Below are 144,179 nucleotides of genomic sequence, written 5' to 3' on the forward strand. Positions count from 1 at the left end.
GCCCCTAGATTCCAATATCTATCCCACATGCGCGATCACTCGCAGCATGTCGAGAAAGGCAGCTGAGATGAGACCAGTTTAAATGAGTCCTGTGTTGATTTGGCTGAGATGTTTTTACCGACCCTGTACCAAGAGGGGTTAGGGGGTGGTAAAATGGAGAATAGGGAGGTGAAAGAGAGTAAAGGAGAGGAGGTAGACCTACCCTTAGCCAGGAGGAAATGTATAGAGGCACGGAGTAAAGATGAGAAACAGATAAGGCAGTTAGAAGGTCCAGGGTTGGACATGGATGATCTGTCTGGCTTGACGGAACTGTTTGAAGAAGTTGAAAATTTTAAATGTGTTCCCGATAATGAAATAAGGGCAGTCCTAGATGAAAAGGATGCCGTTACCTTGAAGGAGTCTGCTGTGTTAGCAGATGAGGTTGTTTTTACCCGCAGGGTTGAGTTTACTCCGGAAGGGAGTTGCCCAGAGAGTAACTGGGAGGATCAGGGGAACTTAGAATTTGAAAAGGGGACGGGTATTGAAAGCCTGGAAGAGGCAGATGTCCCGTCTGAGTGTGTTCAAGATGTGGATGCACATGGTACTGAACCTAGTAATGAAACTCAGAAAAAGTCTAACCTATCTGATTTGGTTGAAAAGGAACGCAGTCCTTTTGGGTCAGATGGACTTGGTTCAGTGAAGAAAGGGTTAACCTTGGTACCAGTGGGAAGTGAGAATTCCCAGTTGTTTGTGTTAGAAGGTGTGTTAAAAGTTAGTGAAGAGATAAAAGGTGGTGATGTGGATATTATTATTGAAGGAGAAGGGAAAAGTGTAGTTCCTAAATTGAATAAAGAAAATTTAAAGTCTGGATTGGTTTCAGAAGCAGTAACCAGGCTGAAGGATCAATGGCTTGTTAACAAGGTGCCTGCAAATCAATTAGTTTGATTTGGAATGTAAAGGTACCCCACTCGCTAATGTTATTCAAGGGTGTGCTGTGAAGAGGCAGAATTTGAAATGTTGTTTGGACAAAGAGGGATCACTTGCAGATGTTAACCTGAAAATTAATAGAATGAAGGGTCCTGAAGATAAAACTAACGACTTGCTTAAAAATAAAGAATTGTGTGGAAGTTCAGAAGATGGGCTAAGTTTGGAAAACATTGTTGATAAAATAACTCCTATGAAAGGAGTATGCGAAAGCCTATCCACACTGGTGAGCAAGCTAACCACGTGAGAGTTAAGTGGAAAAGAGGCGAAGGTTGAAAAAATGCCACCTTAAATAACAGGATCTGGTTTTGAGGGATTTCGACAAAGCATGTAAATAATAAAGACAACACCATGGAAGACTGACTGTTAAGTTTAAAAGTAAAATAAAGATTAGTATTTGCATAAACTTTTATAATGTGCTACAGAATAATCACACATGTATTGGTTCATATTTTGTAATACATACTTAAGATCACAACCCTTTAGTTTTGTTTTTGCTGAAGAAAAGGAATAAAAAAATAAGTGGTTATTAAATTGGAGTCTGATGCTACAGGAATTTATTAAGGTACAAGATATTAAGATATTAAAGGAAGTGACAAGGTAATCGCTAACTGTTTAGATGCTAAATTAATGTATAACTGTATTACTCTGTAGTGAAAACTCTTTTGTATTGTGTTAGATTCTGAAATTCTGTAAGACTCTGTATTAGTTAATTTTCTCCTTTTGGGTGAAAATTCTTAGAAGGATGGGGGTGTTACGAATGAGGAGCAAGTCTGATGGGCAGAAGGGTGCAAAGTCGCCCCCCCCTTTTTGAGAATTGCAAAATTGCTACTATTTCAGGTCTGATACCAAATGAGAGAGAGACAACGCAGAGATACACAAAAGTGGAATGTCTCCTCCTAACAAAAGCAGAACGGAACCACTGATTACCGCTATTGTCTCTTGGAGAAGGATTGTGTATTGAGTACTGTTCTATTCATTGAAACCCCTCAGGGGGCAACCAGAGTGGTCTGGTTGATGGGTTGCATCATCCCAACCTGACTGACACCTGAGACCCCGTGAGTGGGGATAAAAGTAGGGTCTGGGGAAACACCCCTCAGACACACCAGGAGAGACGCTACGAGACCAGTGGGGGCTTGTGTGTGTGTGTCCACCCTTGCCTGGGTGATGAGTCCGCCATGGAAGAACGGTCTAGCTAAAGGACGCAGGGGTCATACGTGAATGGCCACAACAACAACGCATCGACGGATCAAGATCGTAAAAGGAAAGTCGGCAAGTCAATAGCTGTTACTGCTTTCTCTCTCTCTCTCTCTCTCTCTCTCTCTCTCTCTCTCTCTCTCTCTCTCTCTCTCCAACAATTGCAACACCGCGACCAATAACTACTGCAGCCTGCATGAACTGAACTGAACTTTATATTTCCATCGGACAATTCATTATCCCCTAGACAATGATAGAGCTTATTTCTTATTGATTATTATTATACCCGCACTTTTAGGTTTAGTATTGATGACGTATATTATCTGTATATTTGCATTGATATTATTTTTTGTGTATTTTTACTAATAAATACTGTTAAAAATAGTATCATCAGACTCCAACGGATACTCCTATCTTTGCTGGTAAGACACCCAGTTATGGGGTTCTTAACAACATTTAGGAAGGATATACATTTTAATTACATTAATATGGCCTACCAGAGACATAGATGAGGGTGACCATTGTGTCAAACTCTGTTTTGTAGAATTTAAAAGATTAGCAAAATTTTCTTGAAAAAGATTCTTGAAAGGTAATACCAAGGTAAGTAAATTGATTGGCAACTACTTTAAAAGGGAGGTCATGAAATACTAAAGCTTGAGCTTCTCTATTAATTGGGAAGAGTTCACTCTTGTGTAAATTAAATTTATAGCCAGAAAGCTGGCTGAATTGATCAAGAAGTAAGAACAACGGGGGTAAGGAAGTGGACAGATTTGATACAAAAAGTAAAAGATCATCTGCGTAAAGGGAAACTTTATGCTCAGTTCCTCCCCTCCAAATCTCCGTCAATTCAGGACAACTTTGAAACGCAATCACCAGTGGCTCTATGACCAAATCAAAAAGTAAGGGACTTAAAGGGCATCCTTGTCAGGTGTCATGTTTAAGGCTAAAAGACTGGGATTGCTGAGAGTTAGTCAGAACAGAAGTGGTGGGACATAAGTATAACAATTTAATCCATGAAATAAAACTTTGTCCAAGATCAAATTTTTCTAAACCCGCAAAAAGGTAATTGCACTCTACATGATCAAACGCTTTCTCCGCATCAAAAGAAATAACACATTCGGGAGTCCCAATTGAAGGTGAGTACAAAATATTAAATAAATGCCGTATATTAAAATAGGGAAGACGATTTTTAATAAAACCAGTTTAGTCTTCAGAAATAATAGAAGGTACAAGATCTCCAATCTCTGAGCCAAAGCTTTAGCTAAAATTTTAACATCAACATTTAACAAAGAAATCGGCTTATACGAAGAACACTCTGTTGGATCTTTACCTTTTTTAGCTAAAAGAATAATACATGTCTCATTAAATGATGGTGGCAATTTACCCAGTTTAAACAAATCAGATAGAACTAACAATAACTGAGATGTGAGTAGTCAGGAAAATGATTTATAAAATTCCACAGAGAACCCATCAGGTCCAGATTTGCCTGACTGCAGTGCAGAAATGGCAGTGGATATGTCTTCTAATGATAACGGCTCATTGAGTTTTGCTTTAAAGTCGGAGGAGAGCGAAGGAATATTCAGACTATTTAAAAAAATAGTCAACAGAAAAACTATCATTTAAAGATTTGGAGGTATAAAGTCGAGAATAATAATTCTTAAACGAATTGTTAATTTCACAGTGATTCGAAGTAATATTCCCATTTTCCACTTGAATCTTTGTATTATGTTGTTTAGCTTTAGAGTGCCTTAATTGGTTAACCAAAAACTTGCCAGATTTATCAACATGAATATAATATTGGCTCTTGCTTTCAAAAAGTTGATGTTCAACTGGTTGGGTGGAGATAAGGTCAAGCTTAGTTTGAAGTTCTACTCGCTTCTTGTACAGTTCAGAATTTTTAGTCTGGGCATATTGTTGGTCTATTATTTTAATCTAACTGATCAAATCTAATCGCTCTGAATGAGTGTTTCTTTTAAGATTCACTGTATATGAAATTATTTGACCCCTCAAGTATGCTTTCATAGCATCTCAGACCATCTGGGATGAGATTTCAGATGATGTATTAGCATTTAAGAAAAAAGTAATCTGGTCTTTCATAAATTTTACAAAATCATCATCCGATAACAAGGTCGGATTGAACCAGGAAAATTTATAGACAAGGTAACTGGGATATGATTCAAAATCAATATACTATGATAATCACAAGAGTGAACTGATGGAATCAGCTGATTATCAATTAAAAAATAATCAATTCTAGTAAAAGTATAGTGGACATGTGAAAAAAAGGAATCATCTCTCTCAGTAGGATGGAAAAAATGCCATACATCAGAGACACCATAGTTAGAAAGGAAAGAATGAGTAGATAGAGCAGATTTACTAAGTAATCTAGGAACAGAGGACGATCGATCCAAAACTGGATCTAACCAACAATTGAAGTCACTGCCCAATATAAGAGAACATAAATTCAGATCAGGCAATAAAGATAAAAAATGTTCAAAAAAGTTCACATCATCCGAATTAGGAGCATATAGGCAATACTACCCTAGTATTAAACAATTTCCCAGAGACAATAATAAAACGACAATTTGTGTCAGACACCTTACAATGGAGCTCGAAGGGAACATTTTGATTAATAAGAATAGAAACCCCCCCCCCCCCGGCTTTGACTGGGAAGGAAGAATGGAAGTGCTGACCCACCCATCTTGACATATGACGAGAATTATCAAAACTTCGAATATGGGTTTCTTGCAAAAAAGCAATATCAGCTTTAAGTTGCTTAAGATGTGAAAACACCTTCCTTCTTTTAACAAGATGGTTCAATCCCTTTACATTCCAGCTTATGAAATTCAACAGACTAACCATTGTCATTTAATAGAATGTAAAAAGTATTAGGCATAAATAAGATTCAAATAACACTCAAGTAACAGTTATGGAGCAAAAGTATAAGTCAAAAGAGTCAGGACAGAAAATTGTCCTGAATAACAGACAGAGAGTAACAAAAAAAACAGTGAATATTGTTGGCACTAGAGAACCCACCCCTTCCTCTAATCCCAAAACAAGATGGCTACCAAAAAAAAGCAGCAAGCTCTTCAGTAAAAAAGAAACTCCGAACTCCAACTTCCAGTTTCATAACATTGTCATAAGCTCCTTTTAACTAATAATACAGAAACTAGAGAACATTATGCACTACAAATCAAAGTTACAAATAAAAAGAAACAAAACCAGCAAAAAATATTAAGCTTAATTCAAAATAATAATCCATAATAGTCTACCCGTGAGAAACTATGAAAAAATGCAGTAATTAAAAAGAAAACAGAGAAGAAAGAAAACAGAAAGTACTTAATGGCCATTTTTAAAAGAAATCAAACCAAGTCTGATATAATAAGAGGGTCTAAGTCCACAACAAAAAAAGAAAACTTTTTTTTAAGTACTTATCGGCCACTTTAGAAAGTCAAACCGAGTCTGATGTAGCCGAAATGGCTGGGAGACCTTCAATAAATTTCTGAGCCTCCATAACCGACTTAAACCATTTGTGGTCCTCAGTCTTGAGAGTTATTTGGAGATGGGCAGGGTTACAGGGAGAGGGTCTTAATACACGATTATAGAACTCTTTCATAACATCTTTATACCTCAGCGCTCATCTTCAAAATTTGAGGAGCATAATCCTCAATAATGCAAATGTTGTGACCCCAAAAATCCACTTTTACCTTCTGGCATGCTTCCACAATCAGAAGGTTTTTCACTTGATATCGATGAAAACATAGAATTACTGAACGTGGCCTAGGGACTTGGCTAAAAATGTACGGTGCGCCCTGTCGAGTTCAGGTGGGGTCGGAAGAATTTCTTTCCCAAAAACCTCACAAAGTAAAGAGGAAAAGAATTCAACAGGGCATCCCCTTTCGATAGCCTCTGGCAAACCAAGAATTCGTAGATTATAATGCCTACTCCGGTTTTCAAGATCAGTCATCTTGGAAGTTAACTTGGAGTTTTGCTTGCTCAAATTGGAACAGACGGCTTCCAGCTGCTGAACGCGGCATTTTAAATTTTTGGAAAGCTCTGCCTTAAATGCACACAATGACCTAGCCTCCACAGCTGACTGTGGTAATAAATTCCACAAATTCACACTGGCTAAAAAATTTACTCACTATTGCTACTGAATTTTCATTGAGCCTGTATAATCTAACAATACGGAGACCTGCCAAAAGGTTTTGACCCGAAAAGGTGACTGTACTCCTTTCCTAGATGCTACCTGGCTTGTTGAGTTCCTCTAGAATTCTGTGTGTGTGGCTCAGATTTCCAGCAGATTTTTACTTCATTCAATAGGATGACGTTAACTCAAATATGCTTCCATTCAATGCATTTCTGATATGGGAATACACATCTATAGCCTCATGAGTCTGACTGGAATATATTTCATCCCAGCTCTGCCTGTCTTTTTGTCAGCTATGTGGAACAGACTAAGTTCCAAGCCCACTCTTTTCCTACACTATATCGATGACTGCATTGGTGCTGCTTCCTGCACCCATGCAGGACTCATCGACTTCATCAGCTTTGCCTCCAGCTTCCATCCTGCCCTCAAATTTAACTGATCCATTTCCAACACATTCCGCCTTTCTCGATATCTCTGTTTCCATCTCTGGACACAGCTTATCTACTGATGACTATCATAAACCCATGGACTCTCACAGCTACCTGAACTATACCTCTTCCCACCCTGTTACTTGTAAAAACACCATCCCCTTCTCTCAATTCCTCCGTCTCTGCCGCATCAGCTCTCAGGATGAGGCCTTTTTCAAAGAAAAAGGCCCTTTTGATGGCCCTTTGATGGCCCTTCCTCTGCCATCAAAGCTGCCCTCAACTGCATCTCTTCCATTTCACACATGTATGCTCTTACCCCATCCTCCTGCCACCCTACCAGGGATAGGGTTCCTCTTATCCTCACATACCACCCCACCAGCCTCCATGTCCAGCACATAATTCTCTGGAACTTCCGCCATCTTTGTTCTGTGTCTGCCTGTAAGGAGATGAACCTCAAGAATGTATATGGTATACATACTTTTCTTTCCAATATTTTTTATTAGATTTCATATACACAAATACAGAATTCATAAGGATACTTGTTATAAGTGAAAACAAGATTGCACAAAATGCACTATATATAAATCACACTGATATAATCACGGTATCCCATATTTATGATCAATTAAATAAAATAAATTGAATTATGAAATACAATAATATAATTAATTACATTATAAAAAAAATCTACACCCACTACCAAGACAAAGCTGGTTGGTAAAAAAAAACACACAAAATTCTGGTGGAACACAGCAGGCCAGGCAGCATCTATAGGGAGAAGCGCTGTCGATGTTTCAACGTATAATTCTCCGTAACTTCCGCCACCTCCAACGGGATCCAACTACCAAACACATTTTTCCCTCCCCCCCCCTTTCTGCTTTTTGCAGGGATCGCTCCCTACGCGACTCCCATGTCCACTCGTCCCCCCCCATCCCTTCCCACCGATCTCCCTCCTGGCACTTATCCTTGTAAACGGAACAAGTGCTACACCTGCCCTTACACTTCCTCCCTCACCACCATTCAGGGCCCCAGACAGTCCTTCCAGGTGAGGCGACACTTCACCTGTGAGTCGGCTGGTGTAGTATACTGTGTCCGGTGCTCCCAGTGTGGCCTTTTATATATTGGTGAGACCCGACACAGACTGGGAGACCATTTTGCTGAACACCTACACTCAGTCTGCCAGAAAAAGCAGGATCTCCCAGTGGCCACACATTTTAATTCCACGTCCCATTCCCATTCTGATATGTCTATCCATGGCCTCCTCTACTGTCAAAATGAATCCAAACTCAGGTTGGAGGAACAACACCTTATATACCGGCTGGGTAGTCTCCAACCTGATGGCATGAACATTGACTTCTCTAACTGCCATTAATGCCCCTCCTCCCCTTCTTACCCCATGTGGTGAACTACATATACCTGTCTGGACACGCCCCCCCCCCCGCTGACTGCTCCTGTGGCTCCTCCCACAGACCCCTGTATAAAGGCGGTTGGAGGCACTGCTCCTCCCTCAGTCTCCAGGATGTTGTGTGGTGGGCTCTTGCTGCTGATGGTGCTTTCTTCCAGCTAATAAAAGCCTATCTTGACTCACGTCTCCAAGAGTTATTGATGGTGCATCAATTTTATTAGCTGGAATTTTAAAACATGGAAAGTATTTTACGTCCGGAAAAATTGGACATTGATCCTCAAGCTCCCGAAGCAGCCATTGCCTTTGAACTCTGGCTTGCATGCTTCCAATTGTACCTGGAAGAGATTCCCATGACTGAGCCTGCTATCATGCACAAAATCCTCCTCTCCAGAGTCAGTCCGAAGGTATATTCCCTTATCAGGGACCTGCCGACCTACCAAGGGGCACTGGACGCCCTCAAAAGACAGTAGCTGCAGCCGGTGAACACCGTCTACGCAAGACATCGCTTAGCGACACGGCGGCAGTGGGCCGGAGAGTCGAGCGCTGAGTTTGTCCGGGCCCTACAGACACTTGTGCGGGCCTGCGACTGCAGGGGACTGACGGCGGAACAGCAGGCGGAGCTCCTGGTACGAGACGCCTTCATTACGGGGATCAGGTCAGTGTACGTGCGCCAGCGGCTGCTGGAAAACGCCGATCTTACCTTACATTCAGTGATCGAGCTGGCCGACACGCTGGAGGCCACTCTGCACAACGCTGACGCTGTCCAGCCACGCGATCTCTCGCCGGCCCTGTGGACGCCGCAGACCCCGCCACCCGGCCAATCGACCTCAGCTGCTGCCACTCGCGAGTCCACAAACTCCCCAAAAACCTCTGGCGAAGCGACCACAGCTGCTGCCAGTCGCAAGTCCGTGCAGTGTTACTTCTGCGGACTCGAAAAGCACCCCCGAAAACGTTGCCCGGCCCGAGAAGCTACCTGCTCCAGCTGCAGAAAGAAGGGCCGCTTCGCCAAGGTCTGTAAGTCTAAACCATGAGCAGGGTTGAGCAGCGCCGCGTTCGAGGAATGGGGGCGGCCATCTTTGTCGGCGCCACCTCGCCCCGCCTCCAACTCACGGGTGCTTACCAGGCACCAAGACAGCGATTCAACTCTGGCCTCCGTAACCCTTGACCAAGGCACTCCACACCAGCTCGCAAGGTCAATGATGGACATCCTGGTGGAGGGGCACAGGACTAGCTGCTTGTTTGACACGGGCAGCACTGAGAGTTTTATTCACCCGGACATGGTGCAATGCCGTGGACTCGTGACACAGCTGGTAAGCCAGAGGGTCACCATGGCTTCTGGGTTGCATTCCACAGACATCCGGGGGGGGTTGTGTAGCGACATTGGTGGTGCAGGGCACAGAATATCGGGACTTTGTGCTACTGGTCATGCCTCAACTGTGTGCGCCTGTGCTATTGGGGCTGGACTTCTCGCGCCACCTCAAAAGTGTGACTATGGCATATGACGGGCCCCTCCCACCACTCACTGTCAGGAATCCTCAGTTTTGTGAGACTTCGTCACATACCCCGCTACTGACCACACACACACACCGACCCTCACATCCCACCCAGCACCATGCCAACAGCCACGATACTGACATCACTTGCAGCCTCTCCACCCTCAAGATCCCTCCCCCACCGCTGTTCGCCAACCTGACCCCCGACTGTAAACTTGTGGCAACTAAAAGCAGGAGGTACAGCGTGGGGGACAGGGCCTGCATTCAGTCGGAGGTGCAGTGGCTGCTCAGGGAGGGGATCATTGAGCCAAGCACAAGTCCTTGGAGGGCCCAGGTGGTTGTTGTTCGGACTGGGCAGAAAAATAGGATGGTCGTGGACTATAGCCAGACCATCAATAGGTTCACGCAGCTTGACGCGTACCCCCTACCCCGCATCGCGGATATGGTCAACCAGATAGCTCAGTATAAGGTGTACTCGACCATAGATCTGAAATCCGCTTACCACCAGCTCCCCATCCACCCAGAGGACCGCCCCTTCACCGCCTTCGAGGCGGGCGGCAGGCTCTATCACTTCCTGCGCGTCCCCTTCGGTGTCACGAATGGTGTCTCTGTCTTCCAGAGGGAAATGGACCGGATGGTGGACCAGTGCCAACTGAAGGCCACATTTCCATATCTGGATAACATCACCATCTGCGGTCACGACTGGCCGGATCACACCAACTTCCAATGATTTTTCCAAGTGGCCAAAGCCCTGAACCTTACCTATAACAGGGACAAGTGTGTGTTCGGAACCACCCGACTCACTATCCTTGGGTATGTCGTGGAGAACGGGGTCATTGGTCCTGATCCCGACCATATGCGCCCCCTGTTAGAACTCCCTCTTCCCACCACCCTCAGAGCCCTCAGACGGTGCCTGGGCTTCTTTTCCTATTACGCCCAATGGGTCCCTCATTACGCAGACAAGGCCCGCCCCTTGGTCAAGTCCACCGCATTTCCCCTCTCTGCCGAGGCCTGTGTGGCCTTCAGCTGCATTAAAGGGGACATTGCCAAAGCAACAATGCATGTGGTGGACGAGACCATTCCCTTCCAAGTAGAGAGTGACACCTCCGACTTCGCGCTGGCTGCTACCCTCAATCAGGCAGGCAGGCCAGTAGCATTCTTTTCTCGTACCCTTCAAGGCTCTGAAATTCGGCACTCCGCGGTGGAGAAAGAAGCCCAGGCCATAGTGGAAGCTATTAGGCACTGGAGACACTATCTCACCGGCAAACGGTTCACCTTGCTGACCGACCAGCGCTTGTCGTGGTTTCTCATGCCCCACAAATGACCAGGAGACGTAGAAGATTCTTCAAGAAGGGTTAAACTTTAATTTGCAAATCAAAGCTGAGACAGTCATTGAGCTAGTCGCTGATTGCCCACCGATCCTCGGACCCAGCATTTTTTATAGCAATCTCCTGGTCCAGTTGCTTTAGCATATGTAATCGATCTATAGTTGCGTATCACACGTACCTCTTGCCCCTATTGTTTTTACCAATTGACTTAATCATGTTCTAATCTACATCTCTTAGCTACCTCTCATTAACATACCATTGTCTTCTACATTTTTAGGATTTCATTCTCCTACTAAATTGGGTACATGCATATCAAATAGCAAGTTTCAAAACTGACTTCATAGTTTTGGTTACACAGCAAAATTTATACTTTTATACTCCAATACGCTCAGTTGCGTTCATGTTCAGCAACCAACAGCAGGGCAAAATCAAAAATGATAAAATTTTGCGGTGGAGAATAGAACTCTCCACCTACAACTATGATATCCTGTACCGGCCTGGAAGGCTCAATGAGCCCCCTGATGCCCTATCCCGGGGAGTGTGCGCCAGCACGCAGCTCGACCAGCTATACGCCCTCCATGCAGATCTTTGTCACCTGGGGGTCACCCGACTTTACCATTTCATGAAAGCCCGGAACCTGCCTTACTCCCTTGAGGACATCAGGACGATGACCAGGGACTGTCAAGTCTGCGTTGAGTGCAAACCGCACTTCTACCGTCCTGAAAAGGCACAACTTATCAAGGTCACCCGCCCCTTTGAGCAACTGAGTGTTGACTTTAAGGGCCCCCTTCCCTCCACCAACCGCAATGTCTACTTTCTCAATATTATTGACGAGTACTCGCGGTTCCCCTTTGCCATTCCCTGCCCCGACACCACTGCCATGTCCATCATAAAAGCCCTGCGCCAGTTCTTCACTCTGTTCGGATATCCCTGCTATATCCACAGTGATAGAGGGTCCTCCTTTATGAGTGACGAGCTGCACCAGTACCTGCTGGCTAGGGGCATTGCTACTAGTAGGACCACGAGTTATAATTCCCGGGGGAAAGGACAGGTGGAGAGGGAGAATGCCACTGTGTGGAAGGCCACACTTTTAGCCCTTAAGTCAAAGGAGTTGCCGGTCTCTCGATAGCAGGAGGTCCTCCCCAAGGCACTCCACTCTATCCGCTCCCTGTTATGTACGTCCATCAATGCCACCCCTCACGAGCGCCTATTCTCTTTTCCCAGGAAGTTGGCCACTGGGCCCACACTACCGGCTTGGCTGACATCCCCAGGGCTAGTGCTGCTCCGGAAATATGCGAGGAGCAATAAGTACTCCCCGCTGGTCGAGAGGGTTCACCTACTACATGCAAACCCCTAGTATGCCTACCTGGAGGACACGGTCTCCGTCCGCGACCTGGCACCCGCAGGAGCAGTAGACCCCTACCCCGAACACTCCACGGTAACTATGAACCCTGTACCCACCGAGGTGTATACCCACCTGACACCGCACACACCAAGCCCTACACAGACTCCTCACGGCACTCCCATACTGGGCGTCTCATACGCGCATATACCAGGCGCCTCGCACACGCATGAGGATCACTGACGCCTAGTGGGCTGACACCTCCAGTTAGGCCGGAACCAGCACAACCACCGTCTCCGGTGCAATCACCACCGGCACCTGTGCAATCACAGCCGGTGCTACATAGATCGCAGCGACAGATTCGACCACCTGATAGACTTAACCTGTAAATATACTTGTAAGAAACTTCGCCCCATGGGGACTCTCTTTTAAAACAAAGGGGGGGTGAATGTGGTGAACTACATATACCTGTCTGGACACGCCCCCCCCCCTGCTGACTGCTCCTGTGGCTCCTCCCACAGACCCCTGTATAAAGGCGATTGGGGCACTGTTCCTCCCTCAGTCTCCAGGATGTTGTGTGGTGGTCTCTTGCTGCTGACGCTGCTGACGGTGCTTTCTTCCAGCTAATAAAAGCCTATCTCGACTCACGTCTCTGAGAGTTATTGATGGTGCATCACCCCATCCCTGACATATTTAGTTGTTTGCCTGTTCTCCATCTCCCTCTGCTGCTCCCCCCCCCCTTCTTTCTCCTGAGGCCTCCTGTCCCATGAGCCTTTCCCTTCTCCAGCTCCGTATCACTTTCACCAATCACCTTTCCAGCTCTTAGCTTCATCCCACCCCCTCTGGTCTTCTCCTATCATTTTGCATTTCCCCCTCCCCCCACTACTTTCAAATCTCTTACTATCTTTCCTTTCGGTTAGTCCTGACGAAGGGTCTCGGCCTGAAACATCGACAGCGCTTCTCCCTATAGATGCTGCCTGGCATATTTCTGCAAGAGGTTGTTTGCTACGTCAATTTAAGTAAGCAGAATTTGACTTTTAAAAAGTCACAGAGGCATATATGAATTGGGCAGAAAGACCTGTTTCTGTGTTGCTTAACTCTGATTCTAGTAAGTAATATATTTTATTAAAAAGTGTGCAACCTAATAAAAAGATAACAGTGGAATGCCAGTGTGGAGGAAATCTGAAGTTTCAGGGGGGAGATCAGTGAAAAATGCAAGCTAAGCAAGGTATTACTTCTACTATGCAAACAAGAGGGAATAAAATGTTTACTTAGAAATACTGAAAAGGAGCATTAAAATGCTTACAGAGCCAGTACAATATTGATAAGTGCTACCAGTCATATGTCTTTATGTTACAGCTTATTTCAGTGAAGTTAAAAGTGGGTTGAAAAGGCAACAGCAATCCCATGTGCGTAATGTTTTAAAATTGCCTATTACTTTAATACTAACACATGTTAAGTTGAATACATGCTTGTTAATTCTTTGGGGCTATTACTGGAATCTTCCTACGACTCATCACATTTGGTGTCGGTACGCATATTGATTCTCATATAATACAATCAACACAACCATATTTACTTGTCACCATGCTATTGAACTGCTCACATTCCCATTTTTATACTGTGCACAATGAAAATTAAGTTGTAATAGATGTTTCCTACAATAATAGTTAATGACAGAGTTCACTTTTTAAAAAAATGCCTTGTGCAATGAGTGGGTTATCAGGATCCAGGTGTGTTTGTTTTACGTAGTTCCTGGTAGGTTTTGGAAGTGTTTCAATGGTCAGAATGACCTTGGTGAGGATGAAGAACCTTACTTTAGTAAAGCATTTGAAAGTTTGTTCCAATTGGTTGACATTAATATATGTGGAAAAAGGACTGGAGGAAATCACAGAAAGGCTAAAAGGAATCAAAACTTAGAAAGAGTGGAATATCAAATACTAATTTCTAATATGTAATTAAAAACTAAGATATATTAAGTATAAAGGTGTAACAATAATGATAACTGCAAATTGTTCAATACTGATCTTGCAAAATTTTAACTTTGAAAGTTATAGAAAGGAACATCAATTTGCAGAGGGTAGAGTTATAGTGTGATTTTAAAATCTTATTGCATTAAAAGAAGAACTGAAATCATTAGAATATTTTTCATTTTTGGTGGCTTTACCGCTTCCTTTTTTGTAGTTCTCCTTCAGGACAATTTTTGATGATGAACTTTTGCCAAAGCATTTCCCAATAACTAGTGTGACAGATAATTGTTGATCTGTGTTGGCAATTTGTTGATTATTTTTAAATCAACATGTGGTCAAAACAGCTATCCATAAGACATAGGAGCAGAATTAGGCCATTTGGCCCATCGAGCCTGCTCCGCCATTCAATCATGCTGAACCTTTTTCCCCCTCCTCTGCCACATTCCCTGGCCTTCTCCCCGTAACCTTTGAAGCCGTGTCCAATCAACGACCTATCAAGCTCTGCCTTAAATACACACAATGACCTAGCCTCCACAGCTGACTGTGGTAATAAATACCACAAATTCACGCTGGCTAAAAAATACTTCTCACTATTGCTACTGAATTTTCGGGCCAAAACCCTTTGGCAGGCCTCTGTATTGTTAGATTATACAGGCTCAATGAAAATTCTCCCAGAATCCCTCTGCATGGAGTCAGCAGCTACCCTGGGCAGGGTACACCATAAACTTTCATCCACCAATCAATCCCACTTCAAGTGCTGCCTTGGCGACCGACCTGCACTGTTTCCCGCCCAGGAGGAGGAGGTTGGCGTTCCATCTGCTGAGGTATTTTTCCACCGTTGTCAGTGGACGTGGAGGCACACTCGCTCTGCCCTTCTCCGTGCCTCTGATAGGATCTAGGATCAAGCTGACCGCCATCACTCCAAGGCCCCATGTTATCGCCAGGGACAGCGTATGTGGCTTTCGACCCGAGACCTGCCCCTCAAGGTGCATTCCCGCAAGCTCGCCCCCCCGCTTCATCGGCCCCTTTCCCATTGCTAAAGTCATCAGCCCCGCTGCCGTCCATCTCAAGCTCCCCTCCACTCTCTGCTGCATGCATCCTGCCTTCCATGTGCCCCGCATCAAGCCTTTCATGAGCCACCCCCTGTGTCCTGTCCCCAAACCCCGCCCCCCCCAACGGTTCATCGATGGGTTAGAGGCCTTCACCGTCCATCAACTGCCTGACATTCGTCGCAGGGACCGTGGCCTCCAATACCTTGTGGACTGGGAGGGCTACGATCCTGAGGAGAGGTGCTGGGTCCTCACACGTAACATCCTGGACCCCTCTCTCATCAGGAACTTTCATCGCTAGCACCCAACTCTACCTGCCATGATGCTAGAAGGTGTCTGTATCGGGGGAGGGGGGGGAGGTACTGTCAGTACCTCCAGTTGAACTCTGTCTTTTTGTGTGTTTCCCCCTAGCTGTCAGTCTGTGGTTTTGTATTGCCATGTGCTCCTGTTCCCGCTCCTGCTCTGCTCCGTCCCTCATCTGCTTCTCATTACTACCTGTATTGCTGCCACCTGTGTCTTATTGTGCTCCACCTATCATCTGCCTCTCTGTTTATTGCTCAGTGTATTTCAGTCCTGTGCTTTCACCTGTTTGTTGCCCAATTGTGCCAGTGAATTTTCCTGAGCCCTTCCAGCATTTGTTTCTGTACTCTGTCTCTCACTCTGTCTGAATATCGACTTTGCCTGTTTCTTGATTCTGGTTTTTGGATTTCTTTGATGTTTTGATCTTTGCCTGAACTTTGATGCTGAATTAGTTTGCACCTTGGGATTTGTTACTCAATTAATTTCACTGTGTGCATAGTACCGGGTCTGTGATTGGATCCCTGCTCTGGCATCCTGACAATCATTCTTGTGAATCTTCTCTGAACCCTCTCCAACATCAATATATCCTTTCTAAGATAAGGGGCCCAAAACTACACACAATACTCCAAATGTGGTCTCACGAGTGCCTTATAGAGCCTCAACATCACATCCCTGCTCTTATATTCTATATCTCTAGAAATGAAAGCCACCATTGCAGTTGCCTTCTTCACAACTGACTCAACCTGGAGGTTAACCTTTAGTGTATCCTGCACAAGGACTTGCAAGTCCCTTTGTATCTCTACATTTTGAATTCTCTCCCCATCTAAATAACAGTATGCCTGTTTATTTCTTCCACCAAAGTGCATGACCGTACACCTTTCAACACTGTATTTCATTTGCCACTTTGCCCAATCCCCTAAACTATCTAAATCTCTCTGCAGGCTCTCTGTTTCCTCAACACTGCCTGCTCCTCCACATATCTTTGCATCATTGACAAATTTAGCCACAAATCCATTAATCCCATAGTCCAAATCATTGACATACATCGTAAAAATCAGCGGTCCCAACACCGACCCCTGTGGAACTCCACTGGTAACTGGCAGCCAGTCAGAATAAGATCCCTTTATTCCCACTCTCTGTTTTCTGCCAATCAGCCAATGCTCCACCCATGCTAGTAATTCCCCTGTAATTCCATGGGTTCTTATCTTGCTAAGCAGCCTCATGTGCGGCACCTTGTCAAAGGCCTTCTGAAAATCCAAGTACACCACATCTACTACTTCTCCTTTGTCTACCCTGCTTGTAATTTCCTCAAAATTGCAGTAGGTTTGTCAGGCAGGATTTTCCTTTCAGGAAACCATGCTGATTTAGGCTTATCTTGTCATGTGCCTCCAGGTATTCTGTAATCTCATCCCTAACAATCGATTCCAATAACTTCCCAACCACTGTCAGGCTAACAGGTCTATTGTTTCCTTTCTGCTGCCTCCCACCCTTCTTAAATAGCAGAGTAACATTTACAATTTTCCAGTCATCCTGTACAATGCCAAAATCTATAGATTCTTGAAAGATAACCGGGAAGAATGACCCCACTGCAATATCTGTGAGTGGACAGAGCTGGGAACGTAAACACGGTTAGAGGGGCATTGACAAGGGGCTGCCTCACTCTGTTGAGCAGCTTGCACCATGGTTACAATGTCCCATTGCGCTGCTCCCACGAGACAGTGAACAGGGAGGATGACATCGGGTACCTCAGGGATCTCAGAGGAGGGAAATGTTTGGGAGAGGGCCTCATTCTTGGAATGGGGCGGAAGGACAGAGTAAAATTGAATCTTGAGAAAAACAGGGACCAACGAGCTTGACAGGAGTTGAGATGATTGGCAGTATGGATATATTCCAGATTCTTGTGATCAATCCAGAGTAAGAATGGCACCTTTGCTCCCTCCAGTCAATGCCTCCACTCCTCCAGAGCTAGCTTCACAACCAGCAGCTCCCAGTTTCTGACTTTTTAATTCCACTCTGTAGGAGTGAGGCGGTGAGAGAAGGCACAGGGGTGTACCTTCTCATCCTTGGCTGAGCGCTGAGAGAGAACAGCTTCTATGCCAATAACAGACGCATCCACCTCCACAATGAACTGCCAGTCAGTGTTGGGTTGAATCAGGATGGTGGCAGAGGTGAAACGTTCCTTCAGGTCAGAGAATGCTTTTTCAGCAGCAGGGGACCGGGAGAATCTGACAGCTGATGAGGTAAGAGCAGTGAGTGGTGCAGCCAGTGTACTGTAATTTCTGATGAAGTGGCGATAGAGGTTAGCAAAGCCCAGGAAGCGTTGCAACTGCCAATGAGTCGAAGGTTGGGGCCATTTGACCACCGCCTTGACCTTCTGTTGGTCCATCTGAATGGAACCGCCTGAAATTACATACCCCAGGAAGAAGACGGTATTAGGATGAAATGCACAATTCTCAGCCTTCACAAAGAGCTGGTTCTCCAGAAGGCACTGGAGGACTCTGCGGACATGACCTGTGTGTTCAACAAGGGACTTAGAAAAAATCAAAATGTCGGTGAGATACACAAAAACAAATTGGTTCAGCAAGTCCCTGAGAATGTCATTTACCAGAGTTTGGAAGACGGCGTGGGCATTGGTGAGACCAAATGGCATGACCAGATACTTGTAATGGCCTGAGGTGGTGTTGAAGCCGTCTTCCACTCATCCCCTTCACGGATGCGGACAAGACGGTCGGCGTTACGGAGATCAAGCTTGGTGAAAACTGAGGCTTCTTGCAGTAGTTCAAATGCCGAGGTTATGAGCGGAAGAAGTTAACGGTTCTTAACAGTGACTTCATTCAGTACCCGGTAATAAATGCACGTGCTTAAAGCGTCATCCTTCTTTTCAACGAAGAAGGGGACAAGCAGGGGAGGAAGACAGCAGGATGATGCCTGCAGCCAGAGACTTACATGAGGAGTAAAAATCTTTATGTTACGTCTCTGTCTAAATGTGGAATGTGCAATCATAGTAATTTATAATAAATAGTATGTACAACAGGACCGTCAATATAACATAGAAACGCAATTGTGTCAGCATTAATCAGTCTGATCACCTGGCGGAAGTTACTGTCCCAGAGCCTGTTGGTTCTGGCTTTTACAGTTGAAGTCAGAAGTTTACATACACCTTAGCCAAGTACATTTAAACTCAGTTTTTCACAATTCCTGACATTTAATCCTCGAAAACATTCCCTGTCTTAGGTCAGTTATAATCACTACTTTATTTTAAGAATGTGAAATGTCAGAATAATAGTAGAGAGAATGATTTATTTCAGCTTTAATTTCTTTCATCACGTTCCCAGTGGGTTAGACGTTTACATACACTTTGTTAGTATTTGGTAGCATTGCCTTTAAATTGATTAACTTGGGTTAAATGTTTTGGGTAGCCTTCCACAAGCTTCTCACAATAAGTTGCTGGAATTTTGTTCCATTCCTCCAGACAGAACTGGTGCAACTGAGTCAGGTTTGTAGGCCTTCTTGCTCGCACACGCTTTTTCAGTTCTGCCCACAAATTTTCTATCGGATTGAGGTCAGGGCTTTGTGATGGCCACTCCAATACATTGACTTTGTTGTCCTTAAACAATTTTGCCGCAACTTTGGAGGTATGCTTGGGGTCATTGTCCATTTGGAAGACCCATTTGCGACCGAGCTTTAACTTCCTGGCTGATGTCTTGAGATGTTGCTTCAATATATCCACATAATTTTCCTTCCTCATGATGCCACCTTTTTTGTGAAGTGCTCCAGTCCCTCCTGCTGCAAAGCACCCCTATAACATGATGCTGCCGCCCCCGTGCTTCACGGTTGGGGTGGTGTTCTTCGGCTTGCAAGCCTCACCCTTTTTCCTCCAAACATAACGATGGTCATTATGGTTATGTCAATATAAGACTTCTTATACTGTGGATATAGATACTTGTCTACCTGTTTCCTCCAGCATCTTCACAAGGTCCTTTGCTGTTATTCTGGGATTGATTTGCACTTTTCGCGCCAAAGTACGTTCATCTCCAGGAGACAGAATGCGTCTTCTTCCTGAGCGGTATGATGGCTGCGTGGTCCCATAGTGTTTATACTTGCGTACTATTGTTTGTACAGATGAACATGGTACCTTCAAGTGTTTGGAAATTGCTCCCAAGGATGAACCAGACTTGTGGAGGTCCACAATTTTTTTTCTCTGAGGTCTTGGCTGATCTCTTTTGATTTTGTTTGTAAACTTCTGACCCACTGGAATTGTCATATAGTCAATTAAAAGTGAAATAATCTGTCTGTAAACAATTGTTGGAAAAATTACTTGTGTCATGCACAAAGTAGATCACTTCAACGTCTTGCCAAAACTATTGTTTGCTAATATGAAATATGTGGAGTGGTTAAACAATGAGTTTTAATGACTTCAACCTAAGTGTATGTAAACTTCTGACCTCAACTGTATGCTGCTGTACCTTTTCCCAGATGATAGCAGCTAGAACAGTTTGTAGTTTGGGTGACTCAAGACCCCAAGGGTCCTTCAGACCCTTTTTACACACCTGTCTTTGTAAATGTCCTGAATAGTGGGAAGTTTACATCTACAGATGCACTGGACTGTCTGCACCACTCTCTGCAGAGTCCTGCGATTGAGGGAAGTACAGTTCCCATTCCAGGCACTGATGTAGCCAGTCAGGATGCTCTCAATTGTGCCCCTGTAGAAAGTTCTTAGAATTTGGGGGCCCACACCAAATTTCTTCAACCGTCTGAGGTGAAAGAGGCGCTGTTGTGCCCTTTTCATCACACAACTGGTATGTACAGCTCATGTGAGATCCTCAGTGATGTGTAGGCTGAGGAATTTAAAGCTGTTCACCCTCTCAACCCCAGATCCATTGATGTCAATGTGGGTTAGCCTGTCTCCATTCCTCTAGTAGTCCACAACAAGCTCTTTGATTTGCGACATTGAGAGAAAGGTTGTTTTCTTGACAAGGTGATGACTTCTTCTCTGTAGGCTACCTCATTATTATTTGAGATTAGGCCAATCAGTGCAGCGTTGTCAGCAAATTTAATTAGCAGATTGGAGTGATGGGTATACAGAGAGTAAAGGAGGGGACTTAGGACAGAGCCCTGAGGGGCATCTGTTTTGAGGGTCAGAGGAGCAGAAATGAGGGATCCCACACTTACCACAATAAACTCATTGATTTCATTGCGCACATCAACCATAGCCTATCGGTCAACCTTGACGCTTTGCAATTCGCCTACCGGAGCAACAGGTCAACAGCAAATGTCATCTCTCTGGCACTATATTCCTCCTTAGAACACCTGGAGAATAAAGACACATATGTAAGGTTCCTTTTCATTGACTACAGCTCTGTCTTTAATACCATCATTCCAAATAAACTGATTCCTAAGCTCCGGGACCTGGGTCTTAGCACTCAGATCTGCAGCTGGATCTTCAACTTCCTCACAGACAGGACCCAGGCTCTAAAAGTAGGGGACAAGCTCTCCTCTACAATCACTCTGAGCACCGGTGCCCCACAAGTCTGTGTACTCAGCCCCCTGCTGTACTCACTGTACACCCATGATTGTGTAGCCAAGTTTCCATCAAACTCAATATATAAGTTTGCTGATGACACCACAATTGTAGGCCATATCTTGGGTAATGATGAGTCAGAGTACAGAGAGGAAATTAAGAACCTGGTGGCATGGTGCAAAGACAATAACCTATCCCTCAACGGCAGCAAGATGAAGGAATTGGTTGTTGACTTCAGAAGGAGTAGCAGACCGCATGACCCCATCTACATTGGTGGTGCGCAGGTGGAACAAGTCAAAAGGTTTAAGTTCCTCGGTGTGAATATCACAAATTACCTGACTTGGTCTAACCAAGCAGAGTCCACTGCCAAGAAGGCCCACCAGTGCCTTTACTTCCTGAGAAAGCTGTCCCCTAAAACCCTCACTAATTTTTATAGATGCACTGTAGAAAGCATTCTTCTAGGGTGCATCACAACCTGGTATGGAAGTTGTTCTGTCCAAGACCAAAAGAAGCTGCAGAAGATCATGAACATAGCACAGCACGTCACACAAACCAATCTTCCATCCTTGGACTCACTTTAAACCGCACGCTGCCGGATCAGTGCTGCCAGGATAATCAAGGAAACGACCCACCCAGCCAACACACTTTTTGTCCCTCTTCCCTCCGGGAGAAGGTTCAGGAGCATGAAGATTCGTATGGCCAGATTTGGGAACGGCTTCTTTCCAACTGTGATAAGACTGCTGAATGGACCCTGACCCGGATCAGGGCCGTACCTTCCAAATATCCGACCTGACTTGCATTACCTTACTTTCCCTTTTCTATTTTCTAATTATGATTTATAATTTACATTTTTATTATATTTACTTCGATTTGTACTCCAGGGACCACGAACCGCAGAATTGAATATCTCTGTGATGATTGTACACTCTAGTATCAATTGTTTGGTGACAATAAAGTAAAGTATTTCTTTGTTCTACTGTGAATCCCAAAGTAGTATATGGTGTACTTTGCATAACCTCCCCTACTCTTTACAGCCTTCTGAGTCTTCTTTCATCTTGATCATCCCCAAAATTAATTACTGCTGCATAGGTAGCTGTGCCTTCTGTTACCAAGGTTCTAAGTCTCTCTGCCTTGCTACCTGAGATAAATCCTGTCCCTTTTACCAAGCTTATCAGCTCTAACATCTCTTTATAATTCAGCACTGAATGCTGTTTGATAATATTCCAGCCAGGTTCATTGTGTAGTTCTAAAGTCCAGAGCTGCTATATTAATTGTTTCATATCCCATGTAACTGTGCGTTTAGCTGTAGTAAATCATTTCGTTGAAATTTGAGAAGTGAGGCATACGTAGCTACATGCTGTTCCCAAAAACTTGTCAAACAGCTTTTCATTTATTAGATTAAAAGAATAGTGTCGTATGCAAAGTTCACAACTGTGTTGTAGCATAAAAATGGTGCTTGATATTTAGTTTGGCAATATATTGGGATTAGGATTGATTATAAAAACTAATGTAGCAGATTCATATTTGTTCAGTAGTCCCCGAAGACGTCATTATTCATTTACGCCTTAGCGATGAATGGGTTAAGGCAATGTGGTTAACAAAGCTGCATCTGATCTAAGTTTCTTCTGACTCTGCTTCCTGTTTCTGTTGAAATGAAATAGAAGTACTTTGAAGAAGTTTTGCTTTCAAAGCTAAGTGGATACAATTGAACCCAGCAATACTGTCTCCAGAGAGAAAAGGTAAGAGATTCTTATCTGTGATATGTTTATTTTAGATATGTATTTTATTAGAGTAATCAGTAGAAATATGATGGCCTTTGTAGAGATCTAGGTAAACTTTCAAAGGGTAAGAAACCGGCTTTAAGGCTATGTCCACACTAGACCAGATAAATCTGTAACCAAAGCTTCTTCTCTTTGTTTTGAGCCTCCGTCCACGTTGAAATGATGCTTTCCTCCCCCAAAAACTAAGAAATGCTCCCCAGAATGAATAAATCTGAGAACATCTAATATCTGGTGTTGTGTGTACGGGGTAACCGGCTATTTTTAAAACCGCTGTCATGACGTGCCCAAACAAATGGTGGCGGCAGCGGGACTTTTCGTTGTTTTCTTGAACGCAACCTCCAACACCACAACAATATCTGACAATAGATATGTAACAGCCTAATGTAACATTGTATGGAAATACAAGATAACACTGATGAAGACATGTTTTATACACTTAACAAGATGCTTTATTAATGTATTGCTTGTGCAAACATTCAACAGATGCAATTGTCACTTTCCTCTGTAACTTGTTTTATTGCACATGTCAAATACAGCAAAATAATACACAAAGACACGGTAAAAGTAAAGGCAAATAAATGAGGTAACAGCAAATTTCACTTTTGCCCAGTAACAAGCCTTATTGCATTTAGTTGTAGCTGTCGTTCCTTTCATCAGTGAAGAGACTATGGCTGTAGGAAATGTTTCTGGACAAACGCGCACCAAGCCTTTCGTTTGGCGATTTCGTTTTAAGTTTTTCTATTCTGTAACTGGACAAACACACACCAAGTATACTGTTTCCTCATAGCTTGTTTTCTGTGTGTCCTGCGCATGCCCAGTAGGAGGAGATTTACCCAAAAATCCATTTTAATGTTTTTTTTAATGCAGTATTAAGAAAGTATTTTTTATTATTTTTATTGAACAACACAACCAAAAACAGAAACACTAAACATATGATAACAAACCCAGGTTATCACACATAAGCAGCAACAAATATATAACTATAAACTTTAAATATACAAATAAACAAGAAAATCCACTCTAAATACTGTTGGACAGAAGGAACTATATCTAAAAGGAGTCACAAAACAGAAACATTTACAGAGATAACCTGAAACGTTGACAGATTTGTACAGTCTTTACAGCTTTCTGGTTATGGGAAGTTTTCAGAGTATTAACGTATAGTTTGAAGTCTGACATAAAAAATATAAATGAAGGTTTCTTATTGCTATATTTGCATTTATAGATATAAAATTTGGTGTAAATCAACAAAAGATTTATGATAAAGAAATGATCCCTATGAGATTTGGTATTATTAGTAAACCCAAATAGGACATTTTCAAAACAAAAAGTAAAATCCACATTAATATATTGATCTATAAATTGACAAACATCAACCCAAAATGTTTTAACATATTCGCAATCCCAAAACAGATGAAATAAATCCTCCGGATATAAACCGCAAAAAGAACAGTTAGTTTCAATATCAGAATTAAACCTTGTCAAATAAACATTGGTTGGATAACATCTATGTGTAATTTTAATTGAAATTTCTTTAATTTTATTCCTCAATAAAAATTTATTAAACAAGCCCCAAATACTCCTCCACCTCAGATTCCTCAAGGGACCATTCCAAAAATTAACAGCCGTAGGAATAGAAGTAATGTATTTTTGAAACAAACTTCTAATACCTCTATTATTTTTTTAAAAGATGGAGTAAAACAAATCTTTCTTACAGCTGTACTGGATGGATCCAAGTTGGGTAACTCAACTACTGAATATGATGCATTTCTAAACAACATAATTACACCAGAGGGAATTGCATCCATAACAACAGCAAATACTTTTGGAGTCACAGGATATGGTGGATATCCTGTAGATATCCAAAGGTGGATTAAAAACTCAGTATAACTCAATAAAGTTAACTTATTAACTTTATTAATAAATTATTAATGTATTATATTTATTTATAAGTTATTAATAACTTATTAACCTTATCAACTTTAATTCACTTGAATTAAATAACTGTTTAACAAAATATTATTATCAGACCAAACTTCATAAAACAAAGATTCATTCTTATAAGTTATGTTGTGGTTATTCCAGTTAAAGTAACTATGAGGAGAAAAATTGTGTTTGTAAATCAAAGACCAAGATAACAGCATCTGTTTATGAAACTGAGATAAACGGAGAGGAACTTTGTCTATTTTGTAATTACATAAAAGAAAAAATTTCAATCCACCAACCTGGGAAAAGACAAAAGAAGGAATACAGTCCCATATAGAAGTAGGATTATGTAAAAATTGTTTAATCCAATTAATTTTAAAAGTATTATTAAGACTGTCAAAATCAAGAAAATTTAGACCCCCCCTTGTCATAACTAATCATGACAGCAGATTTTTTTAATATAATGAACTTTGTTTTTCCATAAAAAGTTAAACAACATGGTGTCTATCAATTTACAGATTTTTTTATCGGCGTATAAGGGGAGAGTTATATATATAATCCTGGAAAGACCTTCTGCTTTACAAAGCAAAACCGGGCCTTTCAAAGATAAGTCCCTTTGATGCCACTGGTTTAATCTTTTTTTGGTTTTGTCTATAAAAGATTGAAAATTATCCACACACCTTAAGTATTTGTTTTAGCAATAGTTATCCCTAAATATGTAACTTTGTCTTTTACTGGGATATTATTAATTATAGTTTGAGTGCTACCTTTAAGAGGAAACAATTCACATTTGTGAATATTGCAACAGAGGCCAGAAGCTTTGGAAAAACCAAAATACAGTTTAAAGCCAATGAGATTTCCGAAACATCATTTAAGAAGAGTCGTATCATCTGCAACCTGACTAATCAGAAAATTAGAATTTGCACAGGAAATGCCTTTTAGAGGACTAGACTTGATGGAATAGGTGAGCAGCCGAGCACATAAAAGGGATAAATAAGGTGAGATAGGACAACCTTGTCTCAACCCCCTATTCACATCAAACCTCAGTGAATTCCCCAACTTCAACTTCATAGAACTATTAGCGTTTGTGTACAAAGTCTTAACAGCCTTACAAAATAATGGACCAAATCCAAATTTACCAAGAACAGAGAAGATAAACTGATGTTCTATAGTATCAACAGCTTTGTAGAAATCTAAAAACAGTATAAAACTATCATTTTGAACAAGATGAGAGTAATCAATAAGATCTAAAACTAATCTAACATTATTAGAGATATGATGATCCTTCATGAAACCTGACTGTGTTTCATCAATAATAAATGGTAAAACTACTTTCATTCTGTTAGCAAAGATTTGGGCCAGAATTTTATCATCATTATTGAGAAGGCAAATAGGACACCAATTATCGATAAATAATTTATCTTTTCTTGGTTTAGGAATTCAAGTAATAAGGCCCTGTGTTAAAGAAGTGGGAAGAAATTCTTTATCAATACATTCTAAAAAGAATTTTAGTAAAAAGGGAGCTAGGGTGTCAGAAAACATCTTATAAAATTCTGCAGTCAGACCGTCCACACCCAGCGACTTATTATTTTTTAAATTTGAAATGGCAGCTTTAACCTCTCCCAAGGTAATAAAAGCATCACACAGGTCTTTCAGATCATTGGACAGGTTCCTAAGAATATTAATATCATTCATGAGATGTAGTGTAGATGCTTCACAATATTTTGAGCTATACAGTTTACTATAAAATGCAGAACAATATTTTGCTATTTTTTTAGAGTCCTCTGTAATCACACCATTAATATTTAGCTGATGAATGGAATTGAATTGGGCATGCTGCTTTTCTAAATGAAAGAAATAAACTGTATTCTGTTCACCCTCTTCCAACCATTGTTTTCCAGATCTTACATATGCACCTTCTGCCTTTATAAGATAAAGATGGTTTAACTTATCCTTTAACACATCCAGCTCCTCTTTATCTTTCCCTGAAAGTTTATCTGAAAACAATTCACATAAATTTGCAATCTTTGAGATCAATGATTGTTCTTCCAATTATCTTTTCTTTACTAAATCACTACTTCATTTTCTAAAGAATTTGGCAGATTCAAATTTCAAAAATACCCAATTTGTAGAGAAATTAATCTCTACTATCGCTTTATGTAAAAAGTAGGTTGCCAGCTTTTTAATGTGCAAAGAGACAACTTCATGCCCCAAAATGGAATTAATTAATTTCCAATAAGATTCAAAATTGGATTCAGCTGAAGATAATGCAATTTGTATCTGGATAACTTTATGATCTGTTAAAGGTGAGGGGAAAAAATTAAAAATGACATTGTTATTTCTTAAGGTACCAGTAATCCAGTCTAGACATGCATGTAATAGATTTATTAGTCCAAGTATAATTTCTAACTCCAGGAAAGTGCTCTCTTCAAATATCTATGATATTAAGCTTCTGAATAAAGCTAGTAACGTTATTATAAGTAGAGTGTTGCCTTAATGGCCATCGATCAATATTTTCATCTAATACCATATTAAAGTCTCCTCCCATAACAGTAAATACATCAGGAAATTTAAAGAGCCAATAATCAAAACGTTTTTCCAAAATCTCAAGTAATCTATTATTATCATTTCTAATATTATAACCATAAATAATAGCGATAAGAAGCATTTTACCATAATATTGAATAAGAACCAAAAAATGTCCATTCGTATCCGCCTCAGAATGCAAAACATCTCCTTTAAAGTTAAACATCAGAATAAGAACACCTGCAGAATGTTCAGAACCATGTGAAGACCAAACATCGTCCCCCCACTGGGATTTCCACAGTTTAATGTCTTCAGTCACAGAGTGTGACTCTTGGATTAAAAAGAAGTCCACATGTTTATGCTGCTTTAAGAACAAGAATAAAGCCTTACATTTAACAGTGTGTCTAAGTGTGCATTAAGAGGAAAAAGTGAAAGGACAGTCTTATGAGAGACTAATATATATATATATATATACACACACACACACACACACAAAAAAAGAATTCTTCATCTCTAATAACAGCAGTAAAACAAACTATCCCAGTTCCTATATAAACAAAGGCCAGACTCGAATATTAATAGAGGTAGTAGATCAGTTGCCACACCAACATGTTACGGTTCTGCTCGTATCTCTTATCCGGTTTAATGTGGACAGAGGCATTTTTAAAAATGCCTAGTGTGGACGCCTGTCATTTTTTATGTGAAACCAGTGTTTTCAAAATTATCCGATCTAATGTGGGCATAGCCTAAGTATGATTTACTCCGAGGTTCACTCTTGACTGAATAATATAATAAAATCATAAAGTTATTAAAATAGCAGGAAGCAGCATATATGAACATTTTATAATTGTCACAAAGCAATCAGTGGCCTCTTCATTAGGTTCATCCTGTACCTAATGAAGTGGCCACTGAGTGCACACTCATGAACTTCTGCTGATCTAGCCCATCCACTGCAGCTTCAATGCGTTGTACACCCAGAGATGCTCTTCTTCACACTATTGTTGTAACACATGGTTATTTGAGTTCATCACCCTCCTATCAGCTTGAACCAGTCTGGCCATCGTCCTCTGATCTCTCATTAAGAAGGCGTTTTCATCCGCAGAACTGCTGCTCACTGAATGGTGTTTGTGTTTTGCACCATTCTTTGTAAACTCTAGTCTAGAGATGGTTGTGCATGAAAATCCCAGGAGATCAGCAATTTCTGAGATAGTCAGACCACCCTGTCTGGCACCAACAATCATTCCATGGTCAACATCACTTAGATTGCATTTCTTCCCCAGTCTGATGTTTGGTCTGAACAACAACTGAATCTCTTGACATTGTCTGCATGCTTTTATGCATGGTGTTGCTATCACATGATTGGCTGATTAGAGATTTGCATTAATGAGCAGGTGTATAGTTGTACCTAATAAAGTGGCCAGATTATATGAGATCTGTGAAAACCTTAAGGAATGAATGTAGTAAGAGGAAACTTCTTTTCTTTCATACAATACAGCTATGTTGATCTGAACACAACTTACTGCAACAAAAATGTATCTGTCAGCCTGTGTTACATTCATTCTGATTGGAACTGCACTTGGAAAGAATAACCTCAATCCAGGAATACAAAGCAAAATTATGCAGAAAGGTTTAGAATATGGTAAGTATAGTTTAAATAAATTTATTTTAAAAGCCTCAACATTTTCTGGTATCTTGTACCTAGAGTCATTCTAGAATTTGTCATTGCCTTTATTTAAAACTTAACTGAATGTGATGTAATGTTCCCCAAGAGGTTTTATAGATGCTTGAAATAAGCAGCACTCTGCAGGTCAGGTAGCATCTATGGCGGGAAATGAACAGTCGACATTTCGGGCCGAAACCCTTCACTGGGACCTGAAGTGTGTCAGCCATTTCCCTCAGCAGATGCTGTCTGACATGCTGAGCTTGTCTAGCTTTTTAAGTCTGTTGCAAGACAATTGAAAGTTAGATTAGAAATCCAGAGTTAAATAAATAATATAATAGTAAACTGAAATGAGCAGGAAAAAAGTGAGTCAGTAGCAACCACGGGAAGGTCACGCTGAGGTATCAGATGGGGCTCGGGTGAAACCACAAGCTGCTGCTTCATTCAGTAGAAAGGCTGCTCTATTTGATGTTTCTATTTTAAGATGCTAAGTGCAGGAAGTTAGACAAAAAAATTTGCATAATGAAGAGGTTTAATGAGTTACAGATGTTATTGGGATGTTAACATGTATAAGGGGCAGCTATGATCCTGCAAATATATAGTAAATATTTAACATATGGGTTAAGCGAGACAGTTTTATGAGGTAAAGGACATGGACTGTGGGCTTGGTACCTGAAAACCTGTCTCTGAAGCAAATTGAAATGAGTGGCCACCGGGAAATCCTGACTCATGTTGGAGGAGCAACTCCTCATAGACATCAACCTGATAGCATCAACGTTAATTTCTCTAACTTCTGCTGACCGCTAACTTCTCCCTGTTCTTCCTCCCCCCCCCCCCCCCCCAGCTCTGACTTGACTTCTACCCTGTCCTGGTGGCTCTCTTACCCCTTCTCCTCCTCTACCCTCATGACCTGCCTATCTCCTTCCACTGGTTCCACTCCTCCTTCCCTTTCTGCCATGGTCCACAGTCCTCTCCTATCAAATTCCTTCTTCAGCTCTTCCACCTCTTCGACCTATCACTTCCCAGCTTCTCAAAACATATCCCTCCCCCCATGCACCCACCTTCCCCCTCACCTGGTCTCACCTACCACCTGCCAGCTTTACTCCTTCTCTTCCCCCACCTTATTCTGCTCCTGCCTCTTCCTTTCCAGTCCTGATGAAGATCTCGGTCTGAAACATCCTGAGAAAACAGTGGGAATCATTCAGAAATACGAGAGATTCTACTGCTGTTGGAAATCCAAAGTAACACATAAAAAAAGCTGGAGAAACTCAGCAGGCTAGGCAGCGTCTGTGGAGAGGAATGAACAGTAATCGTTTCAGGCTGAGATCCTTCATCAGGACTGGAAAGGAAGGGAGAGCAAGTCAGAATAAGCTGGTCAGAGAAGGGGAAAGGAGTACAAGTTTGAAAGTGATAGGTGAAGCCAGGTGGGTGGGTGATAAAGTGGGAGGTGATAGGTAGAAAAGATGAGCTGAAGAAGGTGGAATCTGATAGGAGAGGAGAGTGGTCTATGGGAGAATGGGAAGGAAAAGCAGAGGAACTATCAAACTCTGCTTTAAATGTACCCAATGACTTGGCCTCCACAGCTGACTGTAGCAATAAATTCCACAGATTCACCACCCTCTGGCTAAAGAAATCCTTCCTCATCTTTGTTCTAAAGGGACGTCCTTCTATTCTGAGGTTGTGCACTCTGGTCCTGGACTGCCCTCCCCCCCCCCCCCCCTTATTGGAATCTCCTCTCAGTGTCCACTTTATCTTGGCCTTTCAATATTTGATAGGTTTCAATGAGATCCCCTCCTCATTCTCCCAAACTCCAGCGAGTACAGGCCCAAAGGCATTAAATGCTTCTCATGTGTCAACCCTTTCATCTCTGGAATTACTCTCGTGAACCTTCTCTGGACCCCCTCCGATGCCAGCCCATCCCTTGTTTGATAAGGGGCGCAAAACTGACCACAATACCCCAAGTGCGGTATCACTAATGCCTTACAATTGACCAGGCAGCCCTTTAATGTCAGATCAGAGATTTTATTCTTATCCACTGCCACCTGAAAATGTCTTTAGCTCGATAAGTTCTTGCATGGGTTTAACGCGTTATGTATTGTGTTCCTGTGTCGACGTGGTTAGGCAGGCAACTTGCCGTCAAGATTGCTGAGGAGAAGATTAAAGAGTTCCAGCTACCAGAAATAAGTGGGAAAGAACCTTTGCTTGGCTGGCTAAAATACCGTATTGATGGGTACGTGTGGCAAGTAGTAAATTCTTAACTGATTTATAGTGCTTGTTGTTGTAGGCTTATTGGGCTACATGTTAATAACTATACAGCACTGCGAGAAGTGATGTAACACCGAGTTCAAAAGGCAAACATGAGGAAATCTGCAGACACTGGAGATGCAAGCAACGCACACAAAATGCTGGTGGAACGCAGCAGGCCAGGCAGCACCTACAGGGAAAAACACAGTCGACATTTCGGGCTGAGACCCTTCGTCCTGACCAGCATTTTTTGTGTGTAACACTGAGTTCAGTTTACCTCTGCAGCACCTTTTAGTCATAGTTCAGAAACAACATTAAAACAAGGAAACGTGTCTTTCTGGAAAATGTTCCATATCATGTTCGTTCTATATTTATGTTCATCCTTGTCTTGGTACTGTATCTCACCAAGGTAATCATGTTGGGCTTATCGGGCAATTATTTTTATTCTTCTACTTTCCAACTTCTCGTTAAATTGGTAACTTCAGATTGTCACATGTAAAGAGGTACAGTGAAAAGCTTTGTTTTGCATGCTGTCCATGCCAATCATTTCATTACGACAGCAGTTTTGAGGTAATACGAGGGAAAGCAATAACAGAATGTAGGATAAAGTGTTAGCATTGCGGAGAAAGTGCAGGGCAGACTGATGATGAGATGCAGTGACCATGACAAGGTATATCGTGAAGTCCATCTTATTGTACTAGGGAACCATTCAATAGTCTTGTACAGGGGGTTAGAATCTGTTCTTGAGCCTTATGGTATGTGCTTTCAGGGTTTTCTTTTATGTGATGATACTTGTGAAACAGAGCTGCATCATTGCCCCAACATCTTTCTCAATTGGTTAAGTCAATGAAAGAACAGGCCTTACCCTCAATATCCACAAGGCTTAAGAGAATGATCCTGGGAATGAAAGGGGTTATGTATGAGGAGTGTTTGGTGGCTCTGGGCCTGAACTCACTGGAGTGTAGAAGAATGAAGGGGGGTGGATTTCATGGACGTACTGAGTACTGAAAGGCCTAGATAGAGTGGATGTAGAAAGCATGTTTCTAATAGGAGGAGAATCCAGGACCAGAGGGCACAGCCTCAAAATAGAAAGACATCCCTTTAGACAGAGATAAGGAGGAATTTCTTTAGCCACAGGGTGGTGAATCTGGGGAATTCATTGCCACAGACAGCTGTTGGAGGCCAAGTTATTGGATATATTTAAAGCAGAGGTTGATAGCTGCTTGATTATTAGGTTATGGGATAAGGCATTGGAATTGAATTGAGAGGAGAAATAAATCAGCCATGATTGAATGGCAGAGAAGACTTGATGGGCCAAATGGCCTAATTCTGCTCTCATACTCTTATAGACTAATATCGACTTATACAGCATGTAATAAACTGTTCTCCAATATTACAGGGTTCACAAAATCTTGGAAAATGTGGACCATTTCCCCAATCCTAATACACTCCACCCCCCCCCCATCAGTGAAAGCCAGCACTGACGATAACATTCATTGTCATCTTCAATGCAGAGTCACAGTTTCCAATCAATTGAGATATCTGAAGATCAGTTCCTCAAACCTGGCACAAGACTCAAGATCTACCAAACATCACTACCCTCTTACACATTACTGAGAGCTGGATAGCCTACAGCAGTCCCCTCAAGGTACTATAACAAGACAACCAATACGTCCTCCATACAATCTTCCAAATTCACTGGTGGAATATATAAACCTATATCAGAGTAACACACAAATTTCTGGAGGAACTCAGCAAGTCAGGCCACATCTATGGAATGGAATAAAGAGTTGACGTTTTGGACTAAGACCCTTCATCAGGATCACTACATACTCGTATACCAACGTCCCCATCATAGAGGCCCCACTACACACAGTCACCTTCTTTGGCCAGGCCATGTTGTTTGCATATCCAATGCTAAATTTCCAAACCAAACAGTGTATCCTTAGCTCTGCAATGGGAAGAGGTCAATAGATGAACCAACTCAATGGAATATTTGAACAGCCCCCTTAGGGAAATGTAATATTCACACTGACTCCTGGGAATCCTTGACCCATGGCCACTCAAAGTGGAAAACCAGATTTCAGGTTGGAACTGCGAATCTCAAGGCCATTGATCGTGAGCTCACAGTACCCCTGCACCAGCAACATAAGGAATCACTAACTAACCACCCACTCACCCAAGCTGCCAAGCACCATTAGGCCTGTCTGTGGAAGAGCTTGCCGTTACAACCACCTTCACAACTGGAGTGAAGCAAGTCCCCTCCTCAACGCCAACAATCAAACAACAAGACATGGTAAGCCTGAAGTAAGAGTATTGGATGCTGTTCTAGTCACTGACCTACGGGAAGGATATCAATAGTCTTGAGAAAATTGACAAGGATGGTGCCAGGTCTTGAGGACTTGAGTTATAGGGAAAGGTTGAATATATTAGGACTTTATTCCTGGTGCATAGGAGAATGAGGGGAGATCTTATGGAGCTATATAAAATTATGAGGGTCTAGATAAGGTGAATACATGCAGGCTTTTTCTTCTCATGTTGAGCAAGGCTAGAATTAGAGGTCATGGGTTGAAGGTGAAAGGTGAAATATCTAAAAGAGATCTGAGGGGAAAATTCTTCACCCGCAAGGTTGTGTGAGCGTGGAACAAGCTGCCAGCAGAAGTAATGGAAGTTTGAATAGGTACATGGATGGGAGAGGTTTGGAGGGATATGGTACAGATGCGAGTAGATGAGATTAGGCAGAAGATTCCTTTAGCATGGACTAGATGGAACAAATGGCCCAGTTTGTGCTGCAGTAGTAAACTCTTTGCCTACCTGAGCAGATTATGATTCTAAATGATGTTCCACACTGCCATCTTCTGTAGACTTCATGTATTACTTTGCATACTGTGCACAGCATAGAATGTACTTTTATTCATAAAGGAAGTAGGCTCAAATTAGATGTCAGTTCAATAGCGTATTTATATCTCCAGTCAAACCATTCAATGCCTGAACAATGTGCGGACATTGAAGACAGCCTCTCCAACAACAACACAAAGAAGGCATTCCAACTGGTGAAAGATCTTACAAAAGGAAAACAAGCCAAAGTGAACACTATCCAAGACAAAAATAGCAAAAGTCTCACAGAAGAAAAGGAAATAATGGAAAGGTGGACAGAGTACTGTTCAGAACTGTACAGCTAGCAGAGCAAAGAGGCTCCAGGTGTGCTGAATGTACAGGAATCTTCCAGTGAGGATGACTATCCAATCATGCATGAAGAAGTTGAAGTTGCAATGCGATCACTGAAGTGCAGGAAGTCAGCAGGAGTTGACAACATCCCTGCTGAACTGCTGAAACATGGAGGAGAGGACATGATAGACATGCTTACCACTATTGCAATAAGATCTGGCAGACAGGTGAATGGCCGACACCTTGAACTAAGTTGCTGATCATTGTGCTTCCCAAGAAAGGCAATCTCCAACGTTGCCAGAATTACCATACCATCAGTTTGATCAGCCATGTGAGCAAGGTAATGCTTAGAACCATCTTGAACAGTCTGAGACCTCCGGCAGAAGACATCATTGCCGAGGAACAAGCAGGCTTCCGTACAGGCAGAAGCACCACTGAGCAGATTTTTAACCTCCGCACCCTCTGTGAGAAACACCTTCAGCACCAGAGAGAGTTCTACCATGTCTTCATAGACTTCAAGAAAGTGTTTGACAGAGTCTGGCATGATGCCTTGTGGGTCAATATGAAGAAATTCAACATGGGGCAGAAGCTGATTCATACAATCCATCAGCTTTACTCCAAGGCAACCAGCGCAGTACTCACTCAAGGCACCATCAGGGAGTGGTTCCATACCTCTGTAGGAGTCCATCAGGGCTGCCTCCTCTCCCCCACTGTCTTCAACGTCTTCCTGGAATGGATCATGAGTGTAGCCCTTGAAGATCGTGTGGGCACAGTCAGCATCGGAGGGAGGAACATCACAAACCTAAGATCTGCTGGCGGCATTGATGGACTTGCAGGAAAAGAGGACGAACTGGCCAACCTGGTCAGCCATCTTGACAGAGCCTCCACACAGTTTGGAATAGAAATAAGTGCTGAGAAAACCAGGTTCATGGCAAATGCCATGTCATCACAACAGACATCTCAGTCCGTGGTCAGAAACTTGAGACAGTTCAGCAGTTCAAATACCTGGGGGCAATCATCAGTGATGAAGGATTAAGACCAGAAGTCCTGGCAAGAACCACACAGACAATGACTGCACTGTCCAAACTCAAGACAATATGGAGGGACAGCAACATCACCACAAAGTACAAGATCAGACTCCTGCGTGCATTAGTGTTCTCCATCTTCCTGTACGCATGTGAGACATGGACCCTCACAGCAGAACTACAAAGGAGATACAGGCATTGGAAATGAGATGCTGTCGCAATGTCTTGGGCATCTCATACTTGGACCACATCACAAACGAGCAGGTCCACAAGACCCTCCAGCACCGCATTGGCCCCCATGAAGACCTTCTCACAATGGTGAAGAAATGAAAACTGAGATGGCACGGCCACGTAACAAGATCCAGTGGCCTTGCAAACACTGTTCTACAAGGAACTGTGGAGGGGAAAAGAAGGAGAGGCAGACAGAGGAAAAGATGGACAGACAACATTAAAGAATGGACAGGGAAAACATTTGCGGTGACCCAGGCTCTGGTACACAACCGTGACAGATAGAACAGACAGGTGCAAAGTTTGTCACGATGGCACTCCGACAACTCCACCAGGAGTTAAGGGTGCAAAGAAGGAAGGAGGGAATCCATTCAAATGCACTTACTCTTCTAGTGAGCAATGTTATTAATGCAGATCCAACTTAGTTTTCACAGATATATACCCACTGCAGTTTTAAGAACTAACCTATAAGATGGAGGAATCAGCCAATTCACTTACCCCTCCTCTTCTTTCTCCATATTGTGGCCATAGTATTTTAGGCACAACCCATACACAGCCACCAAGGGAAGAGGAACATACCTAGCATTGCAGGTAGTCACCCTCAGCAACACTTAGACTCCACAAGAATGTATATTAACTGATAATTACCTTTATTGGTTCAGTTTAAAACAAACATGCAAGTCATTCAAAACTAAATATCAGTGCACTCGTTTTTGACTAGTTTCTCTAACTCTCCTTGAACAGTCGAAGAATCGAAGTGGTGATTCCTGGGAAAAGTTCATGCTGGCCAGGCATTCCAATGTAATCTCCACGTTCCTGATGTGGGGTCATCTGCTTCTGCAGTGGTTGGTCTTCTACTCCCAATGCCTTCCATTCTTATTCCATTTCTCTTCACAATGAACTGTTGTCTTTCAGTTTTGTTGTCTCCAGCTCATCTGACTGACCTGTGTCAGCTTCTCATTGGATCTATCCAAAAGCCACAAGCAGCACTACTTCATCGCTCTTCCACCAGACATGTGCGTTACACTGTATTCTGGTTTTTTTCTGAATAAGGCCAGTTCAAACCAGTTTAGTCTGGTCAACAAATACTGGACTCAGGTTACTTCATGTTACAGGTCTTTCTTTGTACAAACCTGCCATTTCTAATTAAACAAATAAACAACTTCTAATTTGGAAATGGTCTCAGGTTTAATAAGTCAACAGTAGGGACCTTCTCATTGTGTCCACTTACAATTGTTCTGTCTAAGCCATCCTTATGCAGAAATCAGTTCACACATTGGTGGCCACAAAAGCAGTCTCACAAATTGGCAGCCTTCATTACTTTGACCACATGGCAAGAACAAAAATATTTGGTTTATCTGTTTCCACTGTCCTTGGCTCGTGACAGCTTGCAGATTTGTAAATATTAATTATTCTCGGCCAATACTAGCTAAAGTGATGTCATTGAAAGGCAATCTCATTGAAATCTATGGAATATTGAAAAGCCTAGAAAGTGCAAATGTGCAGAATATGTTTCCAATCATGGGCGAATCTAGGACCAGAGAGCACAGTCTCAGAATGCAAGGACGTCCCTTTAGAAGAGAGATGAGGAGGAATTTCCTTAGCCAAAGGATGGCATGTCTGTGGAATTCATTCCATAGACAGCTGTGAAGACCAACTCATTCAGTATTTTTAAAAGTGGATAGCTTCTTAATTGGTCAAAAGTTATGAGGAGAAGGCAGGAATATAGGGTTGAGAGGAAAAATGATTGAAGTTCAGAGCAGACTCAATGGGCCGATTGGCCTTAATTCTGTTCCTATGTCTTATGGAAATTACAGGTACTTTATTTTTGTAGTAATATTATACTTGATGCAATTGCATGTCCTGCTGACATCAATGAGATGAAATCTGGACTTAACCTTTAAGAAGTTTAGCAGTATGGAGAGAGGTTATTGTCCATACAAAGACTTACAGGTACAGTGTTAGGAATTTGCTGTGCTGTGTGTAATTTAACAGGTCATTGTATAAATGTATAAACAAATACAAAGACAGCTAGAACTTCAAGATAAAATGCTAGAAACACAAGAATCTGACCCTAATCCAACATACCCAAAGAACTACAAAGCAGAATAACTGGGAAACTTCACTCATGTATCGGACAATACTAACAGGAAGGCAGTGCCTCTGGTTTGGTACTGACTTGGCATAGGTAAGATCTGGAAGAGCCAGATGGCAAAGGCACAGACTACCAAAACTGCAGAACACAGCTACCAATGGCACATCTCCAATTGTGGATGTAACCCCAAAAGGACACTCCAGCAAGTCTGTATAGACCACTGTGTATACATCCCTATTCTTGGTGTACTGTCTGTCTGGCTAGGTACCATATCCGATGCGGATGTTGGTGACCATGATTTTTCCATATAGATCTATCCCTCGTTCTTTGGATGCCTTCCATTTCCTCAACGTATAGCCACCTGGCTAGGCTTTTGACGTACATAAGCCAAGGTCTTCCTCTAGGCTTGCTCCTCTTGATCTTTCCAGAGCGTATGAGTTCTTCTAGTTCATCTTTCCACATGATGTGTCCTAGGACTCTGAGTTGTCTTTCTCTTATTGTTGGTATGAGTGATCTAACTGCTTGGGCTGTTCTGAGAACTTCTTCATTTGATGTGTGTGTGGTCCATGATATGTTTAACATTCCCCTGTAAAACCATAATTCAGCTGCTTCCAGTCTCTGTTCCATTGCTGGAGATATGACCCAGCCTTCACTTCCATAAGTCAGGATAGAATAAATGTAGCACTGCAGTATTCTGTTTTTAGTGTACATGCTCATCTTTCTGTCTGTTAATATGGTCTTCATTTTCTGGAAAGCTTCTTTCACCATTGCTATTCTGTATTTGATATCTGTGTCGCATCTGCCATCACTTGTTACTAGGCTGCCAAGATATCTGAATTTGTTGACTTGTTTGACATTTGTATTTCTGATCTTGATCACACATTGTGGGATGTTTGTCTTTCTGGAGATGACCATGCTTTCTGTCTTCTTGGTGTTGGTGGAGAGGCCTCTGCGATTACTTTCTGCTGGCACTATAGTGAGTAGTTCTTGAAGTTTTATTTCTGAGTCAGCTATTAGTACGATGTCATCAGCATATCTGACGTTATTTATATTATGGCCTCCAATTGTGAATCCTTTGATGTTTTTGATACTTCTCAAGATATTCTCACTCTACAGGTTGAATAAGTCAGGTGAAAAGACACAGTCTTGCCTGACTCCTCTCATGATATTCACATATTCACTCACTTCTCCTTCTATTCTGATGGATGCTGTCTGGTCCCAGTATAAGTTTCTTAAGAAACATATGCAACCATTGAAAATGGATCGTGGTAATTTTTTTTGGAGTTAGTCTTTGTCACTGGGCACAGCCCAACAAAAATTCTGAATTCTGAATTTCTTCATCCTTATTCACGAAAGTACAACACTAATTAGTGTTTTTTTTTCTCTATTCACAGGATGAGGATTAACAGTTTTGGATTGCCTACTTCTAGTATTGGATTAATCCCCAACATTGGTGTCAAGTTTTCGATTGGAAAAGCCCACATTAGCATTAGTGGAAACTGGCATGTGAAATTCGGATTGATGTATGTTTTTTGATCCTGTTCCTTATAGCTTGTTGAATAGGATTGTGCATAAAGAGTAGATTCAAATGCAATATATAGTATGTCCAACTGAAATACAAAATGTTTTTTAGTCAATAAGTGTGTGGGAAATAGAGACACAAGAGATTCTGCAGATGCTGGAAATCTTGAACACACACAAAATGCTGGAGGAACTCAACAGGTCAGGCGGTGTCTACGGAGAAAAATGAACAGTCGATATTTCAGGCCAAGACCCTTCATTGCGATTGGACAGGAAAGGTCCTGATGAAGAGTGTCTGGCTAAGACATCGACCGTTTATTTCCCTCCATGCACACTGCCTGACCTGCTGAGCTCCTCCAATATTTTGTGCCTATGGAAAATGCTAGCCCTTTGTGTTTGTCTAACACCATAGTACAATACCTGGACATTGCATTTGCTTCTATGCATTTATTGTAATGAACTAATTACAATTATATTAGCAACTATTACATTTCAATGTAGTCAGCATGGTTTCCTTAAGGGAAAATGTTGCCTGACAAATCTAATGGAATTCTTTGAAGAAATAACAAGCAGGATAGACAAAGTACAGTAGTTGATATTGTTTAATTGGATTTTCAGAAGGCTTTTGATAAGGTACCACACAAGAGGCTGTTTAAAAAGTTAAGAACACGTGGTATTACATGAAAGATACATGCATGGAAAGAGCATTGGTTGATTGGCAGGAGGCAAAGAGTGGGAACAAAGGGAGCCTTTTCTGATTGGCTACCAGTGACAAATGGTGTTCCACAGGAGTCTGCATTGGGACCAATTTTTTATACATTATATGTCAATGATTGGATGATAGAATTAATGGCTTTGTTGCAAAGTTTGCGGATGATATAAAGATAGGTGGAGGGGCAGTTAGTGTTGAGGAAGCAAAGAGGCTAGAGAGAGGACCTAGACAGATTATGAGAATAGGCAAAGAAGTGGCAGATGGAATATAGTGTCGGGAAGGGTATGGTCATGCATTTTGGTGGAAGAAATAAAAGCATAGACTATTTTCTAAATGGAAAGAAAGTTCAAAAATCTGAAGTGCCAACGAGCTTGGGAGTCCCTGTGTAGGATTCACTAAAGGTTAATTTGCAGGATGAGTCAGTGGTGAAGAAGGCAAATACGATGCTTGCATTCATTTCAAGAGGGCTAGAATATAAAAGCAAGGATGTAATGTTAAGGTTTTATAAGGCACTTGTGAGGCCTCACTTGGAGTATTGTGAGCACCTTATCTAAGAAAGGATGTGCTGACGTTGGAGAAGGTTCAAAGGAGGTTTACGAAAAATGATTCCGGAATTGAAAGGCTTGAAAAAATCGTTTGATGGCTCTGGATCTGTACTCACCGGAATTCAGAAAAATGAGGACGGATCTCATTGAAACTTATTGAATGTTAAAAGGCCTCAATAGAGTGGATGTGGAGAGCATGTTTCCTATGGTGGGAGAGTCGAAGACCAAGAGCACAGCCTCAGAAAAGAGGGATGTCCATTTAGAATGGAAATTTCTTTAGCCAGAGAGTGATGAATCTGTGGAATTCGTGGCTGTGGAGGCCAAGTCATTGGCTATATTTAAGGCAGAGGTTGGTAGATTCTTGATTAGTCAAGGCATGAAGGGATATTGGGAGAAGGCAGGAGATTGGGACTGAGAGGGAAATGAATCAGCCATGATGAAATTGTAGAGCTGGCGTAATGGACCAGATGGTATAGTTCTGCTCCTGTATCTTATGATCTTTTAGTTTTATTATTCCCTGGAGCATAGGAGAATGAGGGGTGATTTGACAGAGATACAGTTTACAAAATTATAAGGGGTATCGATAGGGCAAATGCAAACAGACATTTTCCACTGAAGTTGGATGAATCTAGATCTAGAGGTCTTTTGTTAATGGTGAAAGGTGAAATGTTTGAGGTGAACATGAGGGGGAACTTCTTTACTTAGAGGGTAGTGAGATTGTGGAACGAGCTGCAGAAGAAGTGGTGGATGTGGGTTCAATTTCAATATTTAAGAGAAGTTTGGATAGATACATGGATGGGAGAGGTATGGAGGGCTATGATCCAAGTAGGCAGAATAATAGCTTGAAATGGACTAGATTGGCCAAAATTCATTTCTGTGCTGTAATGCTCTATGACTTTAAGTGACGACATTCCCAAGAATACTTGGGAATGTAAAACATTGAGCTAAGTCATTAGATGGTGAGGTTATGGAAGGTGCCATATGAGTGAATGCTATTTATTTTATTTTATTGAGGATCCACTGTCCTTTATCATTGTAAATTAAATCCAACTCTTTTAGAATTATTCACTGATCACTGCAACTGCAAGTGGTCTTATTTTTGCTTTATCATCATCAGGGAATAGATAGATAGATACTCTATTGATCCCAAAAAAATTACAGTGTCACAGTAGCATTATATGTGCACAGATATACAAATATTAGAAGAGAAATAAGAAAGAATAAAAATTAAGTTACCTTTAAAATAAGATATACAAGATTTACAAGTTAAAGATTACAAGATCACTTCCCCGGATATAGGTTGACTCATACAGCTTTATGGTCGAGGGTAAGAATGACCTCATATAGAGGTCTTGGAGCAGCATAGTTGTCTTAGTCTCTTAGTCTATTGCTAAAAGTGCTCCTCTTTTCAGTCAACGTGGCAAGCAGGGGGTGAGAAACATTGCTCAGGAATCCCAGGATTTCCAGAGGGTCCTCTGTTCTATCACAACCTCCAGTATGTCCATTTTATAACAGAGCATGACCATACTTTTAATCAGTTTATTGAGCCTGTTGGCATCACGTATGTTGATGCCATTGCCCCAGCACACCACTGCTTAGAAGATAGTACTGGCAACAACAAACTGGTAGAACATGTGAAGGAATGGTCTGGTTGCATGCTGTACAATTCTAGTAAACACCAGAAAGAACAATAAGAGTACAAAATAATCAACCAATTCAGGACAAGCAGTATTGTAATGGTTAAGATGTAAAGGGGAAGTGATAAGTGATATTAGTGTGTTAGACAGATGAATTTTGAGCTGAAAATGACACTGGCTTTTGTGCACTTTCCTTTCATTTCCACTAACCTGCTTCATCTGTCCTTTGGAAATGCATTCAGATTTCTACATGTGACCAGGATCATAGGTGAGTCATCACCATTGCCATGCTACAGTACACTTGTACTTCCAGTAGTTTATCAAATCAAATTACAAAACCCTTAACTTTGCACAAGCAATTCTAACTAAGAAAGCACAGTCCAAGTTGGCCCCTTCTACAAAACCAGTCCTTGTGTCTAGTTTGTCTTTCTGTTTGCAATCACAAGTGATTGAACATCCAGGACAACATGTCTTTGGTAATATAATCAATGCACTTTTTTCTGAGCTTCTGTCAGAGTCTGTACTTTTTAATCAAATATGGGAAGCAAATGACACAAGTGAGCTCTTATCCACTGGATTTATCTTCCATGTTTATATTCACAAATACTTAACTATTGCATTAAATGGAAGGTGGGGTGGAGATAGGTCTCTGCCAAAGGAAGTATAAGGCACTCCTTCCCTTCACTAGCCTGTAGATCACCCTTGGGCAAGGTGTAGCACCCATTTAGCCCCCGATTAGGATCACATGAAGCCATGGAAGCTGGTGGTGGATGGACATACAAGTGGCTGGTGCAGATCACAAGTCCTGGTTGTGCAACAACTGACCCCAGGCAGACAATCTCTGAAGAGTATTGATAATGGCTGAGGTCACCCATCTTAAAAAGACACTGCCCAGAAGAAAACAACAGCAAATCAATTCTGTCAAACAATTTGTCAAGAACAACCATGGTCATGGAACGACCATGATCACACACGTCATACGACACAGCACATAACAAACGAACGATTGTATGAAAACAACTGCTAATTAAATCACACAGGATTCTAGAGGAACTCAGCAGGCCAGGCAGCACCTGAGGAGAGGAAATAAGCAGTTAACATTTTAAGCTGACGTCCTAGAGCAGGTTTTGCCTAACTAATTCTTAGTTAGAATTGCTTGTGCAAAGTTAAGGGTTTTATAACTTAGGATGCTAGATTTCCAGTGTCTGCAGAATGTCTTGTGTTTATGCAAATAAAATCACTTTATTTATTGTAGTTACGCTGCCTGCTAATCTCATTTCTGTTCTGAGTTTGTTTTGTTTTAACATGCCTAGTTAAGTACATTCAGTAGCCAATTTATTGCTTACAGAAGCTGCCAGATGATTGGCTGATTAGGTATTTACATGAACAAGCAGGTATACAGATATACCTAATAAAATGCTCACTGTATGTATGTTGGTAAGTCATCCATATTTGAATGCACTATAATGCAAAGGGAGCTTGAGCAACATTTTCTCTTCCATTGTCCTGCCTTGTATCTGTTTCAGAATCCAGTATCTAATATGTGGCAAACCCTGGGATTAGTTCTATAGGAAGAATTGGATTTGGTTGTTGAGTACTTTGTTTTATATCTATTAGCAAAAACTTCAGATACTTAGGAGTGTAGATGCAATAAGGAGAAAATGGTGCAAGGAAGAGTGAAGTCCAGAAGGGGTGAAAAAGCTAGCAGCATGTAGCAACACACACAAAACGCTGGAGGAACTCAGCAGGCCAGGCAGCATCTATGGAAGAGTACAGACAATATTTCGGCCTGAGACCCTTCAGCAAGTTTGGTAATTATTTTAGCATGAAGAAAACCATAAAAGGTAATACAATCATCATTATTTGTGGCAGAATTAATAGCTATTGAAAAGTTTTCATATTAGGTACTATGGTTGTTTGGAAGAGCATGTTGCACTAATGATTTAAACTGAACTGTGGCAGATGTACCAATAATTATTTAATGGGTATTGCTTTCTGTTAGACACGATGGAGGAACCTTTGATCTGAATATCAATGATCTTTGGGCTGTATTTTCTGTGGGTGTTACATTGAGCAGTTCTCACCCAATGATAACCGACAACGACTGTAATGCAAGATTAGAAAACTTTGACCTTAATCTCCATGGAGGCGGCAGGTATGTCTTTTATGTAACGAAGAAAGCATCTGCAATCTAAAATAATTTATTTTGTGAAATGCTAATGATAAACACATCGGAATCACCCAGAGTATATGTGTTGCGAACAACATGCAATAGTGCATTATTTGTGAACTGATTATGTGCTTTTCAGTTTCTTCAGGCAGTGGAAGTTGATATTTATATTTGACAGTAGCAGAGTACTAGTACTTTCAGATTGATGGTCTATTGTGAAATGCATAAATTGCTTCCAATCATCCATGCCTTTATTACTTATAGACAGCCATTCTGATGAACTCCTGACTGAGCTCCCTGCTCCCCTCCATAAATACCAGCCCAATCTCCTCCCCTTATCAGTCTTTCAAACTTAGTGTCTGAAGAAGCTTGTGGGAGGTGAGGTACAAGAATGAAAAGAGAAACTGCGATGATGATGTTAACTTGCTTGGCACCAATCTGCACTGAAGCTCAATTTGTTGTGGACCCCTTAGTTATGATCATGGATGCACACCATCATTACGGAATTTCTGCTAGCAGCCAAATTTAAGAAGGATATCCTGCACTTTCTTTCAAACGGGCTGTATTAATGGACAGATATAAGGGCTTATTGGACCAAGAATGTGGGGAGAGGTGATAACTTTAGAAACTCATCTACCAATGAGAAGCTTAGAGGGTATCCACGAGGAAATCTGCAGATGCTGGAAATTCAAACAACAACACACACAAAATGCTGGTGCAACACAGCAGGCCAACCAACATCTATAGGGAGAAGCACTGTCGATGTTTCATCCTGACGAAGGGTCTCGGCCTGAAACGATGACAGTGCTTCTCCTTATAGATGCTGCCTGGCCTGCTGTGTTCCACCAGCATTTTGTGTGTGCTGTAGCTTAGAGGGTATCATGGCTTTTGAAGGAACGTGGCAAAGGTTGGATCGGGTAATGATCAGGATTTTGATCAGAGGCAAGAGTTTGTGTCTGGTTGCTCAAAAGGTCATAGCTAAATGTTTAAGGATTGACAAATAAAATGTTCACTGTTGATGTATGACAGGACTCGTGTAATCAATACCGAGTATAGTAATTACTGCATGATATACCAATGTTTAAGACTATAGAACCCTGTTTATGGGTACCTTCCTTGCTTTTGCTTGAGTAAGCAAATGAACGAAAGAACTTTTATTTGAACTGATTACTGAAGGGTATGCAGAGGGCATCTAGATACCCACAGCCCCTCAGAGTATTAGAGATCATTGTCCATCATGACTGTAGATGAATATAATTTACACTATGATTCCACTGCATAGTTCTAAAATAATTCTGCTTGTGCTTTCAAACCATCAGCCATGCTTGCTGACCTGCAGTGGTTCCTGATCAATTCATGGTTTCATTTAAAAATTCTCACCTTTGTTTACACATCCCTGAAAGTTCTCACTTCTCACTAACTATGTAATATTTTCCAAGTTCATGCTCTCCTCTACTTCTAGATAATCCTTGAATTTTGCTGTTATGCTTTTGGTAGAAAAGCAGTAAGTTCTGGAACCAATATACACTTAGTCTGAAGTCAGGGGACATACCTGGGAACACATTTTTATCCACTGAATGTTTGGATGTTTAGCTTTTCTTTAGAAGTAATGATTGATTTCACTGCAATCTAAATAAGCATCTTAGCTCGCTACCAGTTCCAACCTAACATCATAAATCTATGACATTATAACCTGGGCCACATTACTCCCATTAATACCAGCATCTTTCCTTTTAAAGTTGGTTTTACAAGATGTTCCTTGGTAAAGTGAAAGACCTAATTCGAAATATTGTTCCCCAGAAGGTAAGTTCAGAGATCCATAATCTTCTCAGACATTTGCAATGTTTCATTGTTTAAGCCCATCACCCCTACTGGGACATAGACTACTGACAGCAGCTCATCAAGAGCCCCCAGTCCTGGGCCAAACTTGATTGGCCCTGTGACTTCTGCCTTCACCACATTACTTCATATATCTTCTAGGTGAAGATACTTCCTCTCGCAGGGATGAGGTCTTTGGAGCTTTTGTTGGCATTTCTGTAGCTCTGGGTTTTTACAGGATGATATTACTTGTTCTATGTCCAACCCTCCTCCTTTCAAAGCCATGTTTGGGACCATCCATGGCAGAGTTGGAATGTTTCCTAAACTTTTGGGACTGTCTGTGATGCAGTGAAACATGCAGCATAAATACAAGTCTTTCCTCCTTTCTATCTGAGCATAACATGACAGCTTTTGGGATATATTTGCGCCTATACTGGATTCCTGATGAAAACATACAACCAGTATAGGTGAATAAGATGATGAGAGGCATTGATCGTGTGGATAGCCAGAGGCTTTTTCCCAGGGATGAAATGGGTAACACGAGGGGGCATAGTTTTAAGGTGCTTGGAAATAGGTACCAAGGGCTAAGGATATCAGGGCTAAGTTTTTCACAAAAAGAGTCGTGGGTGTGTGGATTGCACTGTCAACAGCGGTGGTGGAAGTGGATACAATAAGAGCCTCTTAGATAGGTACATGGAGCTTAGGAAAATAGAGGGCTATGTGCTAGAGAAATTCTAGGCAGTCTCTAGAGTAGGTTACATGGTCAGCACAACATTGTGGGCCCAAGGGCCTGTAATGTGCTGTAAATTTCTGTGTTCTATGTTCAGTACAGTAACTTGTACATAGCTTGACTTCAATATTTATTTAATATTCCTTCTGAGGTGACTGCTGTGTTTTATTTTCAAGTAAATAAATAGACAAGGTAAACTTTTGTTATTTACATAGTAAATTTTGAGGTGCAACTAACAACCTGTTGTAGGAACTCAGTGGGTTGAACAGCATTTGTGAGAGAAAAGAAATTATCGATGTTTCATGTCAAAACCTCCCAGTCCTGAAGCTGTGTTTTGATCTGAAATACCGACAGATTCTTTGCTCCATCTTAAATATATCTAACAATCTGGTCTCCACCATTCAAAGTGGCAAAGAAGTCCAGAGATCGTTGCCTTCTGACAACAGTTTCTGTGTGCTTCAATTTTAAATCATCAGCCCCTTATTTAGTAACTATGTCCACTTGGATATTCATGAATTAATCAAAGAATAACTGAAAATGCAAAAATTTTAAATGACTTGGCAGAGTAGACGTTAAAAGAATATTCCTTTGGTGCAAAAGAATAGAACTAAAGGAGACGGTGAAATCGAGTGAAATTTTCTTACTCAAAAGATGATGAACCTTAGGAATTATCTACTCCAGGGCCCTGAGAATGCTTAGCCAGTAAGTGTACCCAAGGTAGAAAGGCTAGATATTAGTTGTTATGAAGCTGAGGTCTTATTTGAAGGTGATGCTGGTGGAAAATCAGCAGAATCACATAACTGGCCCTCCATTTTATAATCTTAAATCACACCCTTGACTGAAAATTTAAATCAGTTTATCTGTAAATATTCAGAAATTAGTCAGTGCCATGAAGATTGACTTAAGTATCTAAATAGCTTATTAATGTCTTTCTGGGGAGAGAAAGGCTGCTTCCCTTGTTTAGTTTTTGATGCACTTCTCTATTTAACATTTTAATTATGTAATATATTTATTAAACAGCTGTGCTCTGAATTTAGAAATTCTGTTGGAACAATGGAAACCTTCATCCAGACAAAGAAAGGTAGGTGCTCCTAATATCATCAGTATGAAATGGTCTGTAGGAAATGCCTCCAACATTGTCAAAGGCACCTCCCATCTCTTTGACACCATAATCTCCCTGATCTCCTGCTGTCAGGCAGAAGGAACCGTGGCATAAGAATGAAAACTGTCGGGCTGGGTAGCAACTTCTCCAAGGCTTTTAGACACTTAACACACTGTTGCCAACCAGCACACGTGTACATCTAGTCTGAATGCCCTACTGCACCAGCACCCCTGCCAACTCCCCAACTCACTGACACATTCTCATCCTTCATTGGTCACTTCATATCTTTTATTTCTGCTGTTTAATATGTTTATACAACTGCTTGTTTTATTATAATAGTGCCAGTAACATTATACTGTCTTACATAAACATGCACCTAACCCTTTATATCGACCTCTCAGTCTTCAGGTGATGCATGTCACTGAGAGACTTGTGCTAAGTATTATTTTGTGATGGTCTATGCTGCATCATAGTTATGTACTGTGCGTAACTATATGTGCTTGTGTTTTGCACCTTAGCCCCAGAGGAGTGATGCTTCATTTAGCTGTATACATGTGTATGGTTAAATGATATGAACTTGAACTTGTGGCAGTTGTATGTAATGTGAACAGTACATTTTCTGCTGTTTTGTCTTATAGTTTCACGGCAATTGGACAAGTACGTAGAACTTGATTATTCTTTGGTTGGAGCACCGGAGATCACGACTGATTTCATTGAGTTTCCCATTAAGGTACGGTTGTTACTTTGATAGAAATTATAAATTGATAGAGTTGTTAAGTCATAAAACACTTTAGCACAGAAAGGCCCTTCAGCCCATCTAGTCCATGCTGTAATATTAATCTGCACAGTCCCATTGACCTGTACCTGGATTATAGCCCTCCATACCCCTGGCATCCATGTACCTCTCAAAACTTTTCTAATATGTTGAAATCAAGCCTGCCAACCCACTGGCAGCTCATTCCACACTCTCATTGAAGAAGACCCCCCTCATGTTTCCCCTTAAACATTTCATCTTTCACCCTTAACCCATGACCTCTAGTTTTAGTTTCTCCCAAACTCAGTGGAAAAAGCCTGTTTGCATTTACCCTATCTATACCCCTCATAATTTTGAATAGCTCCATCAAATTTTCCCTTGTTCTTCTACATTCTAAGGAATAAAGTTTTAACTTATTTGGCAATTCCCTATAACTCGGGTCCTCAAGTCCTAGCAAAATCCTTGTAAATTTTATCTGCACTCTTATTGACATTTTTCCTGTATGTAGGTGACCAGAACTGCACACAATACTCCAAATTAGCCCTCATCAACATCTCATACAACTTCAACTTAACATCCCAACTCCTGCATTCAGTATTTTGATTTATGAAGACCAATGTGCCAAAGCTTTCTTTACAACTCTATATAGCTGTGACATCATTTTCAAGAAATGATGGATCTTTATTCCCAGACCCCTCTGTTCTACCACAATCCTCAGTGCCCTACTGTTCACAGTGTAACTACCCTGGTTTGTCCTCCCAAACACCTCACACTTGTCTACATTAAATTCCATCTGCCATTTGTCAGCTCCATTTTCCCAGCAAGTCCAGATCCTGCTGAAAGCTTTAATAGTCTTTCCCACTGTCTACTACACCTCCAATCTTGATGTCATCCACAAATTTGCTGATCCAGTTTACCACAGTATCATCTGGATCATTGATATAGATGGCAAACAACAAAGGTCCCAACACTGATACCTGCAGCACACCACTAGTCACAGGTCAGAGAGGCAACCATCTACTGTCACTCTCTAACTTCTCCTGCGAAGCTATTGTCTAATCCAATTTACTACGTCATCTTGGATGCTGAGCGACTGAACCTTCTTGACCAACCATCCATGTGCGACCTTGTCAAAGGCCTTTCTAAAGTCTATGTAGTCTACATCCACTGCTTTGCCTTCATCAACTTTCCTGGTAATTACCTTGAAAAATTCTATAACATTGCTTAGACACCACGTACAAAACCATGTTGACTATCCCTATCAGTCCCTGTCTATCCAAGTATTTATACATCCCATCCCTTAGAATACCTTTCAATAACTTTCCCACTACTAATGTCAGGCTCACTGACCTATAATTTCCTGGCTTATTCTTGGAGCCATTCTTAAACAATGGAACAACATTAGCTATACTCCAATCCTCTGGCACCTCACCCGTGGCTAAGGATAGTTTAAATATCTCTGCTAGGGCCCCTGCAATTGCTGCACTGAGACTGAGGATGCATCTCAGGTTCTAGGAATTTATCCACGTTAATTTGCCTCAAGACAACTACAGCACTTCCTCCGTAATCTGTATAGAACCCATGACCTCGCTGCTGCTTTGCCTCACTTCTATAGATTCTGAGTCTATCTCCTAAGTAAATGCAGATGTAAAAAAAATCTTTTTAAGATCTTCCCGATCTCTTTCTGCTCCATGTATAGGTGACCACTCTGAACTGTCAGAGGACCAATTTTGTCCTTTGTTATCCTTTTGCTCTTAATATATCTGTAGAAGCCCTTGGGATTTTACTTCACCTTGTCTGCTAGAGCAACCTAATGTCTTCTTTTAGCCCTCCTGATTTCCTTTTTAATTGTTCTCATGGATTTCTTATTCTGCTCAAATATATTTCCTGCCTAAACCTGCAAAGCACCTCCCTCTCAAAAACCAAGGTTTCCTAAACTCTTATTCTTGCTTTTTATTCTGACAGGAACATTTAAGCTTCCTACTCTCAGAATTTCACACTTGATGGTACCTAGTTACCAAGTACACCCGTGCCACAAAACAATCTGCCCCAAACACACTTGCCGCACCCTTTCTGATACCATCAAAATTGTTTCTTTTCCAATTTAGAATCTCAACCCAAGGACCAGACCTACCCTTTTTGCATATTTACTTTGAAACTGATGGCACTGTGATCACTAGATGCAAAGTGTTCCCCTACCCAAACTCCTGTCACCTGCCCTGCCTCATACCCTAATAGGAGATCTAGTATTGCATCTTTCTAGTTGGGACCTCTTTATACTGATTAAGAAAACTTTCCTGAACACATTAGACAAATTCAATGCCATCCAGTCCTTTTAAAGTATGGGAGACCCAGTCAATAAGTGGAAAGTTAAAATCACCTTCTATCACAACCTTGTGTTCCTTGCAACAGTCTGCGATCTCTCTACAGATTTGTTCCTATAAATCCTGCTGACCGTTAGGTGGTCTATAATATAATCCCATTAATGTGGTCATCCCTTTTATATTCCACAGTTCCACCCATATAGCCTCAGTAGACAAGCTCTCCAGTCTGTCCTGACTGAGAACAGCCATGACATTTTCCCTGACTTAACGCCACCCCTTCCCGTTTAATCCCTCCCTCTTTATCAATGTCTAAAACAACAGAACCCTGGAACACTGAGTAGTCAGTCCTGCCCGTCCTGCAACCAAGTCTCACTAATGGCTACAATGTCATAATTCCACTTGTTGATCCATGTCCTAAGCTCTATCGCCTTTCCTACAATATTCCCTGTATTGAAATATATGCAACTCAAAGCATTATTCCCACCACACTCAACCTTTCAATTCCTGACTTCATATGTAAGCTTAACAAGATCTTTCCCCACAATCACTTCAGTATCTGTTCTGGTGCTCTGATTCCCATCCCACCTGCAACTTCATTTGAACCCCTCCCTCCTGCACCATCTCCTTAGCCACATGTTAAACTGTATGAGCTTCCTGTTTTCAGCCTCATTAGCACTTGGCACGGGTAGGAATCCTGAGATCATAATCCTGGAGGTCATGTCCTTTAAGTTAACTCCTAAGTCCCTTAACTCATGTTGCAAGACATCATTCCCCTTCCTACCCAAATCTCTGGTACTGATGTGGACCATGACTTCTGGATGATCTCCCTCCCACTTAAGAATGCTGTGGACTTGATCTGAGATGTCCCTGAGCCTGGGACCTGGGAGTGACTTACTCACTTTCCCCCTCCTGACAGTCACCCAGTTACCTGATCAACCCCTAAGCCTTCCGAATGATCTGGAGTTCATCCAGTTATAGCTCAATTTCCTTAACGCGGTCTGAAAGAAGATGCAATTGCCTGCATTCTTTGCAGAGGTAATTGTCAGCTACCCTCGAGGTCTCCCTGCCTTCCCACATCCCACAAGAGCAGCATTCCACTATACTGCCTGGCATCCCCATTGCACTAATTGTGCAATAAGAAATTAAGAATTTTTTTAAATCTACCTACAGCCTGCACCTCTCCTCCCTAAAGCCTGAACTCCTCACTTTAACACTGGCCCACCCATTCAATGCTGCTCCACTGAAACCAAACTTCTTTTTATTGGCCCTTGCCGAGAGCCTAATCATGCACAGCCCAGTGTCTCCTCAGGAAACGTGGTGTGCAGAATTTCCCGTCTGCCCCTGCTTGCTTCCTTTAATCTTTTTCCCCCTGTGTAATCAACCATCTCCCCGGAAACTGTGGCACGCAGAACGAGAATACTGTGGTTACTGAAGTCTACACCTATAATTCTCTCATTCCTACGTCTGTGTCTTGTTAATTCATTGAATCTTGATTGCAGCATGCTCCAAATTTTTATCTATTGAAATTTCATTCAAGAGAAAAAAACTTCATAATTGCAGAACTCCATTGTTATCTTAATTTGTCAGAATTTAATGTTGATGGTTGAAAAGAATACAATTTCATAGTGGATCACATTAATAGCACATGGTGGTGTATTGTTGCACTCAGTCACAGTGTGTGCCAGATTTGCATATTTTGAATATTTTGTTAAATTCTTAGATAAAGATTATCATTGTGCCTGTGGCATTTTTTTTGAATGAGCTGTTCAGAGAAACAGCTAAACAATCTGATCACAAACAAGAGAAAATCTGCAGATGCTGGAAATCCTAGCAACACATACAAAATGCTGGAGGAACTCAGCAGGCCAGGCAGCATCTATAGAAAAAAGTACAGTCGACACTTCAGGCTGAGACCCTTCAGCAGGACTGGAGAATAAAAGCTGGGGAGTAGATTTTAAAGGTGGGGGGGAGGGGGAAACACAAGGTGATAAGTGAAACTGGGAGGGGGAGGGATGAAGTAAAGAGCAGGGAGGTTGACTGGTGAAAGAGATACAGGGCTGGAGAAGGGGAAATTAAGGCGAGGGGAGGAGAACCAGAGGGAGGTGAAGGGCAGGCAAGGAGATAAGGTGAGGGAGGGAAGGGGGGGGTGGGCAATCATGACAGTGGGGGGTGGGCATTACCAGAAGTTTGAGAAATTGATGTTCATGCCATCAGCTTGGAAGCTACTCAGACAGAATTAAGGTGTTGTTCCTCCAACATCAATGCTGCCCAACCGCACCTTTTTCCATTTCACGCACATCTGCTCTCACCCCATCCTTCCGCCACCCTACCAGGGATGGGGTTCCTATTGCCCTCACGTACCACCCCACCAGCCTCCACGTCCAGCACATAATTCTCCATAACTTACGCCATCTCCAACGGGATCCCACCACCAAGCACATTTTTTCCACCCCCCCCCAACACTTTCTGCTTTCCGCAGGGATCACTCCCTACATTACTCCCTTGTCCATTCATCCCTCCCCAGTGACCTCCCTCCTGGCACTTATCATTGCAAGCGGAACAAATGCTACACCTGCCCCTACACTTCCTCTCTCACCGCCATTCAGGGCCCCAAGCAGTCCTTCCAGGTGAGGCAACACTTCATCTGTGAGTCTGATGGGGTCGTATACTGTGTCCGGTGCTCCCAGTGTGGCCTCCTGTATATTGGTGAGACCTGATGTAGATTGGGAGACCACTTCACTGAGAAGAAGCAGAACCTCCCAGTGGCCAATCATTTTGATTCTACTTCCCATTCCCATTCTGAACTGTTAATCCTTGGCCTTCTCTACTATCGCAATGAGGCCACACTTGGGTTAGAGGAAAAATGTCTTATATTCTGTCTGAGTAGCCTCCAATCTGATGGCATGAACATCGATTTCTTAAACTCCTGGTAATGCTTTCTCACTCTCCTTCGCCATTCCCTATATCCCTTTCCCTCCCTCATCTTATCTCCTTACCTGCCCATCACCTCCCTTTGGTGCTCCTCCCCCTTTTCTTTCTTCCATGGCCTTCTGTCCTCTCCTATCAGATTCCCCCTTCTCCAGCCCTGTATTTCTTTCAACAATCAACTTCCCAGCTCTTTACTTTACCCTTCCTCCTCCCGGTTTCAGCTATCACCTGGTGTTTCCCTCTCCCCACCTTTTAAATCTACTCATCTTTTTTTTCTCCAGTCCAGCTGAAGGTCTCAGCCTGAAACATTGACTGTACTCTTTTCCATTGATGCTGCCTGGCCTGCTGAGTTCCTCCAGCATTTTGTGCGAACAATCTGATCCTGAATTTCTTGAACTACATGTCCAATATATTCTCAAGTTTTTTTTAAATCTGCCAGGTTCCTATCACATCATCCCTCCTAGTGAAATGAGTTTTCCTCAATTTATCTCTAATCTGCACACAGCTTAGAATCAGTTTTATTATCACTGACATATGTCATGAATTTTGTTGTTTCGTGGCAGGAGTACAGTGCAAGACAAAGAAATTACTGTAAGTTACATGAGATAGACGACTGCCGTAGTTAGATGGTGCAGACGAGGAATAATGAAACCTGCTGGAGAAGGGGGGAAGTAGCTGTACCTCAACCATTGAGGTACCTCCTCACTGACAGTAGTAATGAGTGGAGGGCATATCCTGGATGTTGAGGGTCCTTAATAATGGATGCTGCCCTCTTGAGGTGTCATCATCGATGGATAGGGTTGCACTCATTGATGGAACTAGTCGAGCCTACAACCATTTGTAGCCTCTTCTGACCCTACACATTGGACCATCCGTATAATGCTTTCATGCAACCAATCAGAATGCGCTCCATTTAAAACCTGTAAAAATTTGCTTAGAGTCTTTGGTGACGTACCAAATCTCCTCGAACTCTTAACGAAGTATAGCCTTTAGTGAATGTCCTCCCAGCTTCCCCTCTCCAAAGTCCACAATCAGTTCCTTGGTCTTGCTGGTGATGAGTGCAAGGTTGTTGCTGTGACACCACTCCACCAGCTGATCTATCAGATATTTCAGATCCCACCTCTGCTCATCAGGTTGCAAAGGGAAGTAGCTCTCCTACATAGAACTACTCAAGATATCACAGACACTTATAAATTCTGGTCATCATACACGCCACGTTATTCAAACCAGGGTGGTTCAGCACAGTCACAGGTGATGCATTTTAGTCTACAAGCTGATGAATTGGATATATCAAATGCTTTACAAAGTATTCTTTGGAGGTACTAAAGGCAGAGAACTCTGATTAACCTCCACCCTACCTGACACCCTAATTACACCATTTACCTTTGTTAAGGGAATTTCATCAATTCTGTTCACACTAACTGACTCATAACTTTATATACCTTTATTAGATGTCCCCTTGATTTCCTTGGGCTCCAAAAAGTGTTACGCTCGCCCACTTATCTCCTCCCTCACCTCCATTCAGGGCCTCCAACTGAACTTCCATATGAGGCAACGCCTCACCTGCAAATCTGCTGACGTTGTCTGTTGTGTCCAATGCTCCCGATGCGTCCTCCTCCACGTTGGTGAGACCCGTTGTAAACTGGGGGGACCGTTCCATTGAACACCTCCTCTTCATCTATTCAAAAGCGGAATTTCCCGGTTGTCAAACATTTCAGTTCTGATCCCCATCTCTGTTCTGACACGTCAGTCCATGGCCTCTGCTTGTGCCAAGATGAGGCCCCCTCAGGGTGGAGGAGTAACACTTTATGTTCCGTCTGGGTAGAGTCCAACCTGATGACATGAATATCAATTTATTCCTCTGGTAACATTTTTCCCCTCCCTCTCCCCTCTTCTTCTATTCCCCATTCTAGCCTTTCACCACTTCTCATTTGCCTATCTCTTCCCCCTGATTCCCCGCCTCCATATCTTTCTCCCATGGCCCACTTTCCTCTCCTTCTTCAGACCTTTACCTTGCCCACCCACCTGGCTTCATCTTTCACTTCCTAGCTAGCCCCTTTCCCGCCCCCCCCCCCCCACTTCATTATTCTGGCGTCTTCCCTCTTCCATTTCAGTCCTGCAGAAGGGTCTGGGCCCAAAACATCGACTGTTTACTTATTTCCATAGATGCTGCCTAACCTGCTGAGATCCTGGAGCATTTTGTGGGTGTTATACAGTGACACGTATTGCTCACTAACCCTAAACATACGTCTTTGGAATGTGGGAGGAAACTGGAGCACCCACAAAAAACCCTCATGGTCATGGGGAGAATGTATAAATGATGTCCTAAGGCATCTGGTAGACCTCCTCTCTACTCTTCCCAAGGCTACGATGTCCTTCATAGTACTCCAGCTAATGTTCAGCTGAGAAAGTGCCCCAGTTTAGTTCAAATAGTTCAATAGCTTCATTTAATACCAGAGAAATGTATACCATATACATCCTGGGAAATTCTTTTTGTAGACATCCACGAAAACAGAAGAGTGCCTCAAAGAATGAGTGATAGCTAAAACATTAGAGCCTCAAAGCCCCCCCATGCACAAGCAGCAGCAAAGCAATGACACCTCCCACCCCACCCACTCCCAAAAAAGAGCATCAGCACCCTCCACCCACCAAGCATGCAATAAAGACCATGATCTGCAACAAAAACGAATTGTTCACCCGACAATTCAACATACCACAGGCTCTCTCTCTCTCAAAGAGGTGTCCATTTTCACAGTGAAAAGGGAGACATAACAAAACAGCTTGCTGATTTATGGTGTTAAAAGTCTGTACGCCGCTTTCTTTTCCCCCAAGTTCTGTGACCCAAGAGTCGGCAACGATCTCTCACCCACCAATGAGAGGGGGAGAGAGCGCGAATTACCAAGTACACAGCCTCTGATGGCTGATCCGCCGTTCATGATGTTCCGTTCTCTCCTGCACCGACATAGAATCAGCCCATCTCCCTAATAAAGGCAGAGATTTCTGTGGAACTTGTTGCCACGGGCAGCTGAGGAGGCCAAGACTTTATGTATATTTAAGGCAGAGGTTGTTAGGTTCTTGATTGGTCAAGGTGTGAAGGGATATGGGGAAGGGAGGAAGCTGGGGCTGAGATGACAAATCGATCAGCTACGCTGGAATGGAAGAGCAGACTCACTGGGCTAAACGGCCTAATTTTGCTTCCATATCTTAAGCTCTTATGGTCTAGAATGGTGCAAAAACTCAGTAGGTCAGGCAGCATTTCTGGAATAAAAACATATAATCAGAACTGAGAAAGATAAACAACTCAGACTACTTAGCAAAGATGATGGGGTTGGGCAATGAGTGAGGCTCCAAAAGAACAAAATAATGTACTGAAAATCAGTTAAAATCAGATTAAGTTTCATTATCTGTGCGATATTTCAGCTAATATGATATCGTCTGTGGAATGCTGAATTGTATGATCTACTGGGACATGTTGAGCAAAGAAATCCACAGAAATGACAAAATAAAATATTGCTGCGATGGAATGTGAATATGCATTGATAGTGCAGTATGTCTATAATGATTACTTTGAAAGGTATTCTGCCAATTGTGTTGAACAATGTGGTATAATTGCATTCTGCCTTGTAACATAGTTCTTGTGCAAACTTACGACTGCCACATGCAATATAATCACAGGGACTTGCTTGATATATGCTACTCTGCTCAATTCACCCTTTTCTAGTGGCTCCTTCCTTGTATTTCATGTCAGAATCAGGTTTATTATCAGTGATGTACTATATTTTGTAAAATGTTGTTTTGTGGTTGCTGTACAGTACAAGACATAAAAGAATACTGTAAGGGACCTAACAAACTGCAAGAGAGGAATCACTAAATAATGTTCATGGTTTCATGGACCATTTGGAACTCTGATGGTGGAGGGCAAGAGGCTGTTCATGAATCATTAAGTCTGAGTATTCAGGCTCCCTCTACCTCCTCCATGATGCTAATAACACGAAGGGACTATATCCCAGGTGGTGAGGGCCCTTAATGTTGGAACATTTCAAACTAGTCTTTCCTGCTGTCAAGAGAACAGCCTCTCCATTCACTCCATACTGATTAGTATACGTGATATCCTAAAACTTCTTCCGACTGTTCCCAAGGCCATGATGTCATTCATAATGCTCCCATTAATATTCAGCTAAGAAATATTTTAATCTACTGATATTTTAATATCAGAATGCTGCAAAAACTTAGCAGGCCAGGCCAAATTAATAATAATACTAGTAACTTAAACACAAACGAATGTATTATACCTTTACACACCTTCTGTGGATGGATGATTTGAAATTATACGCTCCTTCATCAATAAAGCTATAGCAATTATTTCAAATAGCATAACCATTTTCTAAAGACATAAACATAAAGAAAGGTGCAATAGAGCTAGCAGAATATCAAACAGAGCAATAGGATACAATACAACTAATAGATAAATATGAAACATATAAATATCAGGGATATCAACAAGTAACGAAAATAGATCATAGTGCGATAAAGGGAAAACTTCTGATGGAAGTTACTTCAAGGCTATATCTGTCAACACAGCTCACCAGTAAAAATATAACAAAGGTAATAAACACTGTTGCTATACCCATATTAACATATTCTTTTAGCATAATATCTTGGTTTGAAACCAATCTGGAAAAATTAACAAAGTAAAATAAGAAATGAGATGACAAATTTTAGAAAACACTATGTATACTCAAACACACTTAGATGAACATTACCTAGGACAGAAGGAGGAAGAGGAATAACAGACACCAAAAATTTACATGATAGTCAGATAAAGCTTGTAAGGATATATTTTTATCAAGGAAAACAGAATTCAGCACTTCACTTGAGCATATGAAGTTCTGATAAGTACACATCACTTAACTTAAATGAAAGCACAACCATGAAAAATGAAGACATTGTCACTATTGAAGAAAATTTTAACCAATGGAAGAACATGACCCTCCATGGAAGACATCCCCATAATTTGGGCAGACTAGATGTCAACCAGGAAGCGTTGAACACCTGGCTCAGAGTTGGAGACCTCTTCCCAGAAACAAAGGGGTTCCCTGTGGCAGTACAGGGCCAAGTGATTAACACAAAAAAATTATCAAAAATACATAATAATAGACCAATACTTTCAAGATGATAAAGGCAGAAAACGCCAAGAGAATCCAGAAACAATCCAACATCTTACAGCATCCCACTGCAGTTTAACTCAATCTGATTACTTACACAAGCACAATCAAGTGGCAAATATCATTCACCAGAATCATGCTTTAAAATACAAAACTCATAAAGGACACCATGCCTTACTATAAATACAAGCCCGATCCAGTTTTAAAGTCAGAGTCCCACAAATTATATTGTGACTGATCCATTATTACACATAGAACAATCCATAATAATTGTCTGGATATAGTATTACAGGATAAACAAGCAAGAACAACTTAATAGATATGGCCATTCCAAATATACACAATATACAGAAATCAATCAGTGACAAACACCAGAAATATGCTGAATTAAAAGAGGAGGTTGAAAGATGACAGAGTATACATTATCCTAATAGTGATGACTGGTATCATCCCAAATTCACTATGCAATAGTATTAAACAATTTGGCCCCCAGAGGAACACCAATGTAAATCTTCAGAAACCCATGATACTAAAATAGTTCATAAGTTCCTAGCAATTGAGAAATGAGTGTGCTTGGCTATGTCCATACCCAATGTTTTATCAGCTTGAACTGAGAAAATATGAAAATACAATAATAATAATAATAAAGTTTGAAGTTTGAAATACATCTATTATCAATATATGCATACCATAAACAACCTTGAGATTCATCTTCTTGCAGACAGCCACAAAACAAAGAAGCACAATAAAATCCATGAAAAAAAACCTCACACAACAAAGACCATCAAATATCCAGTATGCAAAAACAAGGAAACAAATCATGCAAACAATTTTAAAAAAACAAGTAATACACGGAACATGAACCGCAGAGTCCCCAAGCACAGGACACAGAGCCAGGTCAGCGCTGAGGCAAGTACTGTACAGCCAGTCTGGGAGCCCGATACAGTACCTCCAGCCTACATCTGCAAAGTCAGATCAGCACTGACTTTATAATAATAATAATAATAAATTTAATAATACATTATAATTATTATAATGCTGAAGCATCAAGGATAAACTGTATTCACCACATACCTTTACATGTATTAGGAATTTGCTGTAGTATGTTGGTGCAACATTCAATAAAAAAAACAGCATTCAACAAGTGTAAAAAATAAAGAATTGTATGAAGAACATTAAAGTAAAAGGCTAAAGTATGGATATGGAAAAATGTGCATAAATACCAGCATGTACTACATATAGAATGTGAACAGTATGACAAAAGGTGGTTTACAGTACAGTGAAGTGACTGAGGTAATAGAAAGGGTTTTTTAAAGTTACTAATAACTTTCTTACATGTCCTTTAGGGTGAATTGTATGATGTTCAACACCATACTGAAGCTCCATTTACCGCACAATTGTTTAACCTTACAAGCACAACTGACCAAATGGTAATGGTTGGGCTGTCAGAGTACACTGTGAACACAGGAGGCTTTGCGTACTTTGTAGCAGGAGCTCTGCAATTCAACATCACAGATGACATGGTAAGTAAATCATGTCTTCATCTTATACTGGTCAGAAGGAAAACCACTCTGAGGTGTTTAGTTCTTTTGAGGCAGTTTTTTTCAATTCGTTACTAGGTAGTTTGAAAGAACCATTGCTTATCTATTAGTGGCCCTGATAATCTTCTCGATCCCATTTCCTGCATAATGAACTTAGGAAAGCATAGCACAAACACAATGAGATTCTGCAGATGATGGAAATCCAGAGCAACACACACACACAAAATGCTGGAGGAACTTAACAGACAAGGCAGCATCTATGGAGAGGAATAAAGAGTTGACATTTCAGGCTGTAACCCTTAATCAGGACTTGGAAGGAAAATGAAGAAGCCAGAATAAGAAAGTGGTGGGGGAGGGGAAAGAGAACAAGCCAGCAGGTGATAAGTGCAGCCCAGGTAAGGTGGGAAACGGGTGAGGGCCAGACAGAGCGATATATGAATCCTGACCGGTTGAGTTACTCCAGCATTTTATGTGTTGCTTAAGAATGCACAAGCTTGACATTGATCTTGACAAGTGAGTTCTAGAAACATAGAAACACAGAAAACCTACAGCACAATACAGTCCCTTCGGCCCACAAAGTTATGCTGAACATGTCCCTACCTTAGAAATTACTAGGGTTACTCATAGCCCTCTATTTTTCTAAGCTCCATGTAACTATCCAAAAGTCTCTTAAAAGACCCTATCATACCCACCTCCACCACCGTTGCCTGTAGCCCATTCCACGCAATCACCACTCTCTGTGTAAAAAACCTACCCCTGACATCTCCTCTGTACCTACTCCCCAGCACCTTAAACCTGTGTCCTCATGTGGCAGCCATTTCAGCCCTGGGAAAAAGCCTCTGACTATCCACATGATCAAAGCCTCTCATCATCTTATATACCTCTATCAGGTCACCTCTCAGCCTCCCTCGCTCCAAGGAGAAAAGGCCAAGTTCACTCAACCTGTTATCATAAAGCATATTCCCCAATCCAGGCAATATCCTTGTAACATACACAAAATGCTGGTGGAACACAGCAGGCCAGGCAGCATCTATAGGAGAACAGGACTCCTGACGAAGGGTCTCGGCCCAAAACGTCAACAGTGCTTCTCCTATAGATGCTGCCTGGCCTGCTGTGTTCCACCAGCATTTCATGTGTGTTACTTGAATTTCCAGCATCTGCAGATTTCCTCATGTTTGCTCTTTAAACATCCTTGTAAATCTCCTCTGCACCCTTTCTATGGCTTCCACATCCTTCCTGTAGTGAGGCGACCAGAACTGAGCACAGTACTCCAAGTGGGGTCTGACCGGGGTCTTATATAGCTGGAACATTACCTCTCTGCACCTAAATTCATTTCCACGATTGATGAAGGCCAATACACCGTATGCCTTCTTAACCACAGAGTCAACCCGCGCAGCTGCTTTGAGTGTCCTATGGACTTGGACCCCAAGATCCCTCTGATCCTCCACACTGCCAAGAGTCTTACCATCAATACTATATTCTGCCATCATACTTGACCTACCAAAATGAACCACTTCACACTTATCTGGGTTAAACTCCATCTGCCACTTCTCAGCCCAGTTTTGCATCCTATCAATGTCCCGCTGTTACCTCTGACAGCCCTCCACACTATCCACAACACCCGGAACCTTTGTGTCATCAGCAAACTTACTGACCCATCCCTCCACTTCCTCATCCAGGTCATTTATAAAAATCATGAAGAGTAAGGGTCCCAGAACAGATCCCTGAGGCAAACCACTGGTCACTGACCTCCTTGCAGAATATGACCTGTCTGCAACTACTCTTTGCCTTCAGTGGGCAAGCCAGTTCTAGATGCGCAAAGCAATGTCCCCTTGGATCCCATGCCTCCTTACCTTCTCAATAAGCCTTGCATGGGGTGCCTTATTAAATGCCTTGCTGAAATCCATATACACTACATCTACTGCTCTTTCTTCATCAATGTGTTTAGTCACATCCTCAAAAAAGTTATATCTGGCTCGTAAGGCAAGATCTGCCCTTGACAAAGCTATGCTGACTATTCCTAATGATATTATGCCTCTCCAAATGTTCATAAATCCTGCCTCTCAGGATTTTCTCCAACAGCTTACCAACCACTGAAGTAAGACTCACTGGTCTATAATTTCCTGGGCTATCTCTACTCCCTGTCTTGAATAATGGAACAACATCCACAACCCTCCAATCCTCCGGAACCTCTCCTGTCCACATTGATAATGCAAAGATCATCACCAGAAGCTCAGCAATCTCTTCTCTCGCCTCCCACAGTAGCCTGGGGTACATCTCATCCGGTCCCGGCGACTTATCCAACTTGATGCTTTCCAAAATCTCCAGCACATCCTCTTTCTTAATATCTACATGCTCAAGCTTTTCAATCTGCTGCAAGTCAGCACTATAGTCACTAAGATCCTTTTCCAGGGTTCTTGTGTAGGATTCTCTAAAGGTTAACTTTCAGGTTGAGTCAGTGGTATGGAAGGCAAATGCAACATTATCATCCCTTTCACAAAGACTAGCATATAAAAGCAAGGATGTAATGCTGAGGCTTTATAAGGCATTGGTCAGTCTACACTTAAAGTGTTGTGAACAGTTTTGGGTCCTATATCTAAAAAAAATGTGCTGACATTGGAGAGGGATCAGAGGATGCTCATGATGTCCATGGAATGAAAGGGTTAATGTATGAGGAGCATTTAATGGCTCTGGGCCTGTACTCACTAGAGTTTTGAAGAATGGGGGGGATTCTCATTGAAACCTATTGAATATTGAGTGGGGACCTTGGTCAGAATGGATTGGTTGGGCCAAAGGGTCTGAATTCATGCTGTATGCTGAATCCAGTGGTCAAGCAGCATCTGTTGGTGGGGAAGGGGGGGTAAAGGTGACATCAATTTTTGTGTCAAGAATTTGCAACAGCAAATTTGCATCGGGTGTCTTTGGCTTAAGCAGTTCACTACAACGATGTGGGATGTAGGGCTTGTTCCTGCTCTATGGTCCATGGAAGTTGATCACGTTATGGTCAGCAAGGTAGGTTTCCTGAGGCTGCAACAGAACAGTCATTAGATAGGAAGTGGAAAGAGTGTTAGCGGATGGAATTTAATCTGGATAAGCGGAAGGTGATGCATGTTGTAAAGTTATATATGGGGAGATATATAGAAGGGTGCTCAGGAATGTTGAACAGTGGGAGCTTGGGATTCAACTCCGCAATTCCCTGAACATGGCAACACAAGTCAATGTGGTAAAGAAAGCATGTAGCAGACTTGTTTTCATAGGTCAGGGCGAGGAATATACATAAAAATAGAATGTAAGAATATAGACTATTCTATCTGCCACATCTTTGCCCATTTTTCATATCAATCCAAGTGCTTCCTCAACATTACCTGCCCCTCCGCCTATCCTGGTATTGGCCACAAACTTGGTTAAAAAACCATCAATTCTGTCATCAAACCATTGACATATTATGTGAAAAGAAGCGGTTCCAACACTGACCCCTGCAGAAAACCACAAGTCACTGAAAACCAACTAGAAAAGGCCCTCTTTATTCTCACTCTTTGCCTTCTGCCAGTCAACCAATCTTCTATTCATTCTAGTATTTTTCTAGTAATACCATGTGCTTTTATATTATTTAGTTAATAATATAAATAATATAACATTATCAAAATGTCGGATATAATCGATACCTGTATCTAGCTGGAAGTCCAAGAAGAATTTATTTGTCAGAATATGAGCTGTTGATCCTCTAACCTGAGAGTGGCCTCATCATGGTAGTAGGGGAGACCATGGAATGACGTGTCTGAATAGGAATGGAGTTTGGAATCTTCCTCCACAGATGCTGCCTGACGTTGAATTCAGTGTTCTCTGCTTCTATTTACGATTTTCAACATCTGCTGTTTTCTTTTTGCATTATCTCCTCGTCATACGCTTTACTTGAATTGATTTCTTTAAATAATCAACTTGTTAGCAGCCTTTCTTACAACTAATTTCAAAGCTTCTCTATTCATTCCCTATTGCTTTGCATCTTAGCATTAATGCCTAATAGTATAAAAAGAATATGTAATGGGAATCTAACAGTAAAATTAATTATAATTAATTTATTCAAAAGATTAGTTAAGAGCATCAGTACAGGCAAGCAGGAATCATTTAAGGAAATACCTCTTCCAGGACCCAAGAATCCATTAATCTAAGTGTGACCCATCGTATCGGTGGTGAAAAAATCCGTCACCCCCCTTCACCTTCCTCCCCATTCTGGATCGCTTTCTAAACTCATAGTCTAGTTTATTGACATGATACACCATCAAGCTAAAGTGCCAGGATCACCTGGATTTCCCAAGCACCTTCACTCCATCCACAAAAGGCAGGATCTTCCTATGGCCAACTATCTCAATTTCACATCCCATTCCCTTTCTGACATGTCCACAATGAGGCCACTCTCAGGTTGGAGAAGCAACACCTCATATTCCATCTGGGTAGCCTCCAACCCTGATGGCATGAAGATCAATTTCTCTAACTTTTGATAATTTATCCCTCATCCAATTCTGTCTTTTACTGTTTCTCATTCTGACTCCCCTCTTACTCCTTCTCTTCTCTTCTCGCCTGTCTATCACCTCTCTCTGGCGCTCCTCCTCCTTCCCTTCCTCTCACAGTCTACTCTCCACTCCTGTTTGATTTCTTCTTCAACCCTTTACCTCTTCCACCTATCACTTCCCAGCATCTCACCTCATCTCCCTCAGCCCACCCCCCTACTTTCCCCCTCACCTGACTTCACCTATCACTTTCCAGCTTGTACTCCCCCTTTTGCAGTCTTGATAAAGGGTGTTAGCCCCTCCACAGACGCTGCCTGACCTGCTGGGTTGCTCCAGTTCATTGGGTTTGTTACATCTTAATGCCACACAGTTTAGTTACTTTGATTCCACAAAACCATTCTATCTTAAAGGAAACATTTAATCTATTAGTTTAAGCAATAAGTGAAGTCTGAAACCTGATTAAATATCATGGCAAAGGGATGTCTTTAGGAATGTTTAAAGTATGTTTTATTCTTCATCTGCGTGTAACATTTTTCAATCTTGTTTCAGATTCCAAAGGATTTGCCATTTCACCTAAACACGTCCAGCATCAGCATTCTGTTACCCAAGGTATTAAACGTCTACTTATGTGAACAATTATGTGAAATATTTAATTTTGCATCGATTCAGACATCAATATATGTCATATTTTTCTGAATGAAAGACTCCCGCTTAAACAATAGAAGACAAATTAGATTATCCAAGCAGCTTATATAAGTAGGCACTTTCTGCCTTAAGTTTGTTCCTTCAGTTTTGCCTCTCATTTCTCTCCCAACCTCAGACTTCTTCAAACCGCTAATTGCATGACCGCTAGTTCCAACTCCAGCCTGGGCCATGACTGACAGCACCTCCAGGCTGGGGCTTCATGCACTGCCCCTGGAACCCCAGTCTCCTCTTCCCCAGCACCGCTCTGCAATCCTGTGTCCCTCAGGCACCCCCCCCCCAGTCAACCCTTGGGTCCTCGGAGCCTCCATCTTCCTCCCACCCCACCTCCCCTGAGCACCCCAACCCTCCTCTCTGCTCAGACACCACTAACCCTCCCCCTCCCCCCCAGCTCTCATCCATGCGGGGTTTTAACAATTCCCTCTGACCTTTCCCTCTCTGAGGCAGAACGTTCTACCCTCAGTAAGGGCCTCACCTTTGACCCCTGCACCTGCCATGATTCCACTTCATACCTACTTCTTTGGCAAGGACTCTCCAATGAGGCCACACTCAGGTCGGGGGTGCAACACCTTGTATTCTGTCTGGGTAGCCTCCAAACTGATGGCATGAGCATTGATTTGTCGAACTTGCGGTAATTGCCTCCACTGCTCTCCTTTGCCACTCCCCATTCCTGCTTCTCCCTCACACCTTATCTCCTTACCTCCCCATCACCTCCCTCTGGTACTCCTCTCCCTTCCCTTTCTTCCATGGTCTTCTGTCCTCTCCTATCAGATTCCTCCTTCTTCAGACCCTTATCGCTTTCACAATTAACTTCTCAGCTCTTTACTTCATCTCCCCTCTCCCAGTTTCACCTATCATTTGCCACATTGTACTTCCAACTTACCCCCCCCCCCCACACCTTCTTATTCTGACTCCTTCCCTCTTCCTTTCCAGTCCTGATGAAGGGTCTCGGCTCAAAACATCGACAGTTCACTCTTTTCCATAGATGTCTGGCCTGCTGAATTCCTCCAGCATTTTATCTGTGTTGCTTAGGAAATGTTCTGTAATTAGGTCTATAACGTGGCTGTTTTCATTGGACTCTGATATCCTTTTTAACCTTGACTAACTGATTCATGCACTACCCACAATATTTACAGACACCTGGTCTCTGCTGTGCCAGGATTGTCTTCTTTCCCAATTATGAGTCCCGTCCAATGGCAATCAGATCTGCCTGATATCAGGAGATTTCAGTTCGGTGAGCTATAATAGGGCACTCATCTGATGCTTATTTACTCCTGGCCACAATGTAAGAAGCCAATTAATTAAAACTGTGGTCACTTCTTTGGCATAACTGTAGGTGCATGTGTTATTGATAGTTTCCATTTGTTGGTGAAGTTAAATCAGTTCTACCCTAATGTAAATTGATAGTTCTGATCATTTAATGGGGTGTGGCTGTGTGGTCTAAGGCACTGGATTTGGGCTTCAGTCTCTGAGAGAACGTGGGATTGAATTTTCACAGTGTGTTTTGAGAAGCTGCTCACTGGATGGACAGTCACAGCTGACTTCCTCCAATCTAACTAAAACCCCATTCTTCTTTCCACTGAAGTTGGGTGAGACTAGAACTAGATGTCATATATTAAAGATGAAAGGTGAAATATCCAAGGGAACCTGAGGGCTAACTTCTTCACTTCTTCTTCTTGTGAGGGTGGAATGAGCTGCCAGTGGAAGTGGTGGATGTAGGTTCGATTGGAATATTTAAGAGAAGTTTGAATGGGTACATGGATGGGAAGGGTATGCTCGGCTATCGTGGGTAAATGGGACTAAGCAGAAAAACAGTCCAGTATGAATGGGATGGGCCAAAGAGGCTGTTTCTATGATGTAGTGTTCTATGACTCTATGACTAATGATGCTTTAATTCCAATTACAACAGTTCAGAAACAGTTTTTACTCCTCAACCCTCAACCATCAGGCTCTTGAGCCAGAGGTGATAATTTCACTCAACTTCACTTGCCCCATCACTGAACTGTTCCCTATGGACACACCTTCAAGGACTCTTTCTATCTCGTGTTCTTGATATTTATTGTTTATTTATTTAATATTATTATTTTTATTATTATTTATTTTTTTCTTTCTTTTTGCATTTTCAGTTCGTTATCTTTTGCACACTGGTTGTCTGCCCTTTTGGTGCAGTCTGTCATTGATTCTATTATGGTTATTAAATTTATTGAGTATATTTGCAGGAAAACTAACACAGGGTTGTAAATGGTGACATATGTGCTTTGCTAGTAAATTTACTGAACTTGGAACTTTAAGATTGTTGTTAAAAAGTTTTAGATTCATAAATATACAATAATTAATAGTAAGTATGGAAAATACAAAAGCTGAAAGGATCTTTAAAAGGTTCAAAAGGGAAGTGAACTGATTCGTGTTTTGAGTCTTTCTTTGAGGATAATGCGTGATTAGATTTAATAATAAACTTGACAATGTCTGTTGTTAGTTTATTCTAGTGTGTCCTTGATTTTTGGCAGGTTGCAACGAAGTACCCCAACCTACTGATGAAGATTGTGATGGGTGCCTCAAAACAACCAGTTGTGAAGTTTGTTCCAGGAAAATTCACTTCCAATATCTTTACCACAGCTGAAGTATTTGTAATCCTCCCAAACAACTCCTTAGCAGAGCTATTCCTGTTGGGTGTTGTAAGTGCCTTTCTTATTAGATCTTTCTGTTAAAGGGGGAGGAAATCAGATAAGCAGAGTGATTGTACAGTGTATGCAGTTATATAGTAGCTTTTATTGCAAACTATCACAATGTGCTTTATCACTGTTGAAGCATTTTTTGAAATAGAATATTGACTTGTTCTATGATTAATTTTATTAGGGGACACACAGTTGTGTACTGGTTAGCGTAACACTATTACAGTGAATGAGTACAATTTCCACCGCTCTCTAGAAGGGGCTTGTACATTTTCCCTGTATGCTCCGGTTTCCTCTCACATTCCAAAGATGTACAAGTTAGTAGGTTAATTGGTCACATGTGAGTAATTGGAAGGCGCGGGCTCATGGGTTAGAAGGGCCTTGTTACTGTGCTGCTTCTCAAATCACAGAAAAACAATAATATAGGAAGTATAGCCCCTAATTAGTGCACAGAAAGTAAACACAAATTTCAAAGTCATAGATAATTTGGAAGAAACTTGGCAGCATTATTTCCCATCAGTTGGAGTTATCGCTACATTCAATTCCATTCATTGCAGAGCAGATTCACAGATTTCTCACTACCTCTGAGAGATAGAAACCCTGTGTTTCAGCTAATAACCTTTCCTAGCTTTGGCCAAATGCAAGTTCAACAGTAAAGCAAGAAAGACACCCTGCCATGCTATTTAAAGAGCTCACCGAATCCTTGCAGGTTTGTTGCCAGTTGATTTTCTTCAGTTATTGATGCAACACTGTAAATTTTATTTTCATATTTTTAAAATTGCAGAACACCTTCCTTCCATCCTGTGGGTCAAAATAATGCCAGCCTAAATCCAGTAGTAAAAATATCTTTATATATTACAAAAAGAAAAAAAGCAATGGAATTTTCATTTTCTTTTATGCTTAATTTAATAACACTTGTATTCACCACAGACGGCCAGTGTGTGTGGGAAAGTGTATATTTCACAGGGAAGAGTGCATGGTTCGGTGTCTCTGAGCAGGTAAGAAATAAAGTAGAAAAAATTGTTTCTTTATTTGTAAGCACTGCCTAGCTTCATCGTGTTAGACCAGGAGAAATACTCCAAACACAGGGCAGCAAATAATGCAAAGATATGTCAAACAACTTTAAGATAGCTCTTTGCAAATTTTCTTCGCCTCCAAACAGTATCCAAAGTGGTATACCTATTACTGAGGGGAACAGCCACAGGGTTACTCTGCACTGATTACTATTCCCTTTTCCTCTGCTGACCGTCACCCAGCTACCTGCCTCCCACAAGTTGGATGCGAAGATCTCCCTGTAGCTCTAATCTATCATCTCCTCGTTCTCCGAATGAGCTGAAGTTCATCCAGCTGGAGCTCCACCTCCCTAATAGTTCTGTAAGAGGTTGCACCCTGATGCACTTCTTGCAGACATAGTAATCAGGGAGACTGGAGGTCTCCAAGATGACTCACACCTTGCACTAGGACCGCACCACTGACCTGAGACCTGGGACTCCATATTCAGTCTGGGTAGCTTCCAACATTGATTTCTCTCCCTCCCTCTTCTGTCTACTTTCCATTTTCCCAATCTTACTCGTCTCATACCCCTTCTCTTCTCTTCACCTGCCCAACACCTCCCTCTCGTTCCCCTCCTCCTTTCCTTTCTCCGATGGTCCAAAGTTCAAAGTTCAAAGCCAATTTATTATCAAACTACAGATATATATCACCATATCCACCCCTGAGATTCATCTTCTTGTGAGCTTTCACAGTAGATCCAAAGAGTAACCATAGAATCTATGAAAAATTGTACACAATAAGTTGGACAAACATCCCATGTGTGAAAGACAACAAACTTGCAAATACAAAAGAAATAATAATAATAAGTAAGCAATAAATATCAAGAACATGAGATGAAGATTCTTGAAAGTAAGTCCATAGGTTGGGCGGACAGTTCAGTATTGTGATGAGTAAAGTTGAGTGAAGATATCCCTTCTGGTTTAAGAGTTGATGGTTGAGGGGTATTAACTGTTCTTGAACCTAGTAGTGTGGGTCCTGAGGCTCCTGTACCTCCTTCCTGTTGGCAGCAGTGAGAGAGACCATGGCCCGGATGATGGCGGCCCTTGATAATGGATGCTGATTTCCTGAGGCACCACTCCTTGTGAATTAGCTCAATGGTGGGGAGGTCTTTACCCTTGATGGACTGGTCTGTATCCACTACTTTTGTATGCTTTTATGTTCAAGGGTGTTGGAGTTTCCATACCCAGCCATGATGCAACCAGTCAGGATACTTACCACCACACATCTATAGAACTTCGTCAAAGCTTTAGATGGCATGTTGGGTCTTCATAAACTTCGAAGAAAGTTGACGCGCTGCCTTGCTTTATTTGTAATAGCACCTACGTGCTAGACCCAGGACAGAGGCTGTACTTGATCTGGTATTGGGAAATTAACCTGGTCAGGTATCAGATCTCTCAGTGGGAGAGCATTTTGGAGATAGTGATCACAATTCCATCTCCTTTACTATAGCATTGGAGAGGGTAGGAAAGCATTTAATTGGAGTAAGGGAAATATGAGGCAACAACTTGGAAGCATAAATTGGAAACAGATGTTCTCAGGGAAATGCATGGAAGAAATGTAGCAAATGTTCAGGGGATATTGGCATGGCATTCAGGACTAAGGAAAACCCCAAGGCATTCTACAAGTTGTGAAGAACAAGAGGATAAGATTTGAGAGAATACGACCAATCAAGTGTAACAGTAGAAAAGTGTGTATGGAACCGGAGGAGATTGCAGAGGTACTTAGTGGGTACTTTGCTTCAGTATTCACTAGGATAAAGGATCTTGGCAATTGTAGAGATGACTTACAGCGGACTGAAAAGCTTGAGCATGTAGATATTAAGGAAGAGGATGTGCTGGAGCTTTTGGAAAGCATCAAGTTGGATAGGTCACCGGAACCGGACGAGATATATCCGAGGCTACTGTGGGAGGCGAGGGAGAAGATTTCTGTAACTTTGGCGGTGATCTTTGCATCATCAATGTGGACGGGAAAGGTTCAGGAGGATTGAAGGGTTGATGATGTTGTTCCCTTATTCAAGAAAGGGAGTAGAGATAGTTCAAGAAATTATAGACCAGTGAGTCTTACTTCATTGGTTGGTAAGATGACAGAAAAGATCCTGAGAGGTAGGATTTATGAACATTTGGAGAGGTATAATATGATTAGAGATAGTCAGTATAGCTTTGTCAAGGGCAGGTCATGCTTTACGAGCCTAATTTAATTTTTTGAGGATGTGACTGAACACATTGATGAAGGTAGAGTAGTAGATGTAGTGTCTATGGATTTCAGCAATGCATTTGATAAGGTACCCCATGCAAGGCTCATTGAGAAAGTAAGGAGGCATTTGTGGATCCAAGGGGACATTGCTTTGTGGATCCAGAACTGGCTTGCTCACTGAAGGCAAAGAGTGGTTGTAGATAGGTCATATTCTGCATGGAGGTCAGTGACCAGTGGTGTGCCTCAGGGATTTGTTCTGGGACCCCTACTCTTTGTGATTTTTATAAATGACCTGGATGAAGAAGTGAAGGGATGCAAACCGGGCTGAGAAGTGACAGATGGAGTTCAACCCAGTTAAGTGTGAGGTGGTTCATTTTGGTAGGTCAAATATGATGGCAGAATATAGCATTAATGGTAAGACTCTTGGCAGTGTAGAGGATCAGAGGGATCTTGGGGTCCAAGCCCATAGGACAATCAAAGCTGCTGCGCTGGTTGACTTGGTGGTTAAGAAGGCGCATGATGCATTGGCCTTCATCAGTCGTGGGACTGAGTTTAAGAGCTGAGAGGTACTGTGCTCAGTTCTGGTCGCCTCACTGAAGGAAGGATGTGGAAAACATAGAAAGGGTGCAGAGGAGATTTACAAGGATTTTGCCTGGTTTGGGGAGTATGCTTTATGAGAATAGGTTGATGAACTCAGCCTTTTCTCCTTGGAGTGATGGAGGATGTGAGGTAACCTGATAGAGGTGTACAAGATGATGAGAGGCAGAGGCTCTCTGGATAGTCAGAGGCTTTTCCCCAGAACTGAAATGGCTAACATGAGGGCACAGTTTTAAGGTGCTTGGAAGTAGGCACAGAGGAGATGTCAGGGGTAAGTTTTTTATGCAGAGAGTGGTGGGATTGTGGAATGGGCTGCCAGTGGCGGTGGTGGAGGCTAACGGTGGTGTTTTAAGAGGCTCCTGGATAGGCACATGGAGCTTAGAAAAATAGAGGGCTATGGGTAACCCTGGGTAATTTCTAAGGTAAGGGCACGTTTGGCACAGTTTTGTGGGCTGAAGGGCCTGTGCTGTAGGCTTTCTATGTTTCTGGATCCTCTGAAATGATAATGCAGAAGACCTTAAAGTTGCTGACCCACTCCCACTCTGATCCCCCAATGACGACTGGCTCATGGATCTCCGGTTTCTTCCTCCTGTAGTCAATAACCAGCACCTTGGTCTTGCTGACATTGAGTGAGAAGTTGTTGTGGCACCACTCAGCCAAATGGTCAGGATTTCCCAAAGCACAATAGTAGGCATTCCTAATGGTAGTACAGCAGTGGCTGAGTGTGTTGGACCCCTGGTACTGCAAGTGATATGTTGATGATAATTGGCCTGATTGAAGTTCCTGATGATGATTTGAAAGGCTTCAGGGTAGGCTGTTTCTCTTTTGCTTATCACTACACTCAATAGCTCAGGTGCCTGCTTAACATTGGCTTTGGCATTATGTAAACTGCAGTCAAGATTATGAAGAACTCTCTTGGAAAGTAAACAGTCGGCACATAATCATTAGATGCTCCAGGTCAGGGGAACAAGAGTCCAACAAGGCTGCTACATCAGAGCACCATGAAAAGTTAAACATGCAACACAGATCCCCACCCTTTTCCCTCTTTGACCCAGTAGTCTAGTCCATCTGCTGATGGACTGAGGAGGGGGTAGTTCATTTACAAACAGGGGCAGTGTGTCATGAGACGGCTAGCAAGGAGAGGCTGATGATAGGGCAAAATTGCACTGAAAGGGATGAGTTGCAATGTAAAAGGGGGACAAAAGCAAAAGGGGTGATGAATGCAAGGGTGATGAATAAATTTGAATGCACTCAGTATACAGAATAAGGTAGATGAGCGTGTAACACAGTTACGGATTGGTATGTATGACGTTGTGGGCATCACTGAATCGTGGCTGGAAGAAGATTATAGCTGGGAGTTTAATAGATAGATAGATACTTTATTCATCCCCATGGGGAAATTCAACTTTTTTTCCAATGTCCCATACACTTGTTGTAGCAAAACTAATTACATACAATACTTAACTCAGTAAAAAAATATGATATGCATCTAAATCACTATCTCAAAAAGCATTAATAATAGCTTTTAAAAAGTTCTTAAGTCCTGGCGGTAGAATTGTAAAGCCTAATGGCATTGGGGAGTATTGACCTCTTCATCCTGTCTGAGGAGCATTGCATCGATAGTAACCTGTCGCTGAAACTGCTTCTCTGTCTCTGGATGGTGCTATGTAGAGGATGTTCAGAGTTATCCATAATTGACCGTAGCCTACTCAGCGCCCTTCGCTCAGCTACCGATGTTAAACTCTCCAGTACTTTGCCCACAACAGAGCCCGCCTTCCTTACCAGCTTATTAAGACGTGAGGCGTCCCTCTTCTTAATGCTTCCTCCCCAACACGCCACCACAAAGAAGAAGGCGCTCTCCACAACTGACCTATAGAACATCTTCAGCATCTCACTACAGACATTGAATGACGCCAACCTTCTAAGGAAGTACAGTCGACTCTGTGCCTTCCTGCACAAGGCATCTGTGTTGGCCAAGGATACACATTGTATTGAAAGGATAGGCAGGTAATTCAAAGGGGTGGGGTAGCTCTGTAGGTAAAAAATGAAATCAAAATATTAGAAGTAGGTGAGATAAAATTGGAAGGTGTAGAATCATAGGTAGCACTAAGGAACTGCAAGGGTAAAAAGACCCTGAAGAGCAGTAAAGATGTGCTCTACAAATTACAATGGGAAATAGAAAATGCATATTAAAAAGGCAATTTTACAATAGTCATGGGGGATTTCGATATGCAGGTAGATTGAGAAAATCAGGTTGGTGCTGGATCCCAAGAGGAAGAATTTGTAGAATACCCATGAGATGGCTTTTTAGAGCAGCACATGGTTGAGCCCACTAGGGAATCAGCTGTTCTGGGTTGGGTGTTGTGCAATGAACCAGAATTGATTAGAGAGCTTATGGTAAGGGAACCCTTAGGCATTAGTGATCATAATATGAAAGAATTCACCCTGCAATTTGAGAAGGAGTAGCTAAGGTCAGATTTATCAGTATTACAGTGGAGTTAAGGGAATTACAGAGGCATGAGAGAGGCACTGACCAAATTTGATTGGAAGGGAACACTAGCAGGGATGATACCAGAGCAGCAATGGCTGGAATTTCTAGGAGCAATTTGGGAAAGCACAGGATAGATACAAAGCAAAGAAAAAGAAGTATTCTAAAGGAAGGGTGACATAACTATGGCTAGCAAGAGAAGTCAAAGCCAACATAAAAGGCAAAAAGAGGGCATATAATAGAGTAAAAATTAGTGGGGTTAGAGGATTGGGAAGCTTTTAAAAACCAACAGTAGGCAAATAAAAAGGTCACAAGTAAGGAAAAGATGAAATACGAAGGTAAGCTAGCCAATAATATTAAAGAGATGCAAAAAGTTTCTTCAGATATATAAAGTGTAAAAGAGAGGTGAGAATAGTTATTGGACCATTGGAAAATGATGCTGGGGAGATAGTAATAGGGGACAAAGAAATGGCAGATGAACTGAATAAGTATTTTGCATCAGTCTGGACTGTGGAAGACACTAGCAGTACGCAAGAAATGTGTGAAGTTGCCATTACTAAGGAAAAGGTGCCTGGGAAACTGAAAGGGCTGAAGGTAAATAAATCACCTGGACTAGATGGTCTACTCTCCAGAATTCTGAAAGAGGTGGCTGAAGAGACTCTAGAGGCATTTAGTAATGATCTTTCAAGAGTCAATTGATTTTGGAATGGTTGCTGAGGACTGGAAAATTGCAGATGTCACTCCACTCTTCAAGAAGTAAAATTATAGGCCCATTAGTCTGACCTCAGTGGTTGGGAAGATGTTAAGGATGTTGTTTCAGAGTACCTGGAGGCACATGATAAAGAAGGCCAAAGTCAGTACGGTTTCCTTCAGGGAAAATCTTACCTGACAAATCTGTTGGCATTCTTTGAAGATGTATCAAGCCAAAAAGCCAAAGGAGAACCAGTGGATGCTGTGGGCTTCGATTTTCAGAAGGCATTTAACAAGAAAACAAGCATGAGATGGCTTAATAAGTTAAGACTGTATGGTATTGCAGAAAATATACTAGCATAGATAGAGCATTGGCTGTTTGGCAGGAGGCAAAGAGTCGGAATAAAGGGAATATTTTCTAGTTGACTGCTGGTGACTAGTGTGTTCCACAGGGTTCTGTATTGGGAATGCTTCTTTTTACACTATATGTCAATGATTTGAATGATGGAATTGATGGCTTTGTGGCCAAGTTTGTGGATGATACTAAAATAGGTGGAGGGGAAGGTAGTTTTGAGAAGGCAGAAGGACTTAGATTAGGAGAATATGCAAAGAAGTGGCAGATGGAATACAGTGTCGGGAAGTATATGGTCATGCACTTTGGTAGAAGAAATAAAAGTGTAAACTATTTCCTAAATGGAGAGAAATCTGATGTGGAAAGGGACTTGGGGGTCCTTGTGCAGGGTTCTTTGAAGGTTGAGTCATTGGTGAGGAAGACAAATGCAATGTTGGCATTCATTTTGAGATGACTAGAATATAAAATCAAGGATGTAACGTTGTGCCTTTATAAGACTCTGGTGAGGTCTCACTTGGAGTATTATGAGCCCCTTATCTAAGAAAGGATGTGCCAATATTGGAGATGGTTTAAAGGAGGTTCACAAGAATGATTCCGGGATTGAAAGGTTTGTCATATGAAGAATGTTTGATGGCTCTGGCCCTATAAAGAATGACAGGAGAACTCACTGGAAACTGTCGAATATTAAAAGGCCTTGATAGAGTGGATGTGGAGAAGATGTTTCCTATGTTGGGGGAGACAAAGACCAGAGGACACAGCCACAGAATAGAGGGTCGTCCATTTATAACAGAAATGAGATGGAATTTCTTTAGCCAGTTCGTGGTGAATCTGTGGAATTCATCACCACATGCTGCTGTGGAAGCCAAGCCACTGGGTATATTTAAGGCAGAGGTTGATAAATTCTTGATTAGTCGGGGCATGAAGGGATATGGGGAGAAAGCATGAGACTGGGGCTGAGAGAGAAATGGATCAGTCATGCTGAAATGGCAGAGCAGACTCGATGGGCCAACTGGCCTAATTCTGCTCCTATATCTTATGCTCTTATGGTATATCAAGAAGCCCTTAGGTCTTATACCTGTCATGTTGAAACACAGAACACAGTAATCCCTCATTTCCCTCTGATACAGCAATCTTGCCCATAGTTCCTCAGTCTTGTTCTCCAAGAATATACATTTGCTAACATGATACTGCCTAGAGAAAATTTCATACCCTAATGTTTCAGTCTGGCTTGGAGTCCTCTCCTCCAGCTGTGGTGATGTGTCCTCATCTGCTTAAAGGGGCCATACTACATTCTTAAGAGTTTTAAGATCATAAAATTGTTAGTTTGTTAAACCAGTCTAAAAGTACATTACTTAAAGGGAAAATACAGGCTGTGGGTTGTAGCGATAATAGATCAGAAGAGGGATATCTGGAAGTTTTGTATGCAATCCACAAAATGCCGTTGTGTGTCACCAGTGCCATCTTGGAATTCCAAGATGCTCTGCTCTACTCTCTTCTCCCATCAAATTCCTTATTCAGCTCTTTACCTCTTCCACCTATCACCTCCCTGTTTCTCACTTAATCTCCTCTCACCCCACACAGCTACCTTCACCTGGTTTTGCCTAACACCTGCCAGCTTGTACTCCCCCACCTTCTTATCCTGGATTCTTTCCAATGAAGGGTCTCGGCTGAAAACATTGACTGTTCATTCCTCTCCATGGATGCTGCCTGACCTGCTGATTTCCACCAGCATCTTGTGCCTGTTGCTCTGAAAGCCTCACGCTCCTCTGGGTGCACAGTTTGCTGATGCACAGGGTTACCCTAACTGCTCTGTTAACACATGTTGTTTTGGGCTTTGAAGCTATAGAAAACAACAAAGCCTGCACTGTGCCCATATCCCCTTCCCAATCCCACTGCACAGTCCAGTTAAAGAATGGGCAAGTCTCTTAATCTACATAACTAACTCCCCTATCCCTTCAAGAATTGTAGGGAATCAGAACGTTTGTCTCTAGGCTGCTGCCATTTTAACTGTCAGAGGCTATTAATATATTACTCCCTATGAGAGAAACAACGCAGTCATATCCCAGAATATTGTTGACTTAAACTAAGGCATAACCATTCTTTTCTGCAGACTATTGGGGTAACATTATAATTTTCTAAAGGAGTTCTTTTGCTGTAACAGTTTGTGCTCTTTTTGGCTTATCCATTTAAAACTAAGTTCTTAAAATGGTCTTTCTAATTTTTAACTCAGTGTGGACCTAGTGCTGGAAGAAACTAAAGTGGGAGTCATTCCAGTAAGTGTTCATGGTCATTTAAAAAGTAATGGAGTTAATTGCTGTTAGCTTTGCTCCCTAGTATGTAAATGTTGAATATATTAAAAGGTACCTTCACTGTTGTGAGTAACCCATGTGACTTTATTATTTATTTACTAGATGTTTAGAAGTTGCTCAGTCAAGATGTATAGAAAATATAAAACTTAACAATCAAAAATTGTTAAACATATTTTCATTATAATTTGCTCCCAGACACAGGCGTTTGAAGCAGCTCTGAAGCTGGGCTTACAGAAGGTTGTGATTCCGAGGATAAATGGTATGAGAGATGCTAACCGTCCTCTTAAGAATTTATTTGTACCGTTGTGATGGCCCCAGCATTAGCTGGTTGCAATGGAGTACTTTCACTCATGAAATCCTGATAATTGGCTTCACTGTATATTGTATGACTGGAACTTTGTAGTGTGCACATTTTGATTATGTGACAAGATTCTGTCCCATTAGTCAGTCTGATTAACAAGCTAGGCTTTTGGCCAACCTGAGAACATTCCATAGCAGACTATCATCACTGGTAAGGATTCTGCAGTTTCCTGTGGTGGCAGGGGGACAACTGCTGTCCTGAAACCTGAGATGTTCCGTGCCAGGGAGGTCCAATCCTTGAGAAGGGTATCAGTTCAAACAGCACAGTGTCATCAGAATCACATTTAGGTTTATTATCATTGTCACTTATATTCTGAAACGTGTGGGCTTGTGACAGCAGTACAGTGGAAAGGCATAAAGTTACTATAAGTTATAAAATAAATAAACAGTGTGATGGAAAGATTAACGAGGTAATGTTCATGGGTTCATGGACTGCAGAAGGTTGTAAATTTAGTCAGCTCCATCTTGGGTACTAACCTACAAAGTACCCAGAACATCTTCAGGGAGTAGTGCCTCAGAAAGGCAGTGTCCATTATTAAGGACCTCCAGCACCCAGGGCAAGCCCTTTTCTCACTGTTACCATCAGGTAGGAGATACAGAAGCCTGAAGGCACACACTCAGTGATTCAGGAACAGCTTCTTCCCCTCTGCCATCTGATTCCTAAATGGACATTAAACCCTTGGACACTACCTCACTTTTTTAAATATATAGTATTTCTGTTTTTGTGCTATTTTTAATCTATTCAATATACGTATACTGTAATTTATTTACTTTTATTATTTTTTATTATTATTATTTTATTTTGTTTTTTTTCTATATTATGTATTGCATTGAGCTGCTGCTGCTAAGTTAACAAATTTCATGTCACATGCCAGTGATCATAAGCCTGATTCTTTTTCTGATTCTGAGAATTAGGCTATTTGGCCCATCAAGTCTACTCCGCCATTTCATCATGCCTGATCCAATTTTCCTCTCGGCCCCAGTCTCCTGCCTTCTCCCCGTATCCCTTCATGCCCTGATCAATCAAAAATATATCAACCTCTGCCTTAAGTAAACCTTGATGGTGGAGAGGGGTCTGGCTGTGATGGATCTGCCTGAGTCTACTACCCTCTGCTGCTTCTTGCAATCCTGTGCATTTATTTATGTATATAAATGTACATACAGACTTGGCCTCCACAGCTGCCGGTGGCTGCGAATTCCACAGATTCACCACTCGCTGGCTAAAGAAAATCCTCCTCATCTCCGTTCTAAAAGTACACCCCTCTGTTCTGAGGTGTATCCTCTGATCTTAGACTCTCCCACCATAGGAGACATCCGCTCTATCAAGGCCTTTCACCACTTCATAGGTTTCAATGAGATCACCCCTCATTCTTCTGAATTCCAGTGAATATCAAACATTCTTCATATGACGCCATTCAATCCTGGAATAATTTTTTGTGAAGCTCCTTTGAACCCTCTCCAGTTTCAGCACATCCTTTCTAAGATAAGGGGCTCACAAATGCTCACAATACTTCAACTGATGCCTCGCCAGTGCTATATAAGGTCTCAATATTACATTCTTGCTTTTATTCTGTAGTCCTCTTGAAATGAATGCTAACTTCGCATTTGCTTTCCTCACCACAAACTCAACCTGCAAATTAACCTTCAGTGAATCCTAGACAAGGACTCCCAAGTTCCTTTGAGCCTCAGTTTTCTGTATTTTCTCTCTGCTTAGAAAATTGTCAACCCATTCATTTCTTCCACCATACTGTATCACCATATGCTTCCCGACACTGTATTCATCTGCCAATTTATGCCCATTTTCCTAATCTTCTAAGTCATTCTGTAGCCTCTATACTTCTTCAAAACTACCTGCCCCTCCACTTAGCTTCATATTGTCTGCAAACATTGCAACAAAGCCATCAATTCTGTCATCCAAATTATTGACATATAATGTAAAAAGAATCGGCTCAACACAGTCCCCTGTAGAGCACTGCTAGTCACCGACAGCCAACTAGAAAAGGTTTCCTTTATTCCCACTCTTTGCTTCCTGTCAATCAGTCACTGCTTTATCCATGCCAGAATATTTCCTGTAATTCCATGGGCTTTTAACTTGTTAAGCAGCTTTGTGTTTGGCACCTTGGCAAAGGCCTTCTGAAAATCCAAGTACACAACATCTCTTTTGTCTATCCTGCTTGTTATTTCTTCAAAGAATTCCATCAAATTTATCAGGCAAACCATGCTGATTATGACCTATTTTATCATGTGCAAGTACTCTGAAACCACATCCTTAATAATCAAATCCAACACCCTCCCAAACATTGAAGTCAGACTAAATGGCCTATAATCTCCTTTCTTTCTACCTGTCTCCTTTCTTGAAGAGGAGATTATCCCGATCCATTCCTCCAGAACCATTCTCGAATTTAGTGATTCTTGGAAGATTTTTTTTTTGTAATTTATTTTTTTATTGAAGTTCATCAAACAAACATTTCCGTAAGATGTATTTCAGACATTGTACATATATATCATATAATCATATATATCACAACTCTCCACAAAGTATTTATCTGGGGTATACACTTATAGAAAAGAGTGGAAAGAAAAAACAAGCAAAAGGAAAGAACTATGTACAAGTAGGGAGTGATCTTTTTTTTTTACAACAGATTCATTGATTTGTGAGAATGAAATCAGGCCTATGAGGCATTATGTAGTTAAACCATTTTTCCCAGTATGAATCAAATTGTTCCAGCTTATAATTAACAGATGCTGTTATCTTCTCCATTTTGTAAATATCCATTGTAATTTCCATCTATGTATTTAAAGTTGGGCTCTCCTGTGATAACCATTTCCTAGCAAGAGTCTTTTTACCAGCCACCAACAGTATATTCATTAAATATTTATCTCTTTTCAACCATTCTTGAGGTATATATCCAAAATATATGGTCTTACTCTCCAAGGGTATTTCACATTTAAAGATGTCTTGTAGGGCATTGTGTATTCCCCTCCAATAGTTTTTGATAACAGGGCAATCCCAAAAAATATGATAATGATTTGCATTTTGATTTCCACAATTTCTCCAGCAAACAGGGAGGTTACTATCATAATGGGATTTCTGAGAGGGTGTAATAAAATATCTTATCAAGTTTTTCCATCCAAACTCCCTCCATTTCTGTGAATTGGTACACTTCCATTGATATCTCCATATTGTTGTCCATTCTTCCTCAGATATAATTATCCCTCCTTCCTTCTCCCATTTTGTTTTAATGTATGAAGTCGAATGTGTTTTAAGATTTGACAACCCCTTATACATGCTTGAAATGATTCTACTACCATTATCTGAATTATATGCTTTTCTAAAGAGCTCCATCAAGCACGTATTTGTCTTGGTTACATTTTTAAGCGTCTTATTAACATATTGTCGCATCTGTAAATACCGATAAAAATCTTATTTTTCTAATAAGTGTTTCTCTTTAAGCATTTCAAAACTGAACAGTGTTCCTTCTTTCATTATGTTGTAAAGAACTGTTATTCTTTTAGCTGTCCAGTCCTTAAATCCAGCATCCAATTTATTTGGTGTAAAATCAGAGTCATCATTTCTAATGCCTCCACAATCTCTTCAGCCTCCTCTTTCAGAATCCTGGGGTGTACACCATCTGGTCCAGGTGACTTATCTACCTTCAGACCCTTCAGTTTCCCAAGAACCTTTTCCCTAGTAATTGTAACTTCACAGACTTCATGATCCCTGACAGCAGGAACTGCCGGCACACTGCTAGTGTCTTCCACAGTGAAGACTGATGCAAAATACTTATTCAGTTCATCCTCTATTTCTTTGTCGCCCATTACTTTCCCTCCAGCATCATTTTGCAGTGGTCTGATATCCACTTTCACCTCTCTTTTACACTTTATGTATCTGAAGAAATGACAAGATAGGTGATGGATTACTGTATTCTCATGCATTATGCAATTTCCTGGACTTATATTCTTTTCTTTACAGGGCTCTAGTTCTTAATTACACTTTAAGTCTTAAATCTGTGGCCATGTTATGTTTACTGTCAGACTACAGGCAAAGTCCTGTCAAGAATTGTATGGTTGTTTTCAACACAGAATATGTTGCCCCACTGACTGATAGTTTACCTGTGTTTATAACAATACAGATCCCCATTTTCTCAGGAAAAATTTAGCTTATTTTCCTGAAGTTTCAACTAAATTAAAACTTAAACTCTTCCCTTCCCTTACCTTGCAACTTGAGTCATCAATCATGACTCTGATGGTGAGGAATCTCCTGTCAACTTGAAGCTTTAATCCCTCTCTGCAATGACCTGGTGTGCTCTGTGCTAGTAATGTGATGGTCCATGTGGAGTTGCTTTTGTTGTTGGTGTTGTTGCTGGTACTGGTTTCAGCAGATTAGTAGAGGCTGACAATAGATTCTGACCCAACTCACTCTTGACAATGCAGCAATATTATCAACAACTTCAGAGTGATCCAGGTTTTCCTAACTGGTTCATGCACCATCTACTCCTTTCTGAACAATGCAGTTAATAACATACACTCATGACCTCTTTATTAGATACCTCTTGCACCTAATAAAGTAGCCACTGAGTAGTGTATGTGTGTGGTCTGTAGCCCAACCACTTCAAGGTTCGATGTGTTGTGTGTTCAGATGTGCTCTGCTGCACACTACACTTGTAATTTGTTGTTTAAGTGTCTGTCACCTTCCTGTGAGTTTGAATCACTCTGGCCATTCTCCTCTGATCTCCCTCACTAACAAGGTGTTTTCACCCAGTGAAATGCCACTCACTGGGTTTTTTTTTTGTTTGTTACACTCTTCTCTAGAGACTGTTGTGCATGAACGTCCAAGGAGATCAAATGTTTCTGAGATACTCAAACCATCCTGTCCAGCACCAGCAACCATTCCATGGTCAAAGTCACTTAGATCGTGTTTCTTCCATATTCTGATGTCTGGCCTGAACAACAACTGAACCTTTTGATCATGTCTGCATAATTTCATGAGTTACGGTCTCATAAGTGGCTGACTAGATATTTGCAATAACGAGCAGGTGTACATGTGTACATAATAAAGTGGCCACCAGTAGAGTACGAGTCTCATAGAGTTGGCTTTCTGTGCATCAGTCTCACCACTACTTGGAGCATACAAGTAGTATGCATTTCATACTTGGAGTATTTCATTTGGTAAAGTTATTCTGTATTTCCTGCTGTCAGCTTGTACTTTCAAGTCATTCTTGCAACAATATAACATTGTCGAATATAAATCTACTACAACATTTAAAGAGCGAAATAGGAACCAGAGAGATGCCATGCACCTTAACATTGTTTACTTCAGATATATTTAATTGTATCTATGTTGCTACTAACAAACTTTTCCCCCCCAGAAACTAATGGGTAAATTTTCCGTAAAGCATATGTACCAGGATCTGGCTACATAAAATAGTATTTCATCTTATGACTAATTTGAAATTTTTTCTATATGTTTTTAAAGCAAAACTGAAGAAAGGGTTCCCCATACCAAAAACAGAGGAGGTATCATTGATTAATCCAGTCCTTGCAATTGAGCAGGTAAGGGTTCGCGTTGAGATTATGGTGACCTAAGGAAAAAGATTCGAGTTGTTCTCAACTCTCAGTTACTCAAATTAATGACAAGTTTGTAATCCAGAACGTGCACCCCACATCACACTGAAATCCAGGTTATTTATTTTACACATAGTAGTGTGAGAGAGAATGACATTTTAAATGATAAGCTTGACAGAAACCAGAGTAAAAGGTTGGAGGACAGTGGATTCAAGGAACTGGGAAAGCAAAATGGAGTGTGTTGCGACAATGTTGATTGGAGTCAAAGAGCATGGAAACAGGCACTTCGACACAACTTGAACAATCTCAATGTGTTGCCCAGAGAGCTAGTCCCATCTACCTGTGTTTGGTACGCAGCCTTCTAAACCTCTTCTACTCATGCACTGAACTAGATGGCTTTTAAATGTTGTTAATGGTTCCACCTCAACCACGATTTCTGGCAGCTCATTCCAAATATGCAAACCCTTTGTGTGAAGAAGCTGCTTTTGGCATCCCTTTTAAATTTCTCTCCTCTCATCTTAAACCTATGACCTTCTGTTTTTTTGCACCCCCAGCCTGGGAAAAGGGACTGTGTACTATCAACCTTCTGTGCCCCTCAGGATCTTATACACCTCTTTGATATCACCTCTATGTTCCAGGGAATAATGTCCTAACATAATAGAAGCAAATCAGGTTTATTATCACCATCATACCGTATGTGTTGTACCAGCAGCACAGTGTGACACATAAAAAATACTACATGTTACAGAAATAATAAATAGTATAAAAGGGGCATAATGAGGTAATGTGCATGGATAGTTCAGAAATCTAAGAGCTGAGGGAAAGAAGCTGTTTCTAAAATATTGAGCGTGTGTCTTCAGGCTCCTGTAACTCCTCATTGATGGTAGTAATAAGAAGACGATTAGTCACTAGTGATGTTCTGCAAGGGTCGGTATTGATCTGCTTCTTTTTGAGTTATACAGCAATGATCAGGATGATGGAATTGATAGTTTTCTGGCCAAGTTTGCAGACAATACAAAAATAAGTGGAGGGAAAGATAGTATGAAGAAAACACTGAGTCTGCAGAAGGACTTGGACAGATTAGGAGAATAGGCAAAAAATTCCCAGAAAGAATACAGTGTTGGGAAGTGTATGGTCATGCACTTTGGTGGAAGGAGTAAGGGTGTAGACTATTCTATAAACCAAGAGTGAATTCAGAAATCAGCTGCAATGGGACTTGGGAGTCTTTGTGCAGGGTTCCCTAATGGTTAACTTGCAGGTTGAGTTGGTGGTGAGGAACACAAATACAGTGTTAGCATTCACTTCAAGAGGATGGCAGTATAAAAGCAAGGATGTAATGCTGAGGCTTTATAAGGCATTGGTCAGATCACATTTGAAGTATTGTGAGCAATTTTGAGCTTCACATCCAACACAGGATAGGCTGGAATTGGAGAAGGTCCAGAGGAGGTTTACAAAGAATGATCCCAGAAATGAACAGGTTAGCATATGAGGAGCACTTGATGGCTCTGGGCCTGTACTCACTGAAGTTTAGAAGAATGAAGTGGAGATCTCAATGAAACTTACCAAGTATTGAAAAGCCTAGATGGAGTGGATATGCAGAGGATGTTTCCGATAGTTGGGGAGTCCAGGGGGCACAGCTTCAGAATACAAGGACAGCCCTTCAGAACAGCGATGATGAGCAATTAACTTAGCCAGAGAGTGGTGAATTGTGGAATTCATGTCTGATGGCTGTGGGGGCCAATTCTTTGGGTATATTTAAAGCTGAGGTTGATAGGTTTTTGATTAGTAAGGGCATCAAAGATTGCACAGAGAAGGCAGGAGAAGATTAATAAATCTGCCATGTTTGAATGGTAGAGCAGACTCAATGGGCCACATAACCTAATTCTGCTCCGAAGTGTTATGTTCGTATAGGATATGGCTCAGGTGGTGGTTGTCCTTAATGATGGATTCTACCAGTATAATGGTGGTAACATTTAAAGTAGATTACAGAAGAGCCCTGGAGACAGATATTTTGCTAAAAGAGCACTTTTAATGGATGAGAGCAAATGGGGAAGCTGAGCCTATGAAATATTATGCTCAGTAAGCATATCGGGTGTAGGGAAGAACATGGTGGAAAATCCTGAATAGCAAAGTCCCAAGAAAAATTGGGAAGTCAACAATGACCTGTGAAATTCAAAATTCAAAGTTCAAGTCACAAATTTATTATCAAAATACATATATGCCACCATATACATCCCTGAGATTTGATTTCTTGTGGACATACTCTGTAAATCCAAGAACTACAATGGAACCTCACCGAATAGAGCGGACAAACAATGTGCAAAAGACAACAAATTGTGCAAATACAAAAGAGTAAAAGTAGCAATAATAATAAATCTGCAGTAAATATTGAGAACATGAGATGAAGCATCCTTGAAAATGGGTCCATAGGTTGTGGGAACAGTTCAGTGATGGAGCAAGTCAAGTTGAAGGAAGATATCTCAATGGGTCCAAGGGCCTGATGGTTGAGGGGTAGTAACTGTTCCTGGACCTTGTAATGTGAGTCTTCAGGCTCCTGTACCTTCTTCCTGATGGCAACAGCAAGAACAGAGCATGACCTGGATGGTAACACGAGTGAATCTGCAGATGCTGGAAATAAATAAAAAACACAAATTGCTGGCAGAACTCAGCAAGCCAGACAACATCTATGGGAGGAGGTAGTGACAACGTTTTGGGTTCAGCCCGAAACATCGTCACTACCTCCTCCCATAGATGCTGTCTGACCTGCTGAGTTCTGCCAGCATTTTGTGTTTTTTATGACCTGGATGGTGGTTGTCCCTGATAATGGATGCTGCTTGCCTGCAACAGCACTTTGTGTAGATGTGCTCACTGGGGAGAGGAGTTTACCCATGATGGACTGGGCTGTATCCGCAACTTTTTGTAGAATTTTCCATTCAAGGGTATTGGTGTTTCCATATCCAGCTGTGATGCATCCAGTCAGTATACACTCCACCACAGTTTGTCAAAGTACTAGATGTCATGATGAATCTTTGCAAACTTCTAAAGAAGTAGATATACTGCCATGTTTTCTTTGTAATTGCACTTGCATGCACTTAGGTCCTCTGAATGATAACACCCAGGCATTTAAAGTTGCTGACTCTCTCCACCTTTGATCCCCTGATAAGTACTGGCTGATGGACCTCCTATTTCCTCCTCCTGAAGTCAATAATTAGTTCCTTAGTCTTGCTGACATTGAGAGAAAGGTTGTTGTTTAGGCACCATTCAGCCGGATTCCAATCTCCCTCCTATATGCTGATTCAGCACCACTTTTGACTGTCGCATTGACAATGATCTTACCAGCAAATTTAAATATGGCATTGGAGCAGTCTTAGCTACACAGTCATAAGTGTAAAGTGAGCAGAGCAGGGGACTAAGCATGCAGTCAAAGAAGAGAGATTGAAATTCTCTGTGGCCTCATAAAATAAAAAGGAGAGGCAGGATTAGGACAGGCTATAGAGGAACAAAAAGGATAAGATCTGAGGCAGTGATAGAAAATGGCAAAATATTAACTAATTATTTTGCTTCACTATTTACCAGTGCTACGGTTTAGGCTGATGCAATGTTGTAAGTGAAACTAAAAAATGAGATGACAGCAAGTGAAGTGAAAATTCAGGAATTAAAGAACCTCACTATCTGAATCGATTACATCTGTGCATCCTAAAAGTCTGCCAAAGGTGGTAGTGACTCTATTAAATATACCTAATAATTCATTAGGAACCAGTTTCATGCCATAATATTATTAATATGTAAGAAGAATTAATTTTGTTGCCTGGAAATGGAGCCCATTCATACACTTATTTTGTGGATGCAAAATATGTATAAGAATGATTATCCCTATGTTCAATCATACTAGTGATCAGTTCCAGGATCATTAGGAGATCGGGAAGTTTCAACTGATGCAGCTAACATTTACTCAGATTCATTTTTGCTCTTTATGCTGTTATAAATCCCTTAGCAGATGTTTCTCCCACTGCTTCTTTTAGAGAGATCACTCCCCTTGGTTTTGTCTCTTCTTAAGTTCATTATTGGTGTAAACTTGCATTTCTGGTAACACCCTTGCAAACCTTCTTTCCACTTTTCCCAGTGCCTCTATTTTATAATACAACAATATCCCTTTAGAACAGAGATGAGAAGGAATTTCTTTAGCCAGAGAGGGGTGAATCAGTGGAATTTATTGCCACAGAGGGCCATGAAGGCCAAGTCAGGGCATCAAAGGTTACAGGGAGAAAGCAGGAGAGAGATAATAAATCATCCATGACTGAATGGATGGGCCAAATAGCCTAATTCTCCTATGGTCTTATGGTCTTAAATGTGACTAGAACTGTAGTGTAACAGAGGTTCAATATAGATTCAGAATAACATCTTTCAATTTCATTCTTATATAACAATTTGTTCCTGCATCTACCCTAGACCCTCACCACTCCAACAGTATACAATCTCTTGATTTTTCTTACCAAAATATAGCACCTCACACATGAGGTTTTTCCCTTTGTTTATCATAATTTGTTCAACGCCACTGCAAAGTTAAATACAGATTTTATGGTTCTAAAAGGGAAATAGTTGCAATAAATTGCAAACGCCTGTGTCCTTATGACAACTGCTCGCAACTTTTTGCCAGTGACACAACTATCAATTACCCATTCACTCTGCTTTCTGTCTTTTAGCCAGGTGGCTATTTGTGTGCCATGTTTGCCTTAATTCTACATGTTCTAGTCTTGTTAATGAACCTGTTTGTCAATGAAAAGTGTGAAATCCGTGGGATCTATTGCACCCACACACATATACCTTGGTCGATTCTCTCTGGGACCTCCTCAATACAGGTTGGATTTTCATCATCCTAGCTGTGAGCTTTAGATGCATTATTCACAGAAATACAAGTGTATCTGTCTGCAGATGCTGAAAATCCAAAGTAAATGCTGAAGGTACTCAGCAGTCAGACAGGAATGAATAGTTGACATTTCAGGCCAAGACTTGATTAAGAGTCTCGGTGCTAGGTCCATTGATGTCTGTCATCTATATCAATGATATGGATGATAATGTAGTGATTGGGGGTGGTGGTGTAGTGGACAGTGAGGAAAACTACCAATACTTACAGTGGGATCTGGACCAGCTGGAAAACTTGGATGAAAAATGGAAGATGGAATTTAATGCAGACAAGTGCGAGGTATTGCATTTTGTGAAGATCAACTGGGATAAATCTAACACAGTGAGTGGTAGGGTTACTGAGGAATATAGATACATAATTCATTGAAAGTGACATCACAGATAGAGAGGGTTGTAAAGAAAGCTCTTAGCACATTGGCCTTCATAAATCAATGTACAGTACAGGAGTTGGATGTTATGTTGAAATTGTGTAAGATGTTGGTGAGGTCTACTTTGGAGTACATGTGTCTAGTATTAATCACTTACCTACAGGGAAGGTGTAAGTACAATTGAAAGAATGCGGAGAAAATTTACAAGGATGTTGCCAGTACTTGAGGACCTGAATTATAGAGAGAAGTCAAATAGGTGTGGACTGTATTCTTCAGAACGTAGCAGAGTGAGGGGATATTTGACAGAGGTATGGTGTACAAAATTATGAAGGGTATAGATAAGGTAAGTGCTCTTTCTACTGAGGTTGGGTGAGACTGCAACTAGAGATCATGGGTTCAGGGTGAAAAGTGAAATGTTTAAGGGAAACGAGAAAATCTGCAGATGCTGGAAATCCGAGCAACACACACAAAATGCTGGAGGATCTCAGCAGGCCAGGTCGCATCTACGGAATAAAGTACACTTGACATTTCAGGCCAAATCCCTTCGGCAGGACTTGAGGGGGAACTTCTTCACTCAAAGGGTGGTGAGAGTGTGGAATGAGATGTTCATGCAAGTGTGGATGTGGAGTCAATTTCAAAACTTAAGAGAAATTTGGATGGGTACATAGATGAGAGGGATATGGAGGGCTATGTTCTGGGTGCAGGCCGATGGGACTAGGTGGATTAATGGTTTGGCTCAGATTAGATGGGCTGAAGGGCCTGTTTCTGTGCTGTAATGTTCTATGACTCTATCTGCAACATATTTGTCACTGAATATCCCTCTACACTGAGACTGTAGGAAGAAAGTTGCTTCAGTGGAGGTGAAGAACTTCCAGAAGTTTAGAAGTTGGTTTGTTATGGTCTTAATGCAGCTGCAGCAGAAAATATCCGCAGAGACCAGTTTGCCAACCTACACTCTTGAAAAAATGAGGTGAAATTTGTAAGAAAATTTCTATTCAAACTGTAATAATTTGGATTAAAAATATGAAACCAACTCTGATTTGATAATTCCTCTCTTTTGTTTTACAGGGTTTAATACTCATCACATCCGATATACAGTATGGAAACTGAAAACTAACTTACCTCAATGTATCTGCTAAAACTTCATTAAATTGCTCTGCAGATACCGCAATAACACTCAGTGGCTGCTTTGTAAGGTTCAGGAGTGGAACCTACTATGGTCTGCTGCCGCTGTAGCATAACCACTTCAAGATTCAATGTGTTGTACATTCAGTGATGCTCTTCTGCCCACGACTGTTGTGACACGGGGTTATTTGACTTACTGTTGCCCTCCTGTCAGCTTGAACCAATCTGGCCATTCTCCTCTGACTTCTCTTATTAACAAGGCCTTTTTGCCCACAGAACTGCTGCTGATTGGATGGTTTTTTTTGTTTGTCGCACCATTCTCTGTAAATTCTAGAAACTGTTATACATGTGCTTCCTAAGAAATCAAGTTTCTCAGATACTCAAACCACCTTGACTGCACCGACAATCATTGCACGGTTAAAGTCCCTTAGATCACATTTCTTCCCCATTCTGATGTTAGATCTGAACAACAAATGAACCTCTTGACCATGTAAGCATGCTTTTATACATGGAGTTGCTGCCACATGATTGGCTGATTAGATATTTGCATTAACTCGGTAGAACAGAGGGAGCTGGCAACACAGATCCATAATTCCTTGAAAGTGCAGTCACATGTAGATTAGGTCATAAAGAAAGCTTTGGCACAATGGCCTTCATAAATCAAAGTATTGACTACAGGAGTTGACATGCTATTTGAAGTTGTATAAGATGTTGTTGAGGCCTAATTTGGAGTAGGGGGTGCAATTTTGATCACCTATCTATAGGAAAGATGACAATAAGATTGAAAGAGTGCAGAGAAAATTTACAAGGATGTTGCCGGGACTTGATGACCTGAGTTGAAGGGAAAGGTTGAATAGGTTAGAACTTTATAGCCTAGAGGGATGAGGGGAGATTTGATAGAGGGAGATCTGGGATACAAAATTGTAAGGGGCATAGAGAATGCAAGTAGGCTTTTTCCACTGTAGTTCAAAGATACAAGAACTAGAGGTCATGGGTTAAGGGTGAAAGGTGAAATATTTAAGAGGAACTTAAACATTCACTCAAAGCATTCATTTGAGAGGACTAGAATATAAAAGTAAGGATGTAATGCTGAGACTTTATAAGGCATTAGTCAGACCACATTTAGATTATTGAGTGCAGTTTTGGGCCCCGTCTCTAAGAAAGGATGTACTGGCATTGGAGAGTATCCAGACGAGGTTTACAAGAATGATCCTGGGAATGAAAGGGTTAATATAGGAAACACTTGCTGACTTTGTGCATATATAAGGAATGGTGAATAATGGAGGTTGGGGGGATCTCATTAAAACCTACTGAATACTGAATGGGCTAGATAAAGTGGACCTAGACAGGATGTTTTCAAAAGTAGGAGAGTTTAGGATCAGATAGATGACAAAGCCTCAGAATACAAGGACATTGCTTTAGAACAGAGAGGAGCAGGAATTTATTTAGCTGAAGGGTGGTGAAACTGTGGAATTCATTGACAAAGATGTTGTGGAGGCCAAGCCACAGGGTATATTTAAAGCGGAGGTTGATAGGTTCTAATTAGTAAGGATTTCAAAGGTTACAGAGAGAAGGCAGGAGAATAGGGTTGAGAGGCACAATAAATCAGCTATGACTGAATGGCAGAGCAGAGTCAATGGACCGACTAACCTAATTCTGCTCCCAGCAACAAACACAAAATGCTAAAGGAACTCAGCAGGCCAGGCAGCATCTATGGAAAAGAGTGTAGTCAACGTTTTGGGCCGAAGCCCTTCAGCAGTACTGGACCTGAGGAGATCACAGGGAAAGATTGAATAGGTTGAAAACTGGAGAATGAGAGGAGCATGGCAGTGTAATAGTTAGTGCAATAGCTTTAAAGCACTGGCTGTAAGATTCCTCCCACTGTCTGTAAGGAGTTTGACCCCACGACCGCATGTATTTCCTCAGGAATGCAAAGCCATCTGGTTAGGGTTAGAAAGTGGTGGGCATGCTATGTTGGAGCCAGGAGTGTGGCAACAGTTGGGAACTGCTCTGCACAATCCTCACAGATTTGATTTGATGCAAATGATGCATTTCACCTTATGTTTCAACTTACATGTGACAAATAACACTAGTCTTTCTTCTTTGAGATCTTATTAACAGTACAAAATTATGAGTGATATAGATAGAATGAATACATGCAGGTTTTTGCCTCTCCAGACTAGAACTAACGGTCATAAGTTTAGGATGAAATGAAAGGTGAAATGTTTAAGGAGAACCTGGGGGAAACTTTTTCACTCAGAGGGTGGTGAGAGTGTGGCAAGTGCAGTTAGAAGAAGTGGAAGACTTGGTTCAATTGTAACATTTAAGAAACTTTGGAAAGGTAGACGGATGAAGTAGGTTCGGAGGACTATGGTTCAGATGCAAGTAAATGGGATGAGGCAGAAGATCAGGTCAGCACAGACTAGATGGGATGAAGGGCCAGTTTGAGTGCTCTATTACTCTATGGCTCCATGATATTTGTGATACCTAGTGAAGTACCTTGAAGAGAACTGTCACATGATTCCAGTAATGTGTATCCTTCCACTGAGAGCTGCTAGATTAATTAGCCCCTGTAAATTGCCTCTACTGTGTAGGTGAGTGATGGAATTTGAGTGGAGCTCAAACAGGATGAGTGCAAGTGGGTGCTTGGAGCTCAAGGCAGACTTAGTGAGCTGAGGGGCCCTTTTCTAAGTGCTAAATGACCCTACAATAAAGTAGATAGCAGGAAGTAAGCAGGGAACCTTGTTGCTACAAAGCAGTCGACACTTTCAGGAAAATTGGCATTTCTCAGTTTTCACTCTTCACTCTCTCTGCATACAATCAAAAGTAGAACGTAATGAAATAAGTGTTCTAATAATGCACATCTGTGTAAAGGCAGTCACTTGGGTAAGATGTACCGTAGATTTGGTGCAATTTATGGTTTGCACACGAAGGGCCAGAAGGGCCTATTATGCCGTATCTCAATAAATAAATAAATAAATATGAATTTTCACCGAGGTGCTACAATGCTAATCAATGAGATCATACTAATGACAACCTTTATTTCTTGTAAGCCCTCATATTATAGCATAAATTAAAGAAATGTGAAAGTAATACTCTGCTTGCTCTGTGGTCTGCAAGCTTGTGCCTTTTTCTTCATTCCCCCTCCTACTTTTCTATCCCGTTCTTTGTCCTTTACAAGCCATCAGTAGAACGTTTTAAATGCTTTTAAGACTATCTGGTTATGATACACTATGTCGTAACACTCACACGCTCCCATTTCATAGCCTTTTCTTCACCATTCAATCTTCTGCTCAGCTTCCTTTGAACAAACTTCTGTCCTAAAATTCCATTTATAGGTCATGCTCTAGTTTATAAGCATTTAGAGATCTTAGCAAAACCTACAATATGTTTAAAGCAGAAGTACTATAAACATTTTTATTGTTTATTATAAAATAATAATTTTGGATTTGTAAATATTTCTTTCCATGCAGTAAGTTACATTGAATCAACTTTGTATTAATGAGTAAAATAAATGCGACAATATGAGATCATCTCCCATATTCTCCATTTTATTTATAGATGGTTATAAGTAACTTTGCTTAATTGCCCATCAACAGGTGATGGAGAATTACTCCAAGTGCATGCAACTTTGAAACTCTGAAGTTTTTCTATGAAAGGGATTCCCACATTGGTGTTAGGTAGGACAATCCAGGTGTTTGGACCAGCGAATCTGAAGGAACAGGGACAATTGGGACAACAAACAATTTGGAAGTGAAAAGACAAGACAATGCTGTGGCAAGTCTGTGCACTGTGGGGTCACACCAGCAACAATACATTTTAAAAAGTGGATAAATCATTTCAGTGGCATGAGTGGACAGGTAAGGGTTACTCAAAGTCTGAGGAAAAACTCCCCAGCTCATTTTTGATCACTTAGGGGTTTTTTTTCAAGGTCTCGTCCATAGGACTGGGCCTCTAAGAGTTCAGTAATTCTTCAGCATTGTTCAGGTTTCTGTGTTCCAACTTACTGAAATGGGAACATTTAACACACCGACCCACAGCTGAAAGCAAACTACAATCTGTCCTCCAGTAAAAAATATAACTGGCCCTGTTGCTTATTTACAGAACCAAGAGATCATCTGGGAAGATTTCATCATCAGGAATTCAAGAGTTTGGATACAATGGATAAGTCACTCCATGAGTCCTTCAGAGTACTGGATGAACAATCCATACACCAGAGATCAAACTTTATCATGGTTACTGAGGGACTCGAATTCAGTGAATGAATACACTTTTTATATTTAAGAAATCCATTAATAATTCACCAGAAAAATATTAGATTGTTCAGATTCAGAATTAGATTTATTTATTACATGGTTTGTCAACAAAAACACTCGAGAACTTCTACAAGTGGACCATGGAGAGCATTCTGACTGGCTGCATCGCTGTCTGGTGTGGGGGTGGGGGTGGCTACTGCACAGGATCGAAGTAATTCCAGAAACTTGTAAGATTCGTCAGCTCCATTATGAGTGCTAGCCTTTGTAGTGTCCAAGACATCTTCAAAGCATCTTCCATCATTAAGAACGCCCAACAGCCAGGACATGCTCTATTCTCATTGTTACCATCAGGAAGGAGGTACGGAAGCCTGAAGGCACACACATGGCTATTCAGGCACTTCATCAGCAGTTTATGGCACAATATCCCTTCGTGCAAGTAAATGCACAATGAATAGCATATCAACGTGGAGTGATAGTAAAAAATAACTTAATCCATATAGACATGTTAAACCAAATAAAACATGAAGTTGCACAAGAGCTAGAAAGAAACCAACACAAAGACTACACTATGCCAGAAAATAACGAAGATGCAACCCACTGAAGTACTGACGAAATTACAATTATTTCAACTGATTCACAACCGGATGGTAACCACAACAACATGCATGTAGAGTATTCACAGAATGCTGATGACAAAGCTGGGCTTACCTGCAAAATTATTCCAATATTTAACGCCACATTAACAGAATAATTGGGCATTCACCCAACAAAAGACCCTATATACCAAAACAAAATACATCATCAAAATTTGCAAAACTTGTCAAGCCTCCCAACAGTATTATATTACCACAACATTTAGGAAAACTTGAAAAATTTGAAGAAATAGACACAATAACATACAGTTCAGCATCAATGGCAATGCAGTACGACAGTCCAAAATAGAGGCACTCATTAATAGAAACTCAAAACTGAGTAATGAAATGAGAACTTGGAAATGGCAGAAATTAAGAATCAAAATTAAAAGCAGGAAATTTAAGAGCAGAAATAGCCCACCTAATAGAGCTTGTAATGGGAAAATTTGAGCAAGAAAGTTAAGAGAAAAGCTAAGGAAATATAAGGTCCATACGAGATACGATCAACCTACCTAAAGATTGATAGTTATCAATTCTGCCTAAAGCATTGCAGAATTTATGGATACACTAAAACAAAAACTTGGTACACTCAAAACCAGACTAAATAGATAAATAAAATGCACCAGATGAAGTAAACAGAATTATCAGTTCAGAAACAATGATAAAAGGTTTATGTAGGACATTGAAACTAAACACCAAAATGTCTCCAGCCCTAGCACAGAACTACCAACAAAACGCGATAGCATAGTAATGCACAATCAAGAAGCAAGCTGGATTAGGGAGGAGAATGCACACACACTATTAAAGAAATGCAAATAGCTGAAGTTACAATGGATATACCTAAAGAGGTGAAAAAAAATCCACAACTGAAAAAGTGCTGGCAGTGATACATTCATAATTATTGGTAAAGAATGTACTTGCCTTCATCCATATCTACAATGCATAATCAACAATTTTCCTAAAAATCCTGAAAAAGTGCCTGTATTTTTGGCAGAAGGTAAAACCTATCTCTTACCTAAAGGAGAAATCACAAATGATCCATCAAAACATCATCCTATTACTTGTTTACAAACTATATAAAATTATAACAACATGCATCTCGCAACTAATCACCACTCACTTAGATAATGAAATACAATGTTGGAAAATGCATGGTTATGCACTTTAGTAGTAGAAATAAGTGTGCAAACTATTTTATAAATGGGGAGAAAATCCAAAAATCTGAAATGCAAAGGGCCTTGGGAGTACTTGTGCAGAACACCCTAAATGTTAACTTGCAGGTTGAGTCCGTGGTGAGGAAGGCAAATGCCATGTTAGCATTCATTTCAAGAGGTCTAGAATACAAGAGCAAGGATGTGATGCTGAGGCTTTATAAGGCACTGGTGAGGCCTCACCTTGAATATTGTGAACAGCTTTGGACCTCTCATCTTAGGAAAGATGTGCTGGCATTGGAGAGGGTCCAGCGGAGGTTCACAAGGATGATTCCAGGAATGAAAGTGTTATCAAATTAACGTTTGATGGTTACGGGTCTGTACCCATTGGAATTCAGAAGGATGAGAGGGGATCTTTCAAATGTTGAAAGGCCTAGACAGAGTAGATGTGAAAAGGATGTTTCCCATGGTGGGAGTGCCTCGGATAAGAGGGCACAGCCTCAAGATAGAGGGGCGCCCTTTCAGAACAGAGATGCTGAGAAATTTCTTTATCCAAAAGGTGGTGAATTTGTGGAATTTGTTACCACAGGCAGCTGTGGAGGCCAGGTCATTGGGTGTAATTAAGGCAGAGATTGATAGGTTCTTGATTGGACATGGTATCAAAGATTATGGGGAGAAGGCTGGGAACTGCTGTTGAGGAGAAGATAAAAAGGATCAGCCATGATTGATTGGCGGAACAAACTTGATGGGCCAGATGGCCAAATTCTGCTCCTATATCTTATGGTCTATGGTCTTATCATCACAATATACAGAAGAGCAGAAAATATGTTTTAGGGGTATGAAATGATGTAAAAAGCAACTGGTAATGGATTCCATAATTCTAAATCAACCCTGGCAAAAAAGCAGAAATCATTCATGTTGCTATATTGTCTACCAAAAAGCACTTAACTCTGTCCCTCACTCAAGATTAATAGAATTTCTTTGTATGTATATATACATCTGATAAAGCATTGGTGGACTATAAACTATAATCACCCTATCAATTAACAACCATAAAAGAACAGCCACCGTTATCAAGATAAACAGACATTTTCTGTGAAGCACTGGCTGATCAACAGAAAACAGAGAGTGGGAGTAAAGGGTTCCTATTCTGGCTATGATTTGGACTATGGTATTAATGGATTTGTGGCTAAATTTACCGTTGATACAAAGATAGGTGGAGGAGTGGGTAGTGTTGAGGAAACAGAGAGCCTGCAGAGAGATTTGGATAGTTTAGAGGAATGGAGGAAGAAGTGGCAAATGAAATACAATGTTGGAAAGTGTATGGTATTGCACTTTGGTGGAAGAACCGGGTTTTGATCCGGTCCGAGGGCTCCGGACTCCGGGTCCTGCAGTTATCCCTCCCGTCACCCGTGATCTAGTTAGGACCATCCTGGTTCAAGGAGGCACACCTGTAACTCATTGAGCTGCAGGTGTTTATAAGGGGCCTTGGGACTGGGACCAGGCGGGTGGTTGTTTTGTTCTGTTTCCTGTCTCTCCGCCGGCTCCGAACCCTTCCCTGCATTCTGTGATCCCACCCGGACTCAGATCTTCTCTTCATCATGCTTCTCTGCCCCGTGCCAGTACGACCAGGTTGGTCCTCTCCCCCACCTTTCTTCCCATGCGCTGGTCTCGCTTCTCCGCTCGTTTGTTTTGTTCGCACAGTCGCGCTGTCTGCCGGCCGTTTTCCGATTTTCCCGTTATCATGACTGTTGTGTTGGTCACCCTGGAGCTATGCCCGTTTCTACCCCTTGCCCCTGTCGGGCATGTCTGGCCAACCTGCCTCGGCCCGGCAGTGGTTCTGCCTGCTCCTACCCCTTGCCTCTGTCGGGCGGATCTGGCCGACCCGCCGTGGCCTGGCGGGGGTTCTGCCCCCTCCTCTTCCGCCCAAACCCTGGGATAGTGCCCCGCACCCACCTAGGGGTCCGTGTTGTGCCCAGGCCTCCGGTGTTTCCGCCTGGGAGGTGCCCCTACCCGGGATACATGCGGCCTGTCCAGGGAGGGCTCTCCGCTAGTCTATTGCCACCTAGACCTGTCTGTCTGTCTGCCTGCCTGAACCTCGAGGACCTGCCTGCCTGAACCTCGGGCACCTGCCTGCCTAAACCCGGGGACCTGCCTGCCTGAACCCGGGGACCTGCCTGCCTGAACGTCGGGGACCTGCCTGCCTGAACCCTGAACCCCGGAAGCCGCTCCGCTCCGCCTGCCGGGACCTCGGGAGCCCGCTCCGCTCCGCCTGCCTGAACTCTATCTACCTGAACCCCAGCTCTACCCTTTAGTGCCATGGCATTCCCATCCTGTCCTTCCCCTAGTACTTCAGTGTCTGCGTCCTGTGTTTGGGTCCATCCAGCCCCTCCTGACAAGAATATAAGAGCAGGGATGTGATGTTGAGGCTCTATAAGGTACTCGTGAGACCACACTTGGAGTATTACATGCAGTTTTGAGCTCTTTATTTTGGAAAGGATATACTGACATTGGAGAGGGTTCAGAGAAGGTTCACAAGTATGATTCCAGGAATGAAAGGGTTACCATATGAGGAACGTCTGGAAGCTCTTGGGCTGTATTCCCTGGAGTTCAGGAGAATGAATGGGGATCTTATAGAAACATTCTGAATGTTAGAAGGTCTGAACAGATTAGATATGGCAAAGTTATTTCCCATGGTAGGAGATGCTAGGACAATTGGGCATTACTTCAGGATTGAAGGACATCCATTTAGAACTGAGATGCAGAGAAATTACTTTAGTCAGAGGGTGGTAAATCTGTGGAATTTGTTGCCATAAACAGCTGTGGAGGTCAAATCAATGGGTGTATTTAGGGCAGAGATAGATAGGTTCTTGATTAGCCAGGGCATCAAAGAGTATGGGATGAAGGGAAGGGAGTGCGGATGACTGGAAGAATTTGATCAGCCCATGAATGAGTGCCAGAACAGAATTGATAGGATGAATAGACGGCTTCTGCTCCTATATCTTATTGTCTTATGGTCTTAATTTCCAAGGCGACTCTCTAAGTCCACTATAGCCCTGTCTAGCAATAAAACTGTTCTCTAATTTACTGAGTTGAATGAAAATTGGGTATCAAAACCAAAAGAAAGAAATGTGTTTTACCTTGACATACCTTCTATACATGGATGATTTGAAATGATATGGTCCTTCATCAGTAAAGCTAAAGCAATTAATTCAAATAGTAGAACTATTTTCTAAAGATACAAACATGAGCTTTGGACAGGATAAATGCAGAACATTAAACATAAAGAAAGATGCAATTGAGCTAATAGAATACAAAACTGCACTATACAATACAACCAATGAATGAATATGAAGCATATAGATATCTGGGATATGAACAAGCATAGAAAATAGATCATGGTGCTAAAAAGGAAAACTGTTGACAAACTTTACCTCAAGGCTTAAGAATATCTACCAAACAGAGCTCAACAGATAAAGATGTAACAAAGGCAATAAAATCTTTCACTATACCCATATTAACATATTGTTTTAGCATAATATCTTGATCTGAAATTGATCTGGAAAATTTACAAGATTTAACCAATGGAAGAGTAGGACCCTCCATGGACACCCCATGTTCTGAGCAGAACACAGGCTTCTCATCACAACTGGAGAAGGAAAAGGAGATTCAGACTCTCTGATCTCTCCTGTGTTTAGCAGTTCTTGGAGATACTTTTGAACAGCTTCTCTATCTTCCGGGAGTATAGGTCACAGTTGATGTTTGAACGGTGTTCCAGCAATAATGTTGATTCGATGTTTTACTTTGCTGGTGCACCTGAAATCTAAGTGGTGATGGGAGAAAACCTCAGGAATGCTTTGTAATTGCTCGGTAAGTCTCGTCTTCCACTCAGTGGGGATAAGAGAATCATGAAAGTTGAACTCTGAGCTTAACGCTTGAGGGAATTCTGACTCACTGGAAGTTTTAATTGGTGGGGCTTTTGGAAGTATAGCTTGTACTGAATTCAGTTCAGCTATAATGAGTATGGGAGGAATAGTGTCATCTTGTGCTGTTATATTGGAGATCACTGCAGGTAAGTGACATTGTTGCTTGTTTTCCAAAGTGACCAGGCAAGTCTTTACTGTAAGTCCTCCAGGCAAGGGAGAAGAAGGATGCTCCTCGATAGCCCATTTCTCAGGATGCAGCATTCAGACTATGTCTGATCCACACAAGACCAGAGACAGCCCAGGGTGCCTGCCAGGTAATCTCACCAGCCCAACATTTCCATCTGCAGTCTGTCTGTCGCATTTGTAAAGCTTCCAGGACTTGCTTGTAGCCCAACTTGGGAGAGAATTTCTGGCTACTTTGCAGTTTGGAATAGTCTTTATACAGCTCATCATGGATATTCATGCCAGCTAACACCGCAGGCTGTGGACATAAAGAGACATCTGGAACAATCAGTGCTAGGGTGGGCTCATCCACATCCACTCCTATGAAGTCTTTTGAGAAAGTAACATTGACTTTTACATATCCCAGGTACTGGCCAGGTTGTCCATCTGCACCCTTAACTTCCAACAAGTTGGTGAGAGGATAAAGTGGTTGGTCTGGCAAGTTGTGATCATAGTAGGGTTTAGAGATGGTAGTGACCTGAGATCCTGTATCTAATAAACAATTGCATTTTCTACCAGCTAGGCTGACTTGAGCAGTGCACTTTGTGCCAACTAATCCGTTAGGTAGGTTAACAGTCTGTACTTTGTTTCACCAAGCAAGATCTTTGAACTTTGAGGAAATGCTTTGCCAACATCAGTCCCTGATTGTCCTGCTGTTTCTAGTTTAAATGAGGCTTAGAAGCTATGTTCCCTCTAAGCTGTGCGCGTGTGTGGTGCACACACATTTTTCAACCAGCGTGCAAAAGAAATTAATGTGCGCACAAAAGGTTAGTTACCTAAAGTAATGTAGTAATTAATAATTATACTTATTGAAAATAATCTTTTAGGTTAATGTTTCTGTTAACTAGTTAACAGAATATGTATGTTATTTTGTTGTTGTTCTGTGCAGTTTTATGTCAAATATTTTGTAAACCTACATAAACAGTGCCACTTGTGCATTCAGTGTACACATACTTTTGTCACAGGAAAAAAATTTGCACGACATAAGATTTTTTGCGCACACTGATTACTAAAAATTAGAGGGAACATTGCTTAGAAGTACCATGATTTGACTCCCACTCACTCTGTCTCTTTTCAAGTTGTCTTCTCCTTTCTGATACTAATGCAGGATCAGCTTCATAGTAGCAAGAGCTGGCTATGTGCCCACCTTCACCACGTTTAAAACTACCAAGGTTTTGGTTTGACACTTGGCTGTTTGTCAGAGGTTGTGGACTCTTGTTTATTTTCTATGTCAACCTTTCCTTTTAGTGGCTTATCACTTGCTGCCTTAGAACTCACCGTTGTTTTTAGCTTGTAGAGTAGCTAGTTGACTTTGAAGCTCAGCAATTTGTTTACTCAGTTGAGAAATAACTGAAATTAGCTGTGCTACATCATCTTCTTTACAGGCATCTGTGGTATGAGACTGTATAGCGGCACGTTGTTTGACTGTTCCTAAATGCTATTTCATGTGTGCTTGTCCTCCTCGGTGCATAGAAATGCCAATAGCTTAGTAAACAATGGCAGGTTTTGTTTTTTCTGCTCCAGTTTGCATCTCTAACATTGGGGAGTGGTCCCAACGTCCTCTACAAAACTGCTGTAAGAGATGCTTGTTAGCCTCAGTTTCGGCAACTCAGTATCGCTTTCCAGTCAGTGTCAATGCTACCCATAGCCGCTGTAGGTAGGCAGACAGTTTTTCACCTATGCTTTGTACTGTGTTCATGAATTTGGCGAATAATTCACCAACATCTGACATGGCGGCAAAAGCTGAATCTAGGAGTTGTATGTAAATAGCAGGTAAAGCTCTAGGGCTAATTGACTTGATGATGTCAGAAGCTGGTGGAAGAATACTTTCACATATATTCCGTATTCTATGAAGATCAAATACACTTGGGTCTTGCGAGAGCAGTTCAACACTAGCACGCCAGGTCTCATAACCCACCTCATTAGGTAGACAAGGGGTTCTACCAGAATAAATTCGGAGACCTACTGGTGGATGGACATGAGCCATCAAGTCACTACTGTGCACAATGTGCTCAACTACGACTCTTTGAACATTGGGAGGGTTAAGATCGCTGAGAGAGAGGGATGGCTTCCCTGCAACTCCATTAGTTTGTATTACAGGGTCTGAGTATTTCTGCAGAGCAGCTAGAGCCTTTTCTGGCTGGTTCCTATCAGAAGAGTCTGCTCTGAATTGAAGAGTTCTGTTCTTGTGATGTACATCTTCCGCATTTTCAACAGTAACTATATCCCTACTCTCGATAGTAAGGATTTCACTGATCTGGGTTAACATCTCTCTCAGGATTTCATATCAATCTTTCCCACTGCATTTTGCTAAGGTTTTCAACTCACCAAGGTAAGCTTGAGTGGTGTCTTTTCCTAACTTTCCTCATCTTTTTCTGTACCTGTTATGCCATGACTAAAACAGCATTTGGGATTTTGACACCCTTTTCCTCTGTGACTTCCATTTTCCTTCACTGTAGGTTTTCATTGAACAAGTGAGTTTGAACAATAAAATTCTTTTAGTCATTTGTATACTAATCAGTGCATTACTGGTTATCTAATGCACTGCCTCACCAACTTTTATGTAACACCCGTATAGCACTTCTCTTATCTCATATCTCTTTTGCACTCTTTATGAGAATATCAAATTACATAGTACTACGCTAGGTGCTAGTAGTCCATCAGGAGCTCTAGGTATCGAAAGAAGGCAGTGGACAGAAAACACACTTCTGGAAGTAGATTTTGTTTATTATAAAAGAACAATATATACAAAATATTTACAAGAGTAAGAGCAATTTAAAATTCAGACATTCTGTTTAGGTTCCAAATGTCAGATACCAAACAAAAACCAAATTCCCTTTTAGTTAGAATCAGTGAAATTCATTAGAATAACCTTTATTACTTCAATTTCTCTAACTAATTAAATATAGTATTATTCCCTATTTAAATGTTTACAGACTAACCTTCCTTTTTTATTTATCCCTAGTTAGAAAATTAATTGAATTCCTATTCTTCTTAAGTATTATGGTTAACTTCAGTTTCAGTTCCAGTCAGTATGTCTACAAATTAAAAAATTATATGTTAACACACACACACACCAATTCTCTAACATCAGAACTTTTAAACAAAGTAAATATTCTTCAGTAACATCAAATCTTTGCAAAAATAATCAGTTCTTGCAGAAAATCAAATTCAGATCCTTTGAATGAAAATAAACTTATACATCCAACTGTATTAAATCCTCCACATCATTAAACGTTTCTTTCCCATGCTGGTTCTTCGATCTTGGGTGGCTTGCCATCTTGTTTCTTGTTTTGTTGGATGAAATAGTTGATCATCCATCGAAAGTTGATTCACAACTTACACAAAAAAAATCTGACCAAATCCCTTGGTATAATTTAACAAAACTAATTCCCAGTTACACGGTAGAGATCCTGGACATTAGTCTCCACCGATATTGAAGCTCAAGCTTCAATAGATCTTTTATAGATATGGTGTCTCCTCCAGGGGTGTCACCCTGAGGTTTTCACGTAGGGTAGAGATACTATTAATTCTACTTTTAATAGCTTATATCTTTAGTTTCTAATAGTTTGCTGCATTTCTCTCTCTTGTTTGTTCCTGCATCAGCCATGCCACATTCTTACATAGCTTTCTCCCCTCCCAAGAGGGTAGACCTTTCTAACATTACAACTTTGGGTTTAATTAACCTGGGTTACACTGATCCACCTTTAGAGTCAGAACATCACAAGTTATATTAAAACTGATCTGTTATTACAGATTGGACAATCCATAATTGTAATATCTGTATTCCAAAGTCTCTACACAATAGCTTTAAACAATTAGGGCTACACAGCAATATCTACATAAATCTTCAGAAAGCCACAATACTAAACACCACTAGAATAGTCTGAACATTCCTAGCAATAGAGAAGTGAGCGTGCTTGGCTATGCCCATACCTCAAGTTTTTCCAGCTTGAGCTGACAGAAAAAAATAATAATAAATAATTAAGTAAATAAATAATACTGAGAACACGTGGTGTACACTTCTTGAGTCCTTGAGCCTAGAGATTGTGGAATCAGCTGAGAGTTTAGGTGAGAGAGGTTATCTGCTCTGGTTCAAAGCCTGGTGGTGTGGGACCTAATGTTCCTGTACCTCCGGCTGATGGCAACAGCTAGCAGAGAGCATGGCCTGGATGGTGGGGGTCCATGATCATGAATGCTGCTTTCTTGTAGCAGTGCTCAATAGTGGGACACCCTGTCTCATTTTGTTGCCATTTTCAGGGAGCTATGGGATTGCACCCAAGATCACTCTGCTAATCTGTGCTCCTAATGGCCCTGCCATTTGCCATATGTTTTTCTGTTATATTTGATCTCCCAAAATACAATGCCCCATGCTTGCTTGGGTTAAATGCCATCTGCCATTTCTCTGGGCATATTTCTCAGGATCCATATCCTATGGCATTGTTTAAATAACCTTCCTCACTATCCACTACTCCACCAACTTCTGTGTGGTTTGCAGACTTACTCAACATCCCACCCACAATTTCTTATGAATCGTATAGAAACACGCAGTGGCCCCTTTATTAGATACATTTGTAAGCCTGGAGCCTGGGAACCTATCCACATGAATGCTCCCCAGGACACTCAACACCGCCTCCTTGATATCAACATGCTTAGGACAATAACATAACCTCACCCTGTATCTTACTATCCTCCATGTGCTTCAACTTGGTAACTATGGATGTAAAATACTCATTTAGTACCTTGCTCACTGCTACAAGCATACACTCAATGGTCACTTTTTTAGCTGCATCTGTATGACTACTCAATATGCTCTGTCGTTACATTATGACAGATTTATTATCGCTCTCAACCCTATTCTCTGCCTTCTCCCCATAAACTTTGATAACTAACTAATCAACCTTGGCTTTAAAAGTACCCAATGATTTGGCCGCCACTGCCACTTGTGGCAATGAATTCCACTGATTCACCACCCTCTGACTAAAGAAGCTCCTCTTCATCTCTGTTCTAAAGGGACATCTTTCCATTCTGTGACTGCTCCTACACTCTCCTATTAGAGGAAACATCCTCTCCACGCCCAGTCGATCTAGGCCTTGCAATATTTGAAAGGTTACAAGGAGATCCCCCTTCTTTGTTCTAAACTCCAGTGAGTACAGGCCCAGAACTATTAAATGCTCTTCATACTGTACCTCAATACCTTCACTCCCAGGTTTATGCTTGTGAGCCTCCTCTGGACCCTCTCCAATGCCAGGACATTCTTTCTGAGATAAGGGGCCCAAGGTTGCTCACAATACTCCAAGTGTGGTCTAACAAAATGGTTCAAATAGTTCTGTTTATTATCAGAGAATACATGCAGTATACAACTTGAAGCACTTGGTCTTCGCAGACATCCATGAAAACAGAAGAACCCTGAAAGAATGAATGACTGAAAAACGTTAGAAACCCAAAGCCCTCCCTCTCCCCTCTCTCCACATAAGCAGCAACAAAGCATCAATGCATCACTGCCTGGTATGGAGGCTCCAATGTGCAGGAGCGCAAGAGGCTGCGGAGAGTTGTGGACTCAGTCAGCTCCATCATGGGCAAAACCCTTCCCACCATCAAGAACATCTTCAAGAGCTGGAATGCCTCAGGAAGGTGGCATCCATCATTAAGGAGTCTCACTATCCGGGACATGCCCTCTTCTCATTGGAGCGGAGGTACAGGAGCCCAAAGGCCCACAACCAGTGTACTGCTGCTGCAGAGCGACAAATTTCAAGACATATAGATAGATAGATAGATAGATAGATAGATAGATAGATACTTTATTCATCCCCATGGGGAAATTCAACTTTTTTTCCAATGTCCCATACACTTGTTGTAGCAAAACTGATTACATACAATACTTAACTCAGTAAAAAATATGATATGCATCTAAATCACTATCTCAAAAAGCATTAATAATAGCTTTTAAAAAGTTCTTAAGTCCTGGCGGTAGAATTGTAAAGCCTAATGGCATTGGGGAGTATTGACCTCTTCATCCTGTCTGAGGAGCATTGCATCGATAGTAACCTGTCGCTGAAACTGCTTCTCTGTCTCTGGATGGTGCTATGTAGAGGATGTTCAGAGTTATCCATAATTGACTGTAGCCTACTCAGCGCCCTTCGCTCAGCTACCGATGTTAAACTCTCCAGTACTTTGCCCACGACAGAGCCCGCCTTCCTTACCAGCTTATTAAGACGTGAGGCGTCCCTCTTCTTAATGCTTCCTCCCCAACACGCCACCACAAAGAAGAGGGCGCTCTCCACAACTGACCTATAGAACATCTTCAGCATTTCACTACAGACATATGTCAATGATAATAAACCTGGTTCTATGTACTTGTACAAATCAAAAACAGTTCTTGACAGAACATACCTTTTATTGTTATGCAGATGCTCCCCACCCATCCCTCTATATATTTCCAAGAAGTCAGGCTGAATCCTGTAAGAGATACATTTTCAGCAAGGTAGAAGAACCTGCCTATCAGCAAACCTGTTTTAAGGATGTCTCAACACAAAGACTTCCAACCAGTTGTTCCTGGATAGGTTGCAGCCTATTATAACCAAGATGTAAGGTGGAATCTCTTGGCATTCTAACTGTGCATTTCACACAATGTTACCATGAACTTCAAGTTCATTGTTGTAGGCAAACAAACACCTAGTGGCCACCTTATTTGGCATACCTGCCCATTAATGCAAATATCTAATCATCCAAACGTGTCATAGAGTAATAGAAAAGAACAGCACAGAAACAGGCCCTTCTGCCCATCTAGTCAGTGTTGAGAAATTTAAACTTCCTATCCCCATCGACCTGCACCAGGACCATAGCCCTCCATACCCTACAATCCATGTACATATTCAAACTCATTTTAAGTGTTTAAACAACAACACACACAAAATGCTGATAGAACACAGCAGGCCAGGCAGCATCGATAGGGAGAAGCGCGGTCAACGTTTCAGGCCAAGACCCTTCGTCAGGACTTAAAATCAGCTTGCATGCACCACTTTTGCTGCAGCTTGTTCCACACTCTAATGACCTTCTGAGTGAAGAAGTTTCCCCTCATGTCCCTTTAAACTTTTCATCTTTCACCCATAACCCATGACCTTTGGTTGCAGTCCCACCCAACATTAGTGGGAAAAGTCAGCTTGCATTTATCCCATCTATGCCCCTCATAATTTTGTATCTTTCTATCAAATCTCCTCTCAATCTTCAACATTCAAAGGGATAAAGTGCTAACCTATTTAATCTTACCTTATAACTCAGGTCTTCCAGACCCGGCAACACCCTTGTAAATTTTCTCTGTACTCTTTCAACCTTGTTTACATCTTTCCTGTAGGTAGGTGATAATTTGATTAATGAAGGCCAATGTTCCAAAAGCTTTCTTTATGACCCTAACTACGTGTGACACCACTTCCAATGAATTATGGCCTGGATTCCCAGATTCCTTTGTTCTACCATACTCCTCAGAGCCCTCCATTCACTGTATAAGACCTACCATGGCTGGCCCAACTTGTCTGCATTAAATTTCATCTAAGCAACACACACAAAATGCTGGAGGAACCAGACAGCATCTAGGAAAAGACTGCAGTCAACATTTCAGGCCAAAACCCTTTGACAGGACTGGAGAAAAAAGCCGAGGAGTAAATTTAAAGGGTGGGGGGAGGGGAGAGAGAAACACAAGGTGATGGGTGAAACCTGAAGGGGGAGGGATGGGAGATAAGGTGAGAGAGGGAAAGGGGGATGGGAAATGGTGAAGGAAGGAGGGTGGGGGGGGGGGGCATTACCAGAAGTTTGAGGAATCAATGTTCATGCCATCAGGTTGGAGGCTACTCAAACAGAATATAAGGTGTTGTTCCTCCAACGACAGTGGAGGAAACCATGTAAGGTCATATCGGAATTGGAATGGGTGGCCACTGGGAGATCCTGTTTTTTTCTGGCGGATAGAACGTAGGTGTTTGGCAAAGTCTCCTAATCAATGTGGGGTCACACTGATATACAGGAGGCCACACCTGGAGCACCGAACACAGTATATGACCCCAAAAGACTCACAGGTGAAGTGTCGCCACATCTGGAAGGACTGTTTGGGGCCCTGAATGGTAGTGAGGGAGGAGGTGAAGGGGCAGGTGTAGCACTGGTTCTGCTTGCAAGGATAAGTGGAACCCCATCCTCTCGCCACCCTACCTGGGATAGGGTTCATCTCCTCCTCACCTACCGCCCCACCAGCCTTCGTGTCCAGCACATAATTCTCCGAAACTTCCGCCACCTCCAACAGGATCCCACCACCAAGCACATCGTTCCCTTCCCTCCCCCGCACTTTCTGCTTTCTGCAGGGATCACTCCCTACGCGTCTCCCTCGTCCATTCGTCCCTCCCTACTGATCTGCCTCCTGGCTACTTATCCTTGCAAGCGGAACAAGTGCTATACCTACCTCTTCAGCTCCTTCCTCACTACCACTTAGGGCCCTAAACAGTCCTTCCAGGTGAGGCGACACTTCACCAGTGAGTCTGTTGGGGCCATATACTGTGTTCAGTGCTCCTGGCGTAGCCTCCTGTATATTGGTGCAACCCAACATAGATTGGGAGACTGCTTCACCGAGTACCAATGCTCCGTCTGCCAGAAAAAGCAGGATCTACCATTTTAATTCCACTTCCCATTCCATTCCGAAATGTCCATCCATGGCCTCCTCCAGTGTCGTGATGAGGCCACACTTAGGTTGGTGGAACAAAACCTTACATTCTGTTTGGGTAGCCTCCAACCTGATAGCATGAACATCGATTTCTCAAACTTTTGGTAATGCCCCCCAAGCCACCCCCTTCATCGTTTGCCATCTCTTTTCCTTCTCTCTCCTTATCTCCTTGTCTGCCCATCACCTCCTTCTGGCGCTCCTCCCCACCTTTTTCTTTCTTCCATGACCTTCTGTCTCTTTCACCAACCAACTTCACAGCTCTTCACTTCATCCTTCCCCCTCCAGGTTTCACCTGTCACCTTGTGTTTCTCTCTCCCCTCCACAAACCCCAGCTTTAAATCTACTCCTCAGCTTTTTTCCCTGCTGAAGGGTTTCGGCCCAAAAATTCAGCTGTACTCTTTTCCTGGATGCTGCCAGGCCTGCTGAGCTCCTTCAGCATTTTGTGCTCGGATTTCCAGCATCTGCAGGTTTTCTCTTGTTTCTGATTAAATTCCACCTGCCATTTTTCAGCCCATTTTTCCATTTGGTCCAAATCCTGCTGCAAGCTACGAGAGACTTCCTCATTGTCCACTACGAATTGACAATAAACTAGACTGGTCAAAGAACACTGAGGCTGTCTACAAGAAGAGTCAGAGCCGTCTCTATTTCCTGAGGAGACTGAGGTCCTTTAACATCTGTCGGACGATGCTGAGGATGTTCTACGAGTCTGTGGTGGCCAGTGCTATCATGTTTGCTATTGTGTGCTGGGGCAGCAGGCTGAAGGTAGCAGACACCAACAGAATCAACAAACTCATTTGTAAGGCCAGTGCTGTTGTGGGGGTGGAACTGGACTCTCTGATGTTGGTGTCTGAAAAGAGGATGCTGTCCAAGTTGCATGCCATCTTGGATAATGTCTCCCATCCACTCCATAATGTACTGGTTAGGCACAGGAGTACATTCAGCCAGAGACTCATTCCACCGAGATGTAACACTGAGCATCATAGGAAGTCATTCATGCCTGTGGCCATCAAACTTTACAACTCCTCCCTCGGAGTGTCAGACACCCTGAGCCAATAGGCTGGTCCTGGACTTATTTCCACTTGGCATGATTAACTTATTATTATTTAATTATTTATGGTTTTATATTGCTATATTTCTACACTATTCTTGGTTGGTGCGGCTGTAACGAAACCCAATTTCCCTCGGGATCAATAAAGTATGTCTGTCTGTCTACACCCCAACCTTGATGTCATCTGCAAATTTGCTGAACCAGTTAACCACATTGTTATCCAGATTGCTGATATAAATGACAAACAACAAATCCAGCACCAGTCCTAGCGGCACTCCACTAGTCACAGGCATCCAGTCAGAAAGCAACTATCCACTACCACGCTCTGACTTCTCCCACAAAGCCAATGGTTAATCCAGTTTACTACCTCATCCTGAATGCCAAACGACTGAACCTTCTTGGCCAACCTCCAATGTGGGACGTTGTCAAATGCCTTACTAAAATCCATGTAGACAACATCCACTACCTTGCCTTCATCAACTTTCCTGGTAACTTCCTCAAAAATCTCCATAAGATTGGTGAGACATGACTTACCTCGCATGAAACCATGCTGACTGTCATTAATCAGCCCGTATCCATCCAAATACTTCTATATCCAGTCTCTTAAAATACCTTCTAATAACTTTCCCACAACCGATGTCAGGCTCACCGGCCTATAATTTCCGGGTTTATTTTTATAGCCTTTCTTGAACAGTGGAACATTAGCTATCATCCAGTCCTCTGGTACCCCACCTGTCACTAAGGGTGATTTAAATATCTCTGCTAGGGCCCCAGCAAATTCTACACGCCTCCTGCAGGATCTGAGGGAACACCTTGTCACCCTAATTTGCCTCAGGACAGCAAACCTCCTCTGTAATCTGAATAGGGTCCATAAAGTTGATGCTGTTTTGCCTCACTTCTATAGACTCTGTGTCCATCTCCTGAGTAAATACAGATGTAAAAAAATATTTAAGACCTCCTCCATAACTTTTGGCTCCACACATGGATTATCATTCTGATCTTCCAGAGGACCATTTTGTCCCTTGCAATCCTTCTGCTCTTAGCATATCTGTAGAATCCCTTAGGATTCTCCTTCACCTTATCTGCTAGGATGACCTCCTACCTTCTTTCAGCCCTTCTGATTTTTTTTTATTAAATGTTCACTTACATTTCTTATACTCAAAAAGCACCCTATTTGTTCCTACCTGTCTTTACTTGCTATGCACCTCCTGTATTTTTTCTTAACCAGGGCCTCAATATCTCTTGCAAACGAAGGTTACCAACATCTCTTACAAGCTTTGTACTCACAAAATTTCACTTTTAAAGACCTTCCAGTTACCAAGTATACTTTTACCAGAAAACAGCCTGTCCCAATCCACACTTGCCAGATCTTTTCTGATACCATCAAAATTGGCCTTTCTCCAATTTAGAATCTCAACCCGTGGACCAAACCTATCTTATTGTATATTTACTTTGAAACTAATGGCATTATCATTGTTAGGTGTAAAACATACCCCTAATAACAGATCAAGTATCACATAGTCTCTTGTTGGGACTTCTATGTACTGATTAACGTAACTTTCCTGAGCACATTTGACAAATTCTGTCTCATCTAGTCCTTTTACAGTCTGGGAGTCCCAGTCAATATGTGGAAAGTTAAAATCACCTACTGTAACAACCTTATATTTCTTGCAACAGTCTCCAGTCTCTACAAATGTGTTCTTCTAAATCACTCAGACTGTTGGGAGGTCTGTAATATAGCCCCATTAGCGTGGTCATACATTTCTTATTTCTCAGTTCCACCCATATCGCCTCACTAGATGAGTTCTCCAGTCTGTCCTGACTGAGCACGGCTGTGCTGTTTTCCCTGACTAGTAAAGCCACCTCTCCTCCTTTAATCCTTTCCACTCTGTTGCGTCTAAAACAACGGAACTCAAAATATTGAGTTAATAGTCCTGCCCTTCCTGCAACCAGGTCTCACTAATGGCAACAATATCATAATTTTGGTGTTGATCCATGCCCTGAGTTCACCTGCCTTTCCTATGATCCATGTTACATTGAAAAATATGCACCTCAGGACATCAGTTGCACCATGCTCAATCTTTTGATTCCAGATTTTGTTTGTGGTCTACCAACATCTGTCTCCACAACCTCGCCACTATCTGTTCTTGCACTCTGGTTACCATCCTGCTGCAACTTTAGTTTAAAACTTCCCACTGGGATATTAGTCCCCTTCCATTTCAGGTGCAAACCATCTCTTCTCTACAGGTCCACTTCCCTTGGAAGAGAGCCCAACGATCCAGTGAAGTGCCAGAAACTCAATGCATAAAAACATGCAGACACAGTGAAGAGCTTGATTTGCTGTTCAGACCAAACCTCAGAATGGAGAAGAAGTGTTGACTGTGGAATGATTGTTGGTGCCAGAGGGGGTGGTTTGAGTATGACTGTGGAATGATTGTTGGTGCCAGAGGGATGGTTTGAGTATGACTGTAGAATGATTGTTGGTGCCAGAGGGGGTGGTTTGAGTATGACTGTGGAATGATTGTTGGTGCCAGAGGGGATGGTTTGAGTATGACTGTAGAATGATTGTTGGTGCCAGAGGGGGTAGGTTGAGTATGACTGTGGAATGATTGTTGGTGCCAGAGGGGGTGGTTTGAGTATGTCAGAAACTGCTGATATCCTGGGTTTTTATGCACAACAGTCACTAGAGTTTACTGAGAATACCAATAAAAGCGAAAAACATCCAGTGAGTGGCAGTTCTGTGGGCAAAAAGGCCTGGTTAGTGAGAGAGGTCAGAGAAGAATGGCCAGACTGGTTCAAGCTGACACGAAGGTGACAGTAACGCAACTAGCCATGCATTACAACAGTGGTATGCAGAAGCGCATCTTTGAATGCACAACATGTTGAAACTTGTAATGGATGAGTTAAGGGGGAGCAGAAGAGCATGAGCATATGCTCAGTGGCCATTTTATTAGGTACAGGAGATACCTAATAACATACCATTCAGTGAACTCTACCGGGTATAAGTGCCATGAAAGTTAGCTTTATGCAGCAGCAGTGTAAGAATTAGATCTATTTGTTCATGTTTTCACATGCAAATCGCCATCAAAACCACATTAGATAATGCTAGCAATACTTTTGGATAAAATTGCACTCATGGGGAATTTCAATTCCTGTTTCAATTGCGTGGTTCACCTTGATATGTCTCCTAATCTCCCAGATCATCTATTGATACCACAATCTACATTTCCTTGTTGACACAAATCCAGAGTAGATGGCGCCAAGCTGCAGTCTCTGTTGAGTTTGTGGTTCAGAATTAGTTGTTTTTTTGAGTTTTTTGGTGGGGTTGTAGGGATAATTTTGGAAACAGAGTGGAATGTGGAGGAGTTGGAGAACAAGCCAAAGTCTAGGCTGCAGTTCTGCATTGGAAGGCCAAAAGCGTGGACGTGGCCAGGTTCCTCTTTCATTGTCAACGGCGTGTCCTGGGTTGCTACCAAAGTTTTAAGCTCAATCAGAATTCCAGAAGTTGAGGACTGATAACCAGAACCCCGAGACGGCGATATTTTTGTGTATACTGGTAAAGTCAAAGTCCCAGTGTCTACGAATCACTGGAGGCTGGAGGCCAAAGATGGTCTGTACTGGGGTTAGAAGACTTTGTATGTATGTTGGTGGTATGAGGGAACAGGGCTTGTCTTGCTGGTGTTTCATTGTTGCTTGGTATATTGTGTTTTGTTGTGCTCTGTATCGTTCTGCTGAGAATGGTGGGCATGTTACGTTGGCACCAGAATGTGTGGTGACACTTGTGGGCTGTTCCCAGCAGAACCTTCAGTTTACTGGTTGTTAACACAAATGATGCATTTCACTGTATGTTTCTATGTACATGTGATAAATTAATCTAAATCTAAATTGAGATTTTGGGTTGCAACCCATGAACTTTTTTAACATATATATAACCCAAACATATCAGACGGCTTTAGTTAATGCAGATGCTGAGATATATTAGAAAAGAGGTGGTTTCAAGAACTAACTTGATCATGCAGAGCCAGCATTATGAAAGCAGAGAATGAGCAGACTCGGCCTCCATTCTCTGGAGTTTTGATGAGGAATAGACTTTACTGAAACATCCTTCAAAAGGCAGTGGGTTCAGCCCAGTACATCATGTGTAAAGCTCTCCAAACCCATCGAGCACATCCACGTGAAACACTCATAGGAAAGCAGCTTCCATCGTCAAAGGTCCTCACCACCCAGACCGTGCTCTTTTCTCGCTGCTGCCAACAGGTGGACGATACAAGTGTCCAGGGCTCGCACAACCAGGTTCAAGAACAGCTACTACCCCTCAACCATCAGGCACTTGATCAAAAGAGGATAACTACACTCATCTATTGAGATGGTCCCACCACCAATTATCTCACTTTAAGAACTCCTTATCTTGTTACTTCATGCTCTCGTTATTAATTGCTATTTGTTTATATTTGCATTTGCTCAGTTTGGTGTCTTCTATGCTCTTGTTCTTTCATTGATCCTGTTTACAGTTACTATTCTTTAGATTGTCTGAGTATACCTGCAGGAAAAAGTATGTGGTGACATGTATGCACTCTGATAATAAATTTTACCTGGGGCTTTTGAACTTAGAACATACAAATTTCTTAGAAGACTTGGCATGGTGTATATGGGCAAGATGTTTCCCTAACAGAGTAGTCTACAACTGGTAGCACAGCCCCAACATAAGAGACAGGCCATCAAGGAATGAGAGGAAGAGAAACCTCTTCATCCAGTCTTGGGAATTTTTTTTCACTGGAGGGTTGTGGAACCTCAGTACTCATTCAAAACACATAGAATGCAAATCACAGAACAGAGAACAGTACAGCACTGGACAGGCCATTCAACCCACAATGCGGTGCCACACTTGATGCCATTTTATACCAAATATCCTCCTCTTGTATCATCCCTATCCCTCCATTCCCTTCATATTCACGGAACTATCCAAAAACCTCTTAAACTCCACCAAACTGCTATTCCTGATAACACAATTCAAGCATCTTCCCAAGTTTGCCCAGACTTTCTTTACTGTTCATTCGCTCTAATTCCGACATCATCTTGGTAAACCTCTCCTGCTCCCTTTCCACAGCCTCCACATCCTTCCTAAAATGGGGCAACAGGAGCTGCATCCAAGTGCAGTCTGAGTAAAGTTTTCTGCAGCTGCAGCTGAGAGATTCCTCACTCTTACACTCAACACTACTACCCATGAAGGCAGGTGTGTCATATACCTTCTTTACAATCTTATCCACTTGTGTAGCCACTTCTTGTGAACTATGAACCTGGATCTCCCAGCACCTCGATGCTAAAGGGAACTGCTGTTAACTGTATACTTTCTGTATACACCGACTCAGACACACACACACACGAGTGGACACTCAAACAGAGACATGCTCACAGTCACCCAGACAAAGGTGCATGTCGTGTGCATATAGAGACACAGACACACACAAACATACAAAAGGGAACACACTGATTTAGACAACCACGCTGATGACAGACTCCGGGGAGAACCTCTATATTCCCATTTTCTTGATATTCAATCCTCAAAAGATAATCTTTAATACCCAATCCCAGGGCCAAGCATTTTTCATGAGAATCTCTTGGATGACAACATTTGTAAATCCACTGCTCCTCTTTTTATCAGATTTAGATTCAGATATATTTATCACATGGTCATCGAAACGTACAGTGAAATGCATCGTTTGTGTTTATAACCAGTTACATCCAAGGATGCACTGGGGGCGGCACGCAGGTGTCACCACACTTGTACTACACGCCATCATATACCATATGGCAGCCAGCGGTGTAGTGGCATCCATGCAGGACTTCGAGGTGAGTGGTCCCCGTTCAAATCTGGCCAGCTCCTTGCACGGTTTCCATCCCGTGCTGGGTAAAGCATCGAGCTAGCAACTTAGCCTCATAAAAAAACAGACAGAAATGCTAAACAAACAGCAAGTATTCTGCCTGATGCACCGCAGGGCATGGAAAGGAATAACACACACAATCATATACTATAGACTATCCTCAGATTCATTTTCTTGCAGGCATTTGCATGAAAAAACTATAGAATTTAACAAAAAAAGTATGCATAAACAGACTGACAAACAACAAATGTGCAGAAGACAAACCGGGTGAATAAAAATAATACAGAGAGCATGAGCTGTAAAGAGTCCTTAAAAGTGAGAGTGTAGGTGATAGAATCAGTTTGGAGTAGTGATGAATTCAGTTATCCACACCAGAGGCTGATGGTTGTAGGGTAATAGTTCTTGAACCTGGTGGTGTGAGACCTTCTGCCCGATGGTAATGGTGAGAAGAGTACATGGCCTGAATTCCAGGTATCTTTGATGATGGATGTCATTTTTTTGTGTCTTATTTGCCTAGTCTGGAGGCATGGAATATCAAGAGGCTTCAGGGCTTTCTAGAATCAGCCAGCTCCATTCATGGACACAACTCTCTCCACCATTAAGGAGACCTGCCAAAGTTAGTGCCTTAAGAAGGCAGCATTCATCATGAAAGATTCTCACTATTTGGTAAATGTCTGCTTGTCATTACAACCATCAGGGAAGATGTACAGGAGTCTGAAGACCCGTACTCAGTGCTTTAGGGACAGCATTTTCCTCTCTGCCATCAGATTTCTGAATCGATCGTGAACCCACACTATCTCGCTATTTCTCTAAACAATTATTATGAATATAAACCTGGTCCTGATTCTGAGGTTTATTATCACTGATATATGTTATAAAATTTGTTGTTTTGTGGTAGACAGAAAAATTGCTATAAGTTACAATAAACAAATAAATAAATTATGTGAAGCAAGCAGTAATGTTAGTACTTATGGGATAGTCAGGCATCTGATGGTGGGTGGGGGGGGGGGGGGGTTGGGAGGGGACAGAACTAACCTATTCCTAAAAAGCTGAGCTTCCACCCAAACTCCTGATTTTCATTCCAATTGTACAGTTTATCCAAACCTATGGGCCTTATATCCACCCATATGAAAGCAACCTAGGGAGGGTATAGGGATAGAACAAGGGCAAGAATGTAATGTTGTGACTGTATAAAGCACTGGTGAGGGCTTACTTGGAGTATTGTGAGCAGTTTTGGACCCCTTACCTTAGAAAGGATGTGCTGAAACTGGAAAAGGTTCAAAGGAGATTAATGAAAATGATTCCAGGATTGAATGGCTTGTCATATGAAGAGCATTTGATGGCTCTGGGAATGTATTCACAAGAATTCGGAAGAATGAGGAGTGACCTCATTGAAACCTATCTAATGTGATAGGCCTTGATAGAGTGGATGTGGAGAGGATGTTTCCTATGGTGGAAGAGTCTAATACCAGAGTCTAATACCTCGGAATAGGGGGGCATCCTTTTAGAATGGAGATGAGGGATTTCTTTAGCCAGAGAGTAGTGAATCTGTGGAATTCTTTGCCACAGACAGCTGTGGAGGCCAAGGCTTTATGTATATTTAAGGCAGAGATTGATAGATTCTTGATTGGTCAGATCATGAAGGAATACAGGGAGAAGGCGGGAGATTGGGGCTGACAGGAAAATTGGATCAGCCATGATGAAATGTCAGAGCCGTTTCAATGGATCAAATGGCCTACTTCTGCTCCTATACCTTATGGTCTTATGATCCTGGAAACAGGGGAAAAAGATTCTGACTACCTACCCCAATTATACTTCTCAGAATTTTAAAAACTTCTGTTCTCAGCCTCTGACAGTCCAGAGAACACAATTCAAGTTTGTCCAACATCTACTTATAGTTCATTCTGTCTGATCCAGGCAGCATCCTGGTGAACCACTTTGCACCCTCCCCAAAGTATCACCTCCTTCCTGTAATATGGCAGCTAGAATCACGTGCATCACTCTAAATGTGGCCGAATCAAAGCGTTATGCAGCTGCAGCATGACTTACTGAATTTTACACTCAGTCCTCTGATCCATGTACGCTGTCACCTGTGGATCTATAGATTTTAACCTGGAGATCCTTCTCTACATCAGTGCTCCTAAGGGTCCTGCAATTACTCTATACACTTGCAACTGAGTGCTCGCCACACCTCATACTCGTACGGATGAGGTGGAATCATCATCGTAAAAGGCAAATCTTAGACACAGAGTGTTTATATGAGAGAGGGAGAGAGGGTGAGAGAGAAACATGTGGAGAGAAAGAGAATGTAAGAATGTGTGTTTGTAGGTGAGTGAGAGAGAGTTGGGGTAGAGAGTGAGGGAGAGACAGACAGATGGAGAGAGAGAAAGAGTGTGTGTGTGTGAGAGAGAGAGATTGCTAATTTTGGAGGCTGATAAATATCTCTCTGGCTATTGTTTTTTCAATTAATTAAAGACTGACCACTAGAGCAAGAACAGAATCAAGATCAAGGATGTATATTGTACACATTTCTCTGACATTAAATTGGACCTTTGAACTTTTGAAGATCAGGTTTATTACTACTGACTTCCATAATGTGAAATTTTGTGTTTTGTGGCAGCTGTGCAAAGATATAAAATTACTACAAATCCCCAAATAAATATATAAACAGGCAAATAGAAGGATGAATATAAATAGATAAATAGATAGATAAATAAATATATAGCTAAATAAGTAAATAAATACATGCATAGATAAATAAAGCAATGCTAGTAGTAGGAAGTACGAGTTGAAGTTGAAGTTGAGGGTAGTTGGAGGAAGTTGAGGGAGCACACACCAGTTCTCATTGAGGGATCAGCAGTGGAAAGGGTGAGTAGTTTCAAGTTCCTGGATGCCAGCATCTCTGAAGATCTATCCTGGGTCCAACATATTTATGCAATTACAAAGAAGGCACGACAGTGGCTATATTTCATTAACAGTTTGAGGGGATTTGGTATGTCACCAAAGACACTAGCAAATTTCTACAGGTATACATTGGTGAGCGTTCTAACTGATCACAAAACCGCATGGTATAAGGGGCCACTGTAAAGGACTGGAAAAAGCTGCAGAGGATTGTAAACAGCCAGCTGTGCTTTAGCTTCCCCAGCATCAAGGACATCTTCAAAAGGCAGTTCTTCAAAAAAATCAGCATCTATCATTGAAGACCCCCATCACTCCTCTCATTAATACCATCAGAGGTACAGGAGCTTAAAGACACACACTCAACTGTTTAGGAACAGCTTCTCTGATGGTAGCGCCCCCCCCCCCCTCCCCCATGACACTAGTAATAAGAAGACACATGTCCTGGATTGTGAAACTCTTTAATATTGGATGATGCCTCCTTGGGGAGTTGCCTCTTGAAGACATCCTCGTTGGTGGGGAGGGTTGTGCCTGTGATGGAGCTCGCTGACTCTGCAATGCTTCGCAGCCTCTTACAACCCTGCACCTGTCTAATGATGGATAAGAGAGAGAATAGTGCTGGTGGACTCATTCTGCCCCCTCCACTGAGAAAAAATACTGTGATAGATAGATAGATAGATAGATAGATACTTTATTCATCCCCATGGGGAAATTCAACTTTTTTCCAATGTCCCATACACTTGTTGTAGCAAAACTGATTACATACAATACTTAACTCAGTAAAAAAAAATATGATATGCATCTAAATCACTATCTCAAAAAGCATTAATAATAGCTTTTAAAAAGTTCTTAAGTCCTGGCGGTAGAATTGTAAAGCCTAATGGCATTGGGGAGTATTGACCTCTTCATCCTGTCTGAGGAGCATTGCATCGATAGTAACCTGTCGCTGAAACTGCTTCTCTGTCTCTGGATGGTGCTATGTAGAGGATGTTCAGAGTTATCCATAATTGACCGTAGCCTACTCAGCGCCCTTCGCTCAGCTACCGATGTTAAACTCTCCAGTACTTTGCCCACGACAGAGCCCGCCTTCCTTACCAGCTTATTAAGACGTGAGGCGTCCCTCTTCTTAATGCTGCCTCCCCAACACACCACCACAAAGAAGAGGGCGCTCTCCACAACTGACCTATAGAACATCTTCAGCATCTCACTACAGACATTGAATGACGCCAACCTTCTTAGGAAGTACAGTTGACTCTGTGCCTTCCTGCACAAGGCATCTGTGTTGGCAGTCCAGTCTAGCTTCCCGTCTAACTGTACTCCCAGATACTTGTAGGTCTTAACCTGCTCCACACATTCTCCATTAATGATCACTGGCTCCATATGAGGCCTAGATCTCCTAAAGTCCACCACCATCTCCTTGGTCTTGGTGATATTGAGACGCAGGTAGTTTGAGTTGCACCATATCACAAAGTCCTGTATCAGTTTCCTATACTCCTCCTCCTGTCCATTCCTGACACACCCCACTATGGCCGTGTCATCAGCGAACTTTTGCACATGGCAGGACTCCGAGTTATATTGGAAGTCTGATGTGTACAGGGTGAACAGGACCAGAGAGAGTACGGTTCCCTGCGGCGCCCCTGTGCTGCTTACCACCGTGTCAGACCTACAGTCTCCCAACCGCACATACTGAGGTCTATCTGTCAAGCAGTCCACTATCCAATCCACCATGTGAGAGTCTACTCCCATCTCTGTTAGTTTGTGCCTTAAGATCTTGGGCTGGATGTTGTTAAAGGCACTAGAGAAGTCAAGGAATGTAATCCTCACAGCACAACTGACCCCATCTAGGTGAGAGAGTGATTTGTGCAGCAAATACGTGATAGCATCCTCCACTCCCACCTTCTCCTTATACGCAAACTGAAGAGGATCCTGGGCGTGCCTGGTTTGTGGCCTCAGATTCTGTATTATCAGCCGCTCCATGGTCTTCATCACGTGCGACGTCAAGGCAACAGGTCTGAAGTCATTCAACTCCTTTGGTTGTGGTTTCTTCGGTACCGGGACAATACAGGATGTTTTCCACTGTCTGGGTGAGAATATATTTTGTATTCAATCCTGGAAACCCCAGTAGTGAAGGGGGATGCATCAGGATGCCCTTCATTGCCCACAGCTTGGCATTCAATACTGTCATCCCCTCAAAACTAAATGATAATTTTCTAGACGCAGGCCTCAATACCTCCTTGTATACATTGATTCCTCAGTTTCCTCACTTACAGACTCTAATCAGTTTGGATTGGCAACAACATCTTCTCCACAATGTCTATCAGCACAGGTGCACCACAAGACTACGTGCTTAGCCCCCCCGCTCTACTCGCTTTACACTGATAACAATGAGACTAAGCACAGTTCCAATGATGACCCCACTGTCATTGGCCGAATTAAAGGCGGTGACGAATCAGCATGTAGAAGGGAGATTGGAAATCTGACTGAATGGTGCCATAACAACAGCCTCTCACTCAATGTCAGCAAGACCAAAGAGATTATTATTGACCACAGGAGGAGGAAACCAAAGGTCCCTGAGCCACTCACAATCAGGGGAGCAGAGGTGGAGAGGGTCAGCAACTTTAAACTCTTTGGTGTTATCCTCTCAGAGGATCTGCTCTGGATCCCGCAGAGAAGTGCCATTATGAAGAAACATGCTCTAGATTCAGCATGCCATCTAAAATACTGACAACCTTACATAAATGTGTGGTGGAGAGTATATTGATTGATTGCATTGCAGCCTGGTATGGAATCAACAATGCTCTTGTATGAAAAGCCCTACAAAGTGTAGTTGATATGGCCCAGTCCATCCTGGGTAAAGCCCTCACCACCACCGAGCACATCAACACAGAGCCTGATTGTAAGAAACCAGTATCCATCATTGAGGACCCCTATCATCCAGGCCATGCTCTCTCCCCACTGCTGGCATCTGGAAAAAGATACAGAGATCTCAGGACCTGCACCACCAGGTTCAGGAACAGTTATAATCTCTCAACCATTAGGCTGTTGAACCAAAGGGGATAATTTCCCTCAACTTCACTAACCCCATCACTGAATTGTTCCCACAACCTATGGACTCACTTTCAAGGACTCTTCATCTCATGTTTTACATAATTATTACTTACTTATTTATCATTATTACTATTATTATTATATAGTCCAGTCCAGTGTAGGTCTGTAGTCTAGTGTTGCTTTCTCTGTGTTTTTTTTAAATTACATAGTTCAGTCTATTTTTTTGTACTGTGTCATGTAACACCATGGTCCTGAAAAACGTTGTCTCATTTTTACTATGCGCTGTACCAGCAGTTATGGTCAAAATGACAATAAAAGTTGATTTGACTTGACTTGACTTGATTTTTTCTCTTCCTTTTTGTATTTGCACAGTTCTTTTTTTTTTGTTTACACATTGGTCGTTTGTCCTTTTGGGAGTGGTCTTTCATTGACTCTAGTGAGTTTCTGGTATTTACTGTGAATGCCCACAAGAAAATGAATCTCAGGCTTGTATATGGTGACTTTGAACTTTGAACTCAAAGTTAAAAGTTCGAAGTTAATTTATTATCAAATATATAGAGTATATGGTGAACTCTAACCTCCGTCAACCCACAGATAAGGTGGGTGCTGTAGTAGTCTGGTGTACTGACCTCTACCTTGCTGAGGCCAGGCAACAACTTTCAGACCCCTCCTCTTACTTACCTCTTGAACAGGACCCAACTAAGGAACACCAGGCCATTGTCTCCCACACAATCACCTACTTTATCGACTCAGGGAATTTCCCATCCACTGCCTCCAATCTCATAGTTCCCTTACTCCACACTTCCTGTTTCTACCTCCTACCCAAGATCCACAAACCTGCCTGTTCAGGTAGACACATTGTTTCAGCTTGTTCCTGACCTACTGAACATATATCTGCATACCTCAACTTTTTTTTATCACCCCCGGTTCAGTCCTTTCTTACCCACATCCACGACACTTCACATGCTCTGGACCTTTTCAATGACTTCAAGTTCCCTGGACCGGATCATCTCATTTTCACTAGGGATGTCCAGTCCCTACACACCTTATCCCCCAAAAGGAGGGCCTTACAGCTCTCCAATTCTTACTTGACAACAGACCTAACCAATTCCTCTCTACTCTGCTCCCTCTGGTTGAACTGGTCTTCAGTCTCAATAATTTCTCCTTCGGCTTCTCCCACTTCATTCAAACCAAAGGTGTGGCCATTGGCACTCGTATAGGTCCCAGCTATGCCTGTCTTTTTGTTGGCTATGTGGAATAGTCCATGTTCCAAGCCTACACTGGTACTGCTCTGTAACTCTTCCTACATCAACGACTGCATTGGTGTTGCCCACTGCACCCATGCAGAGCTTGTCGACTTAATCAACCTTGCCTCCAAATTCCACCCTGCCCTCAAATGTACCTTGTCCATTACCAACACCTTCCTCCCCTTTCTCGTCCTCTCTGAGATAGTCCCTCTACTGATATTGTTTATAAGCCCACTTGCTCTCACAGCTATCTAGACTATATCTCTTTCCACCCTGTCACTTGTAAAAATGCCTTCCCCTTCTCTCAGTTCCTCCATCTCTGCTGTATTTGCTCTCAGGATGTGGCTTTTCACTCCAGAACTAATGAGATGTCCTCCTTCTTCAAAGAAAGGGGCTTTTCTTCCTCCACTATCCTCACCTGCATCTCTTCCATTTCACCCACGTCTGCCCTCACCCCATCCTTTTGCTGCAATACCAGGGATAGGATTCCTCTTGTCCTCACCTACCACCCCATTAGCCTCCGTGTCCAGCACATAATTTCCTGTTACTTCTGCCATCACCAATGGGATTCATCCTCCAAACACATCTTTCCCTCCCCCAACTTTCCGCTTTCCAGAGGGATCTCTCTGTATGTGACTCCTTTGTCCATTTGTCCCTCTCCACTGATCTCCCTCCTGGCACTCATCCTTCCAAGTGGAACAATTACCATTCCTGCTCATCCTCCCTCACTACCATTCGGGGCCCCAAACAGTCCTTCCAGATGAGGCAACACTTCATCTGTGAGTCAGCTGGGTTAACTGCCATACCCGGTGCTCCTGGTCTGGCCTTGTGTATATGGGTGAGACCCGACATAGATCAGGAGACCACTTCACCAAGCACCTATGTTCCACCTGTCAGGAAAAAAGGGATCTCCTGGTAGCCACCCATTTCAATGTTACTTCCCATTCCCATTCCAACACGTCAATCTGCTGCTGCGATGAGAACACACTTGGGTCGGAGGAGCAACAGCTTATATTCCATCCGGGTAGCCTCCAACCTGATGGCATGGGTTTCTCAAACTTCCAGTAATTTCTCCCCACGCCCCTTCTTCTACATTCCCCACTCTTGTTTCTGTCTCTCTCTCTTCTATCGCTTTACCTGCCCATCACCTCCCTCTGGTGTTCTTCATCCTTCCCTTTCTTCCATGGGTTTCCTACCCTCTCCTATCAGATTCCCCCCCAATCAAGCCCCTTTATCCCTTTCTCCAATCAACTTCCCTGCTCTTTACTTCACCCCCTTCTCCCTCCCCTAGTTTCACCTGTCACCTTGTATTTTCCCTCCCCTCCGCCCTTTTTACTTTGATTTCTCATCTTTTTTTTCCAGTCCTGGTGAAGGATCTCAACCCAAAACGTCGACTGTTTATTCTTTTCCATGGACACTGCCTGGCCTGCTGAGTTCCTCCAACATTTTGTGTGTGCGCCTTGGATCTCCAGCATCTGCAGATTTTCTTGTGTTTGTGTACATACAGTATATAACATTTCCTGCAGGCATTCACAAGGGAATATAATAGATTCGCAGACTCATTGAACACCACGACACATAAGAAAGTCCTTCAGCCCATCTAGTCTGTGCCAATCTAAAAATCTGCCTAGTCCTATTGACCTGCACTTGGACCTTAGCCCTCCCTATCCCCCCCATCCATTTACTTATCCACATTTCTCTTAAATGTGGAAATCAAATCTGCACCTATCACTTCCACTGGCAGCTCGTTTCACACCCTTACCACCCTGGAGGAGAAGTGAAGAAGTTTCCTCTCAGTTAAGAAAATGCAAGGGTAAAAAGATCCTGACAGCAGTTATATACAGATCCCCAAACAGTGGCCAGGATACGGGATATAAATTACAATGGGAGACAGAAATGGCGTTTAATAAGGCCAATGTTTTGATGGTCATGGGAACTTCAATATGAAAATTGGGAAAGTCAGATTGATAATGGGTCACAAGAGAAGGAAGTTGTAGAATGCCTACGAGATGACTTTAAAGTTCTAAGTAAATTTATGATCAAAGTACATACATGTCATCATATAATACCCTGAGATAAATTTTCTTGTGGGCATTCTCAATAAATCCATTGTAGAATAATAACCATTTTAGAATCAATGAAACACTGCACCAACTTGAGCATTCAACCAATGTGCAAAAGATAAGAGACTGTGCAGATACAAAAAAGAAAGAATTAATAACAGCCAGAGGGCTGTTATCTATCTCAGAATAGAAGGGTGTGGCTTTAAAGAGCATCCTGCTGTATGCACCTTTGCTGTCCAGATGTTCCAGGGCTGAGTGAAGAGCCAGTGAGATAGCACCTGCTACTCATCTGATTCTCCTGTGGGCAAATTGGAGATGGATCCAAGTCGCTTCTCAGGCAAGAGTTGATATGTTTCTTCACCAGCCTCTCAAAACAATTCATCACTGTGTATGTAAGTGTTACTGAATGATACTCATTGAGGTATTTTACCATGTTCTTCTTAGGCACCGGTATGATTGAAGTCTGCTCAAAGCAGGTGGGTACCTCAGAATGCTGAAGTGAGGGGTTAAAGATCTCAGTGAACACTCCAGCCATTGATCAGCATCGGTCTTTAGTACTTGGTCAGGTAAACTGTCTGGGGTGAATGCTTTCCATGGGTTCACCCTCCTAAAGGCTGCTCACATTTCGGCCTCAGAGACTGAAGACACCAGATCACTGGGGGCTGTGGGAGTTCATGATGGTTCCTCAATATTTTGACGGTCAAAGTGAGCATAAAAGGCATAGTTCATCTGGAGGTGAACCCCTTTTGTTGCTTATCTCAATTCATTTTACTTTATAAGAGGTGATAGTATTCAAGCCTTGCCACAACTGCCGAGCTTCTTTCACTGATTCAAGTTTAGTCCAGAATTGCCACTTTGATCAAGGGGTGGCTTTCTGGAGGTTGTACCTGGACCACCTGAAATTTTCTTGGTCACCATAATTGACTGCCTCTAGTGTGGCCCTGAGTGGATTGTGCATCTCACATTTCATCCAGGGCTTCTGGTTGGGGAAAACTCTAAATAACTTTGAGGGGATGCACTCATTTTTATAAAGTCCATGAGAACTAGGCTGCATTCATTCAGATCCACAGATAAGTCCTTGAACACAGCCCAGTCCACCAACTGGAAGCAATTCTGTAGCTGCTGTCCTGCTTCCTGCAATCACCTCTTTGTTGTCCTTGTCTCTGGAGCCTTTGTCTTTAGCCTCTGCGTGTATGTAAGTAGGAGAAGGGAGCCCAGTGATCAGATTTCCTGAAATGTGGCAAGCATTCCTTATTTTAGTATAACAATGGTCTAGTGTGTCGGGACCGCTGTTGCTACGAGTTATATGCTGATGGTAATTGGGCAGGGATTTCTTCAAACAAGCCTGGTTGAAATCCCCAACTATGATTCGGATGGATGTCTTCTTGTTTGGTGAAGTCATCGTATAGTAGCTCAAGTGCTTGATGGTAGTTGGCTTCTGGTGGTATTTAAACTGCGGTCGGGATCATGGAGGAGAACTCCCTAGTTTAACAGAATGGGTGACATTTGATCATTAGGTGTTGAAAATCGGGAGAACACAAGTTTGACAGAACAGCCACATGGAGCTGTGAACTTTGAACTTTGAGAAGGAGAAGATAAAGTCAGATATATCAGTATTACAGTGGAGTAAAGGGCATTACAGGGGCATGAGAAAGGAGGTAGCCAAAGGCGATTGGAAAGGGACATAATCAGAGATGACAGCAAAACTGCAATGGCTGGAGTTTCTAGGGGTTATTTGGAAAGAGAAGAAAAGATACATCACAATGATGAAGAAGTATTCTAAAGGGAGGATGAGGCAACAGTCAAAGTGAGCATACAAGCAAGAGAGGGCAAATAATAAAAACAAAATTTTGTGGGAAGTTAGTGGATTGGGAAGCTTTCTTTAAAATCAATAGAAGGCAACTAAAAAATAAGGAGATATAAAATGAAATATGAGGGTAAGCTAGTCAATGATATAAAAGGTTTTTTCAGATATGTAAAGAGTAAGAGAGAGGCAAGAATGAATATTGAACCACTAGAACATGATGCTGGAAAGGTAGTAATGGGAGGTGGGAGGCAAGAAATGGTGGACAAACTTGTTAAATATTTTGCATCAGTGTTCACTGTGGAAAACACTATCAGAATACCAGGAATCTGAGAGTGTCAGGGGACAGAAGTGAGTGTAGTTGCTATTACTAAGGAGAAGGTACTTGGAATTCCGAAAGGTCTGATGGTGGATGGACTACACTCAAATGTCCTGAAAGAGATTGCTGAAGTGATTATAGAGCTATTAGTAATAATCATCTTCCCAGGAATGAAAGGGTTAACATATGTATGAGGTGCATTTGATGTACTCACTGGAGTTTAGAACCATGAGGGGGAGTCTCATTGTAAGCTATCAAATATTCCAAGACTTAGGTAGAGTGTATGTGAAGAAGATGTTTCCTATAATAGGAGAGTGTAGGACCAAAGGGAACAGCCTCAGAATAAAAGGAGGTAACTTTAGGACAGAGATGAGGAGGAATTTATTTCACTAGGAGGTAGTAAATCTGTGGAATTCATTGCCATAGATGGCTGTGGAGGCTAGATCATTGGGTATATTTAAAGTGGAGGTTGATTGGTTATGGGGAGAAGGCAGGTGAATGGGGTAGAGAGGGATAAAAAAATCAGCCATGACAGAATCCAGAGCAGACTTGATGGGCTGAGTGGCCTAATTCTGCTCTCTTATGGTCTTATAGTCATGTTTCCCTTAAACATTTCATTCTTTACACATGACATTGAGTTCTAGTTTCACCCAAACTCAGGTTGAAAAAGCCTGCTTTAATTTACCCTATCTATACTCCTCATAATTTTATATGCCTCTATCAAATCTCCCCTCATTCTCCTATGCTCTAGGGAATAAAGTCCTAACCTGGGTAAGACTCTTGGCAGTGTGGAGGATCTGAGAGATCTTGGAGTCTGTGTCGATAGGACACTCAAAGCTGCTGTGCAGGTTGACAGTGTTGTTAAGAAGGCATAAGCTGTGTTGGCATTCATCAACCGTGGGATTGAGTTCAAAAGCTGTGAGGCATTGTTACGGCCATGTAGGACCCTGGTCAGACCCCGCTTGGAGTATTGTGTTCAGTTCTGGTCACCTCACTACAGGAATGTTATGGAAATTATAGATTTGAATTTAATTTAATTTTTACATCCTTCACATACATGAGGAGTAAAAATCTTTACGTTACGTCTCTATCTAAATGTGAAATGTGCAATCATAGTAATTTATAATAAATAGAACAGTCAATGTAACATAGAGTACACTCAAGTTAGCATGAGTTCATCAGTCTGATGGCCTGGTGGAAGAAGCTGTCCCGGAGCCTGTAGGTCCTGGCTTTTATGCTGTGGTACTGTTTCCTGGATGGTAGCAGCTGGAACAGGTTGTGGCTGGGATGGTTTGGGCCCCCAATGATCCTGCAGGCCCTTTTTACATACCTGTCCTTGTAAATATCCTGAATCATGGGAAGTTCACAACTACAGATGTTCTGGGCTGTCCAAACTCTCACACTACTCTCTGCAGAGTCCTGCAATTAAGGGAGGTACAGTTCCTATACGAGGCAGAGATGCAGCCAGTCAGGATGCTCTCAATTGTGCCCCATACCAAACTTCCTCAACTGTCTGAGGTGAAAGAGGTGCTGTTGTGCCTTTTTCACCAGACCACGTGAGGTCCTCGGTGATGTGAATGCCGAAGAACTTGAAGCTGTTTACCCTCTCAACCCCAGATCCATTAATGTCAATAGGGGTTAGCCCATCTCCATTCCTCCTGTAATCCACAACCAGCTCCTTTGTTTCTGTGACATTGAGGGAGAAGTTGTTTTCTTGTCAGAGAGATGACTTCTTCCTTGTAGGCCACCTCATTATTGTTTGAGATAAGGCCAATCAATGTAGTGTCGTCGGCAAATTTAATTAACAGATTGGAGCTGTGGGTGGCATGGGAATAGAGGAAGTAAAGGAGGGGACTTAGTACACAGCCGTGAGGGGCTCCTGTGTTGAGAGTCAGAGGTTTGGAGGTGAGAGAGCCCACTCTTACAACCTGCTGGTGATCTAACAGGAAGTCCAGGATCCAGCTGCACAAGGCAGGGTCAAGGCTGAGGTCTCTGAGCTTCTTGTCGAGCCTGGATGGAACTATGGTGTTGAATGCTGAACTGTAGTCCAGGAACAGCATTCTCACATAAGCATTTTCCTATCCAGAAGTGTAAGGACGGTAGGTACTGCAATGGCTTATTGCATCATCTGTTGATCGGCTGTGTCAGTAGGTGAAGAGAGCAGTGGAGATTTACAATGTTGTTGCCTGGATTGGAGGGCGTACCTTATGAAAATAGGTTGAGTGTACTTGGCCTTTTCTCCTTGGAGCAACAGAGGATGAGAGGTGACCTGATAGAGGTGTATAAGATGATGAGGGGCATTGATCGTGTGGATAGTCAGAGCCTTTTTCCCAGGGCTGAAATGTCTAACACGAGGGGGCATAGTTTTAAGGTGCTTGGAAATAGGTACTGAGGGGATGTCAGGGGTAAGTTTTTCACACAGAGAGTTCGTGGAATGCACTGCCGGCAGCGGTGGGGGAAGTGGATACAATAAGAGCCTCTTCGATAGGTACATGAAGCTTAGAAAAATAGAGGGCTATGCACTAGGGAAATTCTAGGCAGTCTCTAGAGTAGGTTACATGGTCAGCACAACATTGTGGGCTGAAGGGCCTGTAACGTGCTATGAATTTCTGTGTTCTATGTTATTCAACTTTTCCCTATAATTCGCCTCCAAGTCAACCACATTAGAATGAGGAAATACAACAGAACCAATGAAAAACCACACACTAAGACTGACAAATGACCAATGTGCAAAAGAAGACAAACTGAGTATATAAAAATAAACAGCTAATATTGCAAACTTGAGTTGTAGAGTCCTTGAAAGTGAGTTCAGTGGTCTGATGGTTGTAAGGTAGTTGGGAGCCATTATTAAAATGAGCTACAGGTGTTAATGGGCGATTTTGATTTTTCACTCCCAGTTTGTAACTCGGGTAGATTTCTTTGACAGTGCCATTTTAAGGAGAGAAAGAACGAACTGTCTGGATTTGGTTTCACCAAGGGTTTTTACCCCAGATCATTGTCTCCACCTCGCATTGTTGAGCTGTCTGAGAGTCTGTCAGGCCAGTTAAACATGAATTTGCATTTTTTTCTTGCTATTTCAAGAATAGGCATGGACATAACTTCATCAGATTAGTCCCACCTTTTACGATCAACCTCAGGTGCTGTGAGCAAGGAGGCATTTACGATCAAACTAGACTTCCACTACGGCCGGATCCGAGTGAGTACTGTTGAGTTTTGTGCGTTGTGGAGGGCGGCAGCATCATTGGCGTACGATCAGTCAGGCAAAACGCTGCTCAGCTTCAGCACTGGGAGGGGAAGTTCGCCTGTTGCAAATTCTATTGCGGTTTGTCGCTTCTGAACGTTAGTTCTCAGGGCACCGTTAACCTCCAATTTTAGTTCAAGGAGCGGGTGAAAAAAGCTCGGAACAAAGATTTTGTAGGTTGTATTTGAATGTCAGAGCAACCCTACTGTTCACTTCACACCTTTGAAAAATGAAAATTGTCTGCGGCTTGGTTGAAATCTAGAATGCGGACGCTCGAGATTTAACTAAATGTGATAAGGCCCGTGCGTGGCGGGATTCATGAGTTGGGGTAGATTTGAATAAGAAAGTGCAGGTAAAAGGTAAACAGGTAATTCTCATAAAATTAAGTTGTTGGGCTGCGGGGGCAAATGAAGGGAAAGCGGGAAGTTTTATGAAATGAAAACATGCTGGGAACATTCGACAAGTCAGGCGGCTTCCGTGGAAAGGGAGGCTAAGTTAACTTCTCAGATCGAGGATCATCCGTTAGAATTCCGACGTTGTTAGGACCAGGTCTTTTGAACTCATGAGAATGTGATTGAAGCGGGGCGAGACAGCAGTAGCGAGAGAAGTTGCTGAGAAAGCGCAGACCGAGCATGTGGGTAACGTTTGATGAGTGTACCCCACAGAGGGAGGGTACACCCCGCCGAATCTGAGTGCCATCTTCATCACCCGCTAACCTGTCACGCTGTTTGATCCCATTACATCACAAAACTGAAGAGAAAGGTGAAATTATTTGTTTTCCAATCACAAACAAGAGAAAATCTGCAAACGTTAGAAAACCAGATGGATTTCACGGAGTTAGTCCTTCGTGATTACAAAATGCTGGAGAAATTCAGCAAGTCAGGCAGCATTTAGGGGGGGGGGGGGGGGGGGGGGGATAAACAGTCGCTGTTTCTGGCCGAGACCACTCATCAGAACACTTTTCATATTGAACAGTGTCTCGAGTATTTGGAATGGAATGTCGGTTTAGAGGTGGAAGCATGGTTTAAGAAATTGTTATAGAGAAATGCAGTCCACTCACAAACAAGAGAAAATCTCCAGATGCCGAAGCAAGCAGCATACGCAAAAGGTTGGAGGAACTCAGCAGGCCAGGCAGTAGCTATAGAAAAGTGTTAACAGTCGACCTCTGAAGCTGAGACCCTCCATCAACCCTAAACGTCAGTTGTAATCTTTTCCATAGATGCTACCTGGTCTCCTGAGTTCCTCCAGGTGTGTGTGTGTGTGTGTGTGTGTGTGTGTGTGTGTGTGTGTGTGTGTGTGTGTGTGTGTGTGTGTGTGTGTGTGTGTGTGTGTGTGTGTGTGTGTGTGTGTGTGTGTGTGTGTGTGTGTGTGTGTGTGTGTCTGTGTGTTTTGCATAGAGAAATGCAGGCTTGTTCTTGATAGATGAATTTAGCTGGATCTGGTTATTCATCTAAATGTATCTTGCAAATTGTTGCAACCCTAATCTAAAGTAGAATGACATGGTATCTAATTAAAGACTCTGAAAGCTTGCTCTTAATCCATTGGGTGGTTTATAACTCCACTGAATAGTGTGGAGTCCTCATTCTGGTGTCCTCAGTACAGGACCTGAGCTTTTACTGTAATTCTTGGCATCAATGGTGCCTGAAATTTAAATTAATGTAACAAAGATAATTAAATTTGTATCTAGTAAATTCTAGGAATTTAGATTGTATATTGAGCCATGCTCTCTTCTCACTGCTGCCATCAGAAAGGAAATTAAGGAGTCTTAGGTCCCACACCACAAGGTTCAGGAACAGTCGTTACCCTTCAGCCACCAGGCTCCTGAACCAGAGTGGATAACTTCACTCACCTCAACTCTGAACCGACTCCACAACCTATGGACTCACTTTAAAGGACTCTGCAGCTCCTGTTCTCAGTATTTGTTTATCTGTTTGTTTATTATTAGTTTATTTATATTTACTCAGTTTGTCTTCTTTTGCACTTTGGCTGTAATCTTAGTGTTCAGTTTTTCATAGATTCAAATAGTGTTTCTTTGTTCTACTGTGATTGACTTGAAGACTGGAGTTATAGTGAAAGGTTGAATAGGTTAGGACTTTATTTGTTACTGAGAATGCTGGCAAGAAAATTAATCCCAGGGTGGTATATAATGACATATACGTAATTTGATAATAAATTTACTTTAAAACTATACAGTATGTAGCTCAATGTACATTGTCAATGTTTTGGGTTGAAGCCCTGTTTCAGGGTTAGAGAGGGGAGGTCCATGGAATAAAGAGGAAAGGGGGATTATTGAGGTTGGGGCTAGTGGGATAGGGTTGAGATGGATGGACTGAACTCAGAGGGGAAGGGGAATGGATGGGGGAGGGGCTGAGAGACAGAACCGAAAGGCTGGTGAAACCAAATCGGGGGTGGGGGGGAGGGCATGAAGGTGGAGACAGATAGGTGAATGATAAGCTTTTCTCCAAGGATTGTCACCTTGTTGTGGTGGAGAGGCTTGTATGTTCCTGTGATCCCAAGAGCGATGCCATCTGGAATTTAGCCATCTGGCACATAAGCTTCTGGTAGGGGAGGGTTCCAATCCAACCAAGTCCTCAATGGTGGAGCTGGTGGAAGATGAAGACACAGCACAATGGCAGAGAAAGCAGAGGAAGGCAACAGCAGTGAAAGGTTCCCAGTCATTTTGCATCTCACACCACTGGACTCTGACCCTGGCACATGCATCAAAAACTAACCAAGGCCGTAGTAAAATTGGTTAAGCCATTGAGCATTCATTCAAATGAAATTCCACAACAACAAAAAATTGGCTCTGGAAATCTGTAATAAGAATAGGAAATGCTGAAATACTCAGCTGCTCTTGCAACCATGGAGAGAGAAACCCGTTAATGTTTCTGCTCTGAGAGCCTTTGTTGGAAGTGAGAGAGAAAGCAAGTAGAAGAGAAGGTGGAAGAGGGCAGTGGCTGGAACTAAGGAACACCTGCAGTGGGGTGCCAGGGTGTGGAATTTCTAGAGGTAAATACATTTTACAACAAGCTCAGCTTTACCGAACTCTGAAGTTTGTTAGAACATAGAATATAGAAAAGTACAGCACATTACAGGCCCTTCAACCCACAACATCCGTGCTGACCACGATGACAGTTAAAATTAATATACTTGCATACAGTATGTTCTCTGTTCCCTGCCTTGCTAAATACCTCTTAAACATTGCTATTGTATCTGCTTCCGTCTCCCACCCTAACAGCGTCTTCCAAGCACCACCCATCTTCATTGCAAGAAATAAATTACTTTGGGAAATCCTCTTTAACTTTCCCACTCTCTCCTTACACCTATGCTCTCTGGTGCTTGACATTTCCAACCTGGCAGAAAAGACTCTGACTATGTACCATATGCCTGTCATTGCGATATCAGGCTGCCCCTCCGCCTCTGACACTCCAGTGAAAATAATCCAAGTTTTTCCCAACCAATTTATAGAGAGTAAAGAAACACACACACACAAAGTGCTGGAGGAACTCAGCAGGCCATATGGCATTTATGGAAAAAGAAACAGCCAATGTTTCGGGCTGAGACTCTTTAGCAGGACGCCAAAGGCCGTGTGCATCGGTTTCCTGGATTTCCAGCATCTGCAGGTTTTCTCTTGTTTATAAGGATTAAAGGTTAGCTTTATTTGTCACACGTACATAGAAACAGTGAAACATACAGTGAGGCGTGTTGTTTTATGTCAATGACCAACACAATCTGAGGCTTGTATAGGAGGCAGCCTGCAAATATTGCCGTGCTTCCGGTGCCCACATAGCGTGCCTACAGTTTAGTAATCCTAACCCCCTAGCGGTCTCGAATGTGCGAGGAAATGTACAAACTCCTTACAGGAATTGAACCCTGAACTTCCCATCACTGGCAATGTAAAGTGTTAACGCTAACCACTATGCCATGCCACATGGTTTCTCTTCCCACAGGTGGGGCCTAGAACTCTGTATATTTCCAGAATTTTCTGTGTTTGGTTATTAATATGTTATTGGAGTCACAACTCCAAGCTCCATATTATTTGGAAAGATACTAAAAGAGAAACCTGTTTAAGAACTGCAAGAAATGGAACTGGTAACATTGTTGATAATTTGTAGATGAATGGAAAGATGATATTGTCAGCAGAGATAAGGAAGTGAAAGATATGCAGAGCAGTTGTGGTACATTAATTTAATTTTTACAGTAAAGTAGATCACATGCAGATATACAAAACATGTAGGGCCATTCCTGGCATACTGTGAGCAGTTCTGCTGGACACACCTTTGAAAGATTATGTTGTTGATGGAGACTATGCAACAAAAATTACAATCATATTATTGTTGCTAATTTTAAATTTAATATTTAAATTTAACCAGAACTATTTAGAGCTCTATCACACGGATGAGTATATGGAATTGGTTCACAGATTAGCCTGATCATTTTACATGACCAAATTAGATTCAAAGGAGATAAATGAGCCTTTCATTTTTGTCATTTTTCTATCATGGCAAGGCTTCCCTTTAATGAATGTACATTCAGAATCAGGATCAGGTTTATTATCACTGATGTATACTCTGAAACTTGATGTTTTGCTGAAGCAGTGCAGTGCAGTATATGAAAAAACACCTACATGTGCTGCTCTGTGACCCTACCTGTAATGACATTTCCATACCTTAATCCATTACCTCTGAAATTTCCCCCAACGCTACTACTTCCCTACCCTAAAACTGATGCAATGTCTGCTATCCTTTGTTACCCAGAAGCTGCATATTATTCAATGCCTTCAGTGAATCTGTGCAGAGTCTTACAGTTCTTCCTCATTTCATTAAGAAACTTTGACAATGTTTTTCCATGACTTTAATCATACTTTTCTCTATATTTTTAATTAGACTTATTCAACATTTTTGCTTTCTGTTTCCACAGGCACAAATTGCGCTATTGCCTTCACAATCATTTTTTTTAAATACTTACCAGCAAACTTAATGAGACTTCTCAATGACATGAAGTTGGGTCTCTTAACTTCTGTAGAACTGTTTGTTTTTTGTAACATTCTGATTTTTTCAGAATACTGAATGCAATCACATAAGACTTAATCACTTTTGTGGTAGTATTACATTGTTGCTCTATGATTATCTGTTCCTTTTTGGACTCCTGCACACATTAAGACATAAAGTAAGATTTCCTCTCTAGAAGTGTTCATGCATCTTACATCCTCTCTACAGCTGCCCAAAGGGCAGAGGAAACTACTTCAGCTCCTGTCCCACAGGTTGATATGGAGCTGCCAACATAGAGGCACAGAGCACTACAACACAGAAACAAATCTTTTGGCCCATCGAGTCCATGCTGAACTGTTATTCCCAGGTCCCCTTGCTCTACGGCACACCTCAGTGCCCTACAGTTCACTGTTCAAGTCTTACCCCGGTTTGTCTTCCCAAAGTGCAACACCTCACACTTGTCTGCCTTAAATTCCATCTGCCATTTTCCAGCCTATTTTCCCAGCTAGTCCAGATCACTTTGCAAACTTTGATTGCCTTGCTCACTGTCCACTATGCCCCTACCCCCAATCTTGGTGTCATCCACAAATTTGCTAATCCAGTTTACCATTTTATTATCTAAATCACTAATCTAGACAATGGACCTTGCACTGATCCCTGCAGCACACCACCAGTCATAGGCCTTCTGTCAGAGGACAGCCATCTACTACCACATCTCTGTTATAGAGTCATGGAGTCATATGTCAATGCAACACAGATATAGGCCTTCCAGTCCAATAAATTCATACTGACTACATCTTCCACCTAACTAGTCCTAATTTCCTGCATTCAAGGTATATCCCTCTAAACCATGCCCCTCCATGTGCCTGCTTTTTAAATGATACTATTGTGCCTGCCTCAAATACTTCCTCAGGCAGCTCGTTCCATGTACTCACCACCCTCTGTGTGAAAAATTACCTCCTTAGGTCCCTTTTAAATCTTTCCTCCCTCCCCCTAAATCTATGACCTGTAGTTTCAGCCTCCCCTACTCTGGTGTAAAGATAATTTCCAGCCACCTTATCTGTGCCTCTCATGATTTTAAACCCTTCTAAAGGTTGCCCTTTCAGTCTCCTATATTCCAAGGAATACTGACCTATTCTGGCTAACCTCTCCCTACAACATTCTTGTAAATCTTTTCTGCACTCTCTCCCATTTAACCATACCTTTCCTAAAGCAGAGTGAATACAAGTGAACACAGAACTCCAACTGTTCCCTCACCAAAGACTTACACAACTGCTACATTTACTGCTTTCCAAGAAATTAGTTGAAATGCCCAACTTCCTCCTTTCCCCTTTCTTCCCATCTCCATTCCATAGCTCTCGAAATGGCTTCCATCTTGGCCAGGCTTTTAGGTCTATACATTGAGCTGGACTTTTACCTTTGTTCTCATCTTACCTAAAGCAATACCATGTCTACAGAAAATTCTGGATCTACTCAGCAAGTCCAAGATTAAAAATCAGCTTCATTTGTCGCACGTACATCGAAACATTGATAAGTACGGTGAAATGCGTTAGTTTCTGTCTATAACCAACAAATTGTGCGGGGGGGGGGGGAGCAGCCTGCAAGCGTTGCCGCACTTCCTGGCCACCACATCGCCTGACTACAGTTTACTCACCCTAAATGTGATCTTTGGAAAGTGGAAGGAAACTGGCGTGTGAAAGTTACAGTAAGTTAAGTGTTGAGATAATATGTTGTGAAATTTGTGCTTTTGCAGCAGAGGTACATTGCAATACATAATAATAAAAAATACAAATTACGATAAGAAAATACAGTATATATAAAAAATTAGATCAATAGATAGTGCAAAAAGAGAGCAAAAATGAAAACAAATTAGTGAGGTATTGTACATGGGTTCATTGTCCATGCAGAAATCTGATGGTGGAGGGAAAATCTATTCCTGAAACACTGAGTGTGTGCCTTCAGGCTCCTGTACCTTCTCCTTGATGGTAACAATGAGAAGAGGGCATGCCTTGGGTGAAGGGGATCCTTCATGATGGATGTCGCCTTTTTAAGGCAGTGCTTTTTAAAGATGTCGTTGATGCCTGGGGATGCTGTTGCCATGATGGAGCTGGCTGAGTGTGCAAATTTCCAAACCTGTGCACCGGCCCCTCCATACCAGGTAGTGATACAATGAGTAAAGAGTGCTCTTAAAAAGTTTCAAAGGTTCGTTTTATTATCAAGGTATACAACTCTGATATTCTTCATTTATCCAGGTAGTCATGAAACCGAGAAAGATAAGAAAGGCAGCATGATTATCGACCCGCAAATCCCACCTCCCTGCATAAAAAAGCGAACAAAAACGGATCAGGCACATCAACCCCCAAATCCCTCCTCCTGCACCGAGCATAATGAATCAGGTAGATCAGGGGTGGGCAAACTTTTTGACTTGTGGGCCACAAAGGGTTCTAAAATTTGACAGGGGGGCCGGACCAGGAGCAGATGGACGGAGTGTTTTGGTAATACACCTCATAAGAGAAAATAAAATATCATGGGATATGTAGAAAACATGTGCTTTAATTTCAATTGAAAATGAACAAATGCATTACAACAAAATATCTGTCTTTGAAGTCCCATGGTATTTAGCTATTTATTGAAATGACTTTTAAAACACTGAAAATTAAATGAATAAAATACAGCTTTTTTTAATAGTAACAGTTATTATTTTAAAGCACTGAAAATTCTGTTATCCTTCAAGATATTATCATCATCACTCTCCTCCTGACTGTCTTTATTTCAAAAACGGTAGGAGATGCAGGTCTACTTGTCCTGCTCCTTCTTATTCAATTGTCCCCTGTGCCAAAACTCAACAACGACCAGTGTCACTGACAGAACAGTGACAGCGCGCCAGTATGCGGAGCGCGTTATTTGATCTGGAGCGCATTTTTTATTTTGAGAACGTACGTGCACCTGCGCACTACTCATGTCCATCACTTAACAGAAATGACATGTAAGGCTTATTGAAAAAAATATTTTCAAATGCATTTTTTACATAACACAACGAAGAAACTTATTTTTAATTTCAGTGGGAACAGTGTTGTTGGTCTCCCTTTTTAGCCAGCGCATCAAAGTCTGGATTTAGTTTTGTTGTGGCGATTCTCAGGATGGATCTGAGGTGTTAACAAGGTTTATTAATATAATTTCATCAAGTTCTGCGGGTCGGATTAAAAAGCTTAACGGGCCGCATATGGCCCGCGGGCCGTAGTTTGCCCATGCCTGAGGTAGATCAATCCCCAAATACCTCCTCCCATGCAAAAAAATACGAACTAAAATGGATCAGGCACAGTGACTCCCAAATCCCTCCTCCCGCACAAAAACCAAACAAAACTGATTAGGCACATCGACCCCCAAATCCCTCCTCCCACACAAAAAAATTAACAAAACCGAACAGGCACATCGACCCCCATATCCCCTTTCCCATCCAAAAAAACTGAACAAAACAGAGTAGGTACATCAACTCTCAAATCCCCCTCCCTACACAAAAAAAAATCTGAGAAGATCAGACAAAAAAGCACAAAATGTAAAAACTGTAAGACTGAAAAAAAGATTTTACAGTCCAAGTCCACATCTAAAGTGCGGAAAAAACCTGAGCAATACTGTCCTCAGCGGCAGGCTCTCCCCTCTGGGAGCATAGCAGAATAATCAAAAATCAGGCAGCCGGTGCTCACCCTCTGCACTCTCCCCCTCACTTTAATCGGCGAGCAATGGAAGCTTTAATCGGTGAAATGGAGCCAAACATCAGCCCTGCAGCCTGCCCACTACAAGGTATGCCCTCGCTGCCGCTGCCTCTCGAAATCCTCTCGGAGATTGCAGAGCGCTGGAACACCCAAATGATCTCCAAACTTATGCACTCGCCTTGACGTTTCAATCACCCTCATCACTTTAATCGGTGAACAATGGAAGCTTTAGTCAGCGAAATGGCATCAAACATCAGCTCGTGCTCCATCTGGTGGCCTTCCTGTCACCAGGATCACTCTCGCTGCCTCTGCCTCGGCTGCAGTGCGCTGAAGCACCCAAGTGATCTACAAACAGCAAAACACAGTCTCCAGTGGTTCCAGAATCACATCCAATATGAGAAACAAACGTAAAAGACATAAAAGAAGTGAATGATACATCTGTAGACATTTGCAAACTTAGTCTTTGGTAACTGAGTCTCCTTGAATTGCTAAAGAAATATAGTTGCTGACGTGCCTTCTTTGTAATTTCATCAATATGTTGGGTGCAGAATAGACCTTCAGAGATGTTGACACCCAGGAACTTGAAACTGCTCACCCTTTCCACTTTTGATCCCACAATGAGGCCTGGTGTGTGTTCCTTCGACTTCCCCTTCCTGAAGTCCACAATCAATTCCTTGGACTTACTGATGTTGAGTGCAAGGTTGTTGTTGCAATACCACTCAAATCCAGCTGATCTATCTCATTCCTGTATGCCTCCTCGTGACTATCTGAAGTTCCACCACCAATAGTTGTGTCATCGGCAAATTTATAGATGGCATCTGAGCTGGACCTATCCACACAGTCATGGGTATAGAGAGAGTAAAGCAGAGGGTTAAGCATGCATCCATGAGGTGTAGCAGTGTTGATTGTTAATGAGGAGGAGATGTTGTTCCCGAACCACACTGACTCTCTTGATGAGGAAGTCAAAGATCCATTTGCAGAGGGAGGTATAGAAGCCCAGGTTTTGGAGCTTGATGGTTAGCACTGAGGGTGCGTTTGTGTTGAAATCTGAGCTACAATCAATAAACAGTATAGGTATTGCTATTGTCCAGGTGATCCAAGGCCAACTGGAGAGACTGCATCTGCTGTAGACCAATTGTGGGGATAGGCAATTTGCAGTGAGACTGCATCTGCTGTAGACCAATTGTGGGGACAGGCAATTTGCAGTGTGTCATGACCAACCTCCCTAAGTACATTATCACTGTAGGTGTGAGTGCAACTGGGTGATAGTCGCCCTGCTCTTCTTGGCCACTGATGTGATTGTCACCCTTTTGAAGCAGGTGGGACCCCTCCTCAAATGCAGCAGTGAGGGATTGAAGATGTCTTGAACACTCCTGCCAGTTGGTTGGCACAGGGTTTCAGTGCCCTACCAGGTACACCATCAGGGTCTGACGCCTTGCAAGGGTTCGCCCTTTCGAAAGATATTATGATATCAGCCTCCCATACAGAGATCGCAGGGTCACCAGATACTTCAGGGATTCTTACAGGTGTCATTTTATTTTCCCTTTCAAAGTGTGCATAACAGACATTGAGCACATCACTGCTATTCATGATCTTAGGTTTTGCCTTGTTGGAAGTACTGGCTTGCAAACCTTGCCAGAGCTGACGTGCATCCAAGTCCATCTTTAACTTCAATTGGAATTGTTCTCTTGCTCTGAAAATAGCCTTCCATAAGTCAGACAGACTTGCACTTCTTGTATAGTTCTGGGTCACCGTTCTGGAATGCCACAGATCTCGCCCTCAGCAGACTGCAAATCAACAGTATCATCAATGGCTTTTGGTTGGGTATGTCCAGTATTTTCTTGAAGACACAAACTCATCCACACAGGCCTTGATGAAGTCAGTGACAACCAGCATATTCATTAAGATTCAAAGATGATTTTGTGAATATTGTCATGTCCCCTAATTCAAAGCAATCTTGTAAACAGTCCTCCACCTCCCTTGACCATACTGTCTTGGTCTTCACCATTGGTATTGCAGTCTTTTGTCTCTGTATGTACAGATGTTGCAGGGATGCTGTGAATCCTTGCAGCATCTGGTGACCCTGCAATCTCAACGCAGAACACCTTTCAAGAGGGTGAACCCTTGCAGAGCCTCAGGTCCTGATGGCGTACCTGGAAGAGCATTGAAAACCTGAGCCAGGAGTCGAAGTACAGTCAGGTGTTCGGACTTTCCAAATTGCGGGGGTGGGATGGCACAGTAAGGGTACTTTATGGTGGTGTATCAGTGGTCAAGTGTGTTGGCTCCTCTAGTTCCACAAGTGATATGTTGGTTGCAGCTGGTCAGAAACTTCTTCAAGTTGCCCTGGTTGAAATGCCCCACAATGATAGGGGTGCACTCTTTTAGGACTGACGGTCACAGTGCTCAGTCCTTCCACTGCCTTCCTGATGTTGGCCGGGGTGGAATGGACACCGCTACCAGGATGATGGTGGAAACCCCCCTTGGCAGATTAAATGGACGGCACTTGACTGTTAGCTATTCAAGGACTGAGACAGAACCTCCATGTAAGTTCACCACAACGAAGCATCTCCCCTTGCGAGACTCAGGCCCCATATCTTGTGGTGGATGATGAAGCCCTTGAGCTACAATACTGCATCCAAAATGAGCAAAGTACACAGCAGTTCCTGATATCCCTCTGATACAGCAATCTTGCTTGGATGTCTTCAGTTTTATTTTCCAGAGACTGTACATCAGGATAGCAGAGTGGAGGGTGGCGGGGGGGGGGGGGGGGTGGCTGGTGTTAAAGGGCCTGGCAGGCCAGCAGACTTTCCTCATTCCCTTTTTCTTAAAGGAGGACTGCACTCATAACCCAAGACTGCCGTCTGGAGATCGTCGGTTTTGAGGATTGCTATATTTTTTAAATGTCTTAGAATGATATTGCTTGCTAAAGTACCCATAGCTGAGACTGTGGATTTCAACTCTAGTCATCTTAAACAGGAATATTTGATGATTCCCATTGGAGCTGACCATAAACAGTTGCCACTTATTGGCACCATCTTGACTGAAAGTGCATTTAGAATAGGATGGGAGCAGAAGAGTGAATCAGGGAGTCATGAAGGGAACAGTCCCTGTAAGCTGCTGAAAGTGAAGGAGAGGGCAAGGTGGAAACACTTTGAAGGTGGCAGAAAAGGATCCATTGAATGTGGAGGCTGATGAGGTGCAAGGGGAGGACCAGCGAGCTCAATCGTTTCATCTGTGAGGAGAGGAGAGTGAGAGCAGAGGAGCAGGAAATGGATGAGTTGTGTTCAAGCTTTGTTAGCAGAGGGGTAGCCACAGTTCAAGAAATTAATCCTTTTTGAAGTGTCCATCAGGAAAGTCTTTGGAGCAAATATGGGAGAGACAGAGGAACTGGGATAATGGAATGGAACTCCTATGAGAAGCAGTGTGGGATACAGAGTAGCCGTGGTGGCTGTGGGAGTTGGTCAGCTTGTAATGGATGTTAGTAGCTAGTCTGTCTCGTGAAATGGAGACAGAGAGACCCAGAATCAGAAAGGAGGAGTCAGACCATGTGAAGGTGAGGTGACAGGGTTATACATTCATTTGTCTGGGTTCTCCCTCTCTAACTGCTTCTATTATGTCCTTCACACTCCTGTCAGAGGGTCTTCAATCTGATACGTTGTTTTAAAGAAGAAAAGATTAGCTTTATTTGTCACATGTGCATAGAAACATCAAAATATACAGTGAAATGTGTCATTCGTGTCAGTGGCCAACACAGTCTGAGGATGAGCCTGCAGGAGTTGCCATGCTTCTGGTGCCCACAAATTACCAATCCTAACCCGCCTTTGGAGCCGAAGCTCTCACGAGGTCACGGGGCGAACGTGCAAACTCCTTACAGACAGCAGCAGAAATTGAACCCCTATCTTCCAATTGCTGATGCTACACTATCATGCCACACTGGTTCACTTCCCGCAGATGTGGCCGAGCAATCTGTATGTTTCTAGAATTTTCTATGTTTATTTTACACCGCCAGCCTCACCATTTTCTATTAATAATTTTGAATTCATTGTCCATTTTATGATGTCTCTCTGACTTGTGGTTCTCTGCTGCTCATTATCCCAAAGGACTAACCTTTCCTTGATGACCCAACAATGGTCCTGGAACTGGAGGACTGTCGCTAGATGTGGATGGGTGGCAGGGATGACGCAGGCTTGTTGTTTTGCTGAACACTGTGGGTACGCTATGTTGGTGCTGGAATGTATGGTGACACTTGCAGACCTCCCCCAGAACAGTCTCTAAGTGTGTTCGTCATTAACTCAAATGACACATTTCACTTTTCGATGTGTTAACCAAACCTGAATCTGAATCTTTCACGTGATACCAACAGTTAAAATAAAAATTAAGACC

At 42.0% G+C, this 144,179-nt stretch overlaps 1 protein-coding gene across 1 annotated transcript; it reads left to right on the forward strand.

Moving 5' to 3' along the window:
• The first annotated feature begins 13,232 nt into the window (after nucleotides 1–13,232).
• On the forward strand, nucleotides 13,233–94,184 carry LOC140735967 (bactericidal permeability-increasing protein-like). The gene is made up of 17 exons (XM_073061598.1): nucleotides 13,233–13,325; nucleotides 22,808–22,885; nucleotides 28,875–29,018; nucleotides 31,161–31,269; nucleotides 39,194–39,322; nucleotides 44,217–44,369; nucleotides 46,124–46,187; nucleotides 47,953–48,013; nucleotides 48,673–48,764; nucleotides 60,552–60,728; nucleotides 65,804–65,863; nucleotides 68,464–68,631; nucleotides 69,559–69,626; nucleotides 78,232–78,274; nucleotides 78,506–78,569; nucleotides 84,147–84,223; nucleotides 90,595–94,184. Exons 3-17 carry the CDS (start codon nucleotides 28,910–28,912, stop codon nucleotides 90,634–90,636), a joined length of 1,416 nt encoding a protein of 471 aa, XP_072917699.1. The 5' UTR covers nucleotides 13,233–13,325; nucleotides 22,808–22,885; nucleotides 28,875–28,909; the 3' UTR covers nucleotides 90,637–94,184.
• The last annotated feature ends 49,995 nt before the right edge of the window (nucleotides 94,185–144,179 follow it).

Source organism: Hemitrygon akajei, chromosome 11 (genome assembly GCF_048418815.1).
Source record: "Hemitrygon akajei chromosome 11, sHemAka1.3, whole genome shotgun sequence".
Taxonomy (NCBI): domain Eukaryota; kingdom Metazoa; phylum Chordata; class Chondrichthyes; order Myliobatiformes; family Dasyatidae; genus Hemitrygon; species Hemitrygon akajei.

Excerpts from the sequence above, each read along its gene's own strand:
- LOC140735967 (XM_073061598.1), top strand. The coding sequence starts at position 28,910 with ATGTATCTGTCAGCCTGTGTTACATTCATTCTGATTGGAACTGCACTT. Across the intron at positions 60,729-65,803 it reads TCAACATCACAGATGACATG|ATTCCAAAGGATTTGCCATT; the intron begins GTAAGTAAATCA and ends ATCTTGTTTCAG. Across the intron at positions 65,864-68,463 it reads TCAGCATTCTGTTACCCAAG|GTTGCAACGAAGTACCCCAA; the intron begins GTATTAAACGTC and ends GATTTTTGGCAG.